The sequence below is a fragment of the Schistocerca cancellata genome, chromosome 3 (genome assembly GCF_023864275.1).
Source record: "Schistocerca cancellata isolate TAMUIC-IGC-003103 chromosome 3, iqSchCanc2.1, whole genome shotgun sequence".
Taxonomy (NCBI): Eukaryota; Metazoa; Arthropoda; class Insecta; order Orthoptera; family Acrididae; genus Schistocerca; species Schistocerca cancellata.
This window is the reverse complement of record NC_064628.1, coordinates 480,944,058-481,065,953: the sequence shown is the minus strand read 5'-3', so window position 1 is coordinate 481,065,953 and position 121,896 is coordinate 480,944,058. Positions and strand designations below refer to the sequence as shown.

The 121,896-nt window shown below is 38.6% G+C and overlaps 1 protein-coding gene across 1 annotated transcript; it reads right to left on the bottom strand.

Moving 5' to 3' along the window:
- Window positions 1-1,245: 1,245 nt before the first annotated feature.
- On the bottom strand, window positions 1,246-99,416 carry LOC126175245 (biorientation of chromosomes in cell division protein 1-like 1). Its single transcript, XM_049921886.1, has 7 exons — window positions 99,084-99,416; window positions 97,460-97,584; window positions 51,998-52,146; window positions 3,232-7,845; window positions 3,057-3,135; window positions 2,824-2,948; window positions 1,246-1,985 (listed from the first exon to the last, which is right to left on the bottom strand). The coding sequence occupies exons 1-7, from the start codon at window positions 99,210-99,212 to the stop codon at window positions 1,909-1,911; spliced, it is 5,298 nt and encodes a 1,765-aa protein (XP_049777843.1). The 5' UTR covers window positions 99,213-99,416; the 3' UTR covers window positions 1,246-1,908.
- Between the last annotated feature and the right edge of the window lie 22,480 nt (window positions 99,417-121,896).

Below are 121,896 nucleotides of genomic sequence, written 5' to 3'. Positions count from 1 at the left end.
CAGAAAGTAGAAAGTTTCATTGTTCACTTACAGTAGGAAATTAAAACAAAAATCCTGCATTAACACCTTCATGCAAAGACAATCTGTTCTCCATTTGTTGGTGCTGCCTCCTCAACTGAAGCACAGGAGCTGACAACGATTAATGGGTGTTGAGAAGTGTTACATAATTCTGATTATTGTACCTTAAGTTACATGCAAGACTTCATCACTGTTAACAAGAGTTGTATATCACTATGATCATTCTCTGGGTGACATGCCCTCAAGAAAATAAATGTGAATTGTGCTGAAAGCTTAAAATACTGAAAGAATGTGAAAAAATTAGTAGTTTCCCCTCATAAGTGAACTATACAACAATAGTTTGTGAAATAACTTTTATATCTGTAACACTCATGTATTCCTAGACATATATTATACATCCCTCTCATGGCTTCCACAGGTCATAATCTCAGATTGGATGTCAGTGGCCACTGCTGTTAATAATGGGTGTTGACAGTGAAGGAGCTATCTACTGCTTTGAATGGTAATGGTGCTTCATTCTAATGAGAACAATGGCTGGATCTGACTATGCTAGTGACTTCATTTTCCACACTGACTGACTGTGGAAGGCTTAGATTAAAGAAGTATTAGACTGACAGTTGCATTGATAGTTAATTGTGTATTTTTCTTGGTAATGCAGTTTTCCCACATGCTGCTCTTTGTTACAAAAAGTTATATAATTTCATGAACAATTTCTATTTATTGTACTTATCTTTTTAGATGAATGTTGTAGGCAAGGGTATCATCTGAAACAATAGTGGATGCTGCTGTTGTGCATACCATTTGTTAATTTCAATTTAAGTGACTGACCAACAGTCCTGGCACAGACGCGAAGTATTTAGGAAAGCAAGAAAGTCTGTGAGATAATGACTTGGCTGTAAAAATTACTGTGTGTGTACGTCCATTCGATCCCCCCCCCCTCCCCCCCACACACGTACCAGCATCAAACTGAATTGTTTGCTTGTAACACCATAAATGAGATTACTAGGTTAACTTTTGGTTGATGCTAATATTATCTTTGACCAGGATTGTTGATTGGGAACAATGGAAAATGATAAATAAAATATCAAACACAAAATATTACTGATATGTCTTAAAAAATTACAATTTTATTTTGTTGATTAAGTACATACCAGTTATTATTGTGACAATATATTTTCATCTTTTTATTTTTTGTAAAAAAAAAAAAAAAAAGAGAGTATAATCAAAAGTCACTGAACCTGCAGTTGCATAAAAACAGAAATAACATGTTTTTCGGAAATGAAAACACAGAAATTCCACGAACATAAAGTCTGTACTGTAAAATTTAAATTTTACACAGTCATAAATGTAAAAACTGCAAATTTCTTGCTGTACAAAGTATCACAGCTAATAAAACAAAAATGGTAACATTGGTGGTATGAAACTTTGCTGGTGTGCCAACTTTTAAAATGAATGTAGACACATTGCAAAAGTATATAAATAAGAATTATTTATACAAAGTAAGTAGAATTGCAACTGAAAGATAGAGTTCTGTACATCAGTCAATATTCTTGAATTTCTTAGTGTTCAAACTGCTACTGATTTGAAAGACTAAACATTCAATACACTGAGTTTTTACAACTACTGTAACTATAATCTCGATGTTTCTAGGAATTCTTTCCATACATCCAGTTCAATTCTGTTCACCTTGCACTCGAGTCTGCAGAATCTACAGTCTTTTATTACTATATGTATACTATGTACAATACAAACTCCTGCACTGTCTTACTCATAACCTTTTTACATTTGTCATGTCCTCTAATATACAGTTTAAGTACACAATGTGTGAGTTTTCACCCTGGTTTTAATAGGAATCTGAGGGATAAAAACTCATTCAAACCTAGTTGTTAATCATCTGTATGTGCCTTTTTCAGAATGAGAGGATTCACATCCTTCAACAGTTGACCGACGCTTCTTCACTGTCACTTCTGGAAACAAAGGAACAAACTGTAAAGAAGCATATCCAAATGCAAAATATATACTCAGGTATAGTGGAACAAATATTTTCACAAAATATGATTAAAGTTACAAATGAAAAGTAAAATATATAAATAATATTTTTGGTAGATAAATTTACTTACTTACACCTCGCCATTACTAGAACAGCTGGCATGAAATTTACAGAAAAAAGTAATTAAAGAATATTAATCTTGAGCTCTCACAACTAGGAATTCCTCCACAAGGCAAAGAAGCAGGGCATTGGGGCACACATATGAAAAGGAAAAAGTTGTGTACATCCGTGGAGAAACACCCCAAAGTATCAGGGGGAAAAAATCACTGCTAAATCTCTAAATATTTTTCTTGAGCTTTTCACACAGGAATTTCTAGTTGTGAAAGCTGAAGATTCATTTCTGTTGATCCCTTACTTGCTCATAAAGTTTCCTAAGTGGTAAGTAGGTGCTTTTCATATTTTTTGTATGCATTCTGCAAGTTTTCTTCTCAAATTACTCAATATAGATGCAATTTACTACGTAGTACAGACAGATGGAGGAATTCAAGAACAAGGTGTATTGTATGTATTAACCTCTGTACAGTAGTATATGTTACTTAAATTTGACAGCATTTGTGTCAATCCAGGCCAAACAGTCAATTAGCTCACTAAATATACAAAATGACCTTATTTTGCAATGAATTTTCATTGGTATATTTTTCAACAGAAAAAAATGGAGCAACTCAATAGATTTGTCCAGTTATTCAGTTTTGGAAAATCAAAAATACGTAGAACTGGCATACAGGCTAATGAGAATGTTACCATTGTTATCTCACCTTCAGGTAGTGGTGGGGACTGTTGTTTTGATTTGGCACGCCTTGAAGTTACATTGAAAAGTGGCCTTGGTTTATACAATTCATCACTGCTGTACCGTTGGCCACGATAAGCTGTTGTGGCACTCCTAAATAGACAGCAAGAATGGAAGCTTATAGAAAAATTGTATACATGGTCTCTCTGTACATTTCACAGATATGTAAAGCTTAATGCTGCTAGTCAAACTGAAAACTACCTCAATGTTCTTTTGCTTTCAGACTCCTCTTGGTTCAAATTCACAGTATCCACATCACCATCTCCTATGTTTCCTGCTTCTGTAATGTCAAAAAACAAACTTTTGTAAAAGAGCAATTATTATAAATGTTTGAAAAATATCAGCTACAGATATGTGAAAGGATACTGAAACTAACCTCTGTTGTCCGCTATTTTTTTGTTCTGTTCTCCAGATGATGCTGATACATCACTCTCGGGACTCAGTGGCATGACAAAATCAGGTGTAGATGTCCGACTGTTACTGTTGTCCACTACTACACCTTTTCCAGGAGCAGGTCTGCCAAGTCCAGGTCGTCTACTGCGACCTAACAAGTTGCGTCTTGGTTCTGACGCAGGTTTAGGCAGGTTTTCTGTTATGCCAATAACTTTTTCTGGTGAAATCTGTTTCTGCATACCACTCTCTAGCATCAAGTCTCTCAGAGAATGGAAAATTAAATCAGCAGATAGTGGTACTTTCTCATCATCTGAACTGCTTTTGTCAATGTTGTTGTCTACATTAGACTTTTCATCTCCAACATATTCATCCTCATCAGAGTCTGCAATTACATAACGATTATCTGGACCGTTGCTGGGAGTGCAGTTCACAGCATGTGAGTTATCAGGCTCAGAATTGAGATGTGGAGTCTCACTTACGTCAGGTGCTGAAACTCGTTCGAGAGCACTTTCTGATGGTGCAGATGATATTTTATCAACACATGTTTCTGCCTTTTGTTCCGTATTTATTTGCTTGTATATGTTCCCAGTGGATTTTGTTTTACCACTACCACCACCATTTCTTTTAAAATGCCTTTTGTGAGAATGTGCTGCATTATTGTCACTACTATCTATATCTGTGGTAGCCATAGGAACCCACTCCAGAACATAGCCTTTGGGTAGTTTCTTGCTTGTTGCACTAGCATCAAACTTGGCATGATTAAGTTCAGAGGAACTCTGGCTGTTATCTACAATGTTCTTGTTTGTTTCATAATGTGCTGTGCCTGAACTGTCAATTGCTGTTCTTGATTTTTTAGGAATTCCACCTGGTACATCCTTTCCAGTATTTGTTTTAGATTTAGACGATGTAGGAATGTCATATGTTTGACCAGTGATGTCTTCAGATCTCAATGTTTTAGCAGCACTATTTTCTTCTGTTACAGAAACAGTAAGGTCACTATCAAACCCAAAATGCTGACGCACATATTTGTCAACTATTTCCTTAACAACTTTACACTTCAAATGTGAAAGTGAGTGAGAGGTTGATGTTTCTTCATTATCACTGTCACTACAATCTGTGAAACAAATAGGATTTGAATAAAGGTTTTCTTCATAAGTTCTTATATAAGCTGCAAGATTTTCTGTCTGTTGTGCTGACGCTTGTTCAAAATGTGTGAGATCACCATCTACATCACTGTTATCATGGTCATCATTGTCTTCATTAGGAGAATCTTCTTCTTCAGGCTTGAAAACACTACTTGGAACTGTCTCATTGTCTGTATGCATATGAGTATTTTGCTTCACATTCTGCAGTACGGTTTCTTTTGCTGGCAGTGGTATACCTTCCTGAGACACCAATTTATCTTCATCATTTGTCAATGCATCTTCACACTCTGAAACCTGGAAACCCACTGGATCAGAGGACTGCAATTCTCCTTCTTTAACACCAGCCGTGCCTGAGATTTCAGTATCATTCTGCTGTTTCCCCCTCCGATCCTTTATTTCACTGTGCTTACCATTATGATATCTGTTTCGATTTTCTATCTTGGCCATTGATTTTCGTAGCTGCATTATTTTCTTGATCTCAAAAATGTTTGCAGCAATTTTTGGTTTTTTTAACTTCAGTACCAATTTTCCAGAGTCATTGCTGCATGAATACTCATCTAAATCCTCTTCACTCTCAGAATGCTGATGGAGAGGTCGTTTTTTTAATGGAAGTAAGGAAGATGGAGATGACTCTGGTGATTTTGAAGGGGAGTCATCTTCATTGCACTCTTCAGATTTTGCATTTGTATCTTGTGATTCAGTGACACCACCTTCTGTTTTTCCAGTGCCACTATGCCTACTGCTTTTCTTCTCTTGTTTTTGTGAAGACTGAGATTCTGTACTCTTTCCCCGGGACTTATCACATGAAGTACCATTGCTGTCTCTATCAGTCGACCTACGGTCTTCTGAATTTTTGTCTCTGTGAACAAAATGATCATCCGGTGCACTTTTGCTCTTGTTTTCCTTCTTTTTCTCTTTATCTTTATTTTCATTTTTTTGTGATTTGTTTTCGCCTTTCTTATCAGATTTTCTGCTGCTACTGCTACTACTGCTTTCCCTGCTCTTATCATGACCTTTCCTATCTTTTTCATTCTTTTCATGAATTCTTTGTTTGTCTTTATGTGATTTTTCTGCACTTTCGCCAGACTCAGTTTTATATTGATCTCTCATCTTTTCTTTTTGGTCTTCTTTGTTAGTTATTTCTTTTTCTGGTTTGTCATCATTAGACTTTCTAGGCTTCCCATCAGAGACATGCTTAGCTTTATCACTTTTATATTTATCTTTACTTCTTTTGCTATCTGATTTATGTTTTTCTTTCTGTTCTGCGTCCTGATGAATCAGTTTTGAGGATGAGTTTTCATTTCTTGCCTTCTCCTTTTCACTCTTGGATTTTTCATCTATTTTAGTTTTGTATTTGTCGCTTTTTTCTTCCTGCTTCCCTTTATCTTTCTCTGATGTTTTGCTAGACTTATCCTCTCTAGACTTGTCTCTCCTTGAGCTATCTTTACCTGCTTCCTTTCGATCTTTATACGTGTTTCTGTCATTTTTCTCATCATGGCGAGAGTGATCCCTTATCTTTTCTTTCTCTGATTTAGAGTCATGTCTCGAACGTTCTCTGTCACTTCTTTCCTCATGTTTGTGTTTATCTTTACTTATTTCTTTGTCATCTCTTTTACTCCGTTCTTTTCTCTCATTTTGCTTGTTTCTTTCTCTGCTGTCATCACGCTTGGAGTGATCCTTAGTTCCTTCTTTTGACTTTCTGTCATCATGTTTCATATGTTCCTTGCTACTATCTTTTGGAAGTTTGTCATGTCGGCTTCGATCTTTGGTAATTTCCTTTTCAGATCTTGAACGTTCTTTGGTCCCATCCTTTGTGTGTCTGTCACTCTGAGAATTATCTTTGCAGTGTTCTTTCTTTCCCTGTTCTCTATGTGGTTCTTTAATATTTTCTTTCCTTGAAGAAACTTCTTCAAGACTGCTACCTCTATCGTGTGACATATCTGTTTCACTTTTAATCTCAGTTTCACATTTAAGTTGTTTTGTATTGTGTCCTTCTTTAATAAACTGTTTATTATATTTTGTTTCATCCCCGGGTGGGACACCCATGGAGGTAATGCTTTTACCTTCCCCTTCATGTTCTTTGAATTTTCCGATTAATAGCTGAGAGTCATTTGTGTTAAATGATTCTTGGATACTATCATAATGATGGACACCTTGAAGGGACTGGCTGTCTTTTGTGTCAGTGTCTGTCTCAAATTGTGTGTCACTTTTGATGTCAATGTGGTCCATTTTACTGTACCCATCAAGTGAATTATCTTTTAGCAAAAATGTTTCTGTATCTTCATTCTTAAAGTTAACACTTGTACTGTTTGCAGGAACTATGTTTTTTTGTTTGATATCAGATAGTGCTGGAGTGATAGGATGTCCTTCACTACAATATATTTCATTAACATTATCTTCACCAAAATTATCAGTATGTTTTTCCGCCATATTGCTCTGTTCAGAAACCTCAAGAGACTCATAATTACTATTCAAATTATCATCCCAACTATAATCATTTCCAGATTTATTTGTAAGATTATCCTGATTTTCAATTTTATTGTCTTTAAAAATAGAAGAAAAAATTGCCATTTTAAATTTAGGTTTTGCAGCTGAGACCTCAGCTTCACTTACATTGCATGATTCCATTCCTGTATAAAGCTGTGATTGGGAGTCATTTTCATCAATACTGTTTTTTGCTGTCTCTTCTGTCTGAATGCTAGCTGAATCAGCAAAATCAAATTCACACTTTTGTAATTTATTAACAATGCTTTCTGTGTTGCTTTGTGAGTGTTTGTTCCTGAGCACTTCTTCATTTATCTGCACATCTTTACTTTTATCCTGATGTTCTTCTGTCACATGAGGTGAATGGCTAAAAACATGTTGTTGTGAAAACGAAGCAATTCCTTCAAATTTTTGTTTCAAAGAATCTTCTGAAATTTGGGAAAAAGCCCCGTCTTTGTTGTCATTAGCAAGTATTTTCGAAGACTCCTTCTGCTCATCTGAAAACTCCATAGATAATCTGCTGTTAGATGATACTTTAGACAGTTGGCTATCCTGGCTTACTGCATCTGACACTGGACATTTTGCAACAGACATGTCTTTTTTACTGTCAGAAAATGAAATGTCGGAAATCTGACTGTCTTCGCTACTGAGACCTGATATATCAGACAAATTGCTGTCATTTGAATCATGGTTTGAATGTATTCTTTCTATTGGTTCAAATGGTGGAGATGATTCTTCTTCTTCAGTAACTTTACTCTTATCTAGTCCATTATCATTATTATCCAATTCTTCATCTTCTTCTTCTTCATCATCATTATCTTCATTATCAACATCATCGTCATCATCTTTGAAGGTATCACTTTCTGGAGAAATGGGATCCAGATCTTTTGGAAGCATCTCACTAAGAACCTGAAGGGGCTCAGGTTTCTTTTCAGGAGGCTGCTGTATTGGTGGAGGGCACATGGTAACTGCAACAAGAATTTTTAGTAATAAATATCAAGAGCAAAACTGTATTGCATCAAATACAAAATAATATTGTGTGCATTAGTCATTGCGAGAAAATGTTACAAACAGCAGAAAAAAATTTCTAAAATTACTTTCATGGAACGAATGTTACCTCATATCTACAAGTTGTATTAACATACACTCATAGAACATAGGAAGAAAGCAACATTAGATACTGTTTATTAAACTTTTGCTATTTTTTATTTTCCCCTGCTATTGACTATTTGGTCAAAATTATACTTTCAGGGAAACAATGCTGTTTATGCAATTTGCAGCTTCCAAAAATTTAACTCTATATGAAATAAAATAATTAATCTTGGGTATAGAAGTATAAAAACATGTCACAGTGGTATACAAGTACTAACATGTGCAAAAAAGCTAAGTAAATAGCTGATTTTATCTAGAAAAATCACAAATAAACACTGGCAATGATAGACATGACACATGTAATGGATCTTCTGAACTTACACCGGCAGCAGAAATCTTAAGACCTTTCTTTTTTAGCTGATATATCTGAAGAAACTTCAGACTTATTTTCTCTTAAGCACTGTGCGTTTAGGAATTACTTCCCTTCTGATGTAATAACATATACTTGACTAAAGAACCATCTCCATCTTATTTTCTATGTCTGAATTTCACTCAGATTTATTAAGTCTCAGGTATAACTATTAAAAACACTGTGATTGTGTTTCATTCTGACACACTTCCTATTCTATACAAAGCCTCACTACCTATCTTAAAGTTTCTTTTTAAACTACTTAATATATTAGATTCAATAATTTGTGTAGTACTCATGTTTTGACAGCTGCATTCACTATCATTGTAACTGCTGATGAAAAAGAAGCACTAAACACTATTTCATTTACTCTACATCTACCTCCTCTCCCTCACTCTCTCCGCTCCTTAAAAGTTTGTTCACCTGAAACATCTATATTTAAGTCTGTCAGTTCATCATGAGACTTGTTAGAGCAGCTGTGCCTGACACTGTACTCAGTAAAAGCTTCTTTCTGTTCTTGTGTGTGTGTGTGTGTGTGTTTTGATTAGCATATCAGTTAGTAAATGAAATTGCAACCATGTACTTTATACCACCAATTGTTAAATTCAGTTGTTTTAGCAGCAATATTGAGTTGGAGAGGAATTTAGCAGCCAGTAAAGGCAACGGGTGATTTTTGCCTTATTGTATTATTTTATATTTCAAAACTGTACCCAACAAAGCAATTACTGCAGTAACCAGTATTGATACAGAACCAGGATCCCATCATATGAAAGATACACTTCACTGTATCCATGTAGGAGATTTACTAGTTCCATTTACTGTTTGTCATGTCTTTCGAAATGTGCTCCTCTTTGTTTCCTTTTTCTTATAAGTGGACAATGAAGAAATGTAATGAGGTTATATAAACTGAAGGGTCTCTGTTAACAGTATTTCCATTATTACACAACCTCTGTCCAGAAAGTTTGGTGAATGGTGTCATACAGCTCACAGCTGTAAGTGTGTGCCACTGCCAAACCCTGCACTGGACAGGTTAAGACATTTCTGAAAATGTTCCTGAGCAGTGGCACTGTGCATGTGCTTTTGTGTAAACAGCACAATGTACAGTGAAGGTGAAGTGCAAGTGGTTGAAATGGAAAATGGATTAGCGAACAAATATGCTGTACTGTCTAAAACTTGGAAAATTAGCAAACAAGGAAAATTAGACAACAGTTTGAGTGAGACACCCTGGAAGGTGCCCCCTGAACTGGCTGGCCTGCAACTTCTCACACACTCCGAAAAACGTACAGAAAGCGAAAGAACTTTTGTTCCAGGATAGTCATGTGACAGTATGAATGATAGTATGGGAAGTGGGAATCAGTCATGAGACAGCCCACTTCATAGCCACCAGGATTTGGTTAAATGCAAGCTTTCTGTTACCTCATTCCCCACTTTGACACTGGAACAAACACCGCTTTGACTTAATGCCTCTGGAGACCTCATCAGCCTGGCAGATTGAGACCCAAACCACCGTCACAAGCAACACCTTGAAAGCAAGTGTCATAGTAAGTACTGGCAGGGTCCTGGGTCACCAAAAAACAAGAAGGAGCAGGGTCACTGAAAAACCAGAAGGTGCATAGTGAGAGGTTCTGCTCCAGGTGTTCTTCGAGTCTGAGGGTCTCACCCATAAAGAATTCCTCTCTGAGGGCACCATGATAAATACCATTTCCTATTTTGAAATACTGAACTGTCTGCTGTAACAGATGAAGTGGGTACACCCCTGTATGCCAAAGAAGGCAACTGGATGGACATTGCTCCACAGAATTGTCTGGCCACACACTGCCTTTCCAGAACAGCAGTTCCTGGGGGAGTTGTGTCACTTAATCAGCCACCCTACTCCACAGACTTGTCTCCCTTGGACTTTTTCTTTTTCCCAAATTGAAATCAGCCCTGTAGAGCCAGAAGATTTTGGAGATCTGATGTAATGTTACAACTCAACTGCAACATAATGTTACAACCCAATTGAATGCTATTCCTAAAGATGACTGGGTCAGGAGTTTCCACTATGTGTACAGCTGTTCCCAGAAATCCATTACCATCAACGTGAACTTTGAAGAACCAACTGCTGTTTCAGGTAAGCCAAAAATCCATTTGCAATTGAAACACATTCATCAAACTATCCTGGACAGATTTTGAATTTTGCTTTCCTTTACTTGGAGGCTAATATTTACAAAATTCTTGATAATGAACCACAGCATTATACAGTGATGTGTAGTGTAAAAGCCTAACAGCACGATGTTAACCAAGAAGTGGAATAGTACATGACAGTACACCACATAGGAGCTCTACAGATCCAACTATGATTACATTTTCAAAACTATCCCATAAAATGGTAACATTCGTACCTATATAAAACAGTAATTCTACAAAGAATAACTAGTTACTTACCTGGAAAACCATTAAGAATATTTACCAGCCTCTTATTAAGACTGGCAGGTTCATATCTACTGCACATCTTTTTGAACACACATCAATTAGCAAGTGAGGAAAATGTGCTATGCTGGAGGGAATGTTTAAGTGAAGTCTACATTCAGATGTAGAAGAAACTTTCTTTGTGAAAGAGCTTTAAGATGAGTTATTCATGCAATGTTGACAAAATTATGCCAGAAATTTATTTAACATTAACTTCGGAAGGTAACCTAATAAGTTTTTTTCTGGGAATATGTATAGGTGTCCACATTTATTTATCTATTAACTGTGGGATATGACACAAGAATGAGAGATAATATTTAAAGAGTTAAGGATACCAGATACAGAAAATGACAAACAAGCCTTTATTATGAGAAAAACAGAACTATCATTGCTAAATATAGGCAGCAAATGGCAACTTCATGACTTCAACTTTTGAAATTGTATTTTAACTTATCCCACAGCTAAACAAATATGTCTTAACACTGCTAGGAAGAATTGTACGGTTTCAAACAAACAAAAATTACAATTAAGAAAAAGTACACATATGGTTTCACAGAAACAAGTATTACAATTGTGCAGTGACTGATGTGAAAACAGAATAATAACAAAGAAATGTTTACTTATACAAAAATATTGTTCCTTCATGAGTAGAAGACAAAGAACTATCTGATTACTTACATTTTCGATTAAGCAATGGACAAGTCTATAGAATCATCACGTCATGTGTTCACTTACAAATGGGTGCACACATTTAACAGAACAAACAGCTATTCTGCAGTGTTTCATGTGTAGCAAAACAGTCATTAATTGTCATATTTAATGGACTTATTAATTTATATTAAAACTATTTATGTAAAGAATTGATACAACTAGAAAGATGTGGATAGTAGTTCTAATTTTCTGGTGAGATGTGAATGAATGTAATTTCATATTGCTTAAAATAAGAAATGAAAAGAAGAGACTTAGATACAGAAGATATAAATAGTATTCATTATTCAGAGTTTCTCACCTTGAATCTAAAAATGATCTGATATTGAAGCTAAACAATATTCTCCTGATGTTAAAAATTCCAGGTACTCTTGCATTTATAGAGCGCATAGAGAGCACCACCATCCATCATGTGATGTCGATGGTATGCCTATCTTTGGAAGGCGTCATCATTCTCGATTAAGAGTAATTGATTGTCATTCTGCTGGCGGAACGTCGACATCCATATTTTGTCCTACTTTAAAACTTCCTCTTTTCTATTAAAATTATGGTGTTTGTGAATCTCTATGCTTCTCTATACATGCGCACATGATAATGGGATGTTCGTGCTAAAACGCTTGTTTCATTAATTTCATGGTTCCCATCTGGAAAAACACGCTCAGCTACAGCCGATTTTTTGATGTGTCCTAAGTGACAGTTTCTTTTATGTTCGGCTAAGCGGGTGTTTACACTTCTTTTCGCTGTTCCAATATATACTTGTTCACAACTGCAAAGAATTTTGTGCACCCTCGGTGTTGCTAGGGGGTGACAGGCATCTTTTGCATTTCTTAAATATTCCTTAATCTTCTTGGTGGGTCTGAAGATGGTTTCAATCCCATACTTGGCCAGAACTTTCCCAATACGGTCTGTGACTTTATTAATGAATGGTAGGAAAACTTTTCCAGTAGGTGACCGTTGTTGCTCTGGACTTCTGGATTCTTTTCTTCTTTGATGGAGGGCTTGATCAATTTCCTTGCTGGTATATACGTTTTTCATTAAGGCTGACCGTAAGTGATTAAGTTCATCTTGCAAGTAAGCTGGCTCGCAGATTTTGTTGGCTCTGTCCACCAAGGTTTTCATGAAACCTCTTCTTTGCGTAGGATGATGGTTTGATTCCTTGTTGAGGTATCGATCCGTGTGAGTGTTCTTTCTATATACGTTGTGGCCCAGCGTATATAGAAACCTACTTCAGACCCACCAAGAAGATTAAGGAATATTTAAGAACTGCAAAAGATGCCTGACATCCCCTAGCAACACCTGGGGTATATGAAATTCCATGCAGTTGTGGACAAGTATATTTTGGAACAACGAAAAGAAGTGTAAACACCCGCTTAGCCGAACATAAAAGAAACTGTCACTTAGGACACATCGAAAAATCAGCCGTAGCTGAGCATGTTTTTCGAGATGGGAACCACGAAATTAAATTTAATGAGACAAGCGTTTTAGCACGAACATCCCATTATCATGCATGCATGTATAGAGAAGCAATAGAGATTCACAAACACCATAATAATTTTAATAGAAAAGAGGAAGTTTTAAAGTTGGACAAAATATGGATGTCGACGTTGCGCCAGCAGAATGACAATCAATTACTCTTAATCGAGAATGATGACGCCTTCCAAAGATACACTTACCGTCGACATCACGTGATGGATGGTGGTGCCCTCTATAAATGCGAGAGTACCTGGAGCCCCAGTGGCAGTAGCCGGATGACCTGAGAAGATGTCTCCCGCAGATGGAGACAAAATGTTAGGTGGAAATTTTATACATTGACCACGCCTCTCAGCCCCGAATTTTTAAGTGAAGACAACATCGGCTGTGAAAGCCTACACTGTATGATTAATATTCTCCTGTATACATGTGGACTCCAAATTAACACAAAGTGCTGAAGTTTCATTTTAAAGCATCTCAACTGATTGAAGGTCTATTTGTTGAGAAAGTTGTTGTTTGTTTGTGTGTGTTTGTGTTTGTGTGTGTGTGTGTGTGTGTGTGTGTGTGTGTGTGTCACACTCTAACTCTCAAGACAGATTCACCCAAAAGCTAGCAATATTCTCAGCCTTAATACACTCTTTGTGGGACTTCCACAACTGTTGTTCAAATTTTTCATAATAAATAAATCTGCTCCAGTTGTACATGGCTAATACTTTATTTGGATAAAATCGTACACATGATCTGGGTTTCAGTATGTAAATCTCATCTTAAGACACTTGATAGCGCACGAGAAAGTTGCACCAGTCATGTAAAAAAAATCCAGCAAATTTTGTCAAGTAGCATGTGAGATCCCGCACAAGTGACGCATGAAAAGTTTCTCTGAGTCAACCAATACTGCACAGATTACATGGGGCCATGTAGGTGCCCAGCCTGCCACATATCGTGGGAGCCCAGCAAGATCAGTAAAAAGACTGCTGCATGAATCAAAATGAGACTCTTGTGTACACATATACGCCAGTTCGGTGGTGACCACACTCTGGCAAATATGTGTACACAGGAATCTCATTTCGGTTTGCACAACAGGTTGTTTACCGGTCTTGTTGGGCTTCCACAATACGTGGTGGGCTGGGCATTTATGTGGTCTCCTTCACCCGGTGTGGTACTGGTTGACTCAGAGAACCTTTTCATGCATCACTTGATAGCTACTTGATAAATTTGCTTGACTTTTTACATGATTGGTATGACTTTCTTGTAAGCAATCAAGTGCCTGAAGATGAGACCATATTGAAACCTGGCTCTTATGTACGATTTTATCCAAATAAAGGATTGGTCAAGAAGAACTGGAGTGGATTTATTCATCATGAAAAATTCTCAGTCATATTTATGTGCCTACTGATGATTCAATGCCTCAATTATTCTGCTTATTGTAACCATTACTCCTTTCATTATTTATATTCTATATTATTGTACTGGTAATTACTTTTATTTTTGTTGAAAAAAATTGGTATCTGATATTACAAGAGTGTCATAAATATTTCAGTATTGGGAATGAGTATGTAAGAAAGTATTTGCGTTCAGATTAACTAATGTTTTAGGAAAAAAAGAATATGGCCCAATTACTTTTGTCACAAATTATGCAACATGCACCAAATTTTCTTTCATATGAAAGAATTCCAAGTATCTTCTCACACAGTAATTTACTTGGTAACAACAGAAGACTCAAAGGGCTGCAGTCAATTATTGTAACAGTGGACAGGCAGGCCACAGTGCAGAGAGTTACTCACACATTCAATGCAGGATGACAACAGGTGAGCGGTCCTTGCTATGGGATACAGAAGCTCCCATACCACGAGTATACATCTGATCGCTGCTTGTCAAAGGAGACATACATTATTGTGATTATATTGCTACACTGCTTTGGATGCTTGAAGCACTGGAAGATTTCAGTTGCTCTGTGATATGAGACAAGCATACGTCAAAAAAACACACAAAGCAATACATGCTGTTATTAAAAGAGCACCATTCAGGCAGATGGTAGAGGTATTCAAACTGGGGAAATGTTTACACAGGAGGAAACAGGTTATCTGACTTGTATGACATCATCAATCACTGATGAGTGACACAGGAGCCTACTTTGTGATTATGTTCATCCGTTTGTTCACTTTTAGCACACTGCAGGCAACCTGTACATTATCAAGGCAACACTCCAAAATGGTTTGAGGAATGCTCCAAAAACACTAAGAGTGCTTGATGGGGCACTAGATCACATGATCTCAATTTTACTAAGCATACCTTGAATACCATTGAGTGAGATGTGTGAATTTTGGACCCCACTTGAACCCTCCCCTGTTGAGTTGCCAGCAGCAATTGAGTGGTCATGAATTGGGATGGCTTCCCAATACCATGGCACATAAGTGTCTTATTCAGCTGCTCATGAATGTACAATAAATACAGAAAAAATAGTTACTTGATTAGCAAATGAAGATAATGTGCCTGTTGAGTTAATGTCTCATTTGAGCTCTGCTACACCAACAGAGAACTCTTTTACAACTATACTTTCAAAAAAAGGAGGTCCATTAGAAATGCAATTACATTAAATGAATGTCGTAATTACTTTCACAGTTATCTACAACCAACCTAATGTTTGTACACATGTAGCAAATGGCAAGGTAGAATTGTTAATCAGTACGACTTGTGAGTGTGCTGCTATAAACATTACTGTTCACTTTTCCAGTCAATGTTATGAACAGTGAATGCATTTTATGATGCCTCATTTGTTATCTATCAATGCCTGATATAAAATAATTGTACACTGTAGTTTATTTTTAAGTGACTTAGTAGATTCTCATTCTCATTGAAATACTTTTGCCTTTCCAATTCTTCTAGTTGAGTATTATTATTTGCCCTACTCCTATTTTCTCTTTCTTGCACCCTCCCCTTTAAAAAATCCTCACACACTATAAATAAATAAAAACAACAAAAAGAGTGTCAAACTTTAATTACTCAATTATCAATTATGACACATTGCACATCCTTTATTCTGATGCATTTCAGAGTCGTCGTTTGAATATCAGGTCACAGATTTCACTTTTAGCTCGGCAAAATCCCAGAAAATCAACTGTGTAAAAATTCCTGTAGTAATTTGGATCTGTGTTTGCATTCCTTGAGAGCTCTGCATTTGAGATTTGTACACTCACACTGTTTACAAACAGTAACAAAGGAATTACACTTTGGGAAAAAGCATATCTGGTGAACTATCATTACAATGTAAAAATAAAAATTATCAATTTTTGACAATATAATGCAACTGGATAGATAAAAAAATCTACACGCCAAGGGGTGGCGGCAGAACATACACATAAAAGAAGGCTATACTTATGCAAGCTTTTGGAATCATCACTCTTTTTTCTGGCAGAAGGGTAGAGAGGGAAAGAAGAGAAGTGAAGGAAAAGAACTGGAGAGGTTTAAGAAATGGGGTAGATTTCAGAAAAGCCACCCAGAACCACAGGTCAGGGGAGACTTACCAGATGGAATGAGAAGGAAAGACTGATTGTTTGGGACTGCACGGTGCAAAACTTGAAAACCAGTGAGTGTATTGTATGTAATAGAGGTGGGAGAGGGATGGCAAAAATTAGACAGGTCAGAAAATGAAAGATGTAGGAAACTAAAACGGAATGGAAAGGAGTAGTTACTGTGAAGAAATGCTGAGATGGAAGAAATTAACATAAATTAAGGCCAGGTGGGTGGTGAGAATCAAGGACATGTTGTAGCCCTAGTTCCTACTTGTAAAGTTCTGATAAACTGGTATTTGAGGGAAGAATCCAGATGGTGTGTGTGGTGAAATGGGCACCAAGGTCACGACTGTCATGTTGTAGAGCACACTCTGCAACAGGATATTGTGTGTTGCCAGTGTACATCCCCCTTTGCCTATGCCCATTCATCCTAACTGATAACTTGGTGGTAGTCATGCCAATGTAAAAGGCTCAACAGTAGCAGGATTGGATGTGATGGCCTGGCAAATCTGCCTCTGAACTAGGCTGGTGGGATAATTACATCCAGCAAAGGATGGTGGTGTGTCACTGTAAAGTGTCTGCATCTGAATAAATATGGTTGCCTTGAATGCCAATGCCGTATGGGAGGGAACGTTTGACATGGAAAGAATGGAAACCATAAAAGTGTAAGTACTGTTGTTTGTTAGTGGGTTCCCATGTGGACAAAAGTGTGTAACTGGCCTTCGGTGAGGACAAGATGAACATGAAGGAAAGTGGCATGGTATTCAGAATAGGACCATGTGAAATTTAATTGGGAGAAGGTATTTAAAGATTCCAGGAATTTTAACAGGTCAGTCTCTCCATGAGTCCAAATGGCAAAGATGTCATCAATGTATCTAAACCAAAGCAGGGGCTGAAGGTTTATGGATCCCGGGCCATCACATCCAGTCCTGGTACTGCTGATCCTGCTGGAAAACCACTTCGAAACACACCAATGTCACTCAGTATTACCCGGGTCTTGAATGTAATTAATCAGCTACTCTGCCAATTCCTTGACCTCCTAAAATCAAGATTTTGCCCACCACACCTAGAAACACTTCTTATCACCTTCCCAATCTCCACATATCCTTGTCAGACCCTATGCTACTTCTGCACGCATCTCCCTACCTTGTGGCTCCTACCCCTGTGACTGCCCACTGTGCAAGACTTGCCGTACGTACCCTCCTACCACCACCTATACCTATACTACAAAAGAGAGAGCCACCTGTGAAACAGCACGTCATATACCAGCTGTTAGTTATATAACTAACAGCTGGTATATGACGTGCTGTTTCACAGGTGGCTCTCTCTTTTGTAGTATAGGTATAGGTGGTGAGGTGGTGGTAGGAGGGTACGTACGGCAAGTCTTGCACAGTGGGCAGTCACAGGGGTAGGAGCCACAAGGTAGGGAGATGCGTGCAGAAGTAGCATAGGGTCTGACAAGGATATTGTGGAGATTGGGAAGGTGATAAGAAGTGTTTCTAGGTGTGGTGGGCAAAATCTTGATTTTAGGAGGTCAAGGAATTGGCAGAGTAGCTGATTAATTACATTCAAGACCCGGGTAATACTGAGTGACATTGGTGTGTTTCGAAGTGGTTTTCCAGCAGGATCAGCAGTACCAGGACTGGATGTGATGGCCCGGGATCCATAAACCTTCAGCCCCTGCTTTGGTTTAGATACATTGATGACATCTTTGCCATTTGGACTCATGGAGAGACTGACCTGTTAAAATTCCTGGAATCTTTAAATACCTTCTCCCAATTAAATTTCACATGGTCCTATTCTGAATACCATGCCACTTTCCTTCATGTTCATCTTGTCCTCACCGAAGGCCAGTTACACACTTTTGTCCACATGGGAACCCACTAACAAACAACAGTACTTACACTTTGATGGTTTCCATTCTTTCCATGTCAAACGTTCCCTCCCATACGGCATTGGCATTCAAGGCAACCATATTTATTCAGATGCAGACACTTTACAGTGACACACCACCATCCTTTGCTGGATGTAATTATCCCACCAGCCTAGTTCAGAGGCAGATTTGCCAGGCCATCACATCCAATCCTGCTACTGCTGAGCCCTCTGAAAAACAATTTTGGAGCAGACCACTTTCCACTCAGTATAACCCTGGTCTTGAATGTAGTAATCAGCTACTTTGACACAACCATGTCCTCCTAAAATCATGCCCTGAAATGAGATCCATTCTGTCTAAGATTTTGCCACCACACCTAGAATAAACATTTATGATGTTGCTGAGCAACAATCATACATTATTTTTTAAAGGAACACACTGTCACTTGATTGTTTTATTGTTTAAGTACAACCTAGGCTTTGGCCTTTCATGCCATTTACAAGTATTTGATTTTGTGTCTTTAACGTATGTTGCAGGACAAGTAACATGTCGTCAGGCTCAAAGTTGGCCAAGAATGAAGAAAAATATTGGCTCCCCATGAAATGCTAGATGTAAACCACCATCTTGTAACAGATGAGTAAATAATCATGGAAGCACGTAACATTTAGTAAAAACAGGCTTATGTTGGTAAATAAAAGATGAGCATGTATCCTTAAAACATAATAATGGTGAAATCAAAGAGTATGATTAATAGAACAATTAATTATTCAACTGTTCTACTACTCATACTCTTTTAATTTACTAAATATGATATGCTCCCACAATTATTTGCTGATCTGTTACAAGATAGCAATTTTACATCTGGCATTTTGTGGGGAGCCAATATTTTCCTTAATTTATGTCCAACTTTGAACTTGACAACTTGTTTTGTGTCCTGCAACACATGTTAAAGACATAATACTATCAAAGGGAGAGCCGCCTGTGAAACGACACATCATGTACCTTCTGTTATGTAAACACTGTTTGGCCTTTTACATTGGCATGACTACCACCAAGTTATCAGTTAGGATGAAGGGGCATTGGCAATAGGTGTACATTGGCAACACACAATATCCTGTTGCAGAGCATGCTTTACAACATGCCTGTTTCACCACATGCACCATCTGGGTTCTTCCCAAATATCAGTTTCTCATAAGTCTGCAGTTGGGAACTAGTGCTGCAACGTGTCCTTGGTTCTTGCCACCCACCTGGCCTTAATTTACATTAATTTCTCCAACTCAGCATTTCTCCTTAGTAACTATGCCCTTTTTCACTCCATTTAAGTTTTCTACATCTTTCACTTTCGGATCTGTCTATGTTTCACCATTCCCCTTCCACCTCTGTTACATACAATGCACTTAGCTTTTCCCTTTAATTAACTCATGCATGATGTTTTTGCAGAATCTCTATGTTGTATACTACCCTGTCTTCCACCTTTAGGCTCTCAGTTTTCAAATCTCATCCAGTGCAGTTTCCAACAATCCATCTTTCCTTCTCATCCCATCGGGTAAGTCTCCCCTGATCTGAAGTTTTGGGTGACTTTTCCAAAATTTACACCTTTTCCTACACATCTTCCATCCTTTTCCTTCACCCCTCTTCCTTCCCCTTCGAACCCTCTGCTGGGAGGAGGAGCCACTGGCTTCAAAAGGTAGTGTAAGTATAATCGTCTTTTATGTTTGTGTTCTCTTGCCTCCAGTTGGTGAGTAGATTTTTTTATCCATCCAATTACACTTTATCATTACAATGGGTTTCATACAATTTGTAACTGTAGAACTGTATACACAAGAAATATTTAAAAAAAGTTCCACTTTGTGTTTTAGTTCCAGGACTTTTTTCACACATGTATAAGACTCATGTGTACCAGAATCCAAACATATGCACTAGAAATTTCCTGAATCTCACAAAAACATGTAAGTTATATGACATTCAAAGCAGGATATGGCATTTAAATCATTAGAATTACTGAACAAAGAAAAATGCACTGAGAAGACAGAAAATTATTGGTAAAAATTCCTTATAATTGCTTGCCAATGATACACATTGCATGCGAGATCACTATGCTTCATTTACACCACGGGTGTTGCATAACCAAATTGTCAACATGGCTTCCATGATTGTTGTTTGCCTTATTGTGAAACTGAAGTTCATAGGTGTCAACACTGTACACCAATGATATGTGCCTAACAGACGAAGGCCAAAGAGAATTGGATGAGCTGCACACCCAACAGTGGACCACAAGATGTGATATTTGACAGAATGGCACCTCATTTGTGTACACAGCAATGAAAGACAAAAATTTTCTGGCACAGTAGTGGAACACTGTTCAGGTGTGTTGCTGTCTTCTGCTACAGTTCTCTAGTCCTTTTTATACGAGTTTCACATCAGCTTTGACTGCAATGATGACAAAATATGTGTGGAATACTATCAACTCTTTGACTGCATCACTCAGCACCATGAAGGCTAAACGTGTGATATTGCAGGATATCATGCACAATACTACCTGAAAAAAACTGTACATAAACAATAGTACCTTACAGAATAATTCTCTTTGATTTTCCTTGAATGCCAGTACCCAGACATCTATGGCAGATGGCTCAATTCTCAAACAAACTTGAAAAAAATCACATCTGAAGATTTTGGAGCACTGTTAAATACAAAACATTTTGACGAATTTAACAGAGCTGAATGGAAAGCATAGAAGCCTTATAATCATGAGTTGTTGAGTTAACTATCAGTAGCAGTAAGTATTTTCTTTACTTTTATTTGAATTCTATATTTATATTCACATGGAAATATTAATTAATAAATGAATAATTATTTATAATTATTTAATATAAGTAACATCTTTTTACTTTTAGTTCCTAACTGCATAAAAAGACAAGTATTCACAATAAATTAAAATTTGATAAAAGATGAAAAAAAAAAAAAAAACTCGACAGTATTCTTGGTATACACAGTTTTTCTGTTTGACAATAAGGCATTTCATATTTCTGTATCAAATGTTAATTTATTTTCATGCAATGACAAATTGTACAAAATTATTTTCATTAAAAATTATGTATAATTTTTAATTAAAATTTCCTCTTTGAAAATAAAAAAATGAGCCCTAAACTTCAAAATTATTACTCTGCTATGCTACCGACTGGGCTAATGATGGCTCTTATAAATGCTCAAAATGTTTTGTACATAACAGTGTTAATTCTTCAAATCTACATTGGTGATTTTTTCAAGTTTGTTTGTGAACTGCATCATACTGCTTTAGAAAATTTGTTTCAGTGCACTGATCTTCAGCTCATGTAAGTATGAACAAAATCAAAGAGGTCTTGTTGTCCGTATATTAATGCAGTTCTACAGTTGTATTTCAGTACAAGATGCAAAGAATGTTTACGATTTATAACTACACAGAAAATAGTCTGGTCTGCCCATTAATGAAACACTGCTCCTACTGGACATGCCCAATTATCATAAGTTATCAACTCTTTTTTGACATTCATCTAGTAGTGTGCAGTTTCTTACTACAGTGTGTTGTGGTGGAGACACTGAATGCATATTGCCTGCACTCAAAAGACATTTAAACCTTGGACATTTGCTTATTACTTGTATCACTACCACTGAAATATTCACTAACACTAGAGTACAACATTAACCGAATTCACTGGTCAGCAGTTAAGTAACTTTAGTTTACGTGCAATGTACTTGATTTTTTTCCCCTGTTGGCGTTATTTTAGGTAAATGAGACAGGCAGTCATGTACTCTGATACCTATGTCTCTGAGAAAGGTCCAGACAACTTATTTTGTTTACTATATCACTGGAAAGTTTGTTTCTATTGACAGGTTCAATATTATGTAGCTTTGTTTTTTTGGTATTACTTTCTGAGAACTAAATTGCAAAAAATGAGTGGATTGTGTGGCTTGTTAATTTTGCCTAATGTTTCCTTCAACTTCTACTGCCTAGAGGAATGAATGCTGCTAAATCTGGAAGCAATCTATTTAATATCTACACTACATTACCGATTATCTTGTCATGCAAATACCCGCTGTTCTTGGAGGATTTCTTACTATATGTAAGGAATGTATTTTCTGTGTCCCAATAGCGAAGATGTGGGGTGTGTAAGATGGAAGCTCTGGTAGGGCTGTAGCATTGAGGAGTAATGCACAGAGAGTAAGCTCCACCACTCCTGCACATAGTATCCACAAGATAAATTGGACTTGTGCCTTGTGTTTCATACTGAGCACTGATGACGGCATTAGTTATTCTGAAGGCATGTTCCTGGCCTTAATGAGAATGATAAAAGGAAAATGCAGAAAACCTTAATTATATTGGCTGAGTGAGGATTTAATTTCACTCCTCCAACACAAGTCCAGTGTCTTAACCACTGAATGAGCATACAAGGTGCATGTTTTGAGAGAATCCATAGCATTAAATAACGATAAATATAGAGAGGTAAAGCAATTACTTTAAAGAGACTGTTTACTACACTCAGTAACAGGATTTTTGTCCCTCAGGTGTACCTGCCACAGAGTAATCCTTGCACCTAGTTGTTGCAACACCGACATACTTAAAATGAGCTAACTTGCCATTCATTAGAAAACAATGTTGGCAAAATGTATGTCATTCCAGAAGACAATCACATAATGTGTTTTAAACTACTTAGGTAAAAATCTGTGCTAGTACCTTATTGTGTCTATAGAACGGCACAATATAGGAGTAAGTCTAATAGTGAATATGGTATGTAGCTGAGCTACTGTGGAAAGCTTAGTGGACATAGTACTGTAGCCAAGACAGACACAAAGCCACTTTACACACCAGTACAAGTTTATAAGCCTACTAGGTCTTCAGGCGATGAAGAGACTGAAATAATGTATGGTGAAATAAAAGAAATTATTCAATTTATTGAGACAGAAGACAATTTAAATTGTGATGGGGGATAGGGATTCAACAGAAAATAAAGGAAGAGAAAGGAAAACTACCAGGGGAAAGGGACTGTGAGAAAGATTGAAAGAGGAAGCCACTTGGCAGAATTTTGCTCAGAGCAAAATTCAATCATGGAAAACATTTGGCTTAAGAATCAAGAAAGGAGGTTTTATGTGTGGAGCAGACCTGGAGATGACAGAAGATCTCAGATAGCTGACGTAATGGTAAGACAAAGACGTCAAACTCACATTTTAAACTGCAATATATTTTTAGAAACAGATGCAGACACTGACCATAACTTATTGGTTACCAATTGCAGATTAAAAGTGAAGAAATTGCAAAAAGGTATGAAATTAAGGAGCTGGGATCTATGAACTGAAAGAACTAATGATTGTGGAGTGTTTCAAAGGAAGCATTAGGCAATGAAGTGACTCAAACACAGAAAAGAAATACAACAGAAGGTGATAGGTAGCTTTGAGACATGAAATAGTGAGGACTGTGAAGGATCAAATAGGTAAAATGACAACGCCCAGTAGAAATCCTTGAGTAAAAAAAAAATTATTAAATCTAACTTATGAAAAGAGTCAACATAAACATGTTGCAAATGAAAAAAAATAAAAGAAAATACAGACGTCTAAAACTGAGAGTGTAAAATGGCGAAGCAGGAAAGACTATAGGAAAAATAGATGCTGCCTACAGAAAAATTAGAGAGATCTTTGGTGAAAAGAGAGCAGTTGTATGAATTTCAAAAATGCAGGTGGCAGTACTAAGCAAAGAAGGGAAGGCTGAAAGGTGGAAGGAATAAACAGAATGGATGTACAAAGGAAATAAACTTGAAAAAAATTATTATGGAGGAGAAGAGGAAGTAGATGGAGATAAGACGGAAAATGAAACATTGTGAGAAGAATTTGACAGAGCACTGGAATAGAAAACATTCCCTACGAATTATGAAGATCTTCAGGTGAACAAATGATTACAAAAGTACTCCACCTTGCAGGCAAGATACACTACACAGGACAAAATACTCTCAAACTTTAAAATGAATGTTGTTATCCCTACTCCAGTCAACAGAGAGTATTTCTGCACCATCAGTTTAATAGGACATGTCTGCAAAATACTTGATATATATTATATACAAAAGAATGAAAAGATTGGGCAAAGACGACTTTTGGTGAGGATCAGATTGTCCTCCAGAGAAATGTACGAACTTACAAGGTACTACTGACCATACGGCTTCTCAGAAGATAAACTACAGAAGACAAACCTATATTTGTGGCATTTGTAGATTTAGAGATGGCTTTTAAAGGAAGTATGGGAGGCAAAAGTAGACAGGGAGACCAAGCCTTGTCTACAGTAAGCATGTTCAAATAGACGTAGACTGCCTTGTTTATGCAGAGATGAAGAGGTTTGCACAGTATGGACTGGTGTGGAGAGCTGCATACTGAAGTCCACAACAATGATATCAACAACTTAGAAAAAACACGAATTTATTTCCCTTGTAAATTAATTTAAAAAATAGTAAATGTCTGTGCTACAAAGTATAAATAAAGCTAAACTGAAGCAGTCTTTTTGCACACATCCTCTCACTATCAATACAACCAAGATAGAACTTGATCAAAAGGCTCAATAATAAAAAATAAAGTATATTTGTAAAATGTTTGATTACTATAACAAGCCCACTGGGAATAGATTAATGAAGAAACCTGTTTCATAATAACTGACATACTTGCACAAGTTTTACATTAATAATATTAACATTTATAAATCATCAAAAGATGCCAGTCACAGAAACAAGGCAATTATATATTACAAATGTCATGCATGGTATGCCTATGCAAAAGATTTTACCTCAGCCACAGACCATATGGTAGCTTTCGGAGTACATGTACATTTTGCACAGTCATGAAGAGAGTGATTCACAATGTAACTACTGCCTTCCCATCGTATAATATCTAACAGGAACTTCGTAGAAAAATGGGATATTTAATTTATCTCCCCCCTCTCACCCACCAACCACCACCTCGTGTGTCTTTCCTCAGTATGTTTCAGTTGTCTGCAATCACACTTCAGTGTTATTACAATAGGCCATTCTAATTAAGAGCAATACATCTCCTTGAAAATTTCGAAATGTTATGTGTAAAAATACAAAATTAATGGAAGCCATATATCTGCAATGATTATGCAATGAATTATTAAGGTCAACAAATTATAACTGAAGAAATTATCAGCAGAAGATTATTTAAGGTATTTGAATGAAATCATCAAAATGGTAAGAAGCTTCAGCATTTGCAATGAATACCTCAACTGAAGAAACTAACAGTTTAATTAAGTCATGCCTGCAAAATACTAACGCAAATTCTTTACAGATGAATTGAAAAACTAGTAGAAGCCGACCTTGGGGAAGATCAGTTTGGATTCCGTAGAAATACTGGAACACGTGAGGCAATACTGACCCTACGACTTATCTTAGAAGAAAGATTAAGGAAAGGCAAACCTACATTTCTAGCACTTGTAGACTTAGAGCAAGCTTTTGACAATGTTGACTGGAATACTCTCTTTCAAATTCTGAAGGTGGCAGGGGTAAAATACAGGGAGCGAAAGGCTATTTACAATTTGTACAGAAACCAGATGGCAGTTATCAGAGTTGAGGGATATGAAAGGGAAGCAGTGGTGAGGAAGGGAGTGAGACAGGGTTGTAGCCTCTCCCCGATGTTATTCAATCTGTGTATTGAGCAAGCAGTATTAAAATCCATGGAGAAGAAATAAAAACTTTGAGGTTCGCCAATGACATTGTAATTCTGTCAGAGACAGCAAAGGACTTGGAAGAGCAATTGAATGGAATGGAAAGTGTCTTGAAAGGAGGATACAAGATGAACATCAACAAAAGCAAAACGAGGATAATGGAATGTAGTCGAATTAAGTCGGATGATGCTGAGGGAATTAGATTAGGAAATGAGACACTTAAAGTAGTAATGGAGTTTTGCTATTTGGGGAGCCAAATAACTGATGATGGTCGAAGTAGAGAGGATATAAAATGTAGATTGGCAATGGCAAGGAAAGCGTTTCTGAAAGTATTTGTATGGAGTGTAGCCATGTATGGAAGTGAAACATGGATGATAAATAGTTTAGACAAGAAGAGAATAGAAGCTTTCGAAATGTGGTGCTACAGAAGAATGCTGAAGATTAGATGGGTAGATCACATAACTAATGAGGAGGTATCGAATAGGACTAGGGAGAAGAGAAGTTTGTGACACAACCTGACTAGAAGAAGGGATCGGTTGGTAGGACATGTTCTGAGGCATCTAAAAATCACCAATTTAGTATTGGAGGGCAGCGTGGAGGGTAAAAATCATAGAGGGAGACCAAGAGATGAATACACTAAGCAGATTCAGAAGGATGTAGGTTGCAGTAGGTACTGGGAGATGAAGAATCTTGCAGAGGATAGAGTAGATGGAGAGCTGCCAGTTCATAATATAAAATTTTTCTGTCTCAGTTGCAAATTATTTTTATTAACATATGACTGGGTTCAATGCCTTATGTATTGTTGTCAAATATAAAATGCTCGGTTACATATAGCATGCCAATGTGAACTGCAGTTCTTTAAGCAGCAGACTGTGCTTCGTCTGCTGTTTATGATGCTGTAGTCCACATTCACATGCTATTCACAGACAAGTGTTTTATATCTGTAAATGGTACGTGAGACATTGAAATCAGTTATTTTTATCAATAAAAAGATCTTGCGATGAAGGCATAAATTTTTTATATTACTTACTCTTTACATCACTTTTCCTGTAAGAAACATGAATTTATCCAGAGATTTATTATTACAGACAAGGATTGGCTGGGCTACTAACAAATACAGTAGCTGAGAATGACAAATACAGGCACATTGCCACTAAAAATATACAATAACAAAAACAAATCTGTTGTCTGCAAGTTTACATGTGGATCTTGTGTTATGAAAAACTCCAAAGAACCAAATGACACAAGTGAGTACACAGATTTATTTATTTATTTTCTTTGAGTGATTCATATAATTCAGGGCACCAAGTGTGTACACAAGAAAACTCTTTTGCATGTAAATTGTCTGTCTATGTCTCAGCTTGCACTGTATATACACTAAGGTGACAAAAGTCTTTAGACAGAAATATGCACATATACAGATAGCAGTAATATTGTGTACATGAGGTATAAAAGGGCAGTGCATTGTCGGAGATGTCATTTGTATTCAGGTGATTCATGTGAAAATGTTTTCGATGTGATTGCGGCCACAGACGGGAATTAACAGTCTTTGAATGTGGAGTGGTTGTCATATCCAGACGCATCGATATTCCATTCTGGATATTGTGAGGGAATTCAATATTCAAATCGTTCAAATGGCTCTGAGCACTATGAGATTTAAAATCTGCGGTCACCAGTCCTCTAGAACTTAGAACTACTTAAAACTAACTAACCTAAGGACATCGCACACATCCATGCCCGAGGCAGGATTCGAACCTGCGACCGTAGCAGTCGTGTGGTTCCAGACTCAAGTGCCTAGAACTGCTCGGCCACACTGGCCAGCGATTCAATATTCAGAGATCCGCAGTGTAAAGAGTGTACTGAGAATATAAAATTTCAAGTATAGCCTCTCACCATGGGTATAACACAGTGGCCAACAGCTTTCACTTCATGACCGAGAGCAGTGGCATTTGCTTAGAGCTGCCAGTGCTAACAAACAACAAACACTACACAAAATAACAACATAAATCAATGTGGGACATACGACTAATGTATCCGTTAAGGCAGTGTGGAAAAATTTGATGTTAATGGTGCACCCAACACGAATCCGCTAAGTGAGTTACCCGTAACTCACTTGCCACTCCAAGTGTCATCTAGCGGCATTTTGTAAACCAGACAGGTCAGTCAGTCTAGTATAATCTGCTCCCTGTTGCGAAATATTGTAATTTTGTGTGTTCATAACTGGACTTTCCAGGTCCTTTGTTCATGCTGGTACTGACAAGCAGATGCCTCAGGCAGTCTGGAGACATTGCAGCAGGGACCTTGTGAGGTACTATTGAATATCACATTGTGCACTTGTAATGTAATATGGAATAAAGTGTTCTCCTGTAAAGATTGTGTTCCAACTCATCGTTGTGGATTGGAAGTAAGGGGAGGGCTGCGAGTCATCCTATACTACACACTCCAAACTTAGATGTATGAATGAAGGACCAGAGGCTTGCAAGTGAACCACATACAGAATCCCATCAAACATTTATGGGATGTAATTCAGCTTGTGCACAAAATCCTGCACCATCAACAATATCACATTTATGGACAGCTACAGTGGCAGATGGCTCGATATTTCTGCATTGGATTTTTAACGATTTGTTGTGCCCATGCCATGTCGAGTTGCTGCACTATGCTGGGTAAAGGGAGTTCTGACATGAATTTAGGAGGTATCCTATGACTTTTGTCACCTCAGTATATTTAAAAGAACACATGGGTGCCACTGAAACAAGCATAAAATTGTTCACAAAAAGCCAAACAAATGAGGCATAAATTTGTTTTCTCTGGAGTGGTAAAGAACACACAACAGGAATTCCAATGCATTCACATATGCAAAACAGAACCAAATAACTTTTGTGAATAAATATTCTTTAAATCTGGAACAAGAATAAATCACTCATTGCTGAATGAAGTTATATCAGTTAGTTATTTTTTTTTTTTAAGCTGGGGAAAGAGAAATAACTTTTCTTGTTAAACAGACAAGAAGATCTTTGGAAATTAAGTAATGTACTGATTTGAAGAAAAAAAGCATATAAGGATTCTTAACACTTAACACTTTTTCTTTGTTTGTAAATACCTCCTTAATCTATCTAAACAACAGAAAGTAATGTAATCATCCATTGTTGCCCATTACAATTCTTTCACTTTTCTATGCACCTGTTTTAGTGTTTTGCAAGTTACGTTAATTTGTGGTAAAACCAACTGTTCAGAACATTTATGTTCACCATCAGAATGATGATGAAAAGCAATTCACTTTGGTAATCCTTGGGACAATCAATGTATCAGAATTTTTTGAAGATTGTGGGGAGCATTAACATCAGCAAACAAAATACCTTTCAGTAATAAGTCCTAGAAGATTATTTCAGTTGCAGGATTCAGCTTGTCATAATGCACCTCACAATAACAAGAAATGTGCAAAATCTCTGAAGGATAGGATTTTCAAAATGAAACTGTGACCAAATAAAGGCAGGCAAAATTTTTAGTAACCAGCTAATATCACAAAAAAGGTGATACAACACTTAGCCTTTGACAGCAGCACAAAGGAGGAATAATGTACAAAAGTGGGCTAGGAAAAAGGTAATTTCCTTGGACTCTTCGTACTCTCATTTGCTGAATGAAAGCAACTCTAATTTAAAAAGAATTAGAGCTTGTATCAAGTAGTATTTTTGTATATGTTTGCTACAGTCGAACAACCTGTGATGTTTTTACTTCTTTATTTAATTGTAGAAAAAGAAAAATATATAACTGTTCCTGCAAGTAAATGAATTGTGCATTTATTGTATGTAATATACAGAATAGTCAACCACACGCTAATTCTAGATATAGATTTCATTGAGACAATCTTCACCTTCATCAGGAGGCTTTAAATGTACACTGAATAACAACTTGAGGTACTGACAATCACCATCTGAATACATTCCCAGATGATTAATATAATGAAACCTCTTGCAATAATATACTCTTTCAACTGTAACGTTGTCGAACTAGTGTGCTACAATAGTTTAACAATTCTCTTCACAATATGTACTTGGCAGTTTTCCGGTCAGTATACACTGTGATGAATTTCTCCGACCTCTCATACTTCATTCTTGTACGAGTGCATGCTGAAAAGCAATGCTTCCAAATTTTTTGTGAAAACTCTTAAAGCTTAAAATAAAACAAATGTTATTAACATTCTACATCTTTATTCTTAATGTTGACATATTTATTTCTCATCATAGTCACCCTGGTGACAAACACATTTCTCCCAATGAGAGGACCAATTTGTAGATACTGTCATTGTAGAATGTTTGACTTTGTTGATGGAGCCACAACCTACCTCTGCTTTCAGCACTTCATCACTATCAAAGTCAAGTCCTCAAAGATGTTCTTTATGCCTTGGAAACATGGAAATCAGATGGGATCAAACATGAAAATCAGATGGGGTCAAGTTAGGACTGTATGGAGGATGATTGATGACAGTGAACCAAGGTGTTGGATAGTTGCTGATGTTGCAGTACTCGGGTGTGATCTCGCATTGTCATGCTGAAGGAGAGTGTGCTCTGTGTGTGGATGAATTCTTCGAATTTGAAACTCAATTACAGCATGCTGTTTCTCATGCACTGACATAGTTACATTACACACCACCATGTTACACAATACAATTCAGAGCCCTCTAGTGGCAGAAGGCTGCAAATATGTAGACGTGACGAATAAGGATGTAGAATGTTAATAACGTTTGTTTTATTTAAAAAGCTTTCAAGATTTTTCGCATAAAAAATTTGAAGGTATTACTTTTTAGCATGTCTTTGTATTTGTCCTTCTGTAACCTACACTTGCTGGCTAGTTTCTTCATGTCAATAATTGTTACAATATGTAATATGCTTTCCTAAATCTTTTGTGGACAATTTTTCAACAACAAAGTCTGATTTGGGTGGTGATGTTACAACTAAAGCAGCACACACAGATATTATTATGGTAACCAACTAATTGAATTTAGTGTTTCCTATTTAACATTAATTGTATTACACAATACATCTCAAAACTGAAACTAAGATAAAGAGATCTTTTGTCCTCCAGCTAAAAATTCAGCTTACTCAGAGAAAATCTAGTGCTTATCCAAGGCGGATGTTTAAAGGATTATGTGTGAATATGGCAAACCTTCCACTGTTCGGGAGCTTGCTGTGAAGCACTAGTGCCATTCTTGCCTTTCTCAGGTCAGCAAATATACTACTGCAGAACTTTGCATTTCCACGGGTAATTTGAAAGAACGGGTAAGAAATGTGGCCCATACATCCACCTTTAAACAATTAATGGAAATGTGAGTTAGAAATCAACAACTAGGGACAGTAGTTTTGGATTTCTAATACGAAACTCTATCTGCTATTTCAATACACAAGGACAATCAATAAGTGAGTCTTCACTACAGAGATTGATAAGGAAATTACTGACATAGTTTAAACACATGCCTGAGTAATTTCTGTCCAGCAGCTTGTGAGTAAACAATACATGTGCTAGTGGGCACTTAAATGGAGCAGCTCATTGTATTTTGCTAGTTTACACCAGAAGCTGGTCAGAAGATAACGGATTGAAATATTGTAGCAGCAAATTATGTACTTATTGGCAGTTTCTGTGATAGTTTATGGGACACTTGCATTGCCTACAACTGTCAGTATTATTGGAATGTGAAATTCTGTACGATTTATTTAAAGAAAGGAAAAATAATCCACTCGCCCCTCCATACATGCATGCACTCACAAGCAAAATATAACACATTTCCAACTACATCCAAACTATTAACTTCTCTTAATATATGTAACACACAATTTTGCATCTAATATGCACTCAGAACAGAAAAGGTGGTATATTTTCATTAGGTTCTACTCTCTGCCCTTTCTAGACATTTCAGCTTGGAGAGCTGACAGTATTTTGATGTTTAGTTGGTATAAAATAGATATTCTCATACTCAATTTTTTTAAATCTATTCCTAGATTTACATTTTCTCTCCTTTCAGTGGTACTTGTTAAGCACGCAACTTCCACTTACATATAGACCTAAGCTACTGCTGAGTTATTAAAGAGTCAAACTGACACATCAGGAGAATAGTAAGTTAAGTAGTTAGCATTTTCTGTGCAGTTTTACAGTTTAATTCTCAAATTAGTAGTAGTAGGATGGATATGATGTGTGCAGGCACAGGAGGATCTGACTGCTGTCCCCGAACACCCGAAGACTGAGCTGCTGGTCAGCTGTCCGTAGGCAGGTGCCCTGGGATATAGCAACAGTGAAGCATCTGGCACATCATATGGGACACCTCAAGTGTCACTTGTTTTGCCCACGGCATCTGCTACCATGTGTAACGTGTTCATGTAGCTTGTGTCAGTGTGTCAATGTAGGGAATGGCTGTCTGGCCTTCCCGTTCACCCTATTTATGGACATGTGGGTGCTCCTTCAACAGCTTCTGACCAGGCACATTGGAGGCATGGTTTATTTGTTATCAGAAGCTTCAAAATAATGTCAATGGCCGGAAAGAAATCCAATGTGCACTCAGTATGTCTGGCCGGTGGGTCTCATCCAAGATGTGGCTCTTGTCAGCAGTAATGACAGCTGTGCTTCGGTTCTGAGGCCGTTTTTGATTAGTACAGGAGGCTGGCAGTAGAGCTGAAAGGTGCTAGCCTCACTCGTGGGATGCAAGCAGAGCTCACAACCTGCAGTATTCTACCCAGAATTGATCGTGGTCCTGTATTTTGGAGCTGAGTGGAGGGCCTCAAACAGATGCTCCATCGATTCTGTAATGTTCTTGGCTTCCGATTTCTGGACCTGCATTAATGGATGGAGAATTGTAGGGTAGCCACTAGTAGGTTGGGGTGCACTACACACTGGAAGCGTTACTTGGGTAGCTGAGTGCTTGTGGAGTGCATGTGGGAGCTTTTTAGGCTACATGATAGTTTTACATTGTCTAATGAATGCTCACCAGTCGATATGTGGAGAGGGAAATCAGATCCATACACAGTGTAGGCAATTCGGCTGTCAAAATTTTAACAGTAATTTGCTGTCTCATTTGTAACAGAGTTTCTGCATTTACTGCTCCATGAGAAATTAGTAGTGCTCAAATTATTGTTGGAACTGAAAGCTGGATGAAACTCGAAGCAGAAACCTCTGAAATATTTAACAAGGCATGGAATGTATACCGGAAAGAATGGTTAGACAGATGATGGGTAGATGCAACAATAAAAATATTTTCTTTATTGAAGCTGAAATTGAGTCTCACTGTCTACTTAAGTGAACATGAGTAACCGGTCTATGTGAACTCAAGTTAATCATTGTTTGTTTTAATTGGCCACCCAATTCTGTCTTAACAGTCGTAGAATCATTTGAAGGAAGTCTACACTTGGTAGCAAGGAAATACCCACACCATGCAATTTTAGTTGGAAGTGACTTTAACCTGCCAAGTACAGACCGGAATGTTTTCAAATTCATAGCAGGTGGTTGGATAGACAGTCTTGTGTAGTAATACGGAACTTGTTTTCCAAAAAAAGTCTTGAGTAGTCAGTTTGACAACCGATGTGAAGTGGAAATGTTTTAGACCTTGCAGCGACAAACAGACTTAACTTTAGTGACAGTATCACTACAGAGACAGGAATTAGTGTTAGTGTTCATGACGATGTCATCACTTACTTAAGTCTATAAATCCATCATAAGACTACGACAATATTTATGCTGGGGGAAAAGACTCACCGTGGTGTAATAACAAAATTTGGAAAACGCTGAATACATGCAGGATTGTTGCACTCTTGTGGGGGAAAAACGTGGCAATGTTGACAAGCAAAGTTTGTAGAAATCTGTGTGTCTGTAAAACTATCGAGACACAGACAATGCAGCAACTTCCACTGTCATGCCATAGCAAAGAATCTTGCTGAGAACCTGAGAAAATTCTGGCCCTACATAAAATCACTAAGCAGGTTGAAACCTTCTATTCAGGTACTCATCGACCAGTCTAGTGTCGCAGTAGAAGACAGCAAAAGGAAAGCTAAAGTTTTAAATTTTGGGTTAAAAAATTATTCATGAAGAGAATCACACAGACATACCATTGTCTGACCATTGCTCTGACTCCCACATGGAGGACATCGAAATAGACATCCCTGGCATTGAGAAAAAAAAGAAGAGTTGAATTCAGATTTTCTTTTACACAGAGTACTCTATGGCACTAACTTCTTACTTAGCTTGCATTTATAGTGGATCTTTCACCCATTCCAAAATCCCTAGTGAATAGAAAAAAAAAAACATAGGTGACTCCTGTATAAAAGAAGAATAAAAGAACAGACCCACAGAATTACAGGCCAATACCCTTAATGCAGGTTTTCTGTGGAATTATTGAGCATATTCTAAGCTTGAATATAAGAAATTCCTTTGGGGAGAAAAGCTTATATCCACTAATCAACTTGAATTGAGAAAGCATCACTTGTGTGAAACTCAGCTTCCCTTTTTATTGCAAGATATCCCGCGAACCGAGAAAGAAGAGTAACAGGCAGATTTGATTTTCCTAGATTTCCAAACAGCATTTGACACAGTGCCCCACTGCAGACTGTTGACAATGGTTCCAGCATATGAAGAGGTTCCCCGAAATGTGCGTGGCTCAAAGACTTCTTAAGTATCAGAAGCCAGTATGCTGTCCTCAACGGTGGGTGCTCATCAGACACAAGGATATCATCAGGAGTGCCCCAGTAAAGTGTGTTAGGGCACTCTTGTTCTCTATATACATAAATGACCTGACAGATTGAACACCAATCTGTGATTGCTGAAGATGGTGTAGTATACAGGAAACTATCACTGTTGAGTGACTGTAGAACGATACAAGATGACTCAGACCGGAAGTCTATATGTTGAGATGAATGGCAGCTTGCTATAAATGTGGAAAAATTTAAGTTAATGCAGATATTTACGAAAATCAGTCCTGGAATGTTTCATTACAATATTAGTGGTGTGCTGCTTGAGTCGATTAAATGTCCAAGTGTAACAGTGCAAAGCAATATGAAATAGAATGAGCACGTAATGGTTGACCTTGGTTAATTGGGAGGGTTTCTGGAAAGTATGGCTCGTCTACAAAGGGTCTGCATACAGAAAATTTGTGTGACTTATTCTCAAGTATTGCTTGAGTTTCTGGGATCCCCACCATGTTGGGTTAAGGGATGGTATCAAAGCAATTCAGAGTGAGCAGCTAAATTTGTTACCACAAGTATTAGAGGGAAGAAAAAGTTCTCTTTGCGAAACTCTGTTGAGAAAATGTATAGAACAGTATTTGCAGCGGACTGCAGAATGTTTTTACTACTGCCAATATACAGTTTGCTTAAGGACTACAAAGACAAGATAAGGGAAATCAGGGCTTGTACAGAGGTTAATAGACAGTTGTTTTTCACTCACTTCATCTGAATGTGGAATACAACAGGAAATGACTATAGTCAAATTTAAAATTACTTGATGGTTGACAGTTCATGCAATGTAGTTGGTTTTCTCCAATCAGAGTACTCAACGTCATGCCTGAACTGTTTGCCGTTGCCAAACAGCGACAACAATTAGTTCACTTCCAATTCCTTGTCCAGCTTTCTTTCTTTACGTGTTTCAGCCTCACACATAGAAAGTTGTATGTTTAAATCTCACCAAATACAGCAAAATATTTCATTTCTCTAAAGCTAATCAAAAGACTCTGATTACTATTTTCATTCCATTAATTGCATTAAATGTAATCCTTTTATTTTTAATATTTTGCTGCATCATTTTCATCATTATATTGGCTTTTTTATTTGCTCTTATTTTTCTTTTTATCATTCTTTTTTCATTTGGAATTTGCTCGTGTTGCCTATAATCTGCAACCAGGACTTCTCATTGTTTGGTAATGTGGCATCCCACACCCAGTGTGAGGATAGTTTCAGGTAACCAATGACAGTGAGAAATTAGTTTGCTTTTAGTACAACTGAAATTTTGCTGTCTTGAGTTTGATCATAGAGGTTAGCTTTAAAACCGTGAACAAAGTGATCAGATTTTAGTTCTGCTGCAGATTGCTGATCATCATTTTCTCGGATACATTTCACACATGATGTTGTGGTTAGGTTAGAACATGAGTTTAAATTCAGGGCTACAAAACCCTTTGTCTACCACATTTCAGTCATTGCTCACTTAAAATCAACTGTCAACAGAGCATCTCCCACTTCCATTGTACCTCATGGTGGACATTTTCAATATTGTGTTACACATTAACAGCATTTGTGAAGCAACTTGCCATGTTTGTGTCACCTATAACTGGCAGCAGCATGCAGTATATGTGGCAACACTGTAGCAGCAAGTGACAGATGTCAGCTATCAAGTAATTTTAATCAGACTATAGTACTGGTACATGTTACCCTCCACCACACAACATATGGTGGCTTGCACAGTATGTATGTAGATGTATCAACGCAAGCAACTTCAACATACGGGCAGAAACAGTTGTACTGTCTTCCATAAAGAAACCTGCACGTAATTATTTACTAGTGTAATTTTTGGATAGCTGTTGAAAGGAAGCTAATCAGGTGTACCTGCCCTATGGCTTGTGGAATTATATAAGTTCACTTACACAGTGTTCTTTCTTAAAACCTACATTAACACACAAAAATACGAACTGAGGCATCATATTAATAGACATTTTCACAGCATTAAAATTTAATATAATCTTTCTGGCTCTCAGCTATGCAAAGCAAACCAAATTCTAAGCTTCCAGCTTAACAATCTGTTGTCATTGTTTGGTGGCACATACTAGCTGATGTATGGTTATGTTATTGTGCTCATGCAGCTGGTGCTTCATCCATTGTTTATGTCATATATTTTTTTCACTCCATATATTTTTTTTTACTTCATGCTCATTCCAACATCTTAAATTTTGCATGTGATAATAGTTGGAAGGTCAGAAACATTGGAATGAACACTGTCTTGAAAAGTCAGCCACTAGGAAGCGACCTTTATAAAATGAAAGCTGAATATTTGACAATACCTTCTGGAATAGTATTATAAATTCAGCTGAAGGAGAACATATTGAATTATATTTGTTAAAAGCCCTACTGTCAGGTGGACAACACATCTTCTGTAACATCATCATTAAAAAAATATGAAAGTAAATAGAAGATAACATCCCCAAAAAAGATGACAATTTTCAGCTGAGCTAGGACAGCAAACCCAAGCGCAATGGATGTAGAACATATATTAACAATACACTAAGAACCGAGAACAATTGGCAGCATCACTGTGTAATGAAAGCACCATCAACCACATACTTGTCTGTAGTTACCACATACAAGGGCGAAGAGTACTTGACTGAAAGTTCATGGACTTTGAACCACTTCATCTGGCTTGAAAATAACATAAACATTCCTCATAAGTAATCTGAGACATAAAATTAAATGATACTGAGAACACTTTATTGATTATTCAAATTTGATGAACATGGTGAACATGGTGAACATGGAAGTACTGCATTGACGTATTTCAACATGCACAACACGAAAACTAACACTACACAATCAATATCTCTAAACAGTAAAACGTATCAATCGACTGTGTCAAAAAGGCAATGAAAAATACTTGGCTCGAGTTATACAAAAAATCATAGTAGTATTGCACATGGATCTCATGAGTGTCACGCAATTGCAAGGTTCACACACTGGAGGAAAATGAATACGAAAGAGACTTTGACTAACTGGAAAAGGACTATAATTTACTGTAAAAGTGAATGAATTTAATTAGTTGTTTCACAAAGAATTACCCTTTCCATCAGTAACAAAAACAATAAACAGTAAGTACAAAGCAGAACTATGCGAAGAGAAGTAAATGCAAATGCAAAATACGCGAAACTACAGCTTAACACCAAATTGCTTTACACTTCAAATACCATAGAAAGAGAGAGAGAGAGAGAGAGAGAGAGAGAGAGAGAGAGAGAGAGGGAAAAAAAACACGCACATTTGCAAACACCAAAATGCACATGCACTTACATTTAATTAGGTAGTATTTTTCTCTCACGTGTTGTATCAAACAACAAAGTTACGCCTTCTTTTTAATAGTACAGGCAATGAGTCGTAGGGCACATAAACACAATTGAAATCTTTGCTAGTTTTCGGACAAATCCTTTTCCTGAGCTCCAAGCTGCAGAGACACATACAAAAATCTGTACGGGTGTGTGCGAGCGTGTCTGTGCTCTATAAGCTTTGAAAAAGAATTCATTGAAAAGCTAACTCAGCACCTTTTAATAACTCAGAGGCGCTGTTGTTCAGTGAGTTGTCTGTTACCTTTATTCTTTAAATTATTTACATACCGCTTTCCATTGCCATACTTGTTCTTATCAAGATAATGATGCACTCTTCTCTGTGATAATACCAATGCTGCAATACCCTATGGTTACAGTGCCTGGAAATTTACTGTTTATGGCACTGGTGTTCATGGCCTAAGTGTATTATAGCATTCCAACTTGGCTAGATGTGCTAGTAGTTTGTTACATGCATTACTACTCTCACCTGCTGATAAAGTATCTGGTGCAAACACCTAGCACAATCATCATAAAAGGTTTTTCAGAGCATGAGGAGAGGAAGAAAATCTCAGATCACTCATAATTCTTACTGATAAGAGTGACACACACACTAGAACTGATTGATCAACTATGCTATTTTAACAGTCCACTGAAAATTTTGGGCCAGAAACAATCAATCATAGCATATAACACAGTGCAATGAACTGAGAATGTACAACCCCAAATATAATAATAATTCAAAGATAAATCACCCCTTAATATCTCTACACACAAAAAACAGCCTTAGCCAGTCATTTGGTGCACCAGCTGTGCAATCTGGATTGTGCAACAAGAACTGGCAATTATGTCAACTCAAACACAATAACAATAAAAAAAAAAAAATTCTGTTAACAGCTGTTCTGATGAGAAACTTGCTGCGGATGAGATGAAATATGAAACTATTTCTGAGATTATGTGTATGGAAGCAAGCACTATAAGGAGTTGTAAAAGAAAAGCATTGACTCACTGAAGATGAAAAGTAAGTTGGGAGATGTATTTAGATGGTTCAGTGTCCACAATACTACACAACACACAAAACAGAAAGATATGGATTCACGTACCAGTATGGCGCACAGTTATAACTTTCACACTGGTCAAGATGACTGAAAATTCAACCAGTGAGTGAAAGTTTTAGTGCAAAAACTAAGCATAGGTTTGGTAGAAACCATTATATTCTCCCAAAGGAGCTAGTTCTATTGGATCATTGGAGAGGCTTGATAGGGAATCGAATCACAGCAGAAAATCTACACCTCCATCCACATTTGTACTTTGATAGCCACGGTATAAACAGGCATCAGCATCTCAATGCCTCTTCCCTTCTTTCCATTTGTGCATGGTGCACTTTGTCCAATTAACACTGAGTTGTTTTCATTTCACTATCTTGGTAATGCAAGAGAGATATGTGAGAAACAATGTTTTATACAACACAAAAATTGCTTCACGTAGTGTCTCCCTCTGAAAGCATATCTGTGATGTTATCATCCGAAAGCATATCTGTGATGTTATCATACTAACTGAGAAATCATGTGGTAAATCACACAGTTCTCTCAATCTTCTCTGTCTGTTCAATTAGCCTACCAGGATGAGTTCGACATGGACAAAAAACATCATTCCAGAACCAATTAGATTGAAGTTTGGTAGAATAGCACTTTTGGATATTACACATCTTTAGGATTCTTCCAGTCATGTATTAGTTTCCCTCACAACTACGTACTTGCAATCATTCTACCTCGATCACTCCAGAAGGATGTTGTTAAATATTTATTGGTTATCACCATATTCAGTGACTGATCAGGAATGGCATAAACAATACAAGGTCTTTATCCTTATTACTGTTGGATTGTAGCTGTGAGTTAGGCATTAGAGCCTTGGTCATAAAAGGGAGGGATCAAATTTAATATTCCAAGATGGCACATGTTTTAATCTGCCACATGGATCAGCCTTCTTCTGGTTTACTCTCTTTATTTGTGTCATGGAAGCACATCAATTATATGACTTTTCCATAACCAAAGGGCAGTTTCAGCTTGATTACAGCAAAAGACGTTAATTACTACCTCTCCATAATTCTAACATGTAATTTGCTGCACTGTTAAATTTTTTGTGACAGCATGCAAACTTCTACACTAGTCTACCCTGAGAAGAAAATGACACTGTCACCGTAAATGGGGAAATCTACAGTCACTTTACAATAACAACACAAAATGAACAAGACTACTTGTATTTTTGAGAAACTATTTATTGTTACTCACCATAAAGAAGGTACGTTGAGCTGCAGACAGGCACAATGAAAAGACTGTTACACATTGAGCTTTCAGCCAAAGCTTTCTTCAGTGAAGAAGTTATCCCAAATTGGACTTTCCATCGTTTGAACTATTTATTGTGGCTTATTAGTGGGGGACCTATTCTTTTTTACTTCTGACTGTGTCCTCACAATGAACAAGTTTCATGAAATTGATCAGTTTGGTGGCAGTTGATGAGTAGTTTAATACAGATGTGTTATGGTGCTTGGCTATAAATATTTTGTGCACAAGATCTAACACAAAATAAAAGAGACAGATGCTGCAAATTTGTGCTTACAAATATGCTCAATTAGTGACCGATTGTCTTCAAACTGTGATCCATTTAAGTTTACACCCATCTTCATTCACATCTTCTTCCTCTTCTCAGAATAGTTCCATATACTGTTTCCTGCGAGTCTGCAAAGAAGCACTGCAGTTTTTGCCTTCCAGTAGTGTGTAAGAAAATGAACTAAAGTACTCATCCACTGTCAATGAAATTATCAACTTCGATAAAACTTGCCACAGAGTTAGGACATTTTGTGATTAATTGGATGATAGGACACACCTTCAGACATCACTTTAGTAATGGAGGAAATGTATGGTTAAAAACTGTACAGGGAGACCAAGGCCTGAAATTGCAAGCAGATGCAAAGGGATGTAGGTTACAATAATTATGCAGAGATGAAGAGATTGCACAGGACAGACAAGTGTGGAGAGCTGCTTTAAACCAGTCTTTGGACTGAAGACAACAAAACAACAACAATAAGTTTGGTCCATGTATAGTATTTATAACACTGAACATCTCTTCTAATTTACACTGCAAAAGATTTCCTCAAAATCTGCAAATGCATGTCATTAGTACATATCCTTTGATTATAAGACAAAGTCAAAACTGTTTTTGGACACCTTTACCCACTCTGATGTCAATTATTATTCTTTAACACCTTTCCAAGTTTTCTTTCTGTTATTCCCTCAACAACAACTTAGCAATGTGAAAGGAACTGATTCTAATTTCTTTGGCAGTGTGACGTCAGTAAGCAATATGTCTCTAATTTCAAAAGTTTTGTACAGCATACTGAGCAATCTAATTATTCAAGATATAATTCATGACAATGATAATTCTCAGAAGCTAAAGAAAAGAATAAATAAAAGTTGGGCACACTTAATACAGATTGCTTGAATTTCAGTTTCTCTGAATACAAATCCCAGTTTGTATTTTTTGGAGCAATGCGAGAATGGCTGATTATTTTACTATATAAAAGAAATAGAAGTGTTCTTTTCCAATATCATACATGTGACACACGCTTGGGTAATTAAAAAGCTGAAGAGCATAATCTGGAAAGCAGAAACATTTTTATGGTACTGAATTTTCTTACAATTAAAATTACTAATCACCATTTAATAAGTTGCAGTATGCAGTCAACGTCCCTTGTTAATAAATTAGTGGACTAATATCAATTATCATTAGTTTGCATATCATATCAATGCAATTTGAAACTGATGCAATGCCTGTTAATATGCCCCAAATATTTGAAGAGTCAGCTATGTGAAAGCTCCTTGTACCGTTATGGACAGCCATTGCCTGAACCTTACACCTGGTTTTGATGTATTTTTTCACCTTGTTGCTTTCCTTTGTGCTTTATGGTACCATATTTACACTTCTGGTATTAATACATTTCCTTCTTACTTCCCAAATCTGCATTTAATATTTCTCTGTGGAATGTCAGTTTCTCTTATAATTACACTCTACAAATGCATCTTTTATCTTACACTCTACAAATGTTTCTTTTATCTAGCTAGCTTCTTTGGGATTTCTGCTATACTTCTGGTTTTCTTTCTTCAAAGCAACAAAGATTCTCCATGGGTGATAAAGTCATTAGAAATAGCACACTACAGGAATTACACAAGGATACAGAAGGACATAAGCCATGTCATTTTGAAAAGCATTATTCCAGCGTTTAGGGTATCCATGAACAACCTGAATTAGGATAGCCAGATGAGGATCTGAATACTGGACTTCCTAAATACGAGTACAATTAAACAATGGAAAATCCAGGATAGATTAATGACAATAGTATGAAAAGAATAGTTGCTACTCACCATATAATGGAGATGCTGAGTCGCAGTTAGACACAATGAAAAGACTGTCAAGCAAAGCTTTTGGCCAAACAGGCCTTCGTCAGAACACACACACACACACACACACACACACACACACAGTCTCTGGCTGACAATGCCAGACTGTTTGGCCAAAAGCTTTGTTTGACAGTCGTTTCGTTGTGCCCATCTGCAACTCAGCATCTCTGCTATATGATGAGTAGCAACTGTCCTTTTCATAATACTGTCATTAAGTACAAGTACAGTGCATTAACCACTGTGTCCCTTGCTTTTTAGGTTTCTTTTACATTCCATGTATTCTTGATTTATCTTCATTCATACCTAATGAAGTAGTACAGGACTTGCAAATCCCTACCCATGCACCTTAAGTTCTCTGCAAGTGCCCGAAATTATTTTTGGTGAATGTTACAACAGTTCCTTAACCAAGCCTTAGTTACTATCTTTCCCTATCTTCTGAGTTAAAATGTGCTTCTTCCAATTAGCTTGATGATGATGATTTCATTAATTTTTCATTACATCCATAAGCATAATTCACTAGTTTTTATTTTGCCTACCTCTCTTGTCAAGCCGTACGTTTGTTCAGTCTGGACTTCTAGAATATAACACAGAAGCAATAAATTCAATGAACTACTCCCAGTTTTTCACTTAGTTCAGAGGTCACTATCTCAGAGCATTTCAAATTTTACTATCAATTCTCAAAATCTCACTTCCTTCCATCATTTGATTTTCACACTAATTTGGTTACAGCCCTACTGCATATCTGCACCTTGGTATGACTAATATTTTTAATTCGCATGTTTGTTACAACCTCATTCCACTGACTGGTTCACACCTCTAGGCCAACAGAATACCCTAAACTTCTGTGTAATTAACCATTCTATAATTAAGAAGCTAGTGGCAAACTGACTTATCTTATGTTGGCACCACATGGAAATTGCTCAGAACTTTAGCAGTGTGTGGGATTTAATACAGAATTGTTGAGCAGTAAGGAAGGACATCTACATGACCATTATTTATACACTGTTATGGCCATTAAAATGGTGCATTCACAACTATTAATCTAGTTTCCGCTAAACTTTACTTCCTGATACATAGTATGCTTTAATCTAAATTTACAGTTATGCTCTAAGATACTGTAAACTTTATAGCAGAGATGTATCAGTTCCAATGTTAATTTGTTTCTCTTCCTATGTTATCCACGTGTTCTGTGTGCCAAATTCTACTTGCAACATCTAAATGAACTCTATGCAGTAAAAATGTAAGGGGATATGGTGATGGGGGAGGGGCACTAATATGTTCTTACAGTCCCTTAAGAACACAGCTTCCTTGAATTTTAAGTGTAGTCAGGCAAAGTGATGCATAATGTTCATGTTCAAGTTCTTGCAGAGCACCTCAGGAATGATGACCAAATACACACATCTACATCTACATAAATACTTCACAAGCCACCATATAATGCACAACAGATGGTACCCAGTACCACAGTTGGTCATTCCATTTTCTGCAGCACTTGAGAAGGTCCGCTGTCTGCATCCCTCCATAAAGGCCCTGATTTCTCTTATCATATCTCCATGGTCCTTATGCATGATGCTTGTTGGTGCAGTAGGCTTGCTCCAAAGGCTGATGCAAATACTGGTTTTCTGAACTTTCTCAACAGCATTTTGCAAGAAGAACATCTTTTCTTCAGGGATACCCATTCCACTACACGGAGCATTTCTGTAATATTTAGATGTTGATTGAACCTATCAGTAACAGATCTAGCAGCATGCCTTTGAATTGGTTCTATGTCTTCCTTTAACACAACTTGTTTGGGATACCAAGCACTCAAGCAGTACTCAAGGATGGGTTGCACGAGTGTTCTATATGCAGTAAATTAACCAACCTTGCATGCCCGTTCAATTTCACCTAATTTTCAAACATTACACCTAGATATGTAATAGAAATGACTGTGTCAACAGAACACCACTAATACTGTATTCAAACACTACAGGGCAGTTTCTTCTACTCATCTTCGTTACCTTACATTTTCCCCACACAAAGAGCAAGCTGCCACACTGAAACTCCAATCAAATAATTTTGTATCCTCCTAAAGACACTCAAAGATGACACTTCGCCATGCAATATAGCATCATCAGCGAACAGTCAGAGATTGCTACTCATCCTATACAAGGTGCATTCAAGTTCTAAGGCCTCCGATTTTTTTTCTCCGGAATGGAAAGAGATAGAAACATACGCATTGTTTTAAAATGAGGCCGCGTTCATTGTCAATACATCCCAGAGAAGCCAGCACCGTACAGCAGATGGAATTTTACCGCCAGCGGCGAGAATGAGAACTGTTTTAAATACTTAAAATGGCGACATTTTCCTTACTTGAACAGCGTGCAATCATTCGTTTTCTGAATTTGCGTGGTGTGAAACCAATTGAAATTCATCGACAGTTGAAGGAGACATGTGGTGATGGAGTTATGGATGTGTCGAAAGTGTGTTTGTGGGTGCAACAGTTTAATGAAGGCAGAACATCGTGTGACAACAAACCGAAACAACCTCGGGCTCGCACAAGCCGGTCTGACGACATGATCGAGAAAGTGGAGAGAATTGTTTTGGGGGATCGCCTCCAGAGTTGGCATTTCTGTGGGTTCTGTGTACACAATCCTGCATGACGACCTGAAAATGCGAAAAGTGTCATCCAGTTGGGTGCCACGAATGCTGACGGACGACCACATGGCTGCCCGTGTGGCATGTTGCCAAGCAATGTTGATGCGCAACGACAGCATGAATGGGACTTTCTTTTCATCGGTTGTGACAATGGATGAGACGTGGATGCCATTTTTCAATCCAGAAACAAAGTGCCAGTCAGCTCAATGGAAGCACACAGAGTCACCGCCACCAAAAAAATTTCGGGTAACTGCCAGTGCTGAAAAAATGGTGGTGTCCATGTTCTGGGGCAGTGAAGGCGTAATCCTTACCCATTGCGTACCAAAGGGCACTACGGTAACAGGTGCATCCTATGAAAATGTTTTGAAGAACAAATTTCTTCCTGCACTGCAACAAAAACGTCCGGGAAGGGCTGCACGTGTGCTGTTTCACCAAGACAATGCACCCACGCATCGAGCTAATGTTATGCAACAGTTTCTTCGTGATAACAACTTTGAAGTGATTCCTCATGCTCCCTACTCACCTGACCTGGCTCCTAGTGACTTTTGGCTTTTTCCAACAATGAAAGACACTCTCCATGGCCGCACATTCACCAGCCGTGCTGCTATTGCGTCAGCAATTTTCCAGTGGTCAAAACAGACTCCTAAAGAAGCCTTCGCCGCTGCCATGGAATCATGGCGTCAGCGTTGTGAAAAATGTGTACGTCTGCAGGGCGATTATGTCGAGAAGTAACGCCAGTTTCATCGATTTCGGGTGAGTAGTTAATTAGAAAAAAAAAAATCGGAGGCCTTAGAACTTGAATGCACCTCCTACTTAAGATTCTTCATGTATATAGAGAACAAGAATAATCCTATTGCACTCCCCTGGAGCTCTCCTGATGATACCTTTGTCTCTGACGAACACTTGACAACCAGAACAACACACTGAGTTCTGTTATTTCTTCACGCCTTTCACAAACCTGACAAGATATTCCAAATGCTCGGACTTTTGTTAACAGTCTGCAGTGTGGCACTGCTTTTCAGAAATCTAGGAAAATGGAATATGCCTGCTACCATTCATTCATGGTGTGCAGGATATTGCACAAGAAAAAAAGGCAAGTTGAGTTTCACACAAGTGGATATAAGCTTTTCTCCTTCAAGGAGATTTATCATAGTCAACCTCAGGATATGCTCAAGAACTCTATATTGAACATGCATTAAGCATATTGATCTGTAATTTTGTGGGTCCTCACTATTGCCCTTCTCATTATGGATGTCACATAGGCTTTTTTTTCTGAGCTTGGAACTTCCTGTTGGGTGAGAGAGTCATGATAAATGCAAGGTAATTACAGACCAATGCCAAGGAGTACTTTCTGTAAAACCAAATTAGGATTCCATATGGACCTCTTGATTTATCTTTTTTTCAAATCTTTCAGTGCCACTAATGCCTATTTCTCCATATGGGAGATTGTGCAGAGGCCAAAGAATGGAATGCCTATATGACCTCGTGGATTTTTTTTCAGATGTGAGTTTTAAAACTTCAGCTTTTGTTTGTCTGTCTTCTGTTTTCACACCAGACTGGTTTATTACTAACTGAACAGTAGCCTTTGATCTGCTTAGTGATATCACATGGGAGCAATATTTTCTAGGGTTCTTGACAAGATCTTTCACTAGCACATGACAGTGGAAGTTTTTGTATGCTTCCTGCATCAGTCTTTTTATACACACATTAATTGCTACTAACTTTTTCCTATTGACATTTCACATTCTTTTTTGACCCAGGAAAACTGAAATCTCTGTTTTCTCAGCATTCTTTGAATTTTGTTATTAAAACATGTTGAGGCTTTTCTGTCCTTTATATACTGACTTCTCCAAAGTGTGATTTACATCCAGTTTAAAATTTTTCATAATTCCTTAATGTCCGTCATATTGGATCTAAATGATGTCGATTCTCCATCTAAGTAGGATGCTAACACTGCTTATTTGCTCTTTCCAAAAGGTTTCCCAACCTTCTTGAAGCATTTATTACCTTTAGTAACCACTGTGGCTATGATGACATATTGATCACTATATTTCACTCTATAACATTACCACACTACAATATTCCCATGGTGCATGGGTTGCCACACTAGTTAATCAAGACAGTTTTCAGAGAAAAGATTTATAATTTTTAACAAGACTGTCTGTCCATACTATCAGCAATGAATCCTCCGACATCACAGTTTATATTTGGTCAGTTCAAGTCATCTGCAACTGATTCTGCATGATCACAGTACTTTTGCACAACCACGTCAAGACTTTCATTGAATGATTCTACAACTGTTACACCAGGATAAGATCAATAATAAAAACATTCAATGATTGTCTCTGTACGTCTATCTTTTTAGAAATGGTTATGGGACTCGTCTGTTCGATACAGGATGTCAAATTAAACACCTTTCAGCTATCTAGTTTCCGAACTTGTTTTAGTTGGCTACTAGTTTCAGCATTTTACTACACCATCTTCAGGCCGAATGAGTTGGCAGATGATGGTTGAAGCGAGCTACTCATACCAGTATTGCTGGCTCCTGGTTTGATGCGAAAAAAGGTAGAATCTTCCTACACGTTGGTCAAGGGCCTGAAGATGGCATAGTAAAACTCTGAAATTAGTAGCCATACAAAACAAGTTTGGAAACTAGATGGCTGAAAGGCGTTTAATTTGACACTCAGTGATTGACCTGAGTTCACCTAGTGTAGTTACCCACATCTATATACTCATCACTACACTGGTATCCCTCCACTGGAGAATATTTAGCCTTCACCAGACCATGGTTGCACCCAGTACCAGTCTGGGCTTCATGCCCGCCGCACCAGCAGACCACTGATTGGAGTCATAGCCCTCACTGTGAGCACCTCTCACCAACGCTAGGCTGGACTGCTGTCTGCCACTCCCAGGTGCCATGCCACACTGGACGTCATCCCACCAGTAGCTGCTGTCATTGAGCTATCACCCCCCAACAACTGTCAATGTCCAACATCCTGGACGCAGTGTCAGTATACCAACAACTATCATTGTCGGGCCATCATTTCCAACATCTGCCAACACTTGACACTATTGGCGTCATTCCACCAGCAGCCACCCTCGTTGCACCTTTGCCTGCGACATCTGTTGATGCTCAATGTACCGGAAGTATCGTTGTCCCACCGGCAGCTATCATCGTCGAACTATGCCTCCAACATCTGATGTCCCAAAAGTCTATCATACTCGTAAGCACATTCTACGTGCCAGGTTGGGTCCTACCATCGGTCATGCTTGGCTCCATTCCCTTTGTCACTTACTATGACTCATGGCTTCATCGCGTATGTGGTTCCTGGGCAATGATTGAGAGTGACATTTCTGTTTGTACTTAGTAGTATGGACATTTGTCACGAACACTGTATTTGATTTCTCTGTATTATATCAATGATAAATAGTTGTGTGGCACTTGCGGGTTTCAGTGGCAGTCCCTTGGCCATGGATACATAAGTATTAATTTTGAAAACTTCCAATTTACAATCATCTTAATTATTTAAAGATTTCAACTTTTTACATTGAACCTTCAAACGTTTTTCTTAGATGGAATACTCATACTCCTCAGAATTCTCCTAATGAAATACACTGCATTATTTGCCCCCCCCCCCCCAACATAACATTCATGTATAAGTTTCATACCGTACCACTCTGAACGCCTACTCAGAAAATTTTATAAATGTCAGACTTACGTGATTAGTCAGTAATAATGTACCTAGGGGATTAATTTATCTCACATGCATTATGGATCTTTAAATTATGTGTAGAACTGACTGTTGCTGAATGAAGCAGCACTGTATTCAAGCAATCTCCTGACTTTTACAGTTATTTTGGGGTAATCACTATGAACAAAGATATCCCATATGAGAAATCGGAGAGAGCTACTGACTGAAGTACTAAGTTACTTATGCATGTTTTGGATGGTGTTATTAAACATTCCACAGAGTCTTGCCTGATGTTACGTTTGTTTCTGATCCAGAACAAACAACATGTTATTCAGTTACTAAATGATCAAATCTATTTTACATCTCATGAAATGTTCAAGGAATGCATAACTCTTTAATACGTGTCATACACTTATTCATGCAATTCAAATGAAAATGGAAACTAGATATCATTCCAAAACAGGCAGATGGCCTGGCCATTGCTCATCTTCAGGAGGCACAGTTTCCAGCATGATTGATAAAAATACATAAAAATAAATTACAGCTCTACTAGGTTTCAGAACCACAGGTCTGGTAGAGGGAAGCAGAGTACTCACTAAGAGGGCCACACAATGCATAACGAGAAAAGGAGACAAAAATTAAAAAAAAAATGTTAGAGGGGTAAGAGATAAAAATACTACTCATATATGATCTTTGCCTCCCTTGCCCCATGCATTCCTCTTATCCCACTCTTCAAGTAACCTACTTCTACACACCATCCCTACTGTCCATTTTTCCCCTAGTATTTCCTTTTTTCTCCCAAGAAATTAAATTAATGGTTCTGTAATCTAGGACTCCTATTATTATTATTATTATTATTATTATTATTATTATATGTCTCTATCACCTGTACTGTGAGTTTTGACTCATGAAGATAGGCTCAATACTGGCGAGCTCCTCTGTTTCTTTGGGAAGTTAACAAATTTCTAATTTGTGTTTTCTCTATTACTTATTACATGCCATAGGGAAGTTCTTGTAGAATGTAAATACTTCAGGATTAAAGGAGACTGATTACCGAAAAACAGAAGCATTGAGTTGTCAATAGATAAACACAAAAGAAAGAAAACTTACTAGCTTTCAGAGTTATCCTTCGATGACCAGAGTAACACCCACCCACCCACACACACACACACACACACACACACACACACACACACCTATGCCCCTACATTGTGCTCGCTAGACTAAGAGTGCCAATGCTACTTTGCAGCAGTTGGACTGCGAAACACATTGGCACTGTTAGTCTAGCCAGCACCATGTAGGAGCATAGGTGTGTGTATGCACGTGTGTTTGATTGTGTTTGAGTGTTTTACTCTAGCTCATCAAAGGGTAACTCCAAAAGTTAGCAAGTTTTCTTTCTTTTGTGTGTGCCTAATGACAACTCGATGATGCCTAACAACACCTCAATGCTTTTCTGCTTTTCAGTCAGTGTCTACTTTAACCCTAAAGCATTATCATTTATTACATACTGAAATGAAACTTAAAACAAAAATTATTAATGTTAAAATAAAATATAACATTGTCACATGTCTTACATGTCAGCAAAAGATGGAGTCTCCAAATTCATGCCAAAGTTAGACCCTCTCTCTCTCTCTCTCTCTCTCTCTCTCTCTCTCTCTCTCTCTCTCTTTCTGCCTGCCTGCCAGCTGTCTGTAGGAAGAGATGAACTACTTACATAGATAATGGCACATACATATATGAGGGACCTCTCCAAGTTATGTCCATTTGAAGTATGTCAACTTTTTTCAATGGAGTGTATTCTTTTTTCATTAGGACTGAGCTGTACATTTTGCAATGTAGTGTGTCACTGCCACACATTTGAAGTAAGATATTTTAACTTTAGTGCATTTATTTAATATGGTCTTGCAGTATGCTTGCTGCACTATTGGGTACAGTTCAGAGTGTGCAGCTTCAAAACCACATGGACACTTCATCTAATTTCTCACTTTTAGTTTGCCCACACTCATACTATATGTTGTTCTTCCTACCTCATAATGAAATTATCATTTTCATCCAGAGAGGGGAGATTGCTCAAAGTGTGGGATGTAATAATGCCCAAATCCTCATATATGGCTGTGACATGCTAACATTGAAGGAGGTTAATATGCTTCAAAGATTGGCAATAAAGGTTTTAGGAAATACTTGTAATCACAACACAACACATTCACCATAATATTTTAATTGTATGTCACTACCGTGTGAGCAGAAATAAGTTAGTTACATTAGAAGGTTATGTTATACAGCACAATTCTTTGTTAGTACAGTTACGTGATATAAAGCTAAATATACACATTTCATACAGCAATTGAGAAGAAGACAGTTATAACCAGGCAGAAGTCATTTGTCTAATGAATAATGAAACAACCATAGGAATGTCCATAAATTATGTTAAGAATTGTATGAAACATTGCCCCACAACATGAGAGTAAATAACACCAACAGCTTGACAAATGAGGCAATAAAAGCATCACCTACATTTTGACAGAAAGGTCAATACCCCAGTTGGTCATGGGCCAACAGAATGATTATGGTGCAGAAAACCAATGTTTGCTACCATACTATACAAAAGTTTCAGCTAATCAAATAACTAGTATTTAAGTTTAAATTTGTTTATTTTTAAATATGCAGTTTCAAACTGCTCACTTACTACACACAAGAAGAATGTGATTTAATCTTTAAATCTGTGATACATTGCAAGTAGAAAGAGGGTTGTGAAAAGTAAGGATGCGATCAAAAGATGTCCACTCGCCTTACAACAACGGGAACTGCGTATGCTGGATATACATACAGATGTAATTTTGAATACATATTTTTATTTCGTCGATGAACTGCAGAAATTAAATTACCTGTCAGAAATAAATACAAGAAATTATTTTGAAACTTAAGTCTAATACACGGATACTTCAATCCCTAGAAATGCACTAAGTGCTATTTGGGTAAATGTAACATCAAAAAAAGAAAAAAAAAATTCAGAGAAAAAATGAAATTTGATCTGTAGCTATCTAGTTTTGAACCAGTGGCTAATTCATTTTCCTCACCATTGAAATTTTCCTTGTTTTTCTTTGGTTTCTCAATCCCAAGGCAACTGTAAACAACATCTTCTATTTGTGGTAGGAACACGGGCATAATTTTTGGATTAACAACTTGGTCAACTATCCTCTCTACACCAATGTCAAGGAATCCTGATCTGTACATACAGAGAAAAAAACATACAATAATCTTATCTTTTGAATAACAAAGAAATTTTCTTCATTAAAATAAAAACATTCACACAACTGGCTAATATTTTTGTGCAGTAATTAAAATTAAATGGTGTAGGACATAAACGATATCCTAATACAAACTTTATTTGTATACAGTACAGTGAAACAGGCAACTTTTGTTAACACACCACCAATTGCAGATAGTCAGCTGTCATATATGCCTTGAAATACTTGCCATAGTACTTAAGATGTAAATGATATTCACTATGTCTCTTGCACATTTTTATCTATATTTATTTTATGAAGACATACCACACACATCGGTGCAACATTTTCTGGTAACCTTGGCAAATATTGTACCAGATGGTGTTTACTTATTTATCGTTTTACATTTGCTTTGCATCGAACCATCAAAACAATGGCTTTTACAAACAGCAGAAATAATAAGATTATAATAAGCACACATACAACATACATTACACACAAAAATTGTTGCATCTTATATCAGGGTGTATACGTGGACAAGGAAAAAATATTCCCGGGTTTCTCCCAGATTTCCCGGTTAAAAATACACTTTCTCCTGGGTGAAAACATACTTTTTCCCTGTTAACTGACAGGATATTTTCTCTCGGAACTGTATAACTTATCAGTCCTTTAAATGATTATGGTTTTATACACGGGCGTAGAATTTCCCGGCGCTTTAGAAAACTAAACACATGGGAAAAAACGTGTTTTGGAAAGATCTTTGATGTGCAGCAACATGTACGCTGCATATTTTCATATTAGGAAAGTATAAATTCGAATTCCACCAAACACCACATGTTACTTTCTGAAGCATTGAGAACGAGATTGCGATGCGCTTTTGTAAGCCAGTCATAGCTCATGTCACGTGATCTCACCAGCCGATGACAGCGGGTAATCAGAGCTTAGGACACGTGATGTAGTCAGCCAATAGCAACATCACTGTTAAGTAGTGCGAACACACAAATAGAAAAAGTTAATGGTTTAAATTAATATACATAGTGTTGCTACACGAAACGCAAAGCTTTCACATATAATATTGGTCTCTAAGATTAATACGCTGAAAGAGAAGCTAAGCTTTCACATATAACGCTCTGTGATTTAAGAAATTCATCGTACATTCTCGCACAGGATACAGTAATATCTTACCAAGCACAGGGACAACAAGAAGAACTGCACCACAAAATGAAAAAAAAAATGATTAGTAATATCCTTTGTTGAGTATCGGTTCTTACCAGTCAAAATTACAAAAATTTAACTGATAACAAAAACAATGGAAAATCCCGGAATTCTAAAAAATTCCCGGGTTTTTCCCGGATCTCCCGGTTGTCCCGGGTCATATACACCATGTATATTTACTTTATGTATCTATTACTGTAAAGCTGATATGCTGCAGGTATATATCACAAGCACTGCTTTAAAATTCACTGAATGAATATAATTTTTTCTTATCAGAAAAGATTTTAATTTTGTATTGAAATCATTCACTTTATATGTTCTTTAAGAGTCTGGTAGCATGAAAAAACAAATCAAACCATTTATGTATGGTCTTCAACCTGTCACTTTTAATTTTGTTCTATGCTGAACACTGTCACATTTTATCCTGTTATTGTGACCATGTACTTCACTGTACTTGATAACTCTGGTTGATACATAAGAAATAATGTTCAGCTAGGAACTATGTTTGTGATCTGGCTGATGAGATATAAGCTACTACAGACATGCAAAATTGATGTCGTTTATCTATCTCAGATTTTCATCCACATACACATCCAGAAATTCACAGCTGCCAGATTATATTGCCGAGGTATTACATAAATTATTTACAATGATATGATGAGAACTGCCTGTTTTAAATGCCAATAACTATATTTGGTAATAGTCACCTTGATGCCCTCATCACTGAAGTATTTAATTACTTCCGTAACACCACTGATAGCGAAAGACTCTAGCTCCTTACAGTCTCTACTACAGAATAAAACTACAATATCATGTTAATAACTTATTGTGTGCGAGTTAATGTGTTGTGAAATGTCTTTAATATCTGTGAGCAAGAGAAAGAAACCAAGAACAGGGCCCTGAGGTAACCTTGTATCACTATGTCACTGTCTATAAATCAACAGGTGTAAGGCTAAAAGATACACAAGTGGATCCCCAGTACAATATGACTTCACCTTTATTTCAGAAGCGACCTATGGTTGATCAAGTCGAAAGCTTTTATCAGGTACATATTCTGGCCCAATGGACAGTACGCTTCTTGGGGGAAATGTGTAACTGCTGTAACCATGATTAACTCTTTTCTGAAATGGTGCTAAGAATGTACATGCAGTAAGCTAGTTCGAGATAATACAATCAAATATCTTACTGAAGGTGGAAATTGATAATATTAGTCAATAGCTGAGACATCTTCCTTACTTTTCTTTTTATATAGTGGTCTCACAACACATTTTTTTAAAAAAAAAACAAAAGTATAAAAGTTTTCTCTAATGTTGCAGTCAATCAGGCACAAAACGAATTAGAGATTCCTTTTAAGTACATCTTAGTAATTACATTAGATATGCCATCCCATAGAGATAAACTTTTTTTTTCTTTAGGATATGTACTGCCTTGAATACTTCCTGCTTGCTTACCCCCAAATTCAAACTGGTGACCTGTACATGTGTAATATGGGTTTGTTTATAAACTGGAGAAGAGAAATAGTTATTAAAAAATTACATATAGTATTTGAGTTTTTCACAATGTTACCATCACGACTAATCTCAATGTTTCCACATTTGTATTCCTGAGAAATTAATAATACTTATCCTTCAGCTCCCAGGATACTTTACTTATAAGACTGCTGTGTTGCTATACTATTAATCTGTTTAATAAGGTTAGCTATTTCAGTTTCAAAAGTCTTTTTAGCATGATTGTACTGTCCAATAGAAATCTGCATATTAGTAGCTTTATGAAGCTGTATGATTAGGCTCAGGCAAAGTATACAGGTATAATTTGTCTGAGCCTAATCATATTTGGTGACAGTTTTAGTCACGAATTACTTCAATTTCAGCACTGATTTATACCTTCTGGATTTTTCTGAGGGGATAGCAATAGTCAGAGTGTCTCAAGGTGGTTGAATAGAAAATGTTCCATTGGTCATCAGACACTTTCACATGGTACTCAGAACCCTTTTCTCCTCTGCAAATCTGTATGTAAAGGCATTAATATTTGAGCTATTCAGAGTTCATTTCTGCAGAAAAATTCGAGTCATTTTTAACACAGACAAATTTAGGTACTCTATTACATGACAAATGTGGTCAAATACTGTAAAGAAAATCTAAGCTACTGTAATTTATGTTATCCATAACATTTTTCGTGATTATAGTATAATCTATTCTAGTGGAGCATATGCCCATTACTATAGTGTCTGAGCCTACTACATTAAAAAAGACTATATGAGCTTAACATACCACTGACTTTCATGTTTACTATCTGAATTAGTATCTATGTTAAAGCATCAAATACAGTTAAATCATCAGGACCGCTCTGATAAACTCAACTACTAAGTCTATTTATGAATCACATTACATCAGCATTTGATGGATGACATACCTCAATCAATTTATGGCTTGCTACCTTATGATCATTACCATATTTGGAGCTTAACACCTGTCGTTTCAATTGGTTCTTATTTGGTATGGTGTTCAAGAAAAGAATTTTTTAACTGCTATATGTTTACTTGCATAAACTGCAACACCACTAAATTTATGATTTGCCTGTAATAATAATCTGCTAGTAAGTAGCCCTCTAATTTATATATAAATGGGTGCATATGTGAATGTATGCATGCTGCACATCTCCTCCTAAACCACTGGCTTGATTTCAACCACATTTGGTACACATACTGCTTACTGCCTGGAAAGAAGTACTGTTGATGAAGTACCACCTTGCTCACATAACGGTGGAGCTGGGGTCAAGAAAGGGTAGGTAACACCTGACATCTAGGACACCCTTCACAACTAGCATGTTGTGTGGGCAGTATCAGAAGGTGTTCCAGGGGATATATGTGAGCAAGAGCAGATATGGACAGTTAGAGGTGGGAGTAAGAGAGAGATAGGGGAGAAGCAGACAGACTGAGAGACGGGGAGGAGGTGACGCTCAAAGAGAGTGGAGGAGGAGGTAAGAGAGAGTGGGGAGGAGGGAATGGACAGAGGAGAGAGAGAGGGGGGGAGGAGGAGATGGACAGAGAGAGGAGAGAGGAGGGGATGGAAAGACAGGAGACAGAAGGAGATGGAATGACATAGGAAAGTGGATGTGAAGAAAAGAGAGATGGGGGCAGAAGGACATGGAAAATGGACAGAGAGAGGAAAACAGAGATCCCATGGATGTGTGTCATATATGCGCCGTATGAGGTGCTTGGGCAAAGCTGCTGGTAAAAGGCTAGTTTTTATATATTATTTCATTGGACTTCAGTCCATGTTCAGCTATTATAAATACATGTGGTGAGTGTTCCTCTATGAATATCTGTAACAAGTCATGTAGTTCCTGGTAGACTGTGTATGTAAATTAGTGGACAAACTCAGCATCGCCTAGGTATTCACTCCATCAATTTTCTATTAGAAATGGGGAAGAAAAAGAAATGCTTTTATAGTGTAATACCAAAAAAATTTCATTTACATGTATTTGTGAGAACTCCTTTGAAATTATGAAACAGTTTCTGTACACTGGGCATAGCTGCCTCATGTGTGTTTGTGTCTCTATGGTAACACCTCTTCATAGCTCTATAGATGACTACTGTTTTCGCCTACAGCCATTGTGTTTCACAATTGAAAGCTGTCAAATACACAGCCAGGTGTCAGGGAGTTTCCTTAAGTTGACTCAACTACAGTAGTGTCTTTGTGGTAAAGAATAAATGTATTAAAACATTATTTATGAAGCGGCATTTTTTCACAAACCTCAGTGTTAATGATGTCATATCTCTTGAACTACACATCATACAATGATATATTTATGTAGGTACATTCAGTGACATATGTGGATACTGTCTGCGAAATGTATTGTGAATAGAGTTAACAGCAAAGAAGTAATAATTTTAAAGGTAATGCACAATGCAGCATTTTTCCCCGCATCTCAGTGTTTACGACATCGTACCTCCTGAACTACGATACGTAGGTGGTTCTTACAACCACAGTGATTGTTGCGCAACAGTGAGGGATGTGTGTACCAAATTTGGTGGAAATCGTTAAAGTGGTTTAGGATGAGGTGTGGAACATTTACATATACATACACATATCAAACAATGGAAACTCCAGATTCAAATACCAACAATGTAAGGAAAATGGCAGACTGCTACTCACTGTAAAGATGATATGGTGAGTCGCAGACAGGCACAACAACATGACTGTTACACATTTAGGTTTCAGCCAAAACTGTCTTCAGAAAAGGAAACAGACACACATTCATTCACAGTAGCAAACACACCTCATGCACACATGACTGCCATCTTCATCAGTTCAGACTGGAATGGCATTCTGCTCCAAGCTGCCAGAGATGGGGGTTATGTGTGTGAGGTGTGCTTGCTTGTGCGAATGAATGTGTGTGCTTCCTTTTCTGACCAAGGCCGAAAGCAAAATGCATAACAGTCTCTTTGTTGTACCTGTCTGCAACTTAACGTGTCATCTTTATGGTGAGCAGCAATTTTTTTCCTTACATTTTTCACATACATACACCCATTTTTATAATATGTGTGCATATGGATGATTTGTCTTTGATAGCCTTCTCTCTTTCTGATTTACCACTTTGCTAGAGTCACATTTATTTAAGTTACATTTTTTACAATAACCTATTGCATTTAATGAACTATGTTGTAATGATTCATAATTTTTTCACAGACTGCCTTTTCTCCAAGTGTACAGGACTCAGGTTCATACAATTTACAGCTCTGAACACTAGTGTGATGGTCCTTTCCCCTGAAAAAAGCCTCGTGATTGTAATCTAGGGCTACTGGATCCTCTTTCTTACTAGCTTTGCCACCCAATAGACTTATCTGGGTAACTAGTTTGGCCTTTCGCTTTCTGTTTAGATGCAGTCCATGGCAACAGTGAATGATATTATAGTATCATACACTGTTTGTGTCTTAACGTGTGCAAGAAGTATTGCACTCAACTTTCTCATCTTTGACACGATTACCATAGGAATACAGTATCTGGAAACTGTACCTTCAGAGGAGAATATGATATAACATAATGGAAGGACATTGTGTAGAAAATGGAGGTGGTGGGGGGTAATATACTATTAACACTCACTCAGGGCCAATGGAAAATTGCAACACCAGGAAGGACAGCAAATAACAATATTTTACTTATTGTTTGGCCATACAGAGTAATAGGATGAATAGGTGATTAAATTCGTGGGTGATCTGGGGGGTATAGAGGGTACTGGCAGCAAAAGTGGCTCCAACCTGGCTGGGCACCTAGTCAGACTGAGCTTGAATGGCAGATATGGATAATTTATTTCATGCTGCTTCAACTCTATGCCATGACACATCAACTGCAGAGGCAGGCGAGTGATGATATGCAGCCCACATCGGATGTTTGCAATGGGTAGAGATCTGTATTGCAATAGCCCAAACTCTCTGTATCAAGGTAGATAAGGACAGCAAGGACAACATGCGATCTTGTGTTATATTGTTGAATGATAATGTCATGGGGACCTTGAAAATTGGGCACAGTCACAATCCTAACCATGTAAGGAATGTAATGGCTGTTTCCAAAATTAATAACTATAAGGACCAAAGGAAGCTGTGTTGTGTAGCCAGTGGCTTCCCATACCATTACATTTACCCACACAATGATGACAACGAATGCAATCTGGCAATGTTTGTTAACCTCATGGTCTCCAAAAAGGGTTACCTCCATCATGATGTTGCATGCAGAACTGGGAATCATCTGAAAAGACGATGTCATGCCATTCTGTGTCTAGAGTTATGATAAGGAGCAACACTGTCAGTGTGCCTCTTTCTACTGTTGCAGCACCACAGAAAGCCGCAACCGTATTTGCCAAGAAACATGCCATGGTGTTTCATTACATCACTGCACTGCCTGTGTGGATACTTGTCTCACTGCAAACAAGACCATCTCTTGACTTCATATATGCATGCCTTGGTTGTACAATCCTGCACTGCCAAGGGAACAATACGTCTGCATTCTCAGGCACTACTTGTGCAGGGCCGCAAGATATCATGCACAGCACTGAGTGCGGTCCTCCTGAATCCACCGATTCCATATTCACATGACTGTCATGGACCCCACCAATGTGAGCAGCAATAATGGGGAACAATGTAATGCAGTCTCAACAGGCCATGGACCTACCACTGTCAAATTCTGGCAGATGGCAGTTGGCATTTCTCCTTCTTACAAGATGCACAGAAATTACCTCCTCACAAACAACCAACATTCAAATACCATTTTCAAATGAGACACCTACTGAATTATCTTTGCTTACATACAGAATGTATTGTATGTATGGGTGGGCTGAAATTCTAAGGACTTGCATATTCAGATACGTAATACACTTGACGCCAATTTGACATTAGTCAAAAGTCACCTTCATGGCAATTTTAAACCTTGAGTGGGCATGCCCATGTATAAAGTGCACCCACCACAAATGAAATTGTTCTGCACCAGTGTTGTTTCACAACTGTGAGTCCACACCTATTCCTTCATTACTGCTTCAGCTAACGCAGTGATAAATTGTTTCTTCAGCAAGCTGGGTGAGAAAAAAATGATGACCCATGCAATAAAATGGCCCAGAATATGAGCTAGCAGCACAGTCACAGAATGAGACAGTTGTGTTAAACTGTTATAAATGATCCATAGAGTATATACTCTGTGGAGAATAAAATAATTTCAACTTATAAACAAGAGGCTGTGGTGCAGTTAAGTCTCTTATTCCACACATGCCCTTTGCAGCATTGTAGGGTAGCGTCTGTGTAGTATGGAATCAAACGAGAGGATCTAGAGGCAAGTTAAAGCTATAAGCCAGTCTACAAAACATGTTTGGGTGTCGGAAAAGCTGTTGTTCACAGGGAAATGTCCAAGACAATTACATAGCATGAGCACCTATGCCCTGTGTATAATTGTCAGGCTATGCCAAGCCTTTGCAAACAAACACTGCACTGGTGGTACAAATGAATGAACTGTAGAAGCTTTACTGCCATCATTGTTGGGCGCTGTTGGTAATTTACAATGTTGTATTACTTTTCTAAGACAAAATGAGTGACAACACAGTCACTGACTCATCGTAGGGGCCACCTAAAGAAAAAATCCAGTGTCTTATCTCAAGTGCAACCTAAAGAAAAAAAGCTGACTGCTCACAACTAGGGCAGAAAAATAATAGCATATTTTCATGCATATGGTACATTGCTTTTAGGTACAACTCTAAAATGTTTCTTTTTCAGGCACAAGGAGAGGTCTAAATAAATAATAGATCATAAGTAGAGAAACATCGTTCAACAAATTTATGGCTGTGAGGCTGACTATGAAGAAGAACATAGTACCCCTATTCTATTGTGAAAGGTGCAATTTCAAAGAGATCAATAAGGTAATCTTGCATGTTACTTATATTCACTATAGAGACAGTGACTGCACTAACATAATTAGCTTCCAACATTGCTGTCATGTACCAGTTAACATTCAATTTACTTATGTTTTAATTTTGATATTTGCTGGTGGTGGTACCCAAGTACTGTTTGTTTGAATATTTTTTTCTCCTCTATTAAAACACTTTTCTTACAGCATGAATATCAAGCAGAAATGATGAATTTGATTCCCAAAAATCACAAAAGAACCAAGTGTTTCTGATCGTAACAGTTTCAGTAGGAAAAAGTACTCGTTTACCATGTTTTTGAAAAATTTTTAGATTCTTACAATTAAGATGTTAAAACTTCCTTCAAGTAGACAAGGTGCAGTGGTTACTAATACATTGCAATGGACCCAAAGTTTACTCATGTTTCGTGCACCATCTGTTAAGAATGGATCTCAAGATGATTAGTGTTTTCTACACACTGTCTGTAGATGCAGTCTGTTGTGATATATTTCAACTACTTCATACATTTAGATGTTTACACTAGTACTCAATGTATCAGATTTGACTGCCTTTGTGTACTTTTTGCTTTTTTAGTATTTTGACTGTATTTTGATATTTCAAATAGTTACTATTTTTGTCCTGAGGTTCCTCCTGCTATTAGCGATGGCCCTATTCACAAAACACATGGAAATGAATGAATATGAAATAATTTCAGAGCTTTATGATGATGACTATTCAGATGTTCCTACTGAGAATGAAGATTCAGATGACAGCGTGAATGCATGTTTTTATGTTTCTGAGGATGAACCCAGTGACAGTTACACCATTAGACCTGTAACGAAACGAAGTTGACAGCATTTTCAAGTGATTCCAACAAAAATAATGAAGGTGAGCCTGTTCTTGTGAATGACTCATTTCAACATACATTGACCCTTTTCAGATGATGCCCAACTTAAGCCAGTGCACAAGTGACACTCAGGCGCTGTCTTGAATATTCTAAGCAATGTCTTACTGTGGTAGACAAGATTATTAAAATTCCCTGCTTCATGGATACAGACATATTTGTGTGACAAATGGACATGGGTGCAATTTGAAAAATTTAAACACAAAAAGTGACAACAGGCTGACTTTCATTAAATTAACTTTATCAGGAAAAAAAACCCTGTGTGAGAAACTGGTTTAGTCACGAAGACCTTGATTCAAGGAAGAAGCAACAAGGTAGGAAATGAAGAAAATCAATAATGAGATGCCAGCATAGAAAAAAAAGGTCAAAAGCTAGAAATGTGTGAACTGGCAGAGGGGGAGTGTACAAGTCACAGAGAAGCAAAGGAGAGGCTGTAATTCTTCAGTCTTTCCCAGTGATCTAATGACATCTTGGGTTGTCGGGTGTTCTGCCGGATAACAGTGTCGTTCTTGCACGATATTTCGTTACCTTCATCAGGTGCGACCTGAGACCAGGTTGCACTTGATAAAGGTAACAAGCTGCGCTACCGAAATATCATGCAAGAACGACACTGTTATCCGGCAGAACACCCAACAACCCAAGATGTCAAAGGAGAGACTAACCATAAAAGGAACAGATGAGAAAAAGGACAATAACAGGAAAAAGAGGGAAAGATGCAGTGAACAATACAGACAAAGGAAACATAACAAAACATGCTAATGAGAGAAGGAAAAAGTAAACGAGGAGAAAACAATAGCAGAAGAAGAGAAGTATGGAATCTAACATGCCATTTACAATGAGGTTATCAGAGAAAGGGGATGCTGGCTTGAAAACAATAAAATAATGTTTCTATATGAAACAACTACCTTTTAGGTCACAGTGACTCAAAAATTATATCTACATCAACACTCTGCAATCAACCTTGCCTCACAGTGTGTTGCAAAGGATACTTTTTGTACCAGTGTCACTTCCCCCTTTTCTTATTCCGGTCACCAATGGTTCGCAGAAAGAACAACTGTTGGTAACACTTACAAGGGAACCTCCCCATCGCACCCCCTCAGACTTATTTATAAGTTGGTACAGTGGATAGGCCTTGAAAAACTGAACACAGATCAATCGAGAAAACAAGAAGAAGTTGTGCAGAACTATGAAAAAAAAAAAAAATAAAAATAAAAATAAAATAAGCAAAATATACAAACTGAGTAGTCCATGCTGAAGATAGGCAACATTAAGGAGAGTATGAGCTCAGTAGCGCCATGGTCCTGTGGTTAACGTGAGCAGCTGTGGAACGATAGGTCCTTGGGTCAAGTCTTCCCTAGAGTGAAAATTTTAATTTTTTATTTTCAGACAATTATCAAAGTTCAGGCACTCATACACAATCAACTTTGCTCTCCAAAATTCCTGGACATGTTCAGATTTTCTTGGACATATGCAGAATTTGATGGTCTACACACGGAAAAATTTGAAAAAGGTAAAAACATATGTTTTGACAGAGTACAGGGAAAACGGTGCGACTGTGAAACTGTTGCATTCATTTGTTGCAGTTTATGTGACAAACTCTTATGTTTTCATCACTTTTTTGGGAGTGATTGTCACATCCACAAGAAAACCTAAATCGGGCAAGGTAGAAGAATCTTTTTACCCATTCGCCAAGTGTACAAGTTAGGTGGGTCGACAACATACTCCTGTCATGTGACGCACATGCTGTCACCAGTGTCGTATAGAATATATCAGACGTGTTTTCCTGTGAAGGAATCGGTTGACCTATGACCTTGCGATCAAATGTTTTGTTGCCGGCACTGAGCTAATCGATCAACAACGAACTTAAACGGATGTCTTACGACGTCCTCCCCGAGCAGCGAGCAGATGCAACGAACAAAAGCGAACAAAATGAGATTAAAAAAAAAATATATATTTTCGGTTCCCATTGGAGAGGCACGTCCTTTCGTCTACTAATCGCACGGTTTTGTGGTGCGGTCGCGAAACACAGACACTAAACTTATTACAGTGAACAGAGACGTCAATGAACGAACGGACAGTTCATAACTGCGAAAATGAAGAAATTAAACTTTTCACTCAAGGGAAAATGGTTCATGGTGTGGGTTCCTGTAGTCATGTCCTAGTTCATGAACCACGGGCAACGTATGAGTGGCCAAGTAAGTGGTCCCGACAGTCGGGATACCAGTTACTTTGGAATAAGGCTGGGCATCTCGGACATATTCTGAGTCGTGGTCACCTTTGTGCTCAGACGGCAAAGACTACCAAATCCACCGGTTAGTCCCTCAGCCGTTAGGGGTAAAACCCAATGGGACTCGGGGCAAGTAAGGCTAGCAACCTGCTTCCCTGGTACTTTAAATATTATGCTGGCAACAATCAGAGCAAAATACCTCGGACCTTTGGAGGTGACGGAGTCCCACCTCTAACTGACAAACCAGGGACTCCTAAGATACGACTTGGCAAACAAATGGTAATGAGATGGGGAGCTATTAATATCAATGGGGGCTACTCTGGGAAGAAGGTAGAGCTAGCAGAGGCTGCAAGTAAGATGGGGCTGGACGTTTTAGCTGTTAGTGACATTCGGGTAAGGGGTGAGAAAGAAGAGGAAGTGGGAGAATACAAGGTCTACCTGTCAGGAGTCAAAGCAGGAATAGCACAATGGGGTGTAGGACTTTTCATCAGGAAAGAAATGGAACCCAGCGTAGTTGCAAAGAGGTATGTAAACGAACGACTGATGTGGATAGATTTGACAGTGTCTAGCAAGAAAATTAGGATTGTGTCAGTATATTCGCATTGTGAAGGGACAGATCAAGATAAGATGGATAGTTTTTATGAGGCACTCAGTGATGTAGTTGTTAGAGTAAAGGACAAGGACAGTGTTCTGCTCATGGGTGATTTTAATGCCAGGATTGGAAATCGAACAGAAGGGTATGAAAAGGTTATGGGTAAATTTGGAGAGGATATGGAGGCCAACAGGAATGGGAAACAACTCTTGGATTTCTGTACCAGTATGGGCTTAGTAATCACAAACTCCTTTTTTAAACATAAGAACATTCACCGGTATACTTGGGAAGGCAGGGGAACCAGATCTGTCATTGACTATATAATAACAGATCAGGAATTCAGGAAGGCTGTGAGGGACACACGTGTATTCAGGGGATTCTTTGATGACACTGATCATTATTTAATCTGCAGTGAAATTGGGATTGTGAGGCCGAAAGTGCAGGAGGTCAGGTCCATATGTAGGAGGATAAGAGTGGAGAAACTTCAGGATAAGGAAATCAGGCACAAGTACATACCAGCGATCTCAGAAAGGTACCACTTAGTTGAATGTAGTCAATTACAGTCGTTGGAAAAGGAATGGACAAGGTACAGGGACACAGTGCTAGAAGTGGCTAAAGAATGTCTTGGAACAGTAGTGTGTAAAAGTAGGATGAAGCAAACAGCTTGGTGGAATGATACAGTCAAGGCAGCCTGTAAAAGGAAAAAGAAGGCGTATCAAAAATGGCTACATACCGGAACCCAGGTAGACAGAGAAAGTTATGTTGAAGAAAGAAACAAAGCCAAACAGATAATTGCAGCATCCAAGAAGAAATCGTGGGAAGACTTTGGAAACAGGTTGGAGACTATGGGTCAAGCTGCTGGAAAACCATTCTGGAGTGTAGTTAGCAGTCTTCGAAAGGGAGGTAAGAAGGAAATGACAAGTATTTTGGACAGGTCAGGAAAACTGCTGGTGAATCCTGTGGATGCCTTGGGCAGATGGAGGGAATATTTTGAAGAGTTGCTCAATGTAGGTGAAAATGCGATCAGTAATGTTTCAGATTTCGAGGTAGAATGGGATAGGAATGATGATGGAAATAGGATCACTTTTGAGGGAGTGGAGAAAATGGTCAATAGATTGCAGTGCAATAAAGCAGCTGGGGTGGATGAAATTAAGTCGGAACTCATCAAATACAGTGGAATGTCAGGTCTTAAATGGCTACACGGGATAATTGAAATGGCCTGGGAGTCGGGACAGGTTCCATCAGACTGGACAAAAGCAGTAATCACACCAATCTTTAAACATGGAAACAGAAAAGATTGTAACAACTACAGAGGTATCTATTTAATCAGCGTTGTGGGTAAAATCTTCTCAGGTATTGTTGAAAGGAAAGTGCGAGTATTAGTTGAGGACCAATTGGATGAAAATCAGTGTGGGTTTAGGCCTCTTAGAGGTTGTCAGGACCACATCTTTAGCTTAAGGCAAATAATGGAGAAGTGTTATGAGTGGAACAGGGAATTGTATCTATGCTTTATAGATCTAGAAAAGGCATATGACTGGGTTCCTAGGAGGAAGTTATTGTCTGTTCTACAAGATTATGGAATAGGAGGCAAACTTTTGCAAGCAATTAAAGGTCTTTACATGGATAGTCAGGCAGCAGTTAGAGTTGATGGCAAATTGAGTTCATGGTTCAGAGTAGTTTCAGGGGTAAAACAAGGCTGCAACCTGTCTCCACTGTTGTTCATATTATTTATGGATCATATGTTGAAAACAATAGACTGGCTGGGTGAGATTAAGATATGTGAACACAAAATAAGCAGTCTTGCATATGCGGATGACTTAGTTGTGATGACAGATTCGATTGAAAGTTTGCAAAGTAATATTTCAGAGCTAGATCAGAAATGTAAGGACTATGGTATGAAGAAACGAAAACGAAAGTAATGTCAGTGGGAAAGAAATATAAACGGATTGAGTGCCAAATAGGAGGAACAAAGTTAGAACAGGTGGACGGTTTCAAGTACTTAGGATGCATATTCTCACAGGATGGCAACATAGTGAAAGAACTGGAAGTGAGGTGTAGCAAAGCTAATGCAGTGAGCGCTCAGCTACGATCTACTCTCTTCTGCAAGAAGGAAGTCAGTACCAAGACTAAGTTATCTGTGCACCGTTCAATCTTTCGACCAACTTTGTTGTATGGGAGCGAAAGCTGGATGGATTCAGTTACCTTATCAACAAGGTTGAGGTTACGGATATGAAGGTAGCTAGGATGATTGCAGGTACTAGTAGATGGGAACAATGGCAGGAGGGTGTCCACAATGAGGAAATCATAGAAAAACTGGGAATGAACTCTATAGATGTAGCAGTCAGGGCGAACAGGCTTAGATGGTGGGGTCATGTTACACGCATGGGAGAAGCAAGGTTACCCAAGGGACTCATGGATTCAGCAGTAGAGGGTAGGAGGAGTCGGGGCAGACCGAGGAGAAGGTACCTGGATTTGGTTAAGAATGATTTTGAAGTAATAGGTTTAACATCAGAAGAGGCACCAATGTTAGCACTGAATAGGGGATCATGGAGGAACTGTATAAGGGGGCCTATGCTCCAGACTGAACGCTGAAAGGCATAATCAGTCTTAAATGATGATGATGACTCGAGGGAAGACTTGAACCAAGGACCTCTCGCTCGACAGCTGCTCACGCTAACCACGGGACCACAGAGCTTCTGTTCTCACGCTGTCCTTGTGTTGCCTATATTGCACATAGACTACTCAGTGTGTATATTTTGCTTATTTTTTTTCATAGTTCCACACAACTTCTTCCTGTTTTCTCGACTGATCTGTGTTCAGTTTTTCAAGGCCTATCCACTATGCCAACTTATAACTAAATCTGAGGGGGGTGCGATGGGGAGGTTCCCTTGTTAGTGTGGACTTGAATGTCTTTGATTTTATCTTTATTGTCTTTCCGAAAGATACACATAGGAAGAAGGAATATATTGATTGACTCTGACAGGACATATGCTCTTGGAACATCACCAGTAAACCACACCATGATGCTCAATGTATCTCTTGCAGTGTCTGCCACTAGAATTAGGTGAGCATCTCTGCAACACTTTTGCACTCAGTAAATGGACCTGCAATGAAATGTGCTGCTGCTCTTTGGATGTTCCCTATTTCCTCTATCAATCCTACCTGGTATGAAACCCCACTGATGAGCAATATTGAAGTACTGGTCGCATGAGTGTTTTAGAAGCTACACCTTCTGTTTATGGAGTACATTTCCTGAGGATTCTTCCAATGCATTTCAGTCTGGCATCTGTCTTACCAGCGATTAACTTTATGTCATTGTTCCACTTCAAACTGTTCCCGTAAGCATAATCCTAGACATTTTATGGAAGTAACTGCCTCCAATGGTTGTTCTGCAATCATTAATCATACACTAACAGGTCTTTCTGTCACTGTAACTAAATATTACATAAAAAGATTTGTTTGCATTCTGTTTCACAGACTTTGATAACAGAACAGAACAAGCAGACTGCTCATTTTTTCACAACTTCAGCAACTAGTCAATCAATAGCTCTGGGAAAGTTAAGAGGACTGTAACAAAACCTAGACATCTGTTTGTAGCCCCACTACTCAACCTCCATCAATAGCAAGGACCAGCACTTATTATTTCCACCTTGTATGAAGATTACGTATTTTCTTCTAGTTTTCAGACATAATCTAGCATTGATTTTATATTATAATGGAGCATATGTTGCGCAGTTCCCCTTTTGCATCAAAAAACTATCTCCTGAAATACAATAATCATCAACGAATTTTCAGCTAAAGTATGAATGTTCTCCCTGGAATAATTCTCTCATAGAAATATCTTTTTCAGTGTGCAACCAAGATTTTTTTGTTCACAGTATTTTGATGTCAGCTGTCAAAATATTGTGAACAAAACTGGAATTGTTGCTTCACTTAAGATCTTAGTGTCTATCTACCATGCTGAGAAAACTACGGACTTCACACAACCACAATATGAGTGATCTTCGTTTCTGAGAAATCTCTTGAAGAGGTACACTTCTGGCTCAATTTTGAACATGATAACAAAGCAAAGAATGGCTGCTAAGAGAGGAATGTGGAATTTATATGACTGTGGAGATCAATGTGCACAAATGTGTGGGACATATGCTGAAGCAGAACAATGCAATTGGAATTCTTTACTAGCAGTTCATACCCCACCTAAAATTTACTGGATGTGGTTATTAAATGCAAGCAAATCTGTAAAGTATATTGTGAGGTTCTCTTTTAATTTCTGGCTGAACACAAATACCAGGGTGTTAAAAATACATCAGAGGCAGTGCAAGTAATAAACTTAAGTACCATATGTAGAGAGGGTCACATAAGTAAATGCAAATTTCCAAATGTCACTTACAAAAGCAATAACTAGACATGGACCATTTGGAGGTGGTTTGTCAGTACCCCTTCCTCTAAACTGAGAACTAACTCATGGAATCATTTAAAGGGGGCCTACTGTTCAAAATGGAATTAATTAAAAGCAGGAATTTACAAATTTTTTCACATTCAAATCATAGTCAGAGATGAATATAATGTAAACTGTCACAAAAGTCTCATATATGACTAGGGTCTGACCCCAGAACATCACTATTTGTCATTCGACAGTCACTGAACCACCAAATCATATAAAGTTTTACTTGAACAATCAAGACTACTGACATTTGTACTAGTATCACTCTGTTTCATCCGAGTGATTAGAGAACCAAGTAGATGAGGTTCCAAAAAGTTGTTCACAACTTATCTGTTTGAGAGCTGTGAGGATCACATAAATCTCAGTGCCAACTGCACAACAATTTGATAGGTATGTGAAATATTTATGTTCTATTTTTCAAAATAAATAAGCAACCAACAACACCAGCTTATTTGGAGCTAACAGCTGAACAGCCACTTTGACCATATACAACAGAACTATATACATAGTTATGTATGCAGCGAATTCTTTTATGTATATTAGCAGCGCAGAATTTATCTAGAGGATTCAAAATAGTCAAGTTCACTGCTTGCTCCAGCACTGCAAAAAAATCGTATCTGTTACATGGTTCTCTATTGTGATATGGTTCATTCAGACTTTGTGACTTATGGGCGCTTGAAGAATTCTCCCTCAGCTGGTAAAGGTCAGGTATAAAGCTTGCTCTGTAAGAACCTGCTGACAGCCTGATACCTGCACAGCACATGCATCCAGTATCTTTAGACAGGATGCTTGAGCTGACTTGTAAATTGCAAACCTGCAGTCTAGTTAGGGATGGGCAGAAAGGTTTATGGCAGACACAGTTAAAATAAGAAACTTCCTGGCAGATTATAACTGAGTGCTGGACTGAAACTCAAATTTAGGACTTTTGCCTCTACTGACTGATTTCCCAAGCACAACACAAGATTTGTCCTCACAGTTTTACCTATGCCAGTACCTCTAAAACAGAAAATGTTAAATTGTATTTACTGTCCACTTCTTCTCACTCTAAAGCAGTGGTTTTTAAACTATTTGCATCTATGGCTTATCTGAGCTGAACAGCTGAACAGGAATGATCCATGGCTCCTTTCACAAATGATATCAAACTCAAAGTGTGGTGTAAATGAACTTAAGTTTTGAAAAAAAGTAATAAGAGTGGTTACATCATTATTGACTGTTGACATTACACATTTTAATCAACTATTTGGTGTTACATCTTATTCTTGCAATGAAATCAATGGGAATCATTCTTCATCACCAGTTCTTCAAATCTTGGAACAAGATTGGAAATTGTGACTCACATCTCTTTCTCCACATTCATTCACAATTTAATTTCTTGTTGACAATTGCTGAAAAACCTAACACACATATGTAAGCTACTGCAAAAGATCTAAACTTATAGGGCCTTGTTACCTCCTTGTAGATAGCCCTGCTTCATCATGCTCCAAAACTAAAGATGGGATGACCAATGTGATATGTGAAGAAACATCAATAAATTGTTCATGTTCTTCAGTGGTAAGGTTGGCAGAAGCTCTGTACTGAAAGGATCTTTGAACAAGTAGTGTTGATCAACTGGTTCTGCAAAGTACTTCAGAAACTAGTCACTGATTCTAATTAAATGATCCACAAACACAGACTTCAATTCTTAACACAACTGAAAGGCACTGTCTTCTAAAACTGCATGAAGAGCAGGGATAACTAAATGTATTTCTTTATTATCTAACTTTGTCTCCCACAGCAGTAATTTTTTCTGAAGGCTGAATTTTTGACTTACACAGCAGAATGTTGATCTCATTACCTTCAAGGGATGTCACAAAGTTATGCCAGCTTAAAAACAAAGTCACTGCCTACGAACTTTTAGGAACTCAAATGTTTCTCTTGAACAAGGTAACAATAAAGTTAATTTCAGAGTTCATACTCTTACACCCTGTCCAAAACATTCCCACATGAAAGCCAGTAAGAGTTACTGTAATAAATTAATGAAATGTGCTCAAGTCCCCATATCAATGCACACTGGTTGAAAACATCTCCACTTGAGCTGCCAACTTTCAGCACTTCGATCACAGATTGAAAAATCTTGTAAAGGACATGCTCATGTGTGCGCTCACCCCCCCCCCCCCCTCCACCCTCGAGCGTTTTTTGATGAATAAAACAGTATGTCCCAATACCATAAGGGGCCTCTTTATGGTTCCGAGTTTGCAATCCAGCATAACAGTCAGCCACACTATGACCTCTACCTATACATATTCCAACAGTTTTCCCAATTAATGCTGTTTTCTCCCATAAAAAAGTGTGATACTTCCATGAGGTCTGTTGCTTTTGTTCCAAGAGTTATTTCCCTGGACAAAATAAGATCTTCATGAGATTTGTTGTCATGTAGAAACTGCATGTAATAAACTATATGTGCATCATTATGGTTGTCTGCAGGTTCATCCAAATGAATAGTGAAATCACCATTAAGTCTGAGTTTTTGACTCAACTGATCAATAATGTTGTCAGCCACATTGAGCATTCAAAGACACACTTGCCAGTAGCCTGGCAGCAGACACACCTATCATAACAGATACAATGTGCACAGCAGCTGGTAAAATAAGGTCTCTAGCTCTTTGCTACATGGTAGGCAATGTTGTAAGATGAAAGAAATGACTTGGTAGGAATTGTAGTTTGTTTAGTGAAAGTTTTTTCTCAGAATGAAACCCGCCCCTCCCTCCTGGCTGTGGCTATGCCATGTCTCCTTCCAGGAGTGCTATTTCCGGGATTGATGCAGGACAACTTCTGTGAAGTTTGGAAGCTAGGAGACAAGGTATTGGGGGAAGTGGAGCTGTGAGGGAGGTTGTGAGTAATGTTTTGGTAGCTCAGTTGGTAGAGCACTTGCCCAGTATAGGCAAAGGCTCCTGATTTGAGGCCCGGTCTGCCACACAGTTTTAATAGTTTTAATATAGCAGGAAATTCTGAAAGGTTTTTTTGTCTTTTCTTCTCATTTCTTTAAACTTGTGAGGAAAGTATTCTCATGGTTTGCTCACCAAATTACTGAGACTTAACTCCAAATATCTTTTCCATTTTCTAGGAACCATGCTTTCAGGAGCTAGGACTTTGATACAGACAACACATTGTGGTTGTTCTTCATTTCCAACAGCAATATACATAAAAATCACAATTCATTTAACTATTATCATATTTCCTGCATTTTTATCTATTATGTCTTCAGAACTATGTAACAGATTTGAAATATCGTGTTTTGTTCTTACATGTAAAATTTGTTCATGCTGACAGAAAAACACAAATTGCAGATGACAAACAACAATTATAGACAATCTGCATTCAATGAAGCTAGCCTTCACACTGATCGTTAGTGAATAAAAACAGATGAGACATGTAGCACTATTTGATGACAAGTAGTCTGGAGACAGAATGAGATTTTCAATCTGCAGTGGAGTGTGCGCTGATATCAAACTTCCTGGCACACCCTGCTGCAGAGTGAAAATCTCATTCTGGAAACATTCCCCCAGGCTGTGGCTAAGCCATGTCTCCGCAATATCCTTTCTTCCAGGAGTGCTAGTTCTGCAAGGTTCACAGGAGAGCTTCTGTGAAGTTTGGAAGGTAGGAGACCAGGTACTGGCAGCACTGCAGCTGTGAGGACTGGCCGTGAGTCGTGCTTGGGTAGCTTAGGTGGTAGAGCACTTGCCTGCGAAAGGCAAAGGTCCCGAGTTCGAGTCTCGGTCCGGCACACAGTTTTAATCTGCCAGGAAGTTTGACATGTAGTATGATTCAAATGTTTTCTACCACATTGCCATGGCAATGACACTTAACCTCTGTTCTGCTAGATATCACTACTAATGTACATTAGATATTACTACTAATGCACATGTTGTTCATTCACTCAGAATGAAAATACATCAAATTATTATTTTTAAGAAACCACCATCACTGTAAGGCTTGACACCCTGGGAGCTGCTACACACAGTTTGAAAACCCTCGCTCTAAAGCCTTAACTGTAACATACAAGTTGCAGTTGTGAGGCTGTTTGAGGAGCAGTAAAACATAAAATAATAATCTACAAGTGTAGAATAGTTTACCAGACGCTCAACTGCTATTTATAGCAACAGAGATTGTCAACCAAATTACTTACACGAGAGACTCCAGCCTTTTGTATAAATTTTTCTGAATGTGTCTTCTGAAACTGCTTTACCAAAGATTACAAATAAGTTCCTTTCAACCACCACACAACTGTCACTACGACAGATGCATAGAAATATGTGAGTGTGTACACGCAAAACAACTCCAGGTAATTGATAGACGAAGGGCTACTTGACCAGATAGGGTTCCTGTTGCTATTTACACTGAATAAGTGGAAGCAGTCTATCTTTGACCATTGGAACAAAAGAGCACTGTGTGATACAGCATTTGAATCCTGGAGAAGACAACAATATCAAATAGAGTAAACCTACTGTGTCCTAACAAACAAGCCACTATAAGCAATGAATACTACTGTTCCCAAAACAATCCATGAGAGTGAAATTCCCATTCACATAGTTGGATTTGGAGACGCCATCTTGAGCTGGTAGCTGCAGCTTTCTCTTCATAATCTGACAGAATAACTAAATAATTGCACTTCCTATTTCTTCCAGACGTGGTTTTTAGCAGTGAACTCTTAGTGTGGAAAAGCTTGTTAAATTAGCAATAATGCTTGAAGCTGGGCCTCAGTGTTCCCCACTGGGTAAGTGGCAGTATCTTTTTCTCTTTAGAAAAAGTGAGTTTGAATGACATTTCTGTGAGCTGTGCTGCATGTACAGTGAAGTAGCAGTTAATGTGACTGCTGGCACACTGTGGGTCGCCAATTCAAATCCGATCACCAGCAATATTTGTTATTCAGTATTTATCATTTCTTATGTTTGCATATTCTGGGATATTATATTTCTGTATAAATATCAGTGCTTCCACCCAGGAGAATCGTGGTTGTGATGTGACATTGTTCGGTGGTGCACTCTGGTACTTCAGAATATCTACAACACAATGACTCTGATGATGGTGATTACGATTTTGGATGTGGAGCTCTCAACATCATGATCTTCAGCACCCCCACAAAAAGTCAGCTAGCCATTGATTTGGCAGAAGGGGGGGGGGGGGGGGGGGGAAGGACAGACAGGCAACAGCTGTCCCCACATGAGGAGTAATTTATAATACATTACATCTGTCTTCCCACCCCAACACTTTACAAATGAGGTCCGGCAGTTCACAAAATTTCAGAACCCATGTAACACTGTTTTCAGTGTCAGTGAGGAACTTTTGCTCCAATTAGGCTACATTCAAGCTGTTGCCAACACAAATAGTATCTGGAATATAAGCAGGACATCATTCTACTGCATATCATGTGTCCATCACGATTTGACTGGAACACTAAATGCAGCAGGTGCGATGATATGTTGTGTTTGACAAATGTGTATTTTTACTTGGATGTCACAGAGACAAATTCCAGGCTGAACTGAGGAAAACACCTGGTGAAAATCAGCAGCAAGTCTGCTTTGCTTAGCAGAAGACCAACTGACGAACAGAGCAGTCTTACAGAATGTTTTGGCCTATGTCACATTATAAATCCAATTATCACAGAAGCCATCAAAATCTCTCACTTAACAAAAGGAGTTACAGAAGACATGTCAAGACCACAACAATGCCAATCTGCCAGCACATTGAGAAAATGCAACAGAAAAGAGCCAGACGAAAGATGTGTGACCGACTCCCAAATGTTATTTCTATGGTAGTTGTGGAAGACCGCCAAGACCCCCGTCTCTCATGTGTCAGAGTAAGAGAAGAGATACAGCAGTTTATGGCAACCAGAAATGTTGGACCCAGTACACAACAGATCAGCCACAAATTCTGACCCTGTATGTCAGGAGGTACTAGGAATGTTTCAGTAGAGGTGTATCAATCTCTAGCACCAATCTCTACCACTAGTCAAGCACATAACAAAGAATGGACTCGGCCAACTAGGACTTATGCTCCGTCAAATGACAAACCAGCTCTTCCACCAAGGACAACTTTCACAAAAGAACAGACATTTAGAACATGGAGGATAGCATGACAATATGTTTCCACTGTGGACATCCTGGACACACCGTATGGTACTACAGAGAAAGAAGATGAGTGTTCGAATATTATTATGCTGCAAGATATCAACCATCACAACAGACCTATTCACGCTGATTAACGGCAGGCAATTAAAGCCGACCAGTGGGATGAAGCCCATAGTCATATCCCACATGAAGTCGCTCCCCAGCTGCTTCTCTAGCTGGCGAATTCTGGAATACTAAGTGGCGTGACCATCTATGGAGGTGGTGTAACTACAGGTGAAACTACTTTCTAGATGACACTTATTATGATCTCAGGGAATGTCATCAATGATGGCCAACCTGTCTGTGTACTAATTGATTCAGGGCTCGTTTTTCAGTAATTCTGAATGCTTATAATCTCTAGCTGCAAATGACTATGTTCCATGATATGAAAGCTGAAGGTCGCAAATGATAAATACTTCTGAGAGGAAAATGTATTGCAAGAATAACCACCAATGACAGAACACAGCCCTTCAAATTTGTAGTTTTAAATGACTGTAGTCAATAATGTTGTTTTCAGATGGGTCTTCTTGCAGGCATCAAAAGCAGTCATAGACTGAAGAAGATCAGAGCTCCAGACTGATGAATTATTCGAACAAGCACACAAAACAAAGATTGCTCTGAGCAGTTGTATGGCACTGAAGACATTGTTATCACATCATCATCAACAAGAAGAGCTCCAGTCATCAGTTTAGATCTAACTTAAACTGTGAAGCTTAATCCCTAAAAGTATGTGCAAACCAGTCTAGGATGCACAGTTCAGAGCCATTGCTGAAAGGCTGTGCTCTGCTACCACTACAGACAATGCATGGAAGGTAGTTACTATTGAAACGCCAACAGGATCTGGGCTACCTGAGGAACAACAATATTTCAAATATGGAATGGAACAGAGACAGACCAAATGTCCAATGGTAAAACACTGTATCAGCACTAGGGATCACCCACAAATTACCCAACACACATGCAGGACCCCCCCCCCCCCCCCATGAACCATGGACCTTGCCGTTGGTGGGGAGGCTTGCGTGCCTCAACGATACAGATAGCTGTACCGTAGGTGCAACCGCAACGGAGGGGTATCTGTTGAGAGGCCAGACAAACGTGGTAGCTCCACATTTCGAAAGCTTCTATTCTCTTCTTGTCCAAAATATTTACCGTCCATGTTTCACTTCCATACATAGCTACACTCCATACAAATACTTTCAGAAATGATTTCCTGACACTTAAATCTATACTCTATGTTAACAAATTTCTCTTCTCCAGAAACGCTTTCCTTGCCATTGCCAGTCTACATTTTATATCCTCTCTACTTCGACCATCATCAGTTATTTTGCTCCCCAAATAGCAAAACTCCTTTACTACTTTAAGTGTCTCATTTCCTAATCTAATACCCTCAACATCACCCGACTTAATTCGACTACATTCCATTATCCTCGTTTTGCTTTTGTTGATGTTCATCTTATATCCTCCCTTCAAGACACCATCCATTCCGTTCAACTGCTCTTCCAAGTCCTTTGCTGTCTCCGACAGAATTACAATGTCATCGGCGAACCTCAAAGTTTTTATTTCTTCTCCACGGATTTTAATACCTACTCCGAATTTATCTTTTGTTTCCTTTACTGCTTGCTCAATATACAGATTGAATAACATCGGGGAGAGGCTACAACCCTGTCTTACTCCCTTCCCAACCACTGCTTCCCTTTCATGTCACTCGACTCTTATAACTGCCATCTGGTTTCTGTACAAATTGTAAATAGCCTTTCGCTCCCTGTATCTTACCCCTGCCACCTTTAGAATTTGAAAGAGAGTATTCCAGTCAACATTGTCAAAAGCTTTCTCTAAGTCTACAAATGATAGAAACGTAGGTTTGCCTTTCCTTAATCTTTCTTCTAAGATAAGTCGTAAGGTCAGTATCGCCTCATGTGTTCCAGTATTTCTACGGAATCCAAACTGATCTTCCCCGAGGTCGGCTTCTACTAGTTTTTCCATTCGTCTGTAAAGAATTCGTGTTAGTATTTTGCAGCTGTGGCTTATTAAACTGATTGTTCGGTAATTCTCACATCTGTCAACACCTGCTTTCTTTGGGATTGGAATTATTATATTCTTCTTGAAGTCTGAGGGTATTTCGCCTGTTTCATACATCTTGCTCACCAGATGGTAGAGTTTTGTCAGGACCGGCTCTCCCAAGGCCGTCAGTAGTTCCAATGGAATGTTGTCTACTCCGGGGGCCTTGTTTTGACTCAGGTCTTTCAGTGCTCTGTCAAACTCTTCACGCAGTATCGCATCTCCCATTTCATCTTCCTCTACATCCTCTTCCATTTCCATAATATTGTCCTCAAGTACATCGCCCTTGTATAGACCCTCTATATACTCCTTCCACCTTTCTGCTTTCCCTTCTTTGCTTAGAACTGGGTTTCCATCTGAGCTCTTGATGTTCATGCAAGTGGTTCTCTTTTCTCCAAAGGTCTCTTTAATTTTCCTGTAGGCAGTATCTATCTTACCCCTAGTGAGATAAGCCTCTACATCCTTACATTTGTCCTCTAGCCATCCCTGCTTAGCCACTTTGCACTTCCTGTCGATCTCATTTTTGAGACGTTTGTATTCCTTTTTGCCTGCTTCATTTACTGCATTTTTATATTTTCTCCTTTCATCAATTAAATTCAATATTTCTTCTGTTACCCAAGGATTTCTACTAGCCCTCGTCTTTTTACCTACTTGATCCTCTGCTGCCTTCACTACTTCATCCCTCAAAGCTACAAATTCTTCTTCTACTGTATTTCTTTCCCCCATTCCTGTCAATTGTTCCCTTATGCTCTCCCTGAAACTCTGTACAACCTCTGGTTCTTTCAGTTTATCCAGGTCCCATCTCCTTAAATTTCCACCTTTTTGCAGTTTCTTCAGTTTTAATCTACAGGTCATAACCAATAGATTGTGATCAGAGTCTACATCTGCCCCTGGAAATGTCTTACAATTTAAAATCAAATAGGGGTAATGCAGGAGTAGGTTTAATAATGAATAAAAAATAGGAGTGTGGGTAAGCTACTACAAACAGCATAGTTAATGCATTATTGTGGCCAAGATAGACACGAAGCCCAGGCCTACTACAGTAGTACAAGTATATATGCCAACTAGCTCTACAGATGATGAAGAAATTGATGAAATGTATGATGAGATAAAAGAAATTATTCAGGTAGTGAAGGGAGATGAAAATTTAATAGTCATTGCTGACTGGAATTCAACAGTAGGAAAAGGAAGAGAAAGAAACTTAGTAGGTGAATACGGATTGGGGCTAAGAAATGAAAGAGGAAGCCCACTGGTAGAATTTTGCAGAGCATAACTTAATCATAGCTAACACTTGGTTCAAGATTCATGAAAGAAGGTTGTATACATGGAAGAACCCTGGAGATACTAAAAGGTTTCAGATAGATTATATAATGGTAAGACAGAGATTTAGGAACCAGATTTTAAATTGTGAGACATTTCCAGGGGGCAGATGTGGACTCTGATCACAATCTATTGGTTATGAACTGTAGATTAAAACTGAAGAAACTGCAAAAAGGAGATGGGACTTGCATAAACTGAAAGAACCAAAGGTTGTACAGAGTTTCAGGGAGAGCATAAGGGAACAATTGACAGAAATGGGGGAAAGAAATACAGTAGAAGAATGGGTAGCTTTGAGGAATGAAATAGTGAAGGCAGCAGAGGCTTAAGTAGGTAAAAAGACGAGGGCTAGTAGAAATCCTTGGGTAACAGAAGACATACTAAATTTAATTGATGAAAGGAGAAAATATAAAAATGCAGCAAGTGAAGCAGGCAAAAAGGAATACAAGCGTCTCAAAAATGAGATCGACAGAAAGTGCAGAATGGCTAAGCAGGGATGGCTAGAGGACAAATGTAAGGATGTAGAGGCTTCTCTCATGAGGGGTAAGATAGGTACTGCCTACAGGAAAATTAAAGAGACCTTTGGAGAAAAGAGAACCACTTGCATGAATATCAAGAGCTCAGATGGAAACCCAGTTCTAAGCAAAGAAGGGAAAGCAGAAAGGTGGAAGGAGTATACAGAGGGTCTGTACAGGGGCGATGTTCTTAAGGACAATATTACGGAAATGGAAGAGGAGGTAGATGAAGATGAAATGGGAGATATGAAACTGCATGAAGAGTTTGACAGAGCACTGAAAGACCTAAGACGAAACAAGGCCCCAGGAGTAGAGAACATTCCATTAGAACTACTGACAGCCTTGGGAGAGCCAGTCCTGACAAAACTCTACCATCTAATGAGCAAGATGTATGAGACAGGCGAAATTCCCTCAGGCTTCAAGAAGAATATAATAATTCCAATCCCAAAGAAAGCAGGTGTTGACAGATGTGAAAATTACCCAACGATCAGTTTAATAAGTCACAGCTGCAAAATACTAATGCGAATTCTTTACAGAGGAATGGAAAAACCTCCGACCTCGGGGAAGATCAGTTTGGATTCCGTAGAAATGTTGAAACACATGAGGCAATACTGAACCTACGACTTATCTTAGAAGAAAGATTAAGGAAAGGCAAACCTACGTTTCTGGCATTTGTAGACTTAGAGAAAGCTTTTGACAATGTTCAAATTCTGAAGGTGGCAGGGGTAAAATACAGGGATCGAAAGGCTATTTACAATTTGTACAGAAACCAGATGGCAGTTATAAAAGTCAAGGGACATGAAAGGGAAGCAGTGGTTGGGAAGGGAGTGAGACAGGGTTGTAGCCTACCCCGATGCTATTCAATCTGTATATTGAGCAAGCAGTAAAGGAAACGAAAGAAAAGTTCAGAGTAGGTATTAAAATCCATGGAGAAGAAATAAAAACGTTGAGGTTTGCCGATGACATTGTAATTCTGTCAGAGACAGCAAAGGACTTGGAAGAGCAGTTGAACGGAATGGACAGTGTCTTGAAAGGAGAGTATAAGATGAACATCAACAAAAGCAAAACGAGGATAATGGAATGTAGTCAAATTAAGTTGGATGCTGCTGCTGCAATTAGATTAGGAAGTGAGACACTTAAAGTAGTAAAGGAGTTTTGCTATTTGGGGAGCAAAATAACTGATGATGGTTGAAGTAGAGAGGATATAAAATGTAGACTGTCAATGGCAAGGAAAGTGTTTCTGAAGAAGAGAAATTTGTTAACATCGAGTACTGATTTAAGTGTCAGGAAGTCGTTTCTGAAAGTATTTGTATGGAGTGTAGCCATGTATGGAAGTGAAACATGGACGATAAATAGTTTAGACAAGAAGAGAATAGAAGCTTTCGAAATGTGGTGCTACAGAAGAATGCTGAAGATTAGATGGGTAGATTACATAACTTTTGAGGAGGTGTTGAACAGAATTGGGGAGAGGAGGAGTTTGTGGCAAAACTTGACTAGAAGAAGGGATCGGTTGGTAGGACATGTTCTGAGGCATGAAGGGATCACCAATTTAGTACTGGAGGGCAGCATGGACGGTAAAAATCATAGAGGGAGACTAAGAGATGAATACACTAAGCAGATTCAGAAGGATGTAGGCTGCAGTAAGTACTGGGAGATGAAGAGGCTTGCACAGGATAGATAAGCACGAAGAGCTGCATCAAACCAGTCTCAGGACTGAAGACCACAACAACAAAGACATGCAGGGTGCTCTACAATTCTGAATGATTCTTAGCTCATAAGAAATGGAGAAGATGCTGCAAGGCAACAGCATCACTGAACCTTCAGTGAGTCCTAGGTCTTCTACTGTGGTCCTTGTGAAGAAGACTAACGATGGCTCATGGTGTTTCTGCATTGACTCCTGATCATTGAAAAAAATCATAAAACAGAGATGTCTACCCACTGCCACACACTGATGACACCCCCAATACTTGAGTGAACTCAACTACAACACACAGACATGCTGCTGGCAGACTGATGTTGATGAGCCTGACAACCTTTATGAATTCAAAGTTTTGTCATTTGGACTATTTAACACTCCAGCAATCCGAGTTTCGGCTGGTCAACCTGCTTCGATACCTTATACAGATGGCATTTCTTTGCTATCTGGATGACACTGTAATTTTTTTGAAGACATTTGGAGTACATGTATGCTGCCTGACAGCTGTGTTGAAGTGTGTTCAGACTGCAGACCTCCACTGAGTCCTTGTTGCCTCTGAAATCAAAATTTGTGGCACCTAGTTTATGGCAATGGAGTTCATCTCTATCCAAAGAAAATAAGAGTAGTTGCAGATTTCCTCACCCCTTGGCGCATTCGCAATGTGAGAAGTTTTCTCAGAATATTCTCGTACTGCCGGCAAACCATACAGGACTTCTGCCCAAGGCATGTCCCTTGGAACAAATACTGCACAGAGCTGCCAAATTTTTCCAGAATGAGGTGAAAGAAACATCTTTCCTTATCCTTAAGGAGACGTTAACAATTTCTACAGTCTTAGCACTGTATGAGGAGAATGCCATGACAGAGATTTACAGCACTGGTGGTGGTTATGGGCTAGGTGCAGTTCTTGTGCAAATTCTGGAAGGTGCTGGAAAGGTGATAGTTCATGCTTCCACAGCACTTTCCAAGACCGAGATGAACTACTCTGCAATTGAAAAGGAGTGCCTTGCAGTTTTTTGGGCCATCAACAAGTTCTGGCTGTATTTATTTAGCAAACTATTCATCCTTGTCACAGACCACTATTCTCTATCCTGGCTGATTAGCCTGAAGGATGCTGATTGGTGCGATGGGATTACATTGTTTGGGGGGAGGAGACCAAACAGCGAGGTCATCGGTCTCATTGGATTAGGGAAGGAAGTCGGCCGTGCCCTTTCGGAATCATCCCGGCATTTGCCTGTAGCAATTTAGGGAAATCAAGGAAAACCTAAACCAGGATGGCCAGATGCAGGATTGAACCATCGTCCTCCTGAACACGAGTCCAGTGTGCTAACCACTGCGCCACCTTGCTCGGGGGTGCGAAGGGCTCTGAGCCTGCACAAGTATGTCACAGTGATGTACAAAAGTGGAAGCAAACACAAGGAGACTACTGCCTTTCAAGAAATCCTTGTTGGAACACAGCGGTGTGGACGAAATCTCAATCATTGCTGCATTGAAGACATTGCTGCTACAGCATCACCAAAAATCATATAAGCTTTAGAGAATGAGGGGTCAACCAGAGGAGAATATTGATTAATAAATGGAACACTGTAGAAGAGGAACTATGGGGCAGAAATGGTTGCTCGTCGTCCCGGATCAACAATGGACAACTCTTTTGAAGTATTTCCAGTTCCAACATCTGATCACCTGTGATTTGTGAATACAGAATACTCTAGACAGAATAAGACACAGGTATCACTGACCAGGTCAATTGGACACTATGGTAGCCACTGTAAGGAATGTCAGCAACAGAAGCATGTGGTGCAATTACCTCCAGGGCAGTTGACACCAATTCTGCCTGCAGCAGTGCCATTCCACCAGACTGGTATTGACTTCTTGGGGAGGTTACCAAAACTGTCGAATTGGAATCAATGGATAATAGTCTGTACTGACTACTGTCACCAAATCTGTGCCAATTGCTGAAGCTCTGGAAATTACAAGGTTCTTTTTAGTCAATACTAGTATCAGAGCTCATTTCAAATTGTGACATCACCCATAGAGTGATAACTGCTTACCACCCAAAGATGAATGGCCTCTCAGAATGCTTTAATCTGCTCTCAATGTATACTGATGGCTCACAGAGAGATTGGGATACAATACTGCCTGTCATGAAATTCATAAATAACACAGGGAAACAACTGCAGACTTCACATCATTCTCTTTCTGGTCCATGGTCGCAGGGCTGAAATGACAATGGATACAGTCTTCCCATTTCAAATGGACAATACTCAGGATGACTATGTGAAATTCTTCATCCCCAATACTGAAGAAGCAAGAGAGTTGGCTTGCATATGGTCCCCAGATGCCCATGAGGAAGACTGAGACTGCTATAAAGCTAAGCAGTGGCCAGTGAGATACAGCTCGGAGGTCTTGGTAAGGATTTTCACGCTAGTGTGGAAAGTGGGTCAATCAGAAACGTTATTAAAATATTACTTTGGGCAGTATCATATCCTTTACCTCTTGTTGGATGTCACAAATGGAAGTCGAGGGTTATGAACCTTCCTCAAGAAGAAAAAAGTGCGGAGACATCACTCATGTACCCTGTATGATGCCCCCACCACAGTTCTGGGGGACAGACTGATGATGGGAGCTACCTGTTCAAGGGAACAGAAGGCCCACTTGGCAATCACAAAGCTTCAATGAGAGTGGTTATCTCTGATGCTCATCTTCATGAAGGGCTTATGACAACATGACCCAAACATGTGGATCCTCCGGCACTGCCATACAGAGAGCCACTGACAAGATCTAGGTTAATGTAGTTGTCTCCAGTGAGAACTACTTAAGCAGTTGGTTGCTGTTTCTCCAAATGACAGAGCAATGCTGTGAGATGTGCCGCACGTGTGATGGGGTAGCAGTTAGAGTTGCTGGCTAGTGTACTGTGAGTGACCAAATCAAATCCAAAATTTCTTATGTTTGTAATGTTTTCATAATCTGGAATATTGGATGCCTGCGTAAACAGAAGCACTTTCCATCCAAGAGGCTGTTCTGTGTTTATGTAGGTGATGTAATGAACGTGCTTTCAGTGCAAAGTGTTGCATTTCATTGACAACGCTCCTTGCAGGTTTGGACTTGATTTTGGTTATGACATGACAAAATGGAGGGTATATTAGCAGAATATTAAAAATAATTCCAGGAACTACATTGGTTTTATATTCTTAGTAGTAATAAAGGGTATTCATCAGCCAGATATAATTAGAAAAACATGCTGAGTTCTGGTTCATTTAATTTATCAAAATACCTGGAACACGTTTATTAACACAATACTTCTGAATTAAACACATTTTCTTCAGTTTGTATCAATTTTCAGTATTGTATAACAAAAGAATTACAGTGATAAAAAAACTGCTTTCTCTGAAAACTTAAAATTTGACCCATCCTGCAATCACAAACCCAGAACACAGTCTAGCCTATGATGTGTCATTACAGTCTACAGTGCCAGTGAACTTGGACTGAAAGTTATTTGTATTATTCGTAACAATACAATATTTCTGTTATCAGCTAATTTCGTAATGGAAAAAATAAAAGGTATCCATATGATGGTTGGTTGGTCGATTCGGGGGAGGGGACCGAACAGTGAGGCCATCGGTCCCATGGGATTAGGGAAGGTTGGAGTATGAGGTCGGCCATACCCTTTCACAGCAACCATCTGGGCATTTGCCTGAAGCAATTTAGGTAAATCACAGAAAACCTAAATTCGGATGATCAGATGTGGGTTTGAATCGTTGCCCTCCTGAATGCAAGTCCAATGTGCTAACCACTGCATGATGCGGGCAATAAAGTGACAGTAATAGCATATACAGAAGCACATGGAAACAGAGCAACTGAGCATAATTTCAGCCATCCACCAACAGAAAAAAACCATTCCTGATTGGCAGGCTAGTAAAAAAGAACTGAAAAAAAAGGAGAAAACTGAATACCAAACGGTCAAAACTAGAAGACGACATTTTGAAATGAATTCAAGAACACCATCAACATGGCATTGGAATTAATACAAAAATGATTCAAATACACACTCATATGTCAGCATTACACTGCAACTTAACGGACTTTAAGGGTAGAGTGGTTGGTGCTAAAGGTTAATGAAGTGTCACGGACTTAGCATGCAAACCAAAACTCAAATATCTCAGAAAATTCCAGAGGAGTATGAAGAGAAAATACTCTTTCCATCACTTTATTATTCAACATCGAAAGAAAACCACTGTGTAACTACGCCAATTCCTCTGACATCTGATGTGCCATGTAACAAAGCCATTGTCATGAAAGGTGCTAAAACTGTAACTATAAAAACAAGTGGACATGAAAAAATGCACTACACCGTTGTCCTTTCATGTTGTGCTGATGGTACTAAACTTAATTCAATGATCATTTTAAGTGCAAAGCAATGCCAAAACCTACTAAAATACTGCCAGGTGTTGTTATTCATGTACGAGGGTTATTCCAAAAGTAAGGTCCGATCGGTCGCGAAATGGAAACGACTATGAAACTCCGATAAAGCTTTGCACAGATGTTTTGGGTAGTGTCTCTAGTATAACCCCAGTTAGCATCACGTCGCTCTTCTCATTTCTGAGCTCGCAGTGAGTGCGTAAAGATGTCTAGAAAATAGTGTCTGCCGCCAAGTACGAGGGCCTGGTGAGAAATTTCGCCTGAAGCTATGCAGCCAACATTACATAACTGTCGTGCTGTTTCGTCTTCACGACAATTCTCAGCCGCATTCTGCAGGGGCAATGAAGATGCTCCTGCATCGTTTTCAAATGGAAATGTTAGATTACCCACAATACAGTCCGCAATTGTCTCCCCCTGAGTTTCATCTCTGGTCACATGAACCGCTGTCTTTGACGACAACATTTTGACACAGACAACGAGGTGTAGGCCAGCATGGAGAATTGGCGGAAAGCACTGGCGGCTGCCTTCTATGATGAGGCTATTGAAAAGTTGGTACAACGCTATGACAAAAGTCTAAGTCAGAACGGCGACTACGTAGAGAAGTAGCTGAAAGGTGTAGCTAATTGTTACAAGTAAAACATTTCTGATGTTCACTGTGGTTTCAATTTGGCAATCAATCGGACCTTACTTTTGGAATAACCCTCGTACATGACAAGTGTTGGATGGACGAGGCTGGAACGAAATTAAGGATTAACAGAGTGTGGGAGAGAAGGAAAGGTGCTTTATTGAAGAAGAGTTCTTGTCTTGCGCTAGATCAGTTTAGTAATCATTTGAAAAATTCTGTGAGAGAGAAATTGAGACAGGGAAATACAGTGCTTGCTGTTATTCCAGGACGACTTACTTCACAACTGCAATCTCTTTGCGTTTCAATAAATAAAACATTTAAAGTGTATGGAACAAATGGATGATGGATGAAACCCAACACGAATTCATGCCAAACGGAGCTTTAAGATGACCTACAATCAAACAAGTGTGTCAGTGGATAAGACAGTTGTGGTCCAGAATGAGAGAAGATATTACTGTTAAATCTTTCAAGAAGTGTGGTACAAGTAATGCTTTCAATGACAGTGGAGACCATCTTATATGTGTAGAGGACAATGGTGATGAGCAAGAAGAAGAAAGTTCAGATGATGATTTTCAGGGCAGTTTGGTTTTATAAACTAAGATTTTTTTGTTTGACTTTGCAATCTAATAACAAAAAATGGTAAAAATGTTATATGTTTTAAAAATTGCTTAAAAAATAAGATGTGTCTTATAGTTCATCTCATCTTATAGTCCGTAAAATATGGCAGCACAAGAAAACAGGATGTTTGCAAACATACCGCTGTGCCGTAGGAACTCAGTCACAACCAGAAGTGACCTGATGTCACATCCGATGGTTCCCTACACTACACACCATGATCTGAGGGTAACACTATTGTGTCTCTCCAAAAACATTTGAAGAACGAACTGCTCCCCAGATGGCCGCCATATTCACTGACTATGGTCATCAGGAGTAGTGCAGAACCACAAAGTAGCAACAGCCCACACTTCCTGGTCACAGAACCACTCCAAAAACAACAGTTCGTGTTGAGATGTTAATGGCAGCCTATGCATGGGATGGTAGCCTCTGGCCATTGGTGTGCAATAGCAATGAATGTTGCAGTAAGTCCATTACTTGTTCTCAGATGGCATGCACAGATGTTAATAAAGGTTTCTTATGATCATTGTAGTTTCAGGCACAACTACGTCACATGTAAATTCCATATACACAATGAGAAAAATGCGATCATGGAAGTTTATCACTGTGTCAGTGTACAACACACTAAAGCACATTAGTTTCACAATTTCAAGTAAAACTACCAATGGTGATGTCAATGTCTTAAATCAAGATCTCTTTTTGCATGCACAATTCACGCCTGATATAGTTATGCCCAATCAATTACAAACATAAGAATGTGTGGAGTGTAAGATGCTGCATGATTACAGTCTTCCACTGTGATACAAGTAACAGTGGCAGCTTGAAAATGCCGATGAGAGTAAAGTTATCTAATATTTTTTAAGCATGAAACAAACTAATTGCTTCAAAAATAAAAATAGTCTACTTAGAAAAATGAATTTTCCTCAGAAATTTAGAGCAGTTTTGGACTGATGCATACAAAGGACTAATAGTGTATAAAAGTTTATTCCAAATATGAGAATCTTGGTTTTAGTGATGGTTTCTGATCCACTACACAGCTAAATTGCTTTGCTTGGTCTCACTGCATAAACTGAACAAATGCAGCCAGAAAGTAATTATCCAAACTATTTCACAACTTCGGTCACTTTTAATGCTGACTGGAATGAACTTTATTTAATCGTTTACCAAAGTCAGATCATACAGAAAGTAGCTAAATACATATTTCAAAACAGATCAGCTGTAGCAAGGGACAGAATACATGTATTAGTTAGGCAATGTATTCCTTTACTGAATTTTGGGATCAAATTCTAAGAGTAGTAACCCATTTGAGACAGACAGCTGTCCAATTTTTCGATCACAAATTTTCACAGTTTGTAGTAAGCGATACAATGTGAAATAAGGGAAACTTTCAGTGTTACAACACCATGCTGACATCACTGAGTTATGTAATTACTTTATTGCTGTGTTCCACGTAAGTGTCCAAACCTACTTTTGTGTGCATTATTTCAGTCCAACACGTTAGCATTAAACATGTCAATAAACATTTGCTTCTTTCTGCCTAATTTCACAATGTATCTGGGATTAAGTAAACAATATGAGTCAGCTTCCTAGTTTGAATTTGTACATGGGAAAGGGTCACATTTGTCGGAACAAGACTGTTTCTATTGACATGGCCCAAAACACACTTTTTGCAAATTATGAGAAACATTCCGGTTTGAGACCATGATAACCTAGATCCAAATAACGCCTAGCCTTTGTGACAATCACTGTATGAAAAATTGAAGAAATTTCATTATGAGCCCAAAACTTGCCTGTACATATAATGAAGCTTAAAAATATATGTATAGTAAGTCAACTAAATTTGTTTATGTGGCCTGGTGCCTTTATTCTTACTTGGGTTGGCAAAGAGGTTAAGACACTGGACTCACATGTGGAAGATCTTGTTTCAGTTATCCTTTCAGCCATCCACTCTTAGGTTTTCTGCAAAATCACTTAAGGTAAATGATGAGATGGTTCCCTTGAAAAAACAATCACTGGTTTCCTTTGCCAATCTGAGCTTCTGCTATACCTCAAATAACCTAGTCATTTGACGTGATGTTAAATGTAGCAACCTGTTCTAAATACCTCAGCAAGAAATGTCAATGCTATCCAAATACACTCCTGGAAATTGAAATAAGAACACCGTGAATTCATTGTCCCAGGAAGGGGAAACTTTATTGACACATTACTGGGGTCAGATACATCACATGATCACACTGACAGAACCACAGGCACATAGACACAGGCAACAGAGCATGCACAATGTCGGCACTAGTACAGTGTATATCCACCTTTCGCAGCAATGCAGGCTGCTATTCTCCCATGGAGACGATCGTAGAGATGCTGGATGTAGTCCTGTGGAACGGCTTGCCATGCCATTTCCACCTGGCGCCTCAGTTGGACCAGCGTTTGTGCTGGTCGTGCAGACCGCGTGAGACGACGCTTCATCCAGTCCAAACATGCTCAATGGGGGACAGATCCGGAGATCTTGCTGGCCAGGGTAGTTGACTTACACCTTCTAGAGCACGTTGGGTGGCACGGGATACATGCGGACGTGCATTGTCCTGTTGGAACAGCAAGTTCCCTTGCCGGTCTAGGAATGGTAGAACAATGGGTTCGATGACGGTTTGGATGTACCGTGCACTATTCAGTGTCCCCTCGACGATCACCAGTGGTGTACGGCCAGTGTAGGAGATCGCTCCCCACACCATGATGCCGGGTGTTGGCCCTGTGTGCCTCGGTCGTATGCAGTCCTAATTGTGGCGCTCACCTGCACGGCGCCAAACACGCATACGACCATCATTGGCACCAAGGCAGAAGCGACTCTCATAGCTGAAGACGACACGTCTCCATTCGTCCCTCCATTCACGCCTGTCGCGACACCACTGGAGGCGGGCTGCACGATGTTGGGGCGTGAGCGGAAGACGGCCTAACGGTGTGCGGGACCGTAGCCCAGCTTCATGGAGACGGTTGCGAATGGTCCTCGCCGATACCCCAGGAGCAACAGTGTCCCTAATTTGCTGGGAAGTGGCGGTGCGGTCCCCTACGGCACTGCGTAGGATCCTACGGTCTTGGCGTGCATCCGTGCGTCGCTGCGGTCCGGTCCCAGGTCGACGGGCACGTGCACCTTCCGCCGACCACTGGCGACAACATCGATGTACTGTGGGACCTCACGCCCCACGTGTTGAGCAATTCGGCGGTACGTCCACCCGGCCTCCCGCATGCCCACTATACGCCCTCGCTCAAAGTCCGTCAACTGCACATACGGTTCACGTCCACGCTGTCGCGGCATGCTACCAGTGTTAAAGACTGCGATGGAGCTCCGTATGCCACGGCAAACTGGCTGACACTGACGGCGGCGGTGCACAAATGCTGCGCAGCTAGCGCCATTCGACGGCCAACACCGCGGTTCCTGGTGTGTCCGCTGTGCCGTGCGTGTGATCATTGCTTGTACAGCCCTCTCGCAGTGTCCGGAGCAAGTATGGTGGGTCTGACACACCGGTGTCAATGTGTTCTTTTTTCCATTTCCAGGAGTGTATTTAGTGTTGAGGATCTGTTGTCATGGATCTAGTCATCATTCCGATAGAAAAAACCTCTTTTAAAATCTTTCTGTATTTTTTATGAAACTGCAGACAATTTTTGATGTATGACAAAATAACATAATTTAAGTTCTTTTTACTGTGCCCTACCAGAGTGGCTGTTTTGAAAATGGAACACTCAAGAAATTGTAGATGGCTTCTCTCCCAGGACCACTGTCCCAAAAGTGGATCGCCAAAACTGGAAGTGTAAGATTTTTTTTAAACACAGAAACCTCATTTTCTATAACTTTTTAGTTCACAAAGATGTATTGAAGTCATTATTTACAAAGAAGTTGATTACAAATTTATTACACTTTGTAACAACTAAATTGCTCAGAGAGATTTTTGCATCACCCCCATGACTCGCATTTTTTTCCTCAATATTCTTTTGACCACAGGAGATTGCTTTGTACAGCCACCTGTGTAACAGAGATAAATCTCCATTCTCAGTGTAGTTTAATGGAGTGCACTTTGTCTCTAATCATCAATGGAAGAATGTGATTTGAGCAGTGTGTTCACAAAATAACCTGTGTAGATGACATGATAGGGGAGGGCACAACAGTAGTGGTGAGAGTTCCCTCATGCCATCCATCATTCGGTAGGGCAGTTGTGTTTCAACTCACAAGCATAACTTCTAAATTACAGCTAGCATGTAAACAACTGAGATGGCCACTACCAACAGATGAAGCACAGTTCTCAGAATGTGACAGCAAACCAAGGTGGCTGCCATTCAGAAAATGTGTGGACTCACCCAGTGCTGAGGAGGGGAATGCGTTTCTGCGTGTGTACGAGCTTATTTTGCACTAGCTCTACATTGTTCTGTCAGTTAAATGCCTCAAAAGGTTATTTCCCACAGGACAGGTTGTCAGTGAGGGAATTGTGAAATAATAATAATAAAAAAAGTGGTGACCACCACAGTTTTGTCAGCTGAACATTCAGGTGCTATAATGGCATACAAAACACTGAAGATGTGCTTCACAGTGGTCTGTCTTGTGGTGATTGCCACAAGTCAGCACCACCAACGGTGATCACAAACTGCAAATTACTGCTTGTTGATACCCAAGGAGAAAGCAAATGGATTGTGTGCAACCTTTTGAGGCAAACTGGGAAGGTGGTGTCAACAAAAACAACATGCAAATCAGGTTGGACTCCTGCCGTCCATAACAAACAACTGTAGAAACCACCTGGTAGCATAGTGTGTGAAGAAAGTGGGAAAGGGTACACTTGGTTTGGGACCTGGACCAATGGCATTGGGTTCTTTTTTCGAAAAGTGCACAATCTGCCTGATGACTGATGAGACCATTGTAGCAGACTATGAAAGTGGCCAGGTACTACTGTACGTATCAGGCATGACGTCTCATGGGTTGAGCAAGGAGGTACGCCTGTCATATTTTTGGCTTGTATAATGTATGGATGTTGGACACCTATAACCACTATAAAGAGTAATTTGAAGGTTGTGCATTACTGAGACAGGATCCTTCTACCTCTTTTCCAATCCAGCAATCAACATTTCAGCAATGGGTTCATGTTTCAAGATGATAATCCATCAATACAACAAGCCCACTGTGTGAATAACTTCCTCCAGGAGGCAGGAACCAACTGAATGGGATTGCCTGTGGAATATGCTAACATGAACTTAACTAAGCAAGCTCAGGACCAATTTAAACTTGCATTGTGTTATGACAGCAAAGTACCTCAAACAGTGGATGACCCCAGCAGGGCTGGCCAAAGAGAAAGTCAACACTTATTGAGATCTATGGTCAGCATTCTTCACTTTTTATAAATCAGATGATTTTTCCTTACTTCACGAAGGTATGTGTGGCAAAATTAAATTCCATTAAATTTTCCTGCTATTGCTTCTTCAAAATCCTATTATGCCTTTTCTACAAAACTACTGAGATAAATTTTCTCACAAAATTTGTCTGTAACTATAGGAAATATGTAAAACAGTTATGACATTTATAATCTTTTTTCTTTCTGTACCAAAAAGTAATCTTCTGCCATTGGTCTTCATTGGCTGTTCTGTAACAACATTCCATATGAATATTATCTGACAGTTTCAGCTGTTAATTATGATGCATATGTGCCAGAGATTTCTTATCTTTTCTTTTTACAACAAGCTTACAACATTACAATACTTTCCACTACTGCTTATTCTGACTGTTTTACAATTTTTTTTCTTTTTTTTTCCAAAGACATAACCATCCCTGATGAAATCTTTTAGGGCCTCCATCTGGATCACTGCATTCATATTTCACAAAGTTTTGAAGAGAGTAACACTGATGGAAACATCACAGAATTTCAGTGCAGCCACCCAGATGGAAGTCAGAGAAGATTTCATGAGCACATATGCCGAGAAAGTCTACACTCACATACATCCACTCCTGTAATGATTGAAGGTTTACTTAGGCCTAATGTTTTTTAATAACACATTTAATTAATTTTTGGAGAAATTCTGTTTCAAAACTGCATACAAACATAAGATGTACTACTGAGGATCCCCCCCCCCCCCCCCCCTGTGTGAATATGCCATCTAAGGACCACGTTCCAGTTTCAGTTCTTCATTTTTTGTTCTTTTCTTTTTTTCCAGTATGCCTTCATGTGTTCACTATGTTTCTTCTTTCTGTCTTCAGACAATTTTGAACCAGTCTTTTCAGCTATCCTGCCTTGGAGTCCTTCCATTTTCAATACTTTTTCCTGAAAGGCTTCTCTGTTGTTTATATCTTCTATTCATATATTGTTCCTCTCTAAATCCTTTTTTTACTTCGTTGACCCTCGTTGTAGTGAACTTTTTACCCCAACAAGTATTTGAAACTCTTATTAGTTAATCAACTGCCTTGCATTCAAAACAGATGCCCAAAAAACGTGAGTCTTCTTTTTTTCATTATGTTTGAAATATTTTCTGTATTTTGGTATATTTCTGATCTCACTTCATAATTTGCAACCTCCTGCTGTTTTTTGTGGTCCTAATATTTTCCTTATAATTCACTTTTCTGGTACTTCTAATTTATCTAAATTAAAGTTTAATACCAGGCATTGGCTTCTATATAGGCATTCTGGCTGCATTATTGTGTTGTAATGCCTTGTTTTCGCATTTCTGGAAAAGCACTTTTATTGAAGAGGTCCTTGCTGCTCTCACCATTTTAAGCAACCTTTCCTCTATTGCAGATTTTTCCAAAGCATTTTCTTGGATTATCTCCCCAAGATATTTGAATTTTCTTACCCTCTCTGTTTGGCCAATATCCGTCTTCAGAAATTTTGGAGCATCCTTAATGTTTGCTGCAAATTTTGCTTTTTCTGGAGAAATTCTTAAGCCAGTTCTGCTGGCTATTTCTTCCATGAAATTTCTCTGTGTTACAGCAGATGCCACATTTTCCGAAAGTATAGCAAAATCATCTGCAAATGCAATACAGTCGATTTCGATCTGAGGCTTTATTAATCAGTTTATTTTCTTTGAACATTTATGAATTGTGCACTCAATGACTGTGGGCTTTTAACTGAATCAGATCAAAAGTGGCTAGCAAAACAATGTGAGGTATCGGTATTGTCTCCGAAGTGTGACATCATATGTTTTATAGATACATCTGGGATGTTTTTGTTTACATGTTTTAGTTGTAGATGTTGGTTATACGTTGTGCTTACAATATATTGTTTATTTCTTGCAGATGGTCCCTACACCACTCTGTTTACTACACCTATATAGATGTAGTAGAGAGAGTGATCTACTGGGCGGAACAATGTTTTGGACAGATTGAAATGTAGTGTAGTCTGAGGTCTAGTTTTCGTTGGAAGGTGACAGTGAAGCCAACAAATGTGTCATGAGAAACTCTTGTACACTCTTAAATTTCTGTATGTGATCAAAAGAGCTATTCTCCCACTGTGGTCTGATATTTTCAAATTTTTAGTGTCTGAAGGTGTTAATAACAACATCATTTCCAGCTCAAAAAACACTATCCCCCGGAAGGTCCTGTTAGTTTGTCATAATTTATTTTGCTAGTGTTTATGTGCTGTTAGTGGTGACAGTCCTTGGTCATTTCTTAAGGCTTGTATCTTCACTATGTTAATGATGCCATATGTCTATCAGTGTGGTACCATGTATTTAATTAATACCACAAAATCAATAATTCACTTCTGGAACTTTTCTCTTTGTATAATAATTACATATCACAATTCTACTAACAGACACAAACTCTGTCTTCCACTATGTACTGAGTGCTTCCTGCAAACACTCATTTGCTCTTGTGGTTCTGCAACTTCCCCTTCACCACTTTCTTTGCACACTATAATTATTTCTTCAAACCTTTACAAAATGTTAACAGTTCTACAAAAAAAAGTTTTTGGAATATTGTCTTTGCATCATCTACATATGGTGGAAAACAATGGTAATTTTAGTTCAGTTCTCTTTTCTTATATTCATTGTAAAGAACAACAAATAAATAATACAACAGTTTCCACATCAATTACCCATAAAACACAGAAAGAAAGATAAGCAACAGGAGAAGTCACACAGTAACAATTAATCAATGAAGACAATGCACATTCAGCTCTTGTCAAAGCAGCGAGAACAGAGAATAAAATAAAAGGTGTCTGCATTCACATTAATTCATTTCCTACCGTGACAATGGCAGTAAAAGTAAGTGGCAAGCCCAATACATATTTTCTACATCTACATCTACATCAATACTCCGCAAGCCACCTGACGGTGTGTGGTGGAGGGTACCCTGAGTAGCTCTATCGGTTCTCCCTTCTATTCCAGTCTCGTATTGTTCGTGGAAAGAAGGATTGTCGGTATGCTTCTGTGTGGGCACTAATCTCTCTGATTTTATCCTCATGGTCTCTTCGTGAGATATACGTAGGAGGGAGCAATATACTGCTTGACTCTTCAGTGAAGGTATGTTCTCGAAACTTTAACAAAAGCCCATACTGAGCTACTGAGCGTCTCCCCTGCAGAGTCTTCCACTGGAGTTTATCTATCATCTCCGTAACGCTTTCGCGATTACTAAATGATCCTGTAATGAAGCACACTGCTCTCCGTTGGATCTTCTATATCTCTTCTATCAACCCTATCTGGTAAGGATCCCACACTGCTGAGCAGTATTCAAGCAGTGGGCGAACAAGCGTACTGTAACCTACTGCTTTTGTTTTCGGATTGCATTTCCTTAGGATTCTTCCAATGAATCTCAGTCCGGAATCTGATTTACCGACATTCACATTTATATGATCATTCCATTTTAAATCACTCCTAATGCGTACTCCCAGATAATTTATGGAATTAACTGCTTCCAGTTGCTGACCTGTTATTTTGTAGCTAAATGATAAGGGATCTATCTTTCTATGTATTCGCAGCACATTACACTTGTCTACATTGAGATTCAATTGCCATTCCTGCACCATGCGTCAATTCGCTGCAGATCCTCCTGCATTTCACGACAATTTTCCATTGTTACAACCTCTCGATACACCACAGTGTCATCTGCAAAAAGTCTCAGTGAACTTCCGATGTCATCCACAAGGTCATTTATGTATATTGTGAATAGCAACGGTCCTATGACACTCCCCTGCGGCACACCTGAAATCACTCTTACTTCGGAAGACTTCTCTCCATTGAGAATAACATGCTGCGTTCTGTTATCTAGGAACTCTTCAATCCAATCACACAACTGGTCTGATAGTCCATATGCTCTTACTTTGTTCATTAAACAACTGTGGGGAACTGTATCGAATGCCTTGCAGAAGTCAAGAAACACGGCATCTACCTGTGAACCCGTGTCTATGGCCCTCTGAGTCTCATGGACGAATAGCGTGAGCTGGGTTTCACACGACCGTCTTTTTCGAAACCCATGCTGATTCCTACAGAGTAGATTTCTAGTCTCCAGAAAAGTCATTATACTCGAACATAAACGTGTTCCATAATTCTACAACTGATCGACGTTAGAGATATAGGTCTATAGTTCTGCACATCTGTTTGACGTCCCTTCTTGAAAACGGGGATGACCTGTGCCCTCTTCCAATCCTTTGGAGCGCTACGCTCTTCTAGAGACCTACGGTACACTGCTGCAAGAAGGGGGGCAAGTACCTTCACGTACTCTATGTAAAATCGAACTGGTATCCCATCACGTCCAACGGCCTTTCCTCTTTTGAGCAATTTTAATTGTTTCTCTATCCCTCTGTTGTCTATTTCGATATCTACCATTTTGTCATCTGTGCGAGAATCTAGAGAAGGAATTACAGTGCAGTCTTCCTCTGTGAAACAGCTTTGGAAAAAGATATTTAGTATTTCGGCCTTTAGTTTGTCATCCTCTATTTCAAAACCATTTTGGTCTCAGAGTGTCTGGACATTTTGTTTTGATCCACCTACCGCTTTGACATAGGACCAAAATTTCTTAGGATTTTCTGCCAAGTCAGTACACAGAACTTTACTTTCGAATTCATTGAACGCCTTTCGCATAGCCCTCCTAACACTACATTTCGCTTCGTGTAATTTTTGTTTGTCTGCAAGGCTTTGGCTATGTTTATGTTTGCTAATGTTAATGAAGCAGCTGAGGATGGAGTCAGGCTGAGACCTAATTTACAAGGTAATTTCTGCTTTACAGTAAATTTGCATAGGTTATTCCAATGAAAGGAAATTTCCTTGTAGCTTCATTCTTAATTTTATTTATATGTATATATCATGTATGTATGACTCACACTTGATTTCAAGACAATATTCTCTCATCTTTAAGTACCTGTCATGTGTGCTTCACGAATTGAATGCCCAAGTATTGCAGTTGCCATTGAATTAAGGGGGGCACTTATGGTGCAAGTGCCACACACACCACTAGCTTCTCCCTTGATGGAACGACACTTAAAGTACCTACGGCATTCGGTTCATGAAACATGCCTAATAGGTACCTAAGATGAGACAATATTGTCTTGACATTGATTCAGCATATGACATAAATGAAGAAGAATTAAAATACAGCTGAAAAGAATGTTTTAATAAATAGAAGAAAAAATGGCACATAGTCAATAACATTGTGACATGTTTTCTCTAGTAAAAAAAAAAAAAAGTCAAATATACCACATCCTGATTAGCCAGAGTGTCGGTCTGTTGTCAATGTGGAGTACATAAAAACAGGATTATTCCACAACTAAATTCCTACAAGCACAAACTTTTGTGATCACGTTAAGTTTGTATAAATGATGTCCGACCATAAAATGCTAGTAAATAATTATTCCTATTTGTCTTTACTGTCATAGCTAAACTTCTACTGAGGGTTGTCTTGCTAATGACATATATAGCATTACCATGGTTAAGACTATGTACAAAATACTAAGTGATCCAATCTGGATATTGAAAACTCCAGCATTTCTCAAGTACTACTACAGCTCTTCCTAACCTTCACTTTTACTGCTACTACTACTATTACTACTACCACTGCCACTACTACAACTACTGCTACTACTTTACTACAGTCGCTACTATAGCAGCAGCATCCCCTACCAACCATTATGCTTTGTAGCCTGTGAACTTGTGCCTATACATAAAATCTATAAATCCAGTGGTTATGTAATACTCACTCATGAATATGCTTACGCAGACTATCCCGCACTTGATTTTTATTAAGATCTGATTTCCACTCTTGTTGGGCAAGAAATGCTGACACACTTGTTTCCACTCTTTGGTGTAGGTTCTGGTAGGCTGGCTGTAATTAATGAGAACTACAATATAAATGTTTCAGTTAACATTCACGTGTCTAATTAAAAAATCAGAATAACTTACCTGATGCATCATCATATAAGACTGAAAGAAAACACCACTCATGTTCTTAAGGAATTAAACCACTTCAGTTCTTATAATGAATGTGCTGTGTTATAAGCTACTGTAAGAATGTCATTTTCACCAGATAATAAAAGTTGGACTCACCATTTACAATGGGAAGAGAGGCACTGGTTTTTATTACCAGCAGCTCTACCACAAGAAGTAATTCAGTTTCAATTTGTTCACAGACAACGCTACCAATCAAATTAGCTCTCCCTCCCCCTAAATTATGACTAAAAAGAGCATAAAACACAGCAATAGTCATTATGTGGGAATTTATGAATTTTTGGAAATTAATTAGTGGCAGTGGAGTAAAGAATCTAAAAACAGCATTCGTGATTAATTAATTAATGTGTATGTGTGTCTAACCCTCCGCACATGTGTTCTTTTTAATATTTTTTTGAGGGGGAAGGGATCTCTTGTACAGAGTTACAATGGGAGTTATGACTATATAGGCCTAGACAATAATATCTCACTACCAATACAGAAAAATGCAACTCTAACAAAAACATTAATGGCATTATGCATTGAAAACTCATTGAAACATCGAAATCCTTAGGTATGTGGCAGGATATTACATGACAATGACTGCTTTCACTCTGTACACTCCCTATTTTAACCAGCAAGAACATGAATTAAAAACTACTCAACTAGGCTTCATATTATACGAATATATTTCTTTCAGATTTTAGAGCACTGCCTGTCTTTACATTCCAATTACAATTTGCCCTGCAATAATAGAACAGTGATGATCAAATATTTCTTTAGTTTTTGATTGATAAACAAAACCCACACGAGAAATTATTTCCTCATTACATCTCTATTCATTCTATGATAATGATTGGCACGAGGGGTGATTACAACAGATCTAACCTGCATTCAGATATGTTCTAAGCAAAAAACGTGAAATAGCATGCAGTAAAATCAGAATTCTGAGGTCAAATTATATACGAGCAGCTATTGGGTTTTAATTATTGTGGAGTGCCACTGAAAAGAGAGGCTTAAGAGCAGTGTACAGATTGAACTATGTCGAACTTGGCCCGACGTGGTGCACTAATGTTTCGATTATGTGTCGATTTTTCTTTGTCAGGAAAACTAATCATCATACTTGTTATCTATTAACATCCCATGAAGCAAGAATACCGAATAAGTTTAATTAATCTACTATCTTCTTTATTGTTTCCAACAGCTTACGAATCACAGTCGTATTGTCTGTACGTTGGGTGAATCAGGCAATTACGGCAATTCTTCATTACTGAAATTTATTGAGCTCCACAAAAATTAGTATAGTTTTTATTTTTTTGAATGATTAGAAAGCATTACTGCTCATGTGTGCGTATTAAAAACTACATAAGTAATAAACAAATTTATGGCTCGGCTTACCTTCGTATCAACATCAGCTATACATTCTTTGCGGAATCTATCGAAGATCCCTTGAGATTTCAGTTGTCCAACTATTTTGTCAACAAGCCTTGGATCACCAGGAGGATACTGAGCCATAGAGACCTCCATTTTTGACACTAGCTCTTGTGTTTACAAACAGCACTCCAAGAGACGCTTATATATAGAATGCCTTCTAAATAGTGCACACAAAAACAAATATTTGTCTTTAAACACAACCCACTTTATTTACAAAACCTGATCCATTCTCACATACATAAACTACGATCGCCATAAACAAACCAACGATAAACACACTAGCACCACTTGCAGCCAGTGATCATTGCTAGCAACTGTCAACAAAAATGTGGAGTACATGTCAAAAACCAAAACTCTTTGTGGAAAAACAGACATATTTTTTATTTATTTGGCTTCGGTTATAGACCAATTATAATTTCCACTTGATACTAAATATACTGCAAGCTTAGCACTAACTTGTCTTGATATAAATTAAACTTTGATGCCCGTTGTTGTTTAGTATCGAAAATACTGTTCTATTTTATAAATTACTACACGGAATACTGAACAATGAACCTCCCATTTCAAATATCACACCTTTAAAAATAGAAAACTGTTTTATAGGGAACCCCATGTTTAAGGAAAAAAATTAGTTTTTATTGAGAGTATTTGAGGCAATCGAGAAAAGTCGAAGTTGCCGTATTGTATGAGCTAAAGCGGCAACTGTAGATGAAACAACCCGGAAAAATAATTTAGGGAATAAGTTTAAAACGAAAGGACACAGGGGCAAACTTGTACCTACAAAATAACTGCAATCTGATCCTCATTCCTGACAGGACTGTATTAAACATGTGAGCGAATTCTCACGGGCCGTTACTACACCATTTATACACACTGTCCGTCACGTCAGGTCAGTGCAGGTCATGTGATCTCTGCTCGCATGGCTGTCCCGAACTCTTTTTCGTGGGAATTGCGGTCTTCACAAGATGATTCTCAATTGGTTTTAACTTTATGCTCAGTGTGCACATACACAATGCAGTAGCTAATCTACATCGATACTGTAGTCCTCTTTCGTACGAAAGGACATTTATCAGACTGAAACGGTTTGCAGTTTGCAGGGACAGCTTGTATGTTAGAGAAGGAAGATAGAAGTGCGAAACAAAACAAAGAAGGATGTAGGCTTAAAAATGTTATTATATGGTACAGAAGGGGAATTTCACACAGAAGGAGCTCGAGGAAGAGGTCTCTGCAATTTATAAGCATTTTAGAAAGTCGAAGCACCTTTATTCACTTTTTATGTTAAACTGTACCCAGAATTACTAAAAGAAACTCTGTTACAAGCTACCATCACACCCTGTGAAAACTGGTTTGTGTAAGGCTAAGTTAAATTGTAAATACAATGCACATTTCTGCACTATTGTAGTCATAAGCCCTTCAATAGTTTTCTCTTTAAGAATTATAGGTTTTCTTTACATTTTGTATTTAGCTTTTAATAGCTCAAGTATCTTATTTATACTGGGGTTAGTTAGTGAAACCACAAATATATTGACCACTGTTGCATGCAAAATTGTTTCACACACAATCAAGAGAGCTACTTACCAATAAATAAACCTGCCACAATCATATATTTAAACAAACAACGTTAATACATTACTTGATGTACACTTCACAAAACAAATATTTTGCCACTGTTGTAGTGTCTAAAGGTTTCATTCCATTTCCTTATCAAAAATTACAAATGCCTACCAACATAAGACACACATAAATTCCCCTTGCAAATTAATCTGATTTTACCAACAGTATTTCTTTTACTTGAAGTTCAGCAATCAACTTCACTGTGAAATATTAGGTTAAATACGAACCAGTATGTATAAAAATCCACTTTATAAATGTAGTTGAGGGAAAGTAATTTAGTATACTCATGTTGTACAACTCAGACTACTGCCAAACTGCTTCAATTTATCTTCCATCATTCATTATAAAAATACAAATTTTAAGAAAAGAAATAACGAAATGAAACAATTTATAACAAATAATATAAAAAATTAATAACTAAGACTTAGACTAGCAAGTGACATAAACCATGAAAGTATGACGAAACTAAGCATGAATATGAGCATGTTGTTGCATATCAGGAATAAATAAGATTGGCCTTTACATGAAAAACAATGGATGATGACATCAGCTGTCAAAACTTTTTTCCAAGAAACCTAGATGGATCAGTAATGTGATGTGACATGATGGGAAGTGTGGATAGCGCCATTTGAAATGAATTGTGGAATGTTTTGACAGGACACGATGTGACAACCAGTGTGCATTGGCCTGTATGCAGTCTTGTTAGCTAGTTCATAAAAAGTTTTTGTGAGGTTGGCATAGTGAGAGACAGGTAGGCTACTGGCAAAAATGAAGGTATCATAGATGGTCATGAGTTGTGTATGGAGTTTTCGATCTGCAAAGGTAAGGACGAATTCTTCATTCGAATCCCGGTCTGATGCTACACACACACACGCACAAACACACACACACACACACACACACACACACACACACACACACACAGTTTTAATCTGCCTGGAATTTTCAAACTACCACACACTTAGCATTATGGAAAGTCCATACAAAGCTTGTGAATCAATTGTAATCTTTGTTTTCGTACACTGTAATTAGCAGTTAAGATACCAAAACCTCAAATTCAAACTGAATTATTTGCCTTTAAGCAACTGTGGTGTTAATTACTATTATTATTAGTAGTAGTAGTAGTAACTCCAATCCTATGGTGTTCACCAGCCATACCTGGACAGATAGAGCGACGTTTATAATAACAATAACACAATAAAACGAATACAAAATTCCATTTTAAACTGATGCTGAAATGATTACCACAAAGTATATTAAATTACGAATTAGATCACAATACACTTTACAACAATAAAACAATCAATACTTGCACGTCATGGAGCCTGTTTACGTTGCACTATGTTGCAGCTCAGGTGGACATTGTTCTTTCACCAGAGAAGTATGCTTCAACATTGTATAAAGGCTGCTCTTTTAACCCTTGAGTGTGCACACCATTTTTTATAACATGAATGGGCGTGCAGCGTACTTTGTACACATGTCAAGAATAGCTGTCTTTATGTTACCAAGGAAAAGATGTATGAGCAACATCACAGTTTAATCTTAGTTTAATTAAACAATCATAAAATAAACTTATATTACGAACATTAAATCACTGTTTAATTATACAATAATAAAATAAACTTTCGTTATGTAAATTTAATACCACTTAGAAGAGTAATGAGCCCCTCAAAGCATTAACACTAGAACCACAGCTGGGTCACTCGTGACCCACTTGATAATTCTTTTGTTTGTCACTCTTTTGTATTATTGCCTAGAGTGTTACATTTCTGTGACTTTTTATGAAATAAGGTAATTAGTGATTATACTTCATTTCACATTTTATGGCGAAAACATAAAAGAGAAATATGAAGATTCACCTACAACTGCAGAAGGGTCAGTTCTGACCCACCCGCCGCAGTTGCTATAACAATCGCATTTTTCATGTAGCTTCATGCCTATTGTTAGTATGTGTTTGGTCAACAATCGCAAAACTCGTTTTTACTTCACTTCTGGCTGACGTTCCAGTTTTTCGCAGGGGACGAGAGGCAGAGAGGTTCAAACAAGTTTGACCTTGTATGCAGATATTGTGCACCCAGAGTTTTGTACCACGAAAACGGGTTTAGTAATGCATTCTGTCTGTGTAGATAGTGCTTGTAACTTACGAATATATTATTGCCAAATTTCTACACACAGAAGAGGACATTATAAATGCTCTAAATGAGATTTTAGATAATGAATCTGAGGGCGAACCGCTGGAGTCTTTATCTGTGGAAGAATTTCCATCGCCAATAGTTCCGGATTCTTCATCAGAAGACGATGTTACTCCTGAGAAGGTTCTACTGAATGCTGATGAGAAAGGTATGCTTGTTTATCTGTTCGTTTTATAATAATACTTTGTTTTGTGTTGAATTTTTACAAGTTATATATTACACTTATGAAGGTTTTTTTGTTCTAATATTATACAATATATTCAATATTAAATTGCGTTCTAACATGTATAACTACTATTACAGGAACATCTGCCACAAAGACTAAGTAAACTTGAGGAAGTGGATGTCCTCAAGTTCGGTGTGGACAACAAAATGCCCAGGGCTCTGGACTACTTCAGTTTCCTTCAGGTAGCGATATTGTAGCACCCGATGGAACAACCTGGAAAGTTGGAGTAATAGGTGACTGTTCAGCTGGAAGATTTGGACAACAGAATGTTTTCAAAAATAGGACTGGACCATCCTTGCATGCAAAACGAAACGTGAATGAGACCTGTTACAGTGCATGGTATCTAATGATAATGGACAAAATTTTAAAACATATTGTAAAATGTACAGAAACTGAAGCACATTGTGTTCCGAGCTCAGATGAGTGGACTATAAAAATTGAGTATCTGGAAGCTTTTATAGCTACCGTGGTGCTATTGGAGCTAAGAGCTTAGAACTAGACACATTGTGGTCAGTGAAGTGGGGAAATAATTTTGTGAAATCAACAATGGCTCGTGACAGATTCAGAGACATAATGTGTTATCTCAGATTTGACATTAGATCCACAAGATCAGAACGACTAAGAGAAGACAAGTTTGCTTTGGTATCAGAAATCTGGAATGAGTTCATTGCGAAATCACAGTCTAGCTACATACCGGGTCCATATATAACAATCGACGAACAACTTTTTCCTTCAAAGTGCCATTGCAGATTCACGCAGTTTATGGCCTCAAAACCGGACAAATACCGGCAAAAGTATTGGATGGCAGTAGATAAAGACTCAAAATATATTGTGAATGCTATCCGTTATCTAGGAAAGGATGACACTAGGCGGAGAGATGAGCGTCTTGGTGACTTTGTTGTAAAAAAATTGATGCAACCTTAGCTCAACAAAGGAATAAATATCACATGTGACAATTTTTTAACCTCCTTAGCGCTCTCTGAGACACTGAAAGCTAATTCTACGAGTTTTGTGGGCACAATAAATCGATCTCGCAGGGAAATACCAGTCTGTATCAAGAAGGCAAGAGAACAGTTATACAGCACAGTATTGTTGAAAAAAGATGATACCACACTGACTGTTTATCAGGGTAAGAGCAACAAGACTGTCCTGATTCTGAGCGCTATGCATCCTTATGTGACAATTGAGGATGGTATAAAAAAGAAGTCAGATACAGTTACGTTTTATAACTGCTCTAAATATGGAGTGGACGTGGTCGACCAAATGGCTCGCAAATACTCTGTCAAAGCACCATCGAGACGTTGGCCTGTTCACACATTTTACAGCTTGCTAGATTTGGCTGGGATAAATGCGTGGATATTGTTCAACTCTCTAAATGATAAAAAATTGAAATGCAGGGATTTCATCCTGCAGCTGGGGGAGGAGCTTGCTGAGAAGTACACAGCTACTAGAAAGACTAGCGTCACTGTCAGACTTGAAGATATTCCTGACAGATAAAAAAAGCGAGCACGTTGCCTTGTAAAGTCTAACTGTGAAGGAAACAAATAATTTGTAATGTGTTACATCTGCAACAAAACTGTGTGCAACAAATGCACATCAAAAGAATATTATTTGTGTGCATTATGTAACGATAGCCAGTAAAAACACTCAGCAAATACATGTAAGTTTTAAAATATAAAATTATAATTTGTGTAAACCTTGTCTATTTTTGTTAATTTCATTCTAAATTTCCTAGTGCTTCTAACAATGGATTCATTGGCAGTAATAATAAGGCATTGACATAGTGGAAATAAAGGAACAGATTGCAGGTCACTAGTGACCCAGCTGCGGTTCTAGGTATGTCCAAATATCAGTGGTTCTAGTGATAATCAACACAGTTGCTTCAGGTCCCAGTCAACTGCTTATTCGATTACTAGTTATCTCATAGACAACTGCCTCATTGTGGCTCTGTGCTGCTGGTTCTGAATCTGGATCATTTTATTGCATGGATCTACCTAGCTTGCTGTTTATTTCGTATTACCACTGCTGTCTTGTATGTTTGACAACACAACGTAACACAGTATTAGCTGGAGCAATAATGAAGGCATAGATGCAATCTTGGAATTGAAAAACAACAATGGAATGGTAAAAGACAATGTTAATTCTGGCTGGCACACTTTATACACTGGCATGCCTCCTCAAGGGTTAATATGCACAAAAATTTAGTTTTAAATTGCTCTATTGGTAATGAGTGAATATCCTTAGTCAGAGGATTAAATAATTCTGGGCCACCATGGGGAACCTGATCTATGTCTTTCTTAAGTGACATCGTGATTATCTACCTTACTGTGTTTATTGTGAGTGCTGTGTTGATGAACTTCATTTCTCTCTCTGTAGGTCTCATGATTTGTCTTTGTGTGAATGAGGCATCTGAAAATACTTTCGTTGAAAACAATTAGAACTTCTAATCAAGCAAAAAATTGTTGCAATGGTCAGTTTATTTGCTTGAGGTAATGATCCTCATTGCTTTCTACTACAATTAAAGCAAATTTTGCAGAATAGCCCCACAGTAACAGCCCATAGCTGATATGGTTGTGGAATATTGCATAGTACACTATTATCAGTTAAGCAGTGTCATATTACACAAGTAGTTAACACACATAAATACTAGCTATGACATGCAGCTGTGCTCGCTTATCAAGTTTCTTGTTATAATTTTTTGATGATGAGTAAGTAAGCTGTGGTATATACAATAACATCAGCTGGCCTCGCATGACTGCCTATTCATTATGAGCATCGCATAGCTGATAGCCAAACAGTGTGTGTGGAGGGGTGTGGGTATCTATATATTATACAATGCATACATTACACAACAAATTTATTAAAATTTACGGTGGTTTATGTTCACTGATGTAAGAAAGAAACATGTTCCATCCCATTCTTCACCCACTTAAAGGTCGATTTTTTTTACTTTCTAAAGTAGGCTATGTTTCTTCTTGGGGTTTGAACTATCTCCATGCCACATTACATCGAAACTCGTTCAGGTGTTTGGTTGTGAAAACGTAACAGAGTTACTTGTGTATTTGATAATGTTAGTGTGGAAGTATGGATTAAAACTCCTAGGACTATGTAAGAACTTTATTGTAGCTGCATGAATTTATTGGCTAGGAGACACCAATTTGGATGTTTGACCACTTAATGCAAGTCTTTTTATTTTACGCTGCTTCAGCGACTTACACATCAATGCCGATGAAATGATGATGACAACATTCACACTTGGTCCTGACTGGAGAAAATCCGACTTGGCTGTAACTGAATGCAGGACCTAGTGATTCATAGTCAGCAAGGCTAACCACTTCTAAAGAAATATTCTCACACTAACTGTTGAATGTGCTTTTTTCCTTCTTTCTCCTGTTCTTATTCCTTATTCAATGTTAACTCTGAAAACTAAATCTTTTCATGCTGAAAATGGAGAAAAGTAAAATAAGAGAAGTCCCTTTTTTGAGATTCTGGTATTGGCTCTGGTCTAGTTAAAGACCATTAGCATTCTAGGAGGGGTGTCAATCTTCACCTTGTATATGTTATCAGTACAAACCAAAAGAGAAATTAAAAACTTTTGGAAGCGATCAACATTTTTCTGCCACTCGTTTGTCATACTCTCCGATGTTAATGTTAAATTTAAGATTGATAGTATAATATGTCCGGAATAGCTGTGGTAATCGAATGGTATGTGAAATAAGCCACTAGTAGGCATACAACTGATGTTTTTTCCCTGATATCATGGGCAAGTCTGGGTGGAAAACGACATTCAAGTTGATGGTGGTATGGCTTATTCTAGTAATAAAATCCAATTTCTACCTTGTTCATGACCAGACTGCATTTTCATCTGAACAAATGAACCTATGTGCAAGGGTGTCCTCTAACTGACACGTTCTGTGGAGAGGACTGGATATTAAATTGATGTTGTGCAACTCAACTTTTGTTGGAACCTTGACACAGATTCCATGCAACCAAGTGGATTTGACACATTATGACAGGAATATTTGATGAATGTTTCACCAAACTCTGCTCCAGTCTGTCGATGGGTAACTTCTGTAAAGTGGGTGTGCTGGTGGATACTAAAATACGTGTTGGTACAAAAAAGCTACAGAATCATGTACAATTTCTCCCCTATGTAACTTGCGATAATGAAATACGGCTGCATGTATGCAACAGAGGTTCTAGGTCAGATATGAATATTGCCGATGAAATGTGAATTAAACCACAAGACCATTAGCTGTTGATGTGTATCAGTAGTTTTGTTATAATGAGTGTTGGTGACGCCACAAAAATAAAATATGCAATTCTGAAATTATTAAATACCTTTAAACTCATGAAGAAAGAAAATGATTTGTAGTTCGGTCCAGCACAAATTTTATAACATTTGTACATACAATAATGTCAGCTGTGTTCATGTATCTGTGTTACTAGTGGCCGCTCTAGCATATCATATTCAAATATAGGCTCACTAAAAGCTGACTGCATGCTACAAATAAAAGGCATGACATTCCTCTACTTATCATGCAGTATGTAAATGACACCATCTTTGTGAGTCTTCAAGCGACTCAGAAGATGTGCATGATGCTCAGTGGAGAAAATGCGATGGGCTTGTGACTGATATTAATATGGAAATGTGGATTAAACAAGGTGAGGATTGCATAAACATTATGTTTATTACATTAAATCATATTACATAGAGTATTTTCACAAATATGATGAAGTTCAAAGAGTAATTATGTCTCAGTTTTTTGTGTTATATTCTTCAAATGGGTAAATATCTTCTATTACACATTCTAAAGTATCCTATGCTATTCCTCGGCATTCAACTTTATCTCCATACCAAATTTCACCAAAATTGTGTGAACGGTTTAGTGGTGAAAGCTAAATAGGCAGAGTTACATTCACATTTGCAATATTAGTATGGATTATTACACAGGAACTGTTTATCTTGCACTCATTATATAATTAGTTCTGTTATGCAGATATATATATAAAGTTGTGGAGCGTGTGGAACGATTTAATTCAAAATTTCCTATGATACTCTAATAAATATTTGGATCAAATTAGGTCAGAATGAAGTTTTATAACTGTTATTTGAAAACAGTTACAAAAAGTGCTGAAAATCACGCTTCTGCTTGAAAGCATGCCCATGAAATGCTGCTGAGTGACTGTTACACTCTTTCAAACACTCCTGGCAAAGTGGAAGTTGCATTGGAGGCTGTCATAATGTGAACTATTAGATCTTCATCAGTATCAATGGGTGTTTGATAGACAATAGATGTCATGTGGCCCTAGAAGAAAATATCAATTATCGTCAAGTCGGGCAAATGTGCAGGCCACGCCACTGGCCTACTGCGGCATATCGAGATCTCAAAAAAGGTTTTATTCATATGCATTCACACTGCATATGATAAATGCACAGGTGCTCCATCGTGTTGGTACCACATTCACTGTAGCCTCTTTGGTGGAACTTGTTCCAACAACTCAGACAGAGTTTCTCGTAAAAACATTAAGTATCTGTCTGTGTTCAGTCGCCAAGGGAACAAGTGTGGAACAAGCACATTATAGTCTACCAAGCTGGTCAAGATGCCAAGCTGGCCCAAATGTTGACAGCAAAGAATCTTCGTGACCATAAGCAAAGGCAGCATGCGGATTTCCCCATGCCCACATGTGTTGATGGTGGCTGTTGAACATACCCTCCCATGTAAGAGATGCCTCATCTGTAAAAAAAAGTCTGGTTGAATGGCACACCTTTGCAAAACCCAATGGCAGAATTCAATTCGATGTGGAAAATTGTCTTGGGTAAGGACCTGAACCTTCTGATGGTGATAGTGGTGCAAATCATCTTCACAACACACACACTAAACTGTGGAATGGCTTACACTCATTTCCCACATAACACACTGCGAACTTGTTGAGGGTGTTTATTCCAGCAGTGCTAAGTATAAACTGCATGTTGATGACTGCGTCTGAAATAGGTCTTAAATGCGCACATGCTATTAAGAGAACATGCCAGTGGAAGATGTACCGCAAGTGAGCCTGTCTCTCACAGGGTCCTGTGGATGGCAGTAAACGTACATGGATCTGGCACCCGATGACTTGGAAACTGCCGAACATACAAATGGTGGGCAGAATGAGCTTTTCCATCTCCTGCCCTGCAAGCACAGTGCGTACCTGCTCTTTCCACCCAAGAATAGAGCTCTATTTGACGTCCACTTCACACAGTAACAAACACAAATGTGACATTGTTTGATGATAAACTTTCGAAGGGCAAACCAGACTCTGCAGGTGGTGCCATACCTATGCAACACCTACTAAACAGGCATTTTCACAGCCGAAAGCAATGTGTTCACGTCCCAGCAAGACGTGGGAAATCCACAGTGCTGTCCTGCCTGCATATCTGCAACTAAGTCGACTACAACGTTGGTGAATAAAGGTTATAAACGTTCAGCCCGAAGTCTATTTTGATGTCACACAAACATTGAAACTGTTCCCCTACAGACCTGTTACCATGACAGCTCGGATGGCATGTAGTGTGCCTACCCCCTTGGTGGCGCACAACACTGTTCAATAACACCTAGCGCCTTCAACTAAGGGATACAGACCTGGGGTGCTATGTGAAATATGCTTGTTATGACCCAGTCTACCAGCCCCCTTGTTTTCTAGATTCATTTCAGATATACCCTGTATATAAAGGGAAAAAGTTGTTTCCAAAAATCTTTGAAAAGTTGTTGGCTGATATACTTCAAATTTTAGACATTACTCTAATAAATTTTTGGACAAGCATAGATTACCTATTTTTCAGTATATATATAATATAAATATGCACTTAATATAAAGTGAGTCACATAAGAAGTAACACCCCTGTCATTTCGTGAATGTTACACATTCAATGTTAAAGCGTCGAGTGGCACATATGTTTTTGTTTGGTTGATGTTTTTAGCACTGGTATCAATTGAGGTATTGAAGTAAATACATTTTTTAAATGGAACTGTGTACTTTTTATAACTCCATTTGATAGCTCTTGGGAAGACAGTTAGAGTGATATAGCGTTTGTTAATACTGATGCTGAAATCCCCGTAAAAAAATTCGACAAGTGTCTTAGAATGTGAGAGCATGGTGGCTGGACACGGCATTTGGGGTGCAAACACTGCCAAACAGGCGTCTTGGACCAGGCTGCATAGCTGTATAGCATTAGATAGGCCTGCTCTACGAGACTAAAGCTTTATTTCCTCTTGAACCAACTTATCGTCTGGATGCAGGTTCACCTACAAATATTGCATATGAAAATACGACATAGACTAGAATCCAGCTTATGACAAAGTGCTTAGGAAAACTGTTTCACAGTTGTGTGTCCTCTCAGATTACCATGAGAAATCATCTGTTCAATCTTCAAAAATAAAGAAGTATTATATGCTGCAAAAAGCTACTACTGTATTAAAATTTAAATGTTAGAAGGAAGATTTGACCTCTTTTTTCCTGTATGTGGCTGTGTGCTTGCTAGAGGTAAAATACTTGCCGCTGGACAACTGCCTCTACCTACGTTGCTCTAAATTGTATCATAGGGGCTACATTCGTTGAACTAAACACTTTATAAAAAAAAAAATACTTTGATGACCACCTGTACATCGCAAAATAAACACAGAGTGGTATTTAGTGAACCACATGAAAAAAACGTAAATTAGTTACAAACTACGGCTTGCACACATGTTATTCAACATGTAAACTTCACCATAGATATTCAGATTTCGGTTGTGACATATTTGATATGCTTGTCATCATTAGCGATGATGCGGAGCAGACGAATAGTAAAATTCTGCATGACCCGCTGAAGCATCGGAACGTCGATGCTGTTGATGAGCCGAATGGCTGTTTCCAGCCCAGCATTGGTTTTGCGGTTATTGCTGTACACCATGTCTTCAATATAGTACCACAAAAAGGAGTCGCATATGTTAAGATCCAGAGTATATGGCGACCAATCGAGGCCCATGCCAGTGGACTCACGGTACCCCATAGCCATAATGTGGTCCCCAAAGTGCTCCTCCAGGACATCAAACGCTCTCCTGCTTCGATGAATGCGAGCTCCGTGTTGCATGAACCTCATATTTTCGAAATCAGGGTCGCTTTGGATAATGGGGATGAAATCATCTTCCAAAACCTTCATGTACCGTAAAGTAGTCATCGTACCATCAAGGTATATTGCACCAATCACTCCGTGACTCGACAGTGGACACCACACAGTCACCCGATGAGAGTGAAGAGTCTTGTCGATCGCGAAATGCGGATTCTCAGTCCTCTAAATGGGTCAATATCACCTATTGACGAACCCATCCAAATGACACTGAGCTTAGTAGCTAAACCAAACCAAGCATGTGCGTACTAATTCCCTTCATTTCCAGTGGCCAACCGTGCAGTTTGAACGTCCTAACCCAATCCGCTCAGAAGTTATGACGATTTTATTTCATATAATTCAATAACTGTCATCCTGTATTCTTCTTAACGAATCGTCATTTCAAACAGAATGTAAGTGCGTAATGACGGTGTAGACAGCTATGTGCAATACACGCAATAGACTTGTTCGTCATTGCAGTGCAATTTCGAACACACGTAAATGAAATAAACAATATACTGACAATGATTTAGTAACCGCCCAAATCACATAACATAAATTTTGACTTCAAAAAAAAAAACTTTATCCTTTATTTCAGCATGTGCTCAAACTGTTGACAGCGGACTGAAAGGTACATTTCCAGTCGCCGTTGGAAAGAATGGTGAACAGATGTAGCTACAGTGGATGATATAATAGAGCATGCACTGGACATTCGACGACCTACACATATCGTCTGGCGTAGTTGGGGCTTAGTCACAGACTGCGTCTTTGACTGCTCCCCAAAGAAAGAAATCAAGAGGAGTCAAATCGGGTGACCTCGCAGGGCATTTTACAACAGTATTTCGTTCTATCCAACGTCCAAGAAAGTTCTCATTCAGTATTTGCTTTGCAATACGAGACGAGTGCGCTGGACAACCGTCGTATAACAGCCACATTACTCTTCTAGAAGAACAGGCAGAATGTTAGGACTCTGTATCCCACACTGAACAAAAATGGACTGCTTCAAATTCTGTGTGCTGCTTGTTACATGGTTGGCATGAAAGTGATACACATTTTTTTCTGTCATTCAGATGATATAGAAACCATGAACCCGCTGTGCCTATGCTCCATAATAATTTAAATTATGCATTAGGATGTCACATGATATTCTCAATGGTAGTAGTTTTTGATTTCTTGTTTCTAGGATAACATCTGTCTAGGTACCTACTGCTTGTTCAGTTGACTGTCCTTTTTGAAATCCAAACTGTTTACTACTGAGTATATTTGCCTGTATTAAGTGTATAAAGTTTATTGAATATTATCTTCTCAAAATTTTTGAAACTACTGACAGTAATGGGATGGGTCAATAATCCTATACTAATGTTTTTTGTCACTTAGGTGTTGTGGTTTGAGAACATCAAGTTTAAGTATCTGTGAGAAAGCACACTGCAAAAAATTCACTAAACAAGTTACTCAGTATAGAAGGAGCAGTCGAATGAAACTGAGACAGTTTGAAAAAAGTAGGTAAACAGTCAGATGAAAATGAGGCATATGGAAAAAAAAGTAATGAAATTCCTTATTATTTAAAAAACCTTCCACATATCCTCATAACTACATCATCATCATCATCATCATAACTTCATCATCTTCCTTTGAAGTACTAGGCTGTTGCCTGTTCTGAACCCACAAACGAAATCATTCTCATCTTATTTGAGGTCTTCTAATATCTCTTTTCCCATTTAGCTTATAGTTCAGGATCTTCTGGGGCATTCTGTGACCTGCCATTGATGTGTTGTCTTCAATCTTCACAATATTTTTGAATTTTTTAATTCATGTTGAAAATATTTAATTCTGTTCTAATGTCTTAATTTCTAATCATGTCACCTCTTGTGCTGCCATGTGTCATTCTTAGGGACCTCATCTTTGCTGTTTGAATTTTGCTTGTGATAATTCAGCTTTTGCTTCCATAAAGCTAAGACAGAAACTGCCATCAATTTATATAATTTCATGATGGCCTCTTCTTGGGCTTTATGCCCTAGTTTTCTGCTAACTGTACCACATATAGCTCGGAATTTGTTCATTTTATTTTCGGTATCAGAGCCAAAATCAAACCCAGTTGCACAGCTTAAATAAGAGATGTGAGAGATTTGTTCTAAAGTTGAATTATCTACAACAATTTTTTATCTGACTGAATATTTTTCCTAGAATGCCATTATTTTCATTTTATTACAATAAATTTTAAAGGTGTATTTCTTGTATGTTTCGTTCAGCTGGTGTGCTGATCTTTAGAGGTCATGTTCATTGTTTTAAATAATAACGATATGATCGACTAACAAAAGTACATGCAGGTATTCTTCAATCACAATTTTTTAATTCCATTGTTTACTTTTTATTCACATTTACGAAGAATAAAGTCAATGTAAATATTAAAAAGGCTAGATGATAGCCCACAGCCTTGTCAAACACCTTGGTTAATAATTACTTCTTGTAATCGATTCCTACTTGAGCTTGTTACAATACTTATATTTTTGTAAAGACATTTTGCTACCTCTATTAGGTCATAAGTAATCCACATTCTGACATAATCTTCCATAGGTTATCATGGCTCATACAGTGAAAAGCCTACTCAAGATCGATAAAGGCCATATAGATTTCATAAGTAAAATTTCAGTGTTTTTCTGTAATGCTTTTATTTATGGACAAATTATCTGTGCACAAATGACCTGATATAAATCCACTTTTTATTCATAACTAATAGCTTCTGTGATATTATTCATGCAATTATTGATTATCTTTGATTACAGTTTGTAACTAGTGTTTAGAAGACTGATTCCACAATAGTTTTTATAATCATTGCACTTCCCTTTCTTGAAAGGAAAGGACACTTCTGCTGTATATGAAGGACCTAGAATCTTGCAGTTTGTTGTAAAAATTTTTATCTAGTGATAATGCTCCATATTTTATTAATTATACATTTATTCCATCTATTTAAGTAGCTCTTCTGTTCTGCACGTCTTTCAAAACCTCTTGTGGTTTCTCCATAGCCATTGGATCTACTGTTTCATTGCACACACTTCCTGCAGTGACATCTTGGGCTTCTGTGTACACCATAAGTCTGTATAATGATTTCTCCATTGTTCATTGGGTATAAATTTCACTGATGCAGTGTCATTTTCTTTCTTGTTCAGGGTTTTCCTGATATTTAATGGACACTGCTGTCTACCATGTACATCATGTTGTAAGACACTTACGAACAAGTCCCATGACTCTTGGCGTGCTTTGTGCACTATTAATTTGCATCATTCCTTTTTATTTTGTGTGTTCCCCAGCAGTGTGTCAGCAGTGCGCAAGTAGCAGCGTTACTGCATTTACTAGGTAACCTTGTATTTTAATAACCATGTACATTTTGTGTCGAATTGTTTGTGCTCTCTGTAGATTAGTTCAGACGTTCTTTGCACAACAGTTTTTAGCATGGATAGGGACTGCAACTGCTGTGTTCGAATGCGGGCTGAGTTGGCATCCCTTCGCTCCCAGTTTCAGTCAGTGTTGGCTTTGGTCACACAGCTTGAGGCTGTTGCTAATGGGCATCACTGTGGGGGTCCGGATGGGGGTTTGTCAGGGCAGCCACCTCGTCCCACGCATCCCTCGATCGGACTACGGCTGTGGCTGCCTGGGATACTGCCCACATTGAGGCTGACCCCTCACCCGTGGTATAGTGGGAGGTCGTCTCGAGGTGTGGCAGGGGGCAAAAGACATTCCGGAGGGCTGAACGGAAGGTATCTCCTGTTTGTCTGATCGACCGGTTTCAGGATCTGTCTCCGGTTGATACCGATCTTCGGCCGGACATGGCTGCTTGTCCTGTTCCAGAGGTTGCCCCTGAGTCTGCAAGATCCGGGTGGTCGCAAAGGGTGGGCTTACTGGTAGTTGGGAGCTCCAACATCAGGCACGTAATGGGGCCCTTTAGGGATATGGCAGCAAGAGAGGGGAAGAAAACCAATGTGCCCTCCTTTTGCATACCGGGGGGAGTCATTCCAGATGTGGAAAGGGTCTTTCCGGATGCTGTAACCTCCCCCTCACTTATCGACCTTAATGACAGTGAAAAATTAAACCACGCGTACGTAATGGAAATTTGAGAAAAGCAATCGTCACCGAAGTTAATCTGTCGGTAAAGAGGGAGGAAAGGGTTTCATCTAAATGAAAGGAAAAATGCAAATGAAACTGGTGGAAATAAATTTTGAAGAGGGGTAAAGTTAATAAAGAAAGTAAATGTGTGGCCGTTACGTTAACAATTAACTAGCGGTAATTAGATATTTGAGATTTGGGGGACATTACAGTCGCCAGTCCTAAGGACAATTACTATAGTAACTGAAAAAGAAAGGTTATTACACATATAATTAGCACTAGAAGCGTGGCAACTGAAGGTTGACACGTGTAGTGTGAAAACTGAAAGTTTGTCAGAAGTAATAAATTTCGCTACACTCTGACTTAATTTAGCAAAAGAATTAATAAAACCGGAAAATCGAAAGTTAATTTAGTTACTGAAGTTAATAGTGAGCTTTCTTTCTGAAGCACATCGAAATTCAGTAAAATACAGTTAGTTTTGGACTACCTCAACAATCATTTCAAAAGCTACTTGAATCTATGCAATTTAGAAATAAGAGATTTAACTTTGAACTTGAATTAAATGATTCTGAACAATGAACAATAGTAAAATTTAGTACGTACCAAGCTGAGCTGCAGTCACAGGTAAGCTAAAATACGGTAACAAAACTCGCACTCTTAATTTGTGCTTGTGTAATCTAAATATTGTAGCCAGCTATGAATACCTTAACTGAACTTTGAAATTAAAGCAGTGAAATCGAATGATGCTGGCGTTTGAATTTCAACGACACTCGAGTTCATTCCAGAAAAGGAAGGGACCCTGCTTGGTAATGCAATTGGGACAATGAGCAACAAACGTTCATGCTAAGTTGCTGTAATTTTGTGATGCAACAATTTTAAAAGTTTGAAAAGCTGAGGTCTGCCATACAGTTCTAAAACTTTACGTGCTTCCAGTCTTACTTGTTGGTTGATTGAAGGTTTGAAGCCGTCGATCGAGGAGGTGGCGACAGTCACTCATTGTCGGCCGTCGCTGTTGCAGAAGCTGGATGTTGGCGCGCCTTCTTCTCGACACGGTCAGAAGACGAAACGGGCTCTTGATGTGCACCAGCTAATGCTTCCCGTCCGCGACACCATGTCAGAAACTATCATAGCAAGCCGAGCGCAATTACATGCTGCCAGAGCCCGAAAGCGCGGCAACTCGCGGGAGCTTCACACAACACACCTGCTACATTGCACCACCCCAGCCAGACACTGCTCTGCCCGCGCTCCACGCGGCAGAGTTAACACTACCAAAGATCCTAAACACTTCGGTTCTCCACACGACCTATCGATGTATTCGTTCGATAGCATAGTTTTCCCTAGGCCAGACCCAGCGTAAAAATACAAATAATATTTACAAAACAAACCAATTATACATCGACATAAATGCATAAACATATACGAATAGTAAAACAATTACAATATACAAAGACACAGAAATGTTATATATTCAGGTAACAAAATAAGGAAAAAAATTTGCAGTGCAATAGATGGAAATAGGAGGATATGCATTTCCGGCGTTACAATACCATGAAGGGTACAGGGTGCACCCATCTGCAGGCACCATGTCGGCACCAATGATGTGTGTCGCTATGGATTGGAGGAAATCCTCTCTGGCTTGCGGCAGCTATCTGATTTGGTGAAGACTGCCAGTCTCGCTAGCAGGATGAAAGCAGAGCTCACCATCTGCAGCATCGTCGACAGGGCTGACTGCGGACCTTTGGTACAGAGCCGAGTGGAGGGTCTGAATCAGAGGCTGAGACGGTTTTGAGACCGTGTGGGCTGTAGATTCCTTGACTTGCGCCATAGGGTGGTGGGGTTTCGGGTTCCGCTGGATAGGTCAGGAGTCCACTACACGCAGCAGGTGGCTACACTGGTAGCTGGGGTTGTGTGGCGTGGACTGAGCGGTTTTTCAGGTTAGATGGCCTTGGGCAAGTACAGAAAGGGCAACAGCCTCAAAGGGTGCGGGGCAAAGTTAGGACATGCAGGGACCAAGCAGCAGTCGGTATTGTAATTGTAAACTGTCGAAGCTGCATTCGTAAAGTACCGGAACTTCAAGTGCTGATAGAAAGCACTGAAGCTGAAAACGTTATAGGTACGGAAAGCTGGCTGAAGCCAGAGATACATTCAGCCGAAATTTTTACAAAGGCACAGACGGTGTTTAGAAAGGATAGATTGCATGCAACCAGTGGTGGCGTGTTTGTCGCTGTTAGTAGTAGTTTATCCCGTAGTGAAGTAGAAGTGGATAGTTCCTGTGAATTATTACGGATGGAGGTTACACTCAATAACCGAGCTAGGTTAATAATTGGCTCCTTTTACCGACCTCCCGACTCAGCAGCATTAGTGGCAGAACAACTCAGAGAAAATCTGGAATACATGTCACATAAATTTTCTCAGCGAGTTATAGTCTTAGGTGGAGATTTCAATTTACCAGATATAGACTGGCACACCCACATGTTTTGGACCGGTGGTAGGGACAGAGCATCGAGCGACATTATACTGAGTGCACTATCCGAAAATTACCTCGGGCAATTAAACAGAGAACCGACTCGTGGAGATAACATCTTGGACCTACTGATAACAAACAGACCCGAACTTTTCGACTCTGTAAGCGCAGGCCACGGAATCAGTGATCATAAGGCCGTTGCAGCGTCCCTGAATATGGAAGTAAATAGGAATATAAAAAAAAGGGAGGAAGGTTTATCTGTTTAGCATGAGTAATAGAAGGCAGATTTCAGACTACCAAACAGATCAAAACGAAAATTTCTGTTCCGACACTGACAATGTTGAGTGTTTCTGGAAAAAGTTCAAGGCAATCGTAAAATGCGTTTTAGACAGGTACGTGCCGAGTAAATCTGTGAGCGACGGGAAAAACCCACCGTGGTTCAACAACAAAGTTAGGAAACTACTGCGAAACCAAAGAGAGCATCACTGCAAGTTTAAACGCAGCCAAAACCTCTCAGACAAACAGAAGCTAAACGATGCCAAAGTTAGCGTAAGGAGGGCTATGCGTGAAGCGTTCAGTGAATTCGAAAGTAAAATTCCATGTACCGACTTGACAGCAAATCCTAGGAAGTTCTGGTGTTACGTTAAATCAGTAAGTGGCTCGAAACTGCGTATCCAGACACTCCTGGATGATGATGGAATTGAAACAGAGGATGACACGCATAAAGCTGAAATACTAAACACCTTTTTCCAAAGCTGTTTCACAGAGGAAGACCGCACTGCAGTTCCTTCTCTAAATCCTCGCACAAACGTAAAAATGGCTGACATCGAAATAAGTGTCCAAGGAATAGAAAAGCAACTGGAATCACTCAACAGAGGGAAGTCCACTGGACCTGACGGGATACCAATTCGATTCTACACAGAGTACGCGAAAGAACTTGCCGCCTTTCTAACAGCCATGTACCGCAAGTCTCTAGAGGAACGGAAGGTTCCAAATGATTGGAAAAGAGCACAGGTAGTCCCAGTCTTCAAGAAGGTCGTCGAGCAGATGCGCAAAATTATAGACCTTTATCTCTGACATCAATCTATTGTAGAATTTTAGAACATGTTTTTTGCTCAAGTGTCATGTCGTTTCTGGAAACCCAGAATCTACTCTGTAGGAAGCAACATGGATTCCGGAAACAGTGATTGTGTGAGACTCAACTCGCTTTATTTGTTCACGAGACCCAGAAAATATTAGATACAGGTAGATGCTATTTTCCTTGACTTCCGGAAGGCGTTCGATACAGTTCAGCACTGTCGCCTGATAAACAAAGTAAGAGCCTACGGAATATCAGACCAGCTGTGTGGCTGGATTGAAGATTTTTTAGCAAACAGAACACAGCATATTGCTCTCAATGGAGAGACGTCTACAGACGTTAAAGTAACCTCTGGCGTGCCACAGGGGAGTGTTATGGGACCATTGCTTTTCACAATATATATAAATGACCTAGTAGATAGTGTCGGAAGTTCCATGCGGCTTTTGCGAATGATGCTGTAGTATACAGAGAAGTTGCAGCATTAGAAAATTGTAGTGAAATGCAGGAAGATCTGCAGCGGATAGGCACTTGGTGCAGGGAGTGGCAACTGACCCTTAACATAGACAAATGTAATGTATTGCGAATACATAGAAAGAAGGATCCTTTATTGTATGATTTTATGATAGCGGAACAAACACTGGTAGTAGTTACTTCTGTAAAATATCTGGCAGTATGCGTGCGGAACGATGTGAAGTAGAATGAACATATAAAATTAATTGTTGGTAAGGCGGGTACCAGGTTGAGATTCATTGGGAGAGTCCTTAGAAAATGTAGTCCATCAACAAAAGAGGTGGCTCACAAAACACTCGTTCGACCTATACTTGAGTATTGCTCATCACTGTGGGATCCGTACCAGATCAGGTTGACGGAGGAGATAGAGAAGATCCAAAGAAGAGTGGCGCGTTTTGTCAGAGGGTTATTTGGTAAGCGTGATAGCGTTACAGAGATGTTTAGCAAACTCAAGTGGCAGACTCTGCAAGAGAGGCGCTCTGCATCGCGGTGTAGCTTGCTCGCCAGGTTTCGACAGGGTGCGTATCTGTATGAGGTATCGAATATATTGCTTCCTCCTGTTTATATCTCCCGAGGAGATCACGAATGTAAAATTAGAGAGATTCGAGCGCACATGGAGGCTTTCCAGCAGTCGTTCTTCCCGCGAACCATACATACTGGAACAGGAAAGGGAGGTAATGACAGTGGCACGTAAAGTGCCCTCCGCCACACACTGTTGGGTGGCTTGCGGAGTATAAATGTAGATGTAGATGTAGATATATTTGATGTCTTTATCTGTGGTAACATCAAATAAACTACTTGTTTTTCTTTAATGGCTTCTTTAATTTGTGTGTTGCAAATTCTGAGTCGTCTTTTTCCACCTGATTTATTCCCTTGAATAAGTGCTTCTTCTGAGGCTGTTTCGATGATGTAGGAACTAATATTATTCCATTCTGTATCAATGGCTTTACTGACCTGTAGTGATACAAACTTTTCTTGGAGTCAATACTGATAGAGTGCCCTAATACTATATTCTGGCAGAAGATGTACTATGAACAACTTATGTTGTGGTTTCTTTTGGAGTCTCTTTGTTTTCTTCCATTTTGATAGTAATTTTATCCTACTGCCTAAAAGGAAGTGGTCACTGCCTATGTCGCTTCCTCTATAAACATGTGTATGTCGTGTAACATTCTTCCTTTTATCATTAATTAGTATATAAACAATCACAAACCTTAATCCTCATGCACTCCATGTAAACTTGTAAATGGTTTTCTTTCTGTAGAAAGTGTTAGTAATTTTAAGATGATTAAAAGAAACAAACTTGTGTCATTCCTTTCCTTTATTATTAAGAGTCTTCTCTCCAAGTAGTCCTACTGCTCCTGATATAAGTGGGTTCCCAGCTCTTGCACTGACTTCACCAGTGATGGCAATATGGTCTGTTTTGTTAATTTTGTTCACTGCTTTCTGAAGATCACCATAAGAAGTGTCAGCATCATCATTCTTTCCCTCCTCTGGGTCAGATATACCCAAAACTGCTAACGACCTCTTGCAATTTGACTGGCATTATTCCGTCATTTATGAAGCTGTGTAGCTGTATTCACGAAATCGTTACTCTTCATTTATTATTGATGAAAGTTGCTCCTCCAGCACTAGCTGGGTTTCTTTATGGGACGCCACTGCAAGCCATCCAGAGGTCTATCAAGTGTTTTGTTTCTTTTGATTTTTTCTTAGCTTCTGTTACTATTGCAATGTCTAACTTCATCTCTTCGAGTACCTTTTAATACATCTATCACGTTGTGAGACAAGATGGTTAATGCCCTCACGGAAAAATGTTTGTGGTTGCCTTCAGAACCATGATTGCATCCAGGCGTCCACGTCTTCGTCTGAAGCAAACCTACATCCACAAATGTCTTTCTTTAGGGATCCAGAAGTGTGGAAATCGCATCAGCAGACATTGGAACTGTTTGGTGGATGTGTAAGGGGTTCTCTGTGAAACTTTTGCAATGTAGCCGGGACATGGTTGGCAATATGCATGCCTGCATGTTTCCGAGGTTGTTTTATGATGCAAATGTTTTGCTGGGATGCCCTTACACATCTTCCATACAGTTCAAAATTCTCTCCATGCGATTTTCACACTTTCGTGGCCCTGAAGAAAGACATCACCCCAAATCTTGCAAAGGGTGTCCCAAATACTCTACGGAAGTTTTACTGGGAAGCTCTTACACATCCTCCATACATCCATGATCTCTCCACATTTGATTTCCATTTTTTGGACCCTGACGAAAAACATTCATTGTCGTCGATTTGCTTCAGATGAAGAGTTGTGTGTCTGGGCACAATCATGTTCCCATAGGCCACAAACAGTTTTTCATGAAGGAACTGACAGACTTGTCTGACAGTAGGATAAATGCATTGCTAGATATGGTGATTACTTTTGAAATATTAAAGAGTTTACTTTATTATTACATCTGTCTCGCTTTCGTTT

Excerpts from the sequence above, each read along its gene's own strand:
- LOC126175245 (XM_049921886.1), bottom strand. The coding sequence starts at position 99,212 with ATGGAGGTCTCTATGGCTCAGTATCCTCCTGGTGATCCAAGGCTTGTT. Across the intron at positions 97,585-99,083 it reads TAGCTGATGTTGATACGAAG|CCAGCCTACCAGAACCTACA; the intron begins GTAAGCCGAGCC and ends CATTAATTACAG. Across the intron at positions 7,846-51,997 it reads AAACAAGGAAAATTTCAATG|TTACCATGTGCCCTCCACCA; the intron begins GTGAGGAAAATG and ends TTCTTGTTGCAG.